The sequence below is a fragment of the Bombina bombina genome, chromosome 4 (assembly GCF_027579735.1).
Source record: "Bombina bombina isolate aBomBom1 chromosome 4, aBomBom1.pri, whole genome shotgun sequence".
Classification (NCBI taxonomy): Eukaryota; Metazoa; Chordata; class Amphibia; order Anura; family Bombinatoridae; genus Bombina; species Bombina bombina.
In genome coordinates, this window is record NC_069502.1 from 588,700,785 (window position 1) to 588,844,963 (window position 144,179).

The 144,179-nt window shown below is 39.8% G+C and overlaps 1 protein-coding gene across 1 annotated transcript; it reads right to left on the minus strand.

Moving 5' to 3' along the window:
• Positions 1-13,013: 13,013 nt before the first annotated feature.
• Positions 13,014-114,623, minus strand: CCNC (cyclin C). Its single transcript, XM_053710575.1, has 12 exons — positions 114,471-114,623; positions 99,443-99,549; positions 87,525-87,609; positions 87,053-87,122; positions 67,848-67,899; positions 65,081-65,136; positions 45,021-45,056; positions 44,812-44,903; positions 29,223-29,290; positions 22,328-22,407; positions 22,085-22,203; positions 13,014-13,354 (listed from the first exon to the last, which is right to left on the minus strand). Exons 1-12 carry the CDS (start codon positions 114,500-114,502, stop codon positions 13,300-13,302), a joined length of 852 nt encoding a protein of 283 aa, XP_053566550.1. The 5' UTR covers positions 114,503-114,623; the 3' UTR covers positions 13,014-13,299.
• Between the last annotated feature and the right edge of the window lie 29,556 nt (positions 114,624-144,179).

Below are 144,179 nucleotides of genomic sequence, written 5' to 3' on the forward strand. Positions count from 1 at the left end.
TGGAACACCAGATAAGGAGGAGAACACTGCAGAGCAGATAATTCTGAGACTCTTCTAGCAGAAGAAATCGCAACTAAAAACAAAACTTTCCAAGATAATAACTTAATATCAACGGAATGTAAGGGTTCAAACGGAACCCCCTGAAGAACTGAAAGAACTAAATTGAGACTCCAAGGAGGAGTCAAAGGTTTGTAAACAGGCTTGATTCTAACCAGAGCCTGAACAAAGGCTTGAACATCTGGCACAGCTGCCAGCTTTTTGTGAAGTAATACCGACAAGGCAGAAATCTGTCCCTTCAGGGAACTTGCAGATAATCCTTTGTCCAATCCTTCTTGAAGGAAGGATAGAATCCTAGGAATCTTAACCTTGTCCCAAGGGAATCCTTTAGATTCACACCAACAGATATATTTTTTCCAAATTTTGTGGTAAATCTTTCTAGTCACAGGCTTTCTGGCCTGAACAAGAGTATCGATAACAGAATCTGAGAATCCTCGCTTCGATAAAATCAAGCGTTCAATCTCCAAGCAGTCAGCTGGAGTGAAACCAGATTCGGATGTTCGAACGGACCCTGAACAAGAAGGTCTCGTCTCAAAGGTAGCTTCCAAGGTGGAGCCGATGACATATTCACCAGATCTGCATACCAAGTCCTGCGTGGCCACGCAGGAGCTATCAAGATCACCGACGCCCTCTCCTGCTTGATCCTGGCTATCAGCCTGGGGATGAGAGGAAATGGCGGGAACACATAAGCTAGTTTGAAGGTCCAAGGTGCTACTAGTGCATCCACTAGAGCCGCCTTGGGATCCCTGGATCTGGCCCCGTAGCAAGGAACTTTGAAGTTCTGACGAGAGGCCATCAGATCCATGTCTGGAATGCCCCACAGGTGAGTGACTTGGGCAAAGATTTCCGGATGGAGTTCCCACTCCCCCGGATGCAATGTCTGCCGACTCAGAAAATCCGCTTCCCAATTTTCCACTCCTGGGATGTGGATAGCAGACAGGTGGCAGGAGTGAGACTCCGCCCAAAGAATAATTTTGGTTACTTCTTCCATCGCTAGGGAACTTCTTGTTCCCCCCTGATGGTTGATGTACGCAACAGTCGTCATGTTGTCTGATTGAAACCGTATGAACCTGGTCCTCGCAAGCTGGGGCCAGGCCTGGAGAGCATTGAATATCGCTCTCAGTTCCAGAATATTTATCGGTAGAAGAGATTCTTCCCGAGACCAAAGACCCTGAGCTTTCAGGGATCCCCAGACCGCGCCCCAGCCTATCAGACTGGCGTCGGTCGTGACAATGACCCACTCTGGTCTGTGGAACATCATCCCTTGAGACAGATTGTCCAGGGACAGCCACCAACGGAGTGAGTCTCTGGTCCTCTGATTTACTTGTATCTTCGGAGACAAGTCTGTATAGTCCCCATTCCACTGACTGAGCATGCACAGTTGTAATGGTCTTAGATGAATGCGCGCAAAAGGAACTATGTCCATCGCCGCCACCATCAAACCGATCACTTCCATGCACTGAGCTATGGAAGGAAGAGGAACGGAATGAAGTATCCGACAAGAGTCCAGAAGCTTTGTTTTTCTGGCCTCTGTTAGAAAGATCCTCATTTCTAAGGAGTCTATAATTGTTCCCAAGAAGGGAACCCTTGTTGACGGGGATAGAGAACTCTTTTCCACGTTCACTTTCCAGCCGTGAGATCTGAGAAAGGCCAGGACAATGTCCGTGTGAGCCTTTGCTTGAGGAAGGGACGACGCTTGAATCAGAATGTCGTCCAGGTAAGGTACTACTACAATGCCCCTTGGTCTTAGCACCGCTAGAAGGGACCCTAGTAGCTTTGTGAAAATCCTTGGAGCAGTGGCTAATCCGAAAGGAAGCGCCACGAACTGGTAATGTTTGTCCAGGAATGCAAACCTTAGGAACCGATGATGTTCCTTGTGGATAGGAATATGTAGATACGCATCCTTTAAATCCACCGTGGTCATGAATTGACCTTCCTGGATGGAAGGAAGGATAGTTCGAATGGTTTCCATCTTGAACGATGGGACCTTGAGAAATTTGTTGAAGATCTTGAGATCTAGGATTGGTCTGAACGTTCCCTCTTTTTTGGGAACTATGAACAGATTGGAGTAGAACCCCATCCCTTGTTCTCTTAATGGAACAGGATGAATCACTCCCATTTTTAACAGGTCTTCTACACAATGTAAGAACGCCTGTCTTTTTATGTGGTCTGAAGACAACTGCGACCTGTGGAACCTCCCCCTTGGGGGAAGTCCCTTGAATTCCAGAAGATAACCCTGGGAGACTATTTCTAGCGCCCAAGGATCCAGAACATCTCTTGCCCAAGCCTGAGCGAAGAGAGAGAGTCTGCCCCCCACCAGATCCGGCCCCGGATCGGGGGCCAATATTTCATGCTGTCTTGGTAGCAGTGGCAGGTTTCTTGGCCTGCTTTCCCTTGTTCCAGCCTTGCATTGGTCTCCAAGCTGGCTTGGCCTGAGAAGTATTACCCTCTTGCTTAGAGGACGTAGCACCTTGGGCTGGTCCGTTTTTACGAAAGGGACGAAAATTAGGTCTATTTTTTGCCTTGAAAGGCCGATCCTGAGGAAGGGCGTGGCCCTTACCCCCAGTGATATCAGAGATAATCTCTTTCAAGTCAGGACCAAACAGCGTTTTCCCCTTGAAAGGAATGTTTAGTAGCTTGTTCTTGGAAGACGCATCAGCCGACCAAGATTTCAACCAAAGCGCTCTGCGCGCCACAATAGCAAACCCAGAGTTCTTAGCCGCTAACTTAGCCAATTGCAAAGAGGCGTCTAGAGTGAAAGAATTAGCCAATTTGAGAGCATTGATTCTGTCCATAATCTCCTCATAAGGAGGAGAGTCACTATCGAGCACCTTAAGCAGTTCATCAAACCAGAAATATGCGGCTGTAGTGACAGGGACAATGCATGAAATGGGTTGTAGAAGGTAACCCTGCCTCTAAGCCATCTCCGTGGAGATGTTGCCTGTACAACGGCAAAGAGAATGACTGGGGTAGGCGGAGCCTAGGAGGGATCATGTGACCAGCTTTGCTGGGCTCTTTGCCATTTCCTGTTGGGGAAGAGAATATCCCACAAGTAAGGATGACGCCGTGGACCGGACACACCTATGTTGGAGAAAGAGCACTAAAATGGTTTACCCTTTGCACATCTGCGTTACCAGTGAGCTCTAAAGCCAAGAAACCCAGACATGAAGTGTATAGTGCAGGTGAAATAGACTGTGTATAGCTCAGCAGTAACTTCTGAGTGCAGTAAAACCATCCATGCTAAATTTTAAAGGAGACTGTAAACTTAAAAAAGAACAAATTAAAAAGTTCTAAAAAGTGCTACAAACTTCTAATACAAAGTGTATGGTGAACAAATATATGTCCCCAGACTATGTGAATCATGTGTACATGTTCATATTAATAGCCAGTTAGCTATGAATCTGTAACATGAAACCTGTCAGCACCTTCACCCACTGTTCTTACCTCTTGTTTCCAGGAGATGAGCCCATCCTAGGTAGTGCAAACACAATGCCAAGGATCCTTAGCAAGCAACAGAATATAGAACCCAGGGATTCGTAGACTGGTAAATGAATTCTCATTTGACCTAGGAGGCCTGTGACATTTTCCACTGAGAAAAGATCTTTCACTGTCTGGCTGATAACTTCTGGTCTACCCCACTGATAAGGGTGGTATGGTTGTAGCTATGAACCGTGACCATTACATTTCTGAGAGAATACATAAGCTTAATAAACAAGAGAACTATTCAATATTGAAAGGGGACCCTACTCTCATATTTCAAGTTGAACTAAAACAGATTTTGGACGATGGTTTGGAACAGGGGTCTCTAGACTCTGCAACAGTAGATTATCTTTTGGTTTAATATCCTCAAATTCCCCTGTTCCACCATTTTCCAAAAGTCCACAAATCCCTTAAAAAGATCCAGGGGCGCCCAATAGTGAGTGGTATTGACTCTCTCTAGGGTAATTTATCTCAATGGCTTGACTCTATTCTTCAACCCATAGTTATATCTTCCTACTCACCTTAGGGACACAAAACATGTACTAAAAGTGATGAGTAGAGTGAAATGGAACAAAGGATCCAGTTGGCTCACAGTAGATGCAGTATCCCTATACTCTAGCATCTACTACATTTCACTGAACATACGCAAGATTTCAATCTGTTTATCATTAGGGTGTTGGGAGTTTTGCTGACCCACAACTTTTTTTCAATTTGAGGGGATTTACTATCCATGGGAGCAAAATTTGCTCTGTCTTTTGCAAACCTGTTTCTTGATTGTTGGAAAATTTTCTACATCTTTGGAGATAGTAACCCCTTCAGGCCCTATGTTTCTCTTTATAAGCGGTATATCAATGACTTGCTGTTTATCTGGACAGGTGCATACAGCCTTTCATTGAGCATTTGAACAGTAATACGATTGATCTGAGGTTCACTTATGAACACAATATGATGCAAATCAATTTCCTAGACCTTACATTGGTAGAACAGGAAAATGGAACGATCAAGTGAGTTCACTAGATTAAAGAGAAACTGCTCTGATCCAGCAGACTACTCGAAACAAGCAGTGGATTTAGAGCATAGACTTAGAGCTAGAAAATACCCCCGAAAGGCCATCAAAAAAGCAAAGTGGGTGGTACAATCAAAATCTAGAGAGAGTCTTCTAGAGTCTAAAGAATCCCAAAGTGTGTTTGAAGGTTACTTTTGTCACCGGACACAGTACTCAATACCCTCAAATCTGTGAGATAGTGCGCAAACACTTTTTGATCCTTACCGCAGATGATAAACTAGTAGATACGGTCAAAATGGGTTTGAGGTATTCCTATAGGAAAAGCCCCACATTCGGATATATCTTGTCACCCACTTTACTTAAAACACGTAAGGAATCAAGCAGCTCCTGGCTCAAACATTTAGGCATGTGCAGATGTGGGCATCAAAAATGCAAACCCTGTGACTATGCCAAAGTCACTAAAACATTTACAAGTATGACCACAAACAGGACATATAACAAGGGTTCTTGTTTGAATTGCACATCTAAGTATGTTGTTTACCTAACAGAATGTATCCAGTGTAATATCCAATATGTCAGGCTCACGTCAAGGGACGTTAACACTAGAATTAGAGAACATTTCTCTTTGTTTAAGATGAACTGATCATCCACCCCTTTTGTACAACACTTTGGCATCTACCATAATGGCAATTTAAATACTTTTACATGGTGTGCCATTGAAAAAATATAATTTATGCTTACCTGATAAATTCATTTCTCCTGTAGTGTAGTCAGTGCACGGGTCATCCATTACTTATGGGATTATAACTCCTCCCTAACAGGAAGTGCAAGAGGATCACCCAAGCAGAGCTGCTATATAGCTCCTCCCCTCTACGTCATATCCAGTCATTCGACCGAAACCATACGAGAAAGGAGAAACTATAGGGTGCAGTGGTGACTGGAGTTTAATTAAAATTTAGACCTGCCGTAAAAAACAGGGCGGGCCGTGGACTGACTACACTACAGGAGAAATGAATTTATCAGGTAAGCATAAATTATATTTTCTCCTGTTAAGTGTAGTCAGTCCACGGGTCATCCATTACTTATGGGATACCAATACCAAAGCTAAAAGTACACGGATGATGGGAGGGACAGGCAGGATCTTTACACGGAAGGAACCACTGCCTGTAGAACCTTTCTCCCAAAAACAGCCTCCGAAGAAGCAAAAGTGTCAAATTTGTAAAATTTTGAAAAAGTGTGAAGTGAAGACCAAGTTGCAGCCTTGTAAATCTGTTCAACAGAGGCCTCATTCTTAAAGGCCCAAGTGGAAGCTACAGCTCTAGTAGAATGAGCTGTAATCCTTTCAGGAGGCTGCTGTCCAGCAGTCTCATAGGCTAAACGTATTATGCTACGAAGCCAAAAAGAGAGAGAGGTAGCCGAAGCTTTTTGACCTCTCCTCTGTTCAGAATAAACGACAAACAGGGAAGAAGTTTGACGAAAATCTTTAGTTGCCTGCAAATAAAATTTCAGGGCACGGACGACGTCCAGATTGTGCAAAAGTCGTTCCTTCTTTGAAGAAGGGTTAGGGCACAATGATGGAACAACAATCTCTTGATTGATATTCTTGTTAGTGACTACCTTAGGTAAGAACCCACGTTTAGTACGCAGAACTACCTTGTCAATGAAAAATCAGATAAGGAGAATCACAATGTAAGGCCGATAACTCATAGACTCTTCGAGCCGAGGAAATAGCCATTAAAAACAGAACTTTCCAAGATAACAGCTTGATATCGATGGAATGAAGGGGTTCAAACGGAACACCTTGCAGAACGTTAAGAACTAAGTTTAAGCTCCACGGCGGAGCAACAGTCTTAAACACAGGCTTAATCCTAGCCAAAGCCTGACAAAAAGCCTGAACGTCTGGAACTTCTGCCAGACGTTTGTGTAAAAGGATAGACAGAGCTGAAATCTGTCCCTTTAACGAACTAGCAGATAAACCCTTTTCTAAACCTTCTTGTAGAAAAGACAATATCCTAGGAATCCTAACTTTACTCCATGAGTAACTCTTGGATTCGCACCAATATAAGTATTTACGCCATATTTTATGGTAAATTTTCCTGGTAACAGGTTTCCTAGCCTGTATTAAGGTATCAATCACTGACTCCGAGAATCCACGCTTTGATAGAATCAAGCGTTCAATCTCCATGCAGTCAGCCTCAGAGAAATTAGATTTGGATGTTTGAAAGGACCCTGAATCAGAAGGTCCTGTCTCAGAGGCAGAGACCATGGTGGACAGGACGACAGGTCCACTAGATCTGCATACCAGGTCCTGCGTGGCCACGCAGGCGCTATTAGAATCACCGATGCTCTCTCCTGTTTGATCCTGGTAATCAATCGAGGAAGCATCGGGAAAGGTGGAAACACATAAGCCATGTTGAAGACCCAAGGTGCTGTCAGAGCATCTATCAGTACCGCTCCCGGGTCCCTGGACCTGGATCCGTAACAAGGAAGCTTGGCGTTCTGGCGAGACGCCATGAGATCCAGATCTGGTTTGCCCCAATGATGAAGCAGTTGGGCAAACACCTCCGGATGAAGTTCCCACTCCCCCGGATGAAAGGTCTGGCGACTTAGAAAATCCGCCTCCCAGTTCTCCACGCCTGGGATGTGGATCGCTGACAGGTGGCAAGAGTGAGACTCTGCCCAGTGAATTATCTTTGAGACTTCCATCATCGCTAGGGAACTCCTTGTTCCTCCTTGATGGTTGATGTAAGCCACAGTCGTGATGTTGTCCGACTGAAACCTGATGAACCTCAGAGTTGCTAACTGAGGCCAAGCCAGAAGAGCATTGAAAATTGCTCTTAATTCCAGAATGTTTATTGGAAGGAGTCTCTCCTCCTGAGTCCACGATCCCTGAGCCTTCAGGGAATTCCAAACTGCGCCCCAACCTAGAAGGCTGGCGTTCGTTGTTACAATCGTCCAATCTGGCCTGCGGAAGGGCATCCCCTTGGACAGATGTGGCCGAGAAAGCCACCATAGAAGAGAATCTCTGGTCTCTTGATCCAGATTTAGCAGAGGGGACAAATCTGAGTAATCCCCATTCCACTGACTTAGCATGCACAATTGCAGCGGTCTGAGATGCAGGCGCGCAAATGGTACTATGTCCATTGCCGCTACCATTAAGCCGATTACCTCCATGCACTGAGCCACTGACGGGTGTTGAATGGAATGAAGGACACGGCAAGCATTTAGAAGTTTTGATAACCTGTCCTCCGTCAGGTAAATTTTCATTTCTACAGAATCTATAAGAGTCCCTAGAAAGGGAACTCTTGTGAGTGGCAATAGAGAACTCTTTTCTACGTTCACCTTCCACCCATGCGACCTTAGAAATGCCAGAACTAACTCTGTATGAGACTTGGCATTTTGGAAACTTGACGCTTGTATCAGAATGTCGTCTAGGTACGGAGCTACCGCTATGCCTCGCGGTCTTAGTACCGCCAGAAGAGAGCCCAGAACCTTTGTAAAGATTCTTGGAGCCGTATCTAACCCGAAGGGAAGAGCTACAAACTGGTAATGCCTGTTTAGGAAGGCAAATCTTAGATACCGGTAATGATCCTTGTGAATCGGTATGTGAAGGTAGGCATCCTTTAAATCCACTGTGGTCATGTACTGACCTTCTTGGATCATGGGTAAAATGGTTTGAATAGTTTCCATTTTGAACGATGGAACTCTTAGGAATTTGTTTAGGATCTTTAAGTCCAAGATTGGTCTGAAGGTTCCCTCTTTTTTGGGAACCACAAACAGATTTGAATAGAATCCTTGCCCGTGTTCCGACCGCGGAACTGGGTGGATCACTCCCATTAGTAAGAGGTCTTGTACACAGCGTAGAAACACCTCTTTCTTTATCTGGTTTGCTGATAACCTTGAAAGATGAAATCTCCCTTGTGGAGGAGAAGCTTTGAAGTCCAGAAGATATCCCTGAGATATGATCTCCAACGCCCAGGGATCCTGGACATCTCTTGCCCAAGCCTGGGCGAAGAGAGAAAGTCTGCCCCCCACTAGATCCATTTCCGGATCGGGGGCCCTCACTTCATGCTGTCTTAGGGGCAGCAGCAGGTTTTCTGGCCTGCTTGCCCTTGTTCCAGGACTGGTTAGGTTTCCAGCCCTGTCTGTAGCGAGCAACAGTTCCTTCCTGTCTTGGAGCGGAGGAAGTTGATGCTGCTCCTGCCTTGAAGTTACGAAAGGCACGAAAATTAGACTGTTTAGCCTTTGGTTTGGCCCTGTCTTGAGGCAGGGCATGGCCCTTACCTCCAGTAATGTCAGCGATAATTTCTTTCAAGCCGGGCCCGAATAATGTCTGCCCTTTGAAAGGAATATTAAGCAATTTAGATTTAGAAGTCACATCAGCTGACCAGGATTTAAGCCACAGCGCTCTACGCGCTTGAATGGCGAATCCGGAGTTCTTAGCCGTAAGTTTGGTTAAGTGTACTACGGCATCAGAAATAAATGAATTAGCTAGCTTAAGGGCTTTAAGCTTGTTCATAATCTCATCCAATGGAGCTGTGCTAAGGGTCTCTACCAGAGACTCAAACCAGAATGCCGCCGCAGCAGTGACAGGCACGATGCATGCAAGGGGTTGCAATATAAAACCTTGCTGAACAAACATTTTCTTAAGGTAACCCTCTAACTTTTTATCCATTGGATCTGAAAAAGCACAGCTATCCTCCACCGGGATAGTGGTGCGCTTAGCCAGAGTAGAAACTGCTCCCTCCACCTTAGGGACTGTCTGCCATAGGTCCCGTGTGGTGGCGTCTATTGGAAACATTTTTCTAAATATAGGAGGGGGTGAAAAGGGCACACCGGGTCTATCCCACTCCTTGTTAACAATTTCTGTAAGCCTTTTAGGTATAGGAAAAACGTCAGTACACGCCGGTACCGCAAAATATTTATCCAGCCTACATACTTTCTCTGGAATTGCAACCGTGTTACAATCATTCAGAGCCGCTAATACCTCCCCTAGTAATACACGGAGGTTCTCAAGCTTAAATTTAAAATTTGAAATGTCTGAATCCAGTTTACTTGGATCAGATCCATCACCCACAGAATGAAGCTCTCCGTCCTCATGTTCTGCAAATTGTGACTCAGTATCAGACATGGCTCTATTATTATCAGCGCACTCTGTTCTTACCCCAGAGTGATCGCGTTTACCTCTTAATTCTGGCAATTTAGATAGTACTTCAGTCATAACATTAGCCATGTCTTGCAAAGTGATTTGTATGGGCCGCCCTGATGTACTTGGCGCCACAATATCACGCACCTCCTGAGCGGGAGGCGAAGGTACTGACACGTGAGGAGAGTAAGTCGGCATAACTTCCCCCTCGTTGTCTGGTGATATTTTTTTAACATATAAAGTTTGACTTTTATTCAAAGTAACATCTATACATTGAGTGCACAAATTTCTATTGGGCTCCACATTGGCCTTTAAACATAATGAACAAACAGATTAATTTGTGTCAGACATGTTTGAACAGACTAGCAATAACACTAGCAAGCTTGGAAAAAAACTTTTAAATAAATTTACAAGCTATATAAAAAACACTACTGCGCTTTTAAGAAAAACATAAAATGTGACACAGTTGAATTAACAATGAACCAAATATGTTAAAAAAAAACAAATTTTAACAGAAAATGTATAAAGTTAGCAGAGGATTGCACCCACCAGCAAAAGGATGATTAACCCCTTAATACCCAAAACGGATAACAGTTGAAATAATAATAAACGTTTTTATCACAGTCAAACACACTGTCACAGGTCTGCTGTGACTGATTACCTCCCTCAAAACTAGTTTTGGAGACCCCTGGGCTCTGTAGAGACGTCCTGGATCATGGAGGAAGAAATAGGAAGACTGTGACTAAATTTTTACTGCGCAATAAAGCGCTAAAATAGGCCCCTCCCACTCATATTACAACAGTGGGGAAGCTCAGTAAACTGTTTTTATTCAGAAAAAAACGACAGCCAAGTGGTAAAAATCATGCCCATAAAGTTTTATCACCAAGTACCTCAGAAAAAACGATTAACATGCCAGTAAACGTTTTAAAAATGGAAAATTATGAAGTGTTATTAATAAGCCTGCTGCTAGTCGCTTTCACTACAGTGCAGGCTCAAATATTACTTTAATATTGACAGTATTTTCTTAGTGAAATTCCATTCCCCAGAAATACCTCAGAGTATACATACATACATATTAGCCTGATACCAGTCGCTACTACTGTATTTAAGGCTGCACTTACATTACATCGGTATTAGCAGTATTTTCTCAGTCAATTCCATTCCTTAGAAAATAATTTACTGCACATACCTCCTTGCAGGTGGGCCCTGCATGCTATCCCCTGTTCTGAAGTTCCCTCACTCCTCAGAATGGCCGAGAACAGCAAGTGGATCTTAGTTACGACCGCTAAGATCATAGACAAACTCAGGTAGATTCTTCTTCTAATGCTGCCTGAGAACAAACAACACACTCCGGTGCCGTTTAAAATAACAAACTTTTGATTGAAGAAATAAAAACTAAGTTTAACACACCACAGTCCTCTCACACGTCCTATCTTTAGTTAGGTGCAAGAGAATGACTGGGTATGACGTAGAGGGGAGGAGCTATATAGCAGCTCTGCTTGGGTGATCCTCTTGCACTTCCTGTTAGGGAGGAGATATAATCACATAAGTAATGGATGACCCGTGGACTGACTACACTTAACAGGAGAAAATACCATTTTGCATAGGTAATGCATTGTTTCTTTAAACAGACACAATATATTCATCAACTTCCATTTTAGCATTTACAGTTTAATGAATACAAATTGTATTTATTTTTGCAGTAAAAAAATCCATGCAGACATATTCTGCAGTGCTGGACCAGGCTCTTTTGTATATGCTTTTTATTTTAAATTATTAATGTATTAAACAAAAAAAAACAAAAAAAGTAGCAAGCAAAGGCAATTTCAGCAAAAGGTTGTATTGCATAAACTAATTCAGAAAAGTGTAAACAAATTACATAAAAATGCCCCCAGACTGTTAATAATCTAAGGACAAACTAAAGCATGCTCAGTCTTCTGCAAGAGACCAAACATTACATTTCTGTTAAAAAAGGCAATATTCTAGAAACAGATTTTGACGGCAGATAAGAGCCATAGGCCCAGCAGGTCTGCCCTGATTATTTCCTAAAAGTATAACTTTTCTAGTTTGTAGGATAGCCTTATGTTTATCCCAGGCATTCTTAAAGTCCTCCACAGTGTTTGTCATTACCACCTCTTGTGGAAGTTTAGTCCATGAATTAACCAACCTTTTCTGTAAAGAAATGATTCCTCAAATTACTCCTGAATATACTACCCTACAGCTGGAGATCATGACCCGTTATGCTTGAATTTTTCTTTTTATGACATCACAGCCTCACATTTACTAATCCCTTTAATATACTTTAAAGTTCCCATCATATCACCTCTTCCCCTTCTCTCATCTAAGCTATACATATTTAAATCATTGAGCATCTCCTGGTAAGTTTTTTTTTTAGACCATGTACCATTTTAGTAGCCCTCCTTTGCATAGATTCCAGTTTTTTATATCCTTCTGGAGATATGGCCTCCAGAACTGCACACACCACTCAAGGTGAGGCCTAACTAATAATCTGTAAAGTGGCATAAGAACCTTGTTATTTCTGCTGCAAATACATCTACCAATACATCTAAGCATTCTACTGACAGTAATCTGTAATTAATGTTTGGGTTTTTCTTCCCTAAATGCACAATTTTACACTTTGCAGTATTAAACTTTAGATCCCAGTCATTTATCAAATCCTGCAATTGTTGTATAGCACTTCTCATTTGTCAGCTCTATCATGATAATTGTATCTCTAATTAACCGATTTCTCCATTTCAAAGTATCAAACATGGTACCAATGCATTGGGTACTTTACAGTACCCGTGAATGCGCACTCTTGCAAATTACTCCAGTCTGCAGCATATACACTAGTAATACATGGGAGTACACTTTTTTCATTTTGGAGAATAGTTTTATGTCCCTATATCATCTGGCTGCCTCTGACTATAAACACTCACTACCTACTACTGGAAGGGGCTGACTTCCATTGTGCAGAGAGACAAGTTTGCATTTCTTTTTAAAATATTAAAACCCGCTTTAGACAGCAAGTGTGGGAATGGAGTCATCTATTATTTCAGTGCCAATTTTAAAACGTTGCAAGGTTCTACATCTGATACAGATTAAAGATATCTACTTAAGATTTTTTACACAGGTAAATACTATCAAAACCTGTGTAAAAATACACTAGTCAATTGGAAATTGTGCAACAGTGATTTTGTAATCATTTGGGTGAGTTTTGTGCACATAAAATTGACAGATATTTCCTTTAAACCATTATGTAGAGTTACACTTTTCATTTTGGGGATAAAAAAAAAATGAAGAAAGAAAGTAATAGTAAACATCCATATTGCATTGTTCTTTAATTGTAATACATTGATTCACTTGATGTTTATTTAAACATTCTATACAAGAAAAAAAAAAAAAAAGAAGATAGTGCCATACTTTAACCACAGGAACGCAGCTTCTTCATGACTGCTCAAGCAAAATTAATCCTCTGCTAAGAGGTTAGAAGTTTCATTTTTGGAGAAGAATCACTACATCAGATATTCTGGCCAACATGAAGAATACTACTCCTGTAAATGTTTTAAATCTTGATCCGCTTGGTCCAATACTAGAACCTTGGAATGCATCACGATTGACTGTAGCTAGAATTCTGGCTCCCATTTGGTCCCTGTTCTCCTTCACTGGAAGGAGGAAAAGAAAAAAAATAGCTTAATGTATTTAAGTAACGCACAAGTACCTATACTTTTAGTACTTGCAAATGCTAAATCAGAGAGGAAAGGAAAAAAATGATTGTTCCATTAGCACTAAATTATTCTGCCTCAGACAGAAGAGTAAAAAAAAAAACCTTTAAATTTAGACATTTCAAATCAACATGATTTACTATTCTTACTACTTTAACCCCTTAATGACCACAGCACTTTTCCATTTTCTGTCCGTTTGGGACCAAGGCTATTTTTACATTTCTGCGGTGTTTGTGTTTAGCTGTAATTTTCCTCTTACTCATTTACTGTACCCACACATATTATATACCGTTTTTCTCGCCATTAAATGGACTTTCTAAAGATACCATTATTTTCATCATATCTTATAATTTACTATAAAAAAAATTATAAAATATGAGGAAAAAATTGAAGAAAACACACTTTTTCTAACTTTGACCCCCAAAATCTGTTACACATCTACAACCACCAAAAAACACCCGTGCTAAATAGTTTCTAAATTTTGTCCTGAGTTTAGAAATACCCAATGTTTACATGTTCTTTGCTTTTTTTGTAAGTTATAGGGCAATAAGTACAAGTAGCACTTTGCTATTTCCAAACCATTATTTTTCAAAATTAGCGCTAGTTACATTAGAACACTAATATCTTTCAGGAATCTCTGAATATCCATTGACATGTATATATTTTTTTTTAGTAGACATCCAAAAGTATTCATCTAGGCCCATTTTGGTATATTTCATGCCACCATTTCACTGCCAAATGCGATTAAATACAAAAAATTGTTCACTTTTTTACTAATTTTTTCACAAACTTTTGGTTTCTCACTGAAATTATTTACAAACAGCTTCTGCAATTATGGCATAAATGGTTGTAAATTCTTCTCTGGGATCCCCTTTGTTCAGAAATAGCAGCCATATATGGCTTTGGTGTTGCTTTTTAGTAATTAGAAGGCTGCTAAATGCCACTGCGCACTACACGTGTATTATGGCCAGCAGTGAAGGGGTTAATTATGGAGCATGTAGGGAACTTTTAGGGATAATTTTAGCTTTAGTGTAGTGTAGTAGACAACCCCAAGTATTGATCTAGGCCAATTTTGGTATATTTCATGCCACCATTTCACCGCCAAATGCGATCAAATTAAAAAAAAAATTAAATTTTTCACAATTTTAGGTTTCTCACTGAAATTATTTACAAACAGCTTGTGCAATTATGGCACAAATGGTTGTAAATGCTTCTCTGGGATCCCCTTTGTTCAGAAATAGCAGACATATATGGCTTTGGCGTTGCTTTTTGGTAATTAGAAGGCCGCTAAATGCCGCTGCGCATCACACGAGTATTATGGCTAGCAGTGAAGGGGTTAATTAGGTAGCTTGTAGGGAGTTTGCAGGGTTAATTTTAGCTTTAGTGTAGAGATCAGCCTCCCACCTGACACATCACACCCCCTGATCCCTCCCAAACAGCTCTCTTCCATCCCCAAACCCACAATTGTCCCCGCCATCTTAAGTACTGGCAGAAAGTCTGCCAGTACTAAAATAAAAGCTATCTTTTATTTATTTTTTTTGAGCATATTTACATATGCTGCTATGTAGGATCCCCCCTTAGCCCCCAACCTCCCTGATCCCCCCCCCCCCCAAACAGCTCTCTAACCCCCCCCCTGCCTTATTGAGCGCCATATTGGGTACTGGCAGCTGTCTGCCAGTACCCAGTTTCAAATTAAAAACGTTTTGGTTTATTTTTATTAAAAAAAAAAAAACATAATTTATGTAAGAACTTACCTGATAAATTCATTTCTTTCATATTAGCAAGAGTCCATGGGCTAGTGACGTATGGGATATACATTCCTACCAGGAGGGGCAAAGTTTCCCAAACCTTAAAATGCCTATAAATACACCCCTCACCACACCCACAATTCAGTTTAACGAATAGCCAAGAAGTGGGGTGATAAGAAAAAAGTGCGAAAGCATATAAAATAAGGAATTGGAATAATTGTGCTTTATACAAAAAAATCATAACCACCACAAAAAAGGGCGGGCCTCATGGACTCTTGCTAATATGAAAGAAATGAATTTATCAGGTAAGTTCTTACATAAATTATGTTTTCTTTCATGTAATTAGCAAGAGTCCATGAGCTAGTGACGTATGGGATAATGACTACCCAAGATGTGGATCTTTCCACACAAGAGTCACTAGAGAGGGAGGGATAAAATAAAGACAGCCAATTCCTGCTGAAAATAATCCACACCCAAAATAAAGTTTAATGAAAAACATAAGCAGAAGATTCAAACTGAAACCGCTGCCTGAAGTACTTTTCTACCAAAAACTGCTTCAGAAGAAGAAAATACAACAAAATGGTAGAATTTGGTAAAAGTATGCAAAGAGGACCAAGTTGCCGCTTTGCAAATCTGATCAACCGAAGCTTCATTCCTAAACGCCCAGGAAGTAGAAACTGACCTAGTAGAATGAGCTGTAATCCTATGAGGCGGAGTCTTACCCGACTCAACATAGGCAAGTTGAATTAAAGATTTCAACCAAGATGCCAAAGAAATGGCAGAAGTTTTCTGGCCTTTCTAAAACCGGAAAAGATAACAAATAAACTAGAAGTCTTTCGGAAAGACTTAGTAGCTTCAACATAATATTTCAAAGCTCTAATAACATCCAAAGAATGCAACGATTTCTCCTTAGAATTCTTAGGATTAGGACATAATGAAGGAACCACAATGTCTCTACTAATGTTGTTGGAATTCACAACTTAGGTAAAAATTCAAAAGAAGTTCGCAACACCGCCTTATCCTGATGAAAAATCAGAAAAGGAGACTCACAAGAAAGAGCAGATAATTCAGAAACTCTTCTGGCAGAAGAGATGGCCAAAAGGAACAAAACTTTCCAAGAAAGTAATTTAATATCCAATGAATGCATAGGTTCAAATGGAGGAGCTTGAAGAGCCCCCAGAACCAAATTCAAACTCCAAGGAGGAGAAATTGACTTAATGACAGGCTTTATACGAACCAAAGCTTGTACAAAACAATGAGTATCAGGAAGAATAGCAATCTTTCTGTGAAAAAGAACAGAAAGAGCAGAGATTTGACCTTTCAAGGAACTTGCGGACAAACCCTTATCTAAACCATCCTGAAGAAACTGTAATATTCTCGGTATTCTAAAAAAAATGCCAAGAAAAATGATGAGAAAGACACCAAGAAATATAAGTCTTCCAGACTCTATAATATATCTCTCTGGATACAGATTTACGAGCCTGTAACATAGTATTAATCACAGAGTCAGAGAAACCTCTTTGACCAAGAATCAAGCGTTCAATCTCCATACCTTTAAATTTAAGGATTTCAGATCCTGATGGAAAAAAGGACCTTGAGACAAAAGGTCTGGTCTTAACGGAAGAGTCCACGGTTGGCAAGAGGCCATCCGGACAAGATCCGCATACCAAAACCTGTGAGGCCATGCCGGAGCTACCAGCAGAACAAACGAGCATTCCTTCAGAATCTTGGAGATTACTCTTGGAAGAAGAACTAGAGGCGGAAAGATATAGGCAGGATGATACTTCCAAGGAAGTGATAATGCATCCACTGCCTCCGCCTGAGGATCCCGGGATCTGGACAGATACCTGGGAAGTTTCTTGTTTAGATGAGAAGCCACCAGATCTATTTCTGGAAGTTCCCACATTTGAACAATCTGAAGAAATACCTCTGGGTGAAGAGACCATTCGCCCGGATGCAACGTTTGGCGACTGAGATAATCCGCTTTCCAATTGTCCATACCTGGGAGATGAACCGCAGAGATTAGACAGGAGCTGGATTCCGCCCAAACCAAAATTCGAGATACTTCTTTCATAGCCAGAGGACTGTGAGTCCCTCCTTGATGATTGATGTATGCCACAGTTGTGACATTGTCTATCTGAAAACAAATGAACAACTCTCTCTTCAGAAGAGGCCAAGACTGAAGAGCTCTGAAAATTGCACGGAGTTCCAAAATATAGATCGGAAATCTCACCTCCTGAGATTCCCAAACCCCTTGTGCCGTCAGATACCCCCACAGCTCCCCAACCTGTAAGACTTGCATCTGTTGAGATTATAGTCCAGGTCGGAAGAACAAAGAAGCCCCCTGAACTAAACGATGGTGATCTGTCCACCATTTCAGAGAGTGTCGTAAAATCGGTTTAAAGATATTAATTGAGATATCTTTGAGTAATCCCTGCACCATTGGTTCAGCATACAGAGCTGAAGAGGTCGCATGTGAAAACGAGCAAAGGAGATCGCATCTGATGCGGCAGTCCTAAGACCCAACATTTCCATGCATAAGGCTACCAAAGGGAATGATTGTGACTGAAGGTTTTGACAAGCTGATATCAATGTTAAACTTCTCTTGTCTGACAAGGACAGAGTCATAGATACTGAATTAATCTAGAAACCTAAAAAGGTTACCCTTGTCTGAGGAATCAATGAACTGATTGGTAAATTGATCCTCCAACCATGAACTTGAAGAAACAACACAAGTCGATTCGTATGAGATTCTTTGAAAATGAGAAGACTGAGCAAGTACCAAGATATCGTCCAAATAAGGAAATACCAAAACCCTATTCTCTGATTACAGAAAGAAGGGCACCGAGAACCTTTGAAAAAAATTCTTGGAACTGAGGCTAGGCCAAACGGTAGAGCCACAAAACTGGTAATGCTTGTCTTAAAAAGAGAATCTCAGACACTAAAAGTGATCTGGATGAATCGGAATATGCAGATACACATCCTGTAAATCTATTGTAGACATATAATGCCCTTGCTAAACAAAAGGCAGGATAGCCCTACAGTAACCATCTTGAATGTTGGTATCCTAACATAACGATTCAATAATTATAGATCCGGAACTGGTCTGAAGGAATTGACCTTCTTTGGTACAATGAAGAGATAAAATAAAACCCCAGCCCCTGTTCCAGAACTGGAACTGGCATAAATACTCCAGCCAACTCTAGATCTGAAACACATTTCAGAAATGCTGAGCCTTTGCTGTGTTAACTGGGATACGGGAAAGAAAAGAATCTCTTAGCAGGAGGCCTTAACTTGAAGCCAATTCTGTACCTTTCTGAAACAATGTTTCTGAAACCAGAGATTAAGAACGGAATTGATCCAAATTTCTTTGAAGAAAACGTAATCTGCCCCATACCAGCTGAGCTGGAATAAGGGCCGCACCTTCATAGGTACTTAGGAGCTGGCTATAGGTTTCTATAAGGCTTGGATATATTCCAAACTGGAAATAGTTTCCAAACTGATACCGCTCCTGAGGATGAAGGATCAGGCTTTTGTTCCTTGTTGTGAGGAAAGGAACGAAAAATGATTATTTACCCTGGAAAGAAAGGGAAAGCAAAGTTGACTTAGAAGACATGTCAGCATTCCAAGTTTAATCCATAAAGCTTTTCTAGCTAAAATAGCTAGAGACATATACCTGACATCAACTCTAATGATATCAAAAGATGGTATCACCAATAAAATTATTAGCATGTTATAGAATAATAATAATGCTATAAAATTATGATCTGTTACTTGTTGCGCTAAAGCTTCTAACCAAAAAGTTGAAGCTGCAGCAACATCCGCTAAAAATATAGCAGGTCTAAGAAGATTACCTGAACATAAGTAAGCTTTTCTTAGAAAGGATTCAATTTTCCTATCTAAAGGATCCTTAAATGAAGTACTATCTGCCATAGGAATAGTAGTACATTAGCAGGAGTAGAGACAGCCCCATAACCTTAGGGATTTTTGTCCCAAAAAACTCTAATCTGTCAGATGGCACAGGATATAATTTGCTTAAACGTCTAGAAGGAGTAAATAAATTACCCAAATTATTCCATTCCCTGGAAATTACTTCAGAAATAGCATCAGGGAGATAAAACACTTCTGGAATAACTACAGGAGATTTAAAAACCTTATTTAAACGTTTACATTTAGTATCAAGAGGACCAGAATCCTCTATTTCTAATGCAAATAACACTTCTTTAAGTAAAGAACGAATAAATTCCATCTTGAACAAATACAAAGATTTATCAGCATCAACCTCTGAGACAGAAACCTCTGAACCAGAAGAACCATTATCAGTATTAGAATGATGATGTTCATTTAAAAATTCATCTGAAAAAAGAGAAGTTTTAAAAGACTTTTATGTATACTAGAAGGAGAAATAACAGACATAGCCTTCTTAATGGATTTAAAAAATAAAATCTCTTATGTTATCAGGAACACACTGAAAATTAGATGTTGACGGAACAGCAACAGGTAATGTAACAGTACTAAAGGAAATTTTATCTGCATTAATAAGTTTGACATGACATGCAATACAAATAACAGCTGGAGAAACAGATACCAAAAGTTTATAGCAGATACACTTAGCTTGGTAGCTCCAGCACTGTGCAGTGATTTTCCTGAAGTATCTTCTGACTCAGTTGCAACGTGGAACATCTTGCAATATGTAAAAGAAAAAAACAACATATAAAGCAAAATTGCTCAAATTCCTTAAATGACAGTTTCAGGAATGGGAAAAAAATGCCAGTGAACAAGCTTCTAGCAACCAGAAGCAATAAATAATGAGACTTAAATAATGTGGAGACAAAAATGACGCCCATATTTTTTAGCGCCAAAAAAGACGCCCACATTATTTGGCGCCTAAATGCTTTTGGCGCCAAAAATGACGCCACATCCGGAACGCCGACATTTTTGACGCAAAAAAACGTCAAAAAATGACGCAACTTCCGGCGACACGTATGACGCCGGAAACAGAAAAAAAATTTTGCGCCAAAAAAGTCCGCGCCAAGAATGACGCAATAAAATGAAGCATTTTCTGCCCCCGCGATCCTAACAGCCCACAGGGAAAAAGTCAAATTTTTAAGGTAAGAAAAAATGATTGAAACAAATGCATTTATCCCAAATATGAAACTGACTGTCTGAAAAATAAGGAATGTTGAACATTCTGAGTCAAGGCAAATAAATGTTTGAATACATATATTTAGAACTTTATAAATAAAGTGCCCAACCATAGCTTAGAGTGTCACAGAAAATAAGAATTACTTACCCCAGGACACTCATCTACATGTTTGTAGAAAGCCAAACCAGTACTGAAACGAGAATCAGCAGAGGTAATGGTATATATAAGAGTATATCGTCGATCTGAAAAGGGAGGTAAGAGATGAATCTCTACGACCGATAACAGAGAACCTATGAAATAGACCCCGTAGAAGGAGATCACTGCATTCAAATAGGCAATACTCTCCTCACATCCCTCTGACATTCACTGCACGCTGAGAGGAAAACCGGGCTCCAACTTGCTGCGGAGCGCATATCAACGTAGAATCTAGCACAAACTTACTTCACCACCTCCATCGGAGGCAAAGTTTGTAAAACTGAATTGTGGGTGTGGTGAGGGGTGTATTTATAGGCATTTTAAGGTTTGGGAAACTTTGCCCCTCCTGGTAGGAATGTATATCCCATACGTCACTAGCTCATGGACTCTTGCTAATTACATGAAAGAAAACTATTTTCTGTAGTGTAGCTGCCCCCCCACAACCCCCAACCCCCAACCCTCTCCCAGATTACTAATTTTATTTATTTATCCCACTGAGTCTCTCCCACTGAGTCCTTTAACACTGAGTATTTGTTCCATAGTGTAGGGTTCCCACCCGCACACGCGCGCACCCACCCTCGTGCACGCGCGCGCATTCTGGCACGCACCCCACACGCGATCCTGCCCCCCTCCTCCATTGATCGCCGCCCACCCGCCTCCCTTGGTAAGCTCCCACCCACCAACGAATACTGCGATCAATGGCCGATGCAGAGAGGGCCACAGAGTGGCTCTCTCTGCATCGGACTGCTCAAAACTGTTATTGCAGGATGCCTCAATATCGAGGCATCACTGCAATAACATGAAAGCGGCTGGAAGCGATCAGGATCGCTTCCAGGGCTTTCAAAGACCAACGACGTACGGGGTACGTCCTTGGTCATTAACTGCATTTTTTTGCAGGACGTACCCCATACGTCGTTGGTCGTTAAGGGGTTAAAAGCACACAGCAAACAAGTTCACATCTAAATATAAACATGCTTGTGCATGCATATTTATGTTTTAGTAAAACCTGTGATTATTATCCTAAATTGTAAGCATGCATTTTTAACGTGAAGCATAGAATGATTCCTCCTTCAAGAATAGTAATATGTTCACTGCTGCAATAAGGCCTGGATTAAAAATAGGACATTCTAACGTGAAAATTATATGCACCAGTTTGTTTGAGCATGTAAATTTTGCATTGCTGACTTGAGAACACTTAAATACAGTAGAATTGCATAACCAATAAGTACACAATAAACAAACAATGCAATAGCAATAACTTAATTTTTAGATTTGTTTTTCAAGATAATTTTCAAAATGTACTTCAATTTGCTAACCCCCCATATCATATGACAGTCATCAGCCAATCACAGACTCATTTACGTATACATTGTGAACTCTTGCACAAGCTCTTTAGGAGCTGGTGCCTTGGAAAGTGTGTTCATAAAACATTAATGGTGAATTTTGTAAAAATAAACAAAAACAAAACGTATACACTTATCGAAAGAATTGTGATCGACGAGGATGCTCAAGTTAGAAATGCAAAAAGGAAACATCTAGTAATTTTTTTGCAATAAATGTCTTCTCAGTGTACAAATTTACCTGTTTGGTGGGGGCTTAGGTTTTGGCATTTTACTAAGGATAGCAGCCATTTCCTTCCTTTCATCAAAGTTTTTCCACTGTTCGTACAGTTTTAAGATTACTCTGATTATTTCCAAGATCTAGAACAAAGGTAAAATGTAAAATATAAAAACTAATTTAAGGATTAAAAGAGAAAGATTATGGAACAGGCAGTTAATATCAGCAAACGAGCAGACTGTTTAACAACTCAAGGGAGAAAAATACCTTTTCCATATCTACTGAGAGTTCAGCAAACCACTGCCGTGCATCCTTCTGCTGAACAACACATGCTACGTGCAGGCAAGCTGCAAAAGGATTAAGAAAAAACAGAATTTATGTTTACCTGATAAATTTCTTTCTCCAACGGTGTGTCCGGTCCACGGCGTCATCCTTACTTGTGGATATTCTCTTCCCCAACAGGAAATGGCAAAGAGCCCAGCAAAGCTGGTCACATGATCCCTCCTAGGCTCCGCCTACCCCAGTCATTCGACCGACGTTAAGGAGGAATATTTGCATAGGAGAAACCATATGGTACCGTGGTGACTGTAGTTAAAGAAAATAAAATATCAGACCTGATTAAAAAAACCAGGGCGGGCCGTGGACCGGACACACCGTTGGAGAAAGAAATTTATCAGGTAAACATAAATTCTGTTTTCTCCAACATAGGTGTGTCCGGTCCACGGCGTCATCCTTACTTGTGGGAACCAATACCAAAGCTTTAGGACACGGATGAAGGGAGGGAGCAAATCAGGTCACCTAAATGGAAGGCACCACGGCTTGCAAAACCTTTCTCCCAAAAATAGCCTCAGAAGAAGCAAAAGTATCAAACTTGTAAAATTTGGTAAAAGTGTGCAGTGAAGACCAAGTCGCTGCCCTACATATCTGATCAACAGAAGCCTCGTTCTTGAAGGCCCATGTGGAAGCCACAGCCCTAGTGGAATGAGCTGTGATTCTTTCGGGAGGCTGCCGTCCGGCAGTCTCGTAAGCCAATCTGATGATGCTTTTAATCCAAAAAGAGAGAGAGGTAGAAGTTGCCTTTTGACCTCTCCTTTTACCTGAATAAACAACAAACAAGGAAGATGTTTGTCTAAAATCCTTTGTAGCATCTAAATAGAATTTTAGAGCGCGAACAACATCCAAATTGTGCAACAAACGTTCCTTCTTTGAAACTGGTTTTGGACACAGAGAAGGTACGATAATCTCCTGGTTAATGTTTTTGTTAGAAACAACTTTTGGAAGAAAACCAGGTTTAGTACGTAAAACCACCTTATCTGCATGGAACACCAGATAAGGAGGAGAACACTGCAGAGCAGATAATTCTGAGACTCTTCTAGCAGAAGAAATCGCAACTAAAAACAAAACTTTCCAAGATAATAACTTAATATCAACGGAATGTAAGGGTTCAAACGGAACCCCCTGAAGAACTGAAAGAACTAAATTGAGACTCCAAGGAGGAGTCAAAGGTTTGTAAACAGGCTTGATTCTAACCAGAGCCTGAACAAAGGCTTGAACATCTGGCACAGCTGCCAGCTTTTTGTGAAGTAATACCGACAAGGCAGAAATCTGTCCCTTCAGGGAACTTGCAGATAATCCTTTTTCCAATCCTTCTTGAAGGAAGGATAGAATCCTAGGAATCTTAACCTTGTCCCAAGGGAATCCTTTAGATTCACACCAACAGATATATTTTTTCCAAATTTTATGGTAAATCTTTCTAGTCACAGGCTTTCTGGCCTGAACAAGAGTATCGATAACAGAATCTGAGAATCCTCGCTTCGATAAAATCAAGCGTTCAATCTCCAAGCAGTCAGCTGGAGTGAAACCAGATTCGGATGTTCGAACGGACCCTGAACAAGAAGGTCTCGTCTCAAAGGTAGCTTCCAAGGTGGAGCCGATGACATATTCACCAGATCTGCATACCATGTCCTGCGTGGCCACGCAGGAGCTATCAAGATCACCGACGCCCTCTCCTGCTTGATCCTGGCTATCAGCCTGGGGATGAGAGGAAATGGCGGGAACACATAAGCTAGTTTGAAGGTCCAAGGTGCTACTAGTGCATCCACTAGAGCCGCCTTGGGATCCCTGGATCTGGCCCCGTAGCAAGGAACTTTGAAGTTCTGACGAGAGGCCATCAGATCCATGTCTGGAATGCCCCACAGGTGAGTGACTTGGGCAAAGATTTCCGGATGGAGTTCCCACTCCCCCGGATGCAATGTCTGCCGACTCAGAAAATCCGCTTCCCAATTTTCCACTCCTGGGATGTGGATAGCAGACAGGTGGCAGGAGTGAGACTCCGCCCAAAGAATAATTTTGGTTACTTCTTCCATCGCTAGGGAACTCCTTGTTCCCCCCTGATGGTTGATGTACGCAACAGTCGTCATGTTGTCTGATTGAAACCGTATGAACCTGGTCCTCGCAAGCTGGGGCCAGGCCTGGAGAGCACTGAATATCGCTCTCAGTTCCAGAATATTTATCGGTAGAAGAGATTCTTCCCGAGACCAAAGACCCTGAGCTTTCAGGGATCCCCAGACCGCGCCCCAGCCTATCAGACTGGCGTCGGTCGTGACAATGACCCACTCTGGTCTGTGGAACATCATCCCTTGAGACAGATTGTCCAGGGACAGCCACCAACGGAGTGAGTCTCTGGTTCTCTGATTTACTTGTATCTTCGGAGACAAGTCTGTATAGTCCCCATTCCACTGACTGAGCATGCACAGTTGTAATGGTCTTAGATGAATGCGCGCAAAAGGAACTATGTCCATTGCCGCCACCATCAACCCGATCACTTCCATGCACTGAGCTATGGAAGGAAGAGGAACGGAATGAAGTATCCGACAAGAGTCCAGAAGCTTTGTTTTTCTGGCCTCTGTTAGAAAGATCCTCATTTCTAAGGAGTCTATAATTGTTCCCAAGAAGGGAACCCTTGTTGACGGGGATAGAGAACTCTTTTCCACGTTCACTTTCCAGCCGTGAGATCTGAGAAAGGCCAGGACAATGTCCGTGTGAGCCTTTGCTTGAGGAAGGGACGACGCTTGAATCAGAATGTCGTCCAGGTAAGGTACTACTGCAATGCCCCTTGGTCTTAGCACCGCTAGAAGGGACCCTAGTACCTTTGTGAAAATCCTTGGAGCAGTGGCTAATCCGAAAGGAAGCGCCACGAACTGGTAATGTTTGTCCAGGAATGCAAACCTTAGGAACCGATGATGTTCCTTGTGGATAGGAATATGTAGATACGCATCCTTTAAATCCACCGTGGTCATGAATTGACCTTCCTGGATGGAAGGAAGGATAGTTCGAATGGTTTCCATCTTGAACGATGGGACCTTGAGAAATTTGTTTAAGATCTTGAGATCTAGGATTGGTCTGAACGTTCCCTCTTTTTTGGGAACTATGAACAGATTGGAGTAGAACCCCATCCCTTGTTCTCTTAATGGAACAGGATGAATCACTCCCATTTTTAACAGGTCTTCTACACAATGTAAGAACGCCTGTCTTTTTATGTGGTCTGAAGACAACTGCGACCTGTGGAACCTCCCCCTTGGGGGAAGTCCCTTGAATTCCAGAAGATAACCCTGGGAGACTATTTCTAGCGCCCAAGGATCCAGAACATCTCTTGCCCAAGCCTGAGCGAAGAGAGAGAGTCTGCCCCCCACCAGATCCGGTCCCGGATCGGGGGCCAATATTTCATGCTGTCTTGGTAGCAGTGGCAGGTTTCTTGGCCTGCTTTCCCTTGTTCCAGCCTTGCATTGGTCTCCAAGCTGGCTTGGCCTGAGAAGTATTACCCTCTTGCTTAGAGGACGTAGCACCTTGGGCTGGTCCGTTTTTTCGAAAGGGACGAAAATTAGGTCTATTTTTTGCCTTGAAAGGCCGATCCTGAGGAAGGGCGTGGCCCTTACCCCCAGTGATATCAGAAATAATCTCCTTCAAGTCAGGACCAAACAACGTTTTCCCCTTGAAAGGAATGTTTAGTAGCTTGTTCTTGGAAGACGCATCAGCCGACCAAGATTTCAACCAAAGCGCTCTGCGCGCCACAATAGCAAACCCAGAGTTCTTAGCCGCTAACTTAGCCAATTGCAAAGAGGCGTCTAGAGTGAAAGAATTAGCCAATTTGAGAGCATTGATTCTGTCCATAATCTCCTCATAAGGAGGAGAGTCACTATCGAGCACCTTAAGCAGTTCATCAAACCAGAAATATGCGGCAGTAGTGACAGGGACAATGCATGAAATGGGTTGTAGAAGGTAACCCTGCTGAACAAACATCTTTTTAAGTAAACCTTCTAATTTTTTATCCATAGGATCTTTGAAAGCACAACTATCCTCTATGGGAATAGTGGTGCGTTTGTTTAAAGTAGAAACCGCTCCCTCGACCTTGGGGACTGACTGCCATAAGTCCTTTCTGGGGTCGACCATAGGAAACAATTTTTTAAATATGGGGGGAGGGACGAAAGGAATACCGGGCCTTTCCCATTCTTTATTAACAATGTCCGCCACCCGCTTGGGTATAGGAAAAGCTTCTGGGAGCCCCGGCACCTCTAGGAACTTGTCCATTTTACATAGTTTCTCTGGGATGACTAAATTTTCACAATCATCCAGAGTGGATAATACCTCCTTAAGCAAAATGCGGAGATGTTCCAATTTAAATTTAAATGTAATCACATCAGATTCAGCCTGCTGAGAAATGTTCCCTAAATCAGTAATTTCTCCCTCAGACAAAACCTCCCTGGCCCCCTCAGATTGGGTTAGGGGCCCTTCAGAGATATTAATATCAGCGTCGTCATGCTCTTCAGTAACTAAAACAGAGCAGCCACGCTTACGCTGACAAGGGTTCATTTTGGCTAAAATGTTTTTGACAGAATTATCCATTACAGCCGTTAATTGTTGCATAGTAAGGAGTATTGGCGCGCTAGATGTACTAGGGGCCTCCTGAGTGGGCAAGACTCGTGTAGACGAAGGAGGGAATGATGCAGTACCATGCTTACTCCCCTCACTTGAGGAATCATCTTGGGCATCATTGTCATTATCACATAAATCACATTTATTTAAATGAATAGGAATTCTGGCTTCCCCACATTCAGAACACAGTCTATCTGGTAGTTCAGACATGTTAAACAGGCATAAACTTGATCAGAAAGTACAAAAAACATTTTAAAATAAAACCGTTACTGTCACTTTAAATTTTAAACTGAACACACTTTATTACTGCAATTGCGAAAAAACATGAAGGAATTGTTCAAAATTCACCAAATTTTCACCACAGCGTCTTAAAGCCTTGAAAATATTGCACACCAATTTTGGAAGCTTTAACCCTTAAAATAACGGAACCGGAGCCGTTTTAAGCTTTAAACCCCTTTACAGTCCCTGGTATCTGCTTTGCTGAGACCCAACCAAACCCAAAGGGGAATACGATACCAAATGACGCCTTCAGAAGTCTTTTATAAGTATCAGAGCTCCTCTCACATGCGACTGCATGCCATGCCTCTCAAAAACAAGTGCGCAACACCGGCGCGAAAATGAGACTCTGCCTATGCTTTGGGAAAGCCCCTAAAGAATAAGGTGTCTAAAACAGTGCCTGCCGATATTATTATATCAAAATACCCAGATAAAATGATTCCTCAAGGCTAAATATGTGTTAATAATCAATCGATTTAGCCCAGAAAAAGTCTACAGTTTAAATAAGCCCTTGTGAAGCCCTTATTTACAATCGTAATAAACATGGCTTACCGGATCCCATAGGGAAAATGACAGCTTCCAGCATTACATCGTCTTGTTAGAATGTGTCATACCTCAAGCAGCAAGGGACTGCAAACTGTTCCCCCAACTGAAGTTAATTGCTCTCAACAGTCCTGTGTGGAACAGCCATGGATTTTAGTTGCGGTTGCTAAAATCATTTTCCTCATACAAACAGAATTCTTCATCTCTTTTCTGTTTCTGAGTAAATAGTACGTACCAGCACTATTTGAAAATAACAAACTCTTGATTGAATAATGAAAAACTACAGTTAAACACTAAAAAACTCTAAGCCATCTCCGTGGAGATGTTGCCTGTACAACGGCAAAGAGAATGACTGGGGTAGGCGGAGCCTAGGAGGGATCATGTGACCAGCTTTGCTGGGCTCTTTGCCATTTCCTATTGGGGAAGAGAATATCCACAAGTAAGGATGACGCCGTGGACCGGACACACCTATGTTGGAGAAATATTAGTACATACATACATAGAATATAGATGGTGCAGGTCCTATAGGATTCTTGTCTGACTTTGCAGCTCTTTAATGGTAAAGGAGAAGGGCTTGAGGTAATAAGAGTGCAGTATACTCACTCCATATAATTTGTATATTTGGCCCATCTGAAAAAGGAACCTCTCAGTTTTCGAAGCACATACAAACTAGGGATAAAAAGGAGGAATACCCCGTTGGTGAAGAAGTATAACACTCTATATAAAAAGCGAGTATTAACTTACTCCATTAAAGAGCGAAATCCAGTGTTGTCACAACAAAATCATCACGAGATACAAATGTAAAATAAAAGCAGAACAAAGCTTTAATGTAGCTCAACGCATTTCAACGATAAAACGTCTTTTTCAAGAGCAAATAAAAACAGGTGAGCAGCAACTGTTGACCTGTTTTTATTTGCTCTTGAAAAAGATGTAATTAAATTATTACTGAATATTTACAAACACATCAAGCCCTTCTCCTTTACCATTAGAGATTTGCAAAGTCAGACAATAATCCTATAGGACCTGCGCCATCTATATTCTACTACGCTATTTACTACAGTCCTTTGTGAGAGACTGCAAGAAGGCAGCGGTCTTGTGTTCTTATGTCATTTGCATACAGATTTTTGTATTTACACCTTACATTATCTGTGCATTTCCCACCATATATACATAATACATACATACACACACACACGCACACACACACACACACAGAAACTTCACACACACACAAACGTGCAGTTTCTTCACAGAAACTTATCCCAATATTATAAGTTATAAAACTTCAATGCCATTAAGTGTTGCATAAATTAGTTAACTTATATTTTAAATAATTTGTACTTAAATGCTTATAAAATATTTGATCAACTTTTCAAAGGATGTACTTACTACCCTGTGATTAAATACGTACCAAGGGCAATCATGAAAGGCGGATATAGAAGACATAAATCTGTACGATATGTGTCATTTACTATCCTCCTGTATCAATAAAATTAAAAAGCAACATTAAGATTCTAATATGTTGTTTTCACAATAGTGTATAAACAGAGACATGAAACCCAATTTTTGTATTATTAAGATAGAGAATACATTTTTAAATAACTTTCCAATAGACGTCTATTGTCTGCTGAACACATCAAGGGAGCCAATGCTAAGAATCATTTATGTGCCGCCACCAATCAGCAGCTAGCTCCCAGTAAGGCATTGCTGCTCCTGATCCTACCTAGGTATGATTGTCAACAAAGGATAACAAGAGAAAAAAGCTAATTAAATAGAAGTAATCTTGAAAGTTGTTTAAAACTGCATGCTCTGAATCATTCAAGTTTAATTTTTAATTCTTTACTTTACTGTCTCTTTAATCCACTAAATGAACACACTGCAGAATTATTGCATAGGAATATGGACCAGACTTAGTCTTCTTAGAGCATTTTTTGTTGAAAACCATTTAATTTACTTCTTTTGTGGATCTAAAGTTTTGAAAAATTCCAAGAACCTGAAACAAGTCACAAGTTGTGTTTAAAAATCAAACTCTCCTCCAAAAATACATAATCGTCCCCCAAGACTATAAGAATGCTTCTAAAAATGTACAGCTACAGGTAGAACCCCTTTTTCCAAACTGCTTGGGCTGGGAAAAGGATTTTTTTAAATAATTATCTTTAAAATGGGACAGTTTGGAAAAAAAGCGATGGAACGAATTGTAAACAATATTGTATACCATTTAGGCAATATTTACATAAAAACATAATTTATGCTTACCTGATAAATTTATTTCTCTTGTAGTGTATCCAGTCCACGGATCATCCATTACTTGTGGGATATTCTCCTTCCCAACAGGAAGTTGCAAGAGGATCACCCACAGCAGAGCTGCTATATAGCTCCTCCCCTCACTGCCATATCCAGTCATTCGACCGAAACATGACGAGAAAGGAGAAACCATAGGGTGCAGTGGTGACTGTAGTTTAATTAAAATTTAGACCTGCCTTAAAAGGACAGGGCGGGCCGTGGACTGGATACACTACAAGAGAAATAAATTTATCAGGTAAGCATAAATTATGTTTTCTCTTGTTAAGTGTATCCAATACACGGATCATCCATTACTTGTGGGATACCAATACCAAAGCTAAAGTACACGGATGATGGGAGGGACAAGGCAGGAACATTAAACAGAAGGAACCACTGCCTGTAGAACCTTTCTCCCAAAAACAGCCTCCGAAGAAGCAAAAGTGTCAAATTTGTAAAATTTTGAAAAGGTGTGAAGCGAAGACCAAGTCGCAGCCTTGCAAATCTGTTCAACAGAGGCCTCATTTTTAAAGGCCCAGGTGGAAGCCACAGCTCTAGTAGAATGAGCTGTAATCCTTTCAGGGGGCTGCTGTCCAGCAGTCTCATAGGCTAAGCGTATTATGCTCCGAAGCCAAAAGGAAAGAGAGGTTGCCGAAGCTTTTTGACCTCTCCTCTGTCCAGAGTAAACGACAAACAGGGCAGATGTTTGACGAAAATCTTTAGTAGCCTGTAAGTAAAACTTCAAGGCACGGACTACGTCCAGATTATGCAAAAGACGTTCCTTCTTTGAAGGATTAGGACACAATGATGGAACAACAATCTCTTGATTGATATTCCTGTTAGAAACCACCTTAGGTAAAAACCCAGGTTTGGTACGCAGAACTACCTTGTCTGAATGAAAAATCAGATAAGGAGAATCACAATGTAAGGCAGATAACTCAGAGACTCTTCGAGCCGAGGAAATAGCCATCAAAAACAGAAATTTCCAAGATAAAAGGTTAATATCAATGGAATGAAGGGTTTCAAACGGAACTCCCTGAAGAACTTTAAGAACCAAGTTTAAGCTCCACGGGGGAGCAACAGTTTTAAACACAGGCTTAATCCTAACCAAAGCCTGACAAAATGCCTGGATGTCTGGAACTTCTGCCAGACGCTTGTGCAAAAGAATAGACAGAGCAGAGATCTGTCCTTTTTTTTTTTTTTAAATCCTTTATTTTTGCGATATACAATACAAAGTTTACATGTTAATAAAAAACAAGCGAAAATTCACCATATAGAATATTCAATCTTGATTAGCTTATTACTATATGATTACTTATTATTACATGATTCACATCTTATTAACATGACAAAAAAAAGTGAAAGAGAAACAAACAAAAAAAGAGATCCACCTCATATTCTAATTATATCTATCGTTCCTCATAAAGCTTTTTTTTTTCTTTTTTTTCCCAGCTACCTATTATATGAGCGTTGTCAACCTGTTACAGGTAAAACGGAGGGAAGGAAGGGCGGGGGGGAGGAGGGAGGAAAAGGGAAGAATGGGAGGGGGGGGAGAAAAAAAAACAAAAAACAAAAAAACAAAACAAAAAAAAAAAAAAAAAAAAAAAAAAAAGGGCCCTCATGGCCTTGTTACCAGTGATTCAATAAACATATCTCGGAATGTCTAAAAGGGTAGATTAAGTAATTTATCTCCTCTGAGGGAAAAATCCTGATAAATGTGGCCCATTTTTTAAAAAAGAGAGTTATTTCTTTTACGGACGTTGCATTTGTATCCATCTGTTCAATGATGCATTGCTTTTTCATATAATTTTTAACTTCTAGAATACTAGGTGCCGAAGTGTCTCGCCATTTATTAAAGATTAAATTCCTGGCTGCCAAGATTGTCATGTTCAGTGGTTTTTTTAAGCTCAGGAGGTAAGGAGGACTCTATAAAAAAAGACCACCTCCGCCAAAGAGAGAGAGAGAATAGGAATCTTCAAAACCTTAATAAGCCAAAACTCTATCTTACACCAAAACTGCTTTATTCGAGGACAGGCCCATATCATATGGATTAAATCCGCTGCTGGGTAAGCACATTTTGGACAAGTATTGAAGTTGGAATTACACCATTTAAACCCTTTCAGTGGGGTGTAGTAGGACCTATAGAGTAGCTTAATGTGTGACTCTCTCCAATTTGCCGATAGAGTCGTTTGAGTTATTGTAGCTATAGAATTTTCCACTTGATCTACCCTAATTTCTAGTTCGGGGGACAAAAGATTCCATTTTTGTGTTATGTAGTGCAGATTTGATTCACCATTTTGGGAAATAATCAAATCATACCAGGTTGAGATGGCGAATAAATCGTTTTTAAACAAAATAGGCCAACTATCTAACTTTCCCCATGACCAGGTCCAGCCAAATTTCTCGATAAGTGAAAAGAGATAATGCCTAGCCTGGAGATACGCAAAAAAGTCCTTATTACTTAGATTAAATTCCTCCCTTAACCTCTCAAAAGTTTTTATTGACTGTGTCCCTTGATCTATAAACTGAGTAAGGAAAGTCAAACCTAATTCATGCCACTTTTGAAATATTTGAGACTGAGTACCTCTTTGAAATTCTGGGTTACCACACAACCCTTGGAATTTAGGAATAGAGAGATCTATGCCCAATTTTTTCCCCAGTTTTTTCCAAGCCTGTATGATCGCATAGATGGAACTTAGATGTTTCACTTCTTTCGGGATCGAGTGAGTCGGACAATGAATTAATGCTAACGGGTTATAAGGATAAAGTATATTCGTCTCAAGACTGTTATTCGTAAAATAGTCTTTCTTCAGAATCCAGTCTATTATGATACGTGAGAGAAACACCAGACTATAATTGCTAAGGTCAGGAAGAGCCATACCACCAAACCTTCTAGGAAGGTACATTTTATTCATGGAAATTCGAGGTCTTTTGCATTTCCAAATGAAATACCTAAGAGCCTTATTCAGGCTTTTCCAGTCTTTAGTTTTCAGCGCAACTGGTATGTTTTGTAAAGGGAAAAGAATTTTTGGAAGGAGGACCATCTTGAAGAGAGCAATGCGCCCGGTTAGTGAAAGCGGAAAATTTTGCCAGCTTCTCATATGTTCTTTTATTCTAGTTAGGATCGGAGGAATATTAAGATTATACCACTCTTGTGGATTTACTGATATGTTAATTCCTAAATATCTAAAATGAGAAACCACTTCTTTAAAAGGCGTCTCGGATAGAGAGACCTCATTTTTCCTAGCCCACATTAATTCTGACTTGGACATATTGACCTTGTATCCTGTGAAAGTTCCAAAGGAGTTTATAATCGAAAGTAATCTAGGAATATTTACTCTCGTATTTGATACGTAAACTAGAACGTCGTCAGCATATAGGGCAATTTTCTGTTCAATACCACCAATTTTTATCCCTTGTAGTGTCTGTCTTATCTTAAGGGCTAATGACTCCATAGCCAGGTCGAATAGGAGAGGCGATAGTGGGCAACCCTGTCTAGTGCCCCTCTGGAGATAAATTAAGTTAGATTCTAATTGATTAATAGTCAGTTTTGTTGAAGAATTCTTGCATAGATTACTAATGAAAAATATAAAATTATCCTTAAAACCAAACCGAGACAGGGAAGTCAAAATATGCTGATGGTATACTGAGTCAAACGCCTTTTCTGCGTCGAGCGCGATAATTGCTAAGTCTACTTGATTTTGTAAAGGGGACTCGTGAGAGTTATGAATGTAATCCAGGATCAAAGAGTTCTCTAATTTTAGCTGCTAGGTTTCTTTTAATTAGGAACCCTGCTTGGTCCTTATTAATAAGGATCCCAATCTCACACTGTAGCCTTTTTGCCAGAATTGACGATAGTAACTTATAATCAGAGTTAAGCAGTGCAATGGGCCGATAGGATTCTTTTTTTAGGGGGTCTTTGCCTTGTTTTAAAATTAGTGATGTGGTAGATGCAGCAAAGTTTAAAGGAATAGGATTACCCTCTACATAGAAATAATTAAAAAGGTTTTTTAGATGGGGAGTGATAATCGGAGCCAAAATCTTATAAAACTCATTGGGAAGTGAATCTGGTCCAGGGGTTTTATCTAGACGCGCGTCCTTAATCGCTTGGAGAATCTCTTGCTCAGATATGGGGGCATTTATTTTATTTGCTGCATCTTCACTCAGAGAGGAATAATTAAGACCATTCCAAAAATATTCTGATACCTCCAAGTTGGGGTTTTTAAAGGAGTAAATCTCCTTATAATAAGTAGAAAAAATTTCAAGTATTTCCTTCGGATCTTTAACTAGGGAGTTTTGTTCCAAAAGTGAATCGATGGCAGAACTTCCCTGTATATTTTTACACAACTTAGCCAAAAACTTACCTGCCTTATCCCCATGGCGATAGAATTTTGCTTTAGCTTTCAAATCGGCTTGAGCTGAAGTATGCATTAATAGAGTATCTCTCTCTCTCTTGGCAGAGGTATATCTTCTCCAGTTTGCATTTGTGGGCTGAGATAAATATTTGTTATATGAATTAGTTAATGCTCTCCTTGCTTCATTGTTTCTAAAACCGGCTTTCCGTTTTAAATTAACCATGTATGCAATTATCTCTCCTCTGATTACTGCCTTGCCTGCTTCCCAGAGTGAATTTGGGTCATTAACTGAACCTAAATTAAGAGAAAAAAATTCCTCCATTCTGTCATTTAGCCAATTTTTGAATTTTAAATTTTTAAAAAGAAACTTAGGGAAAAAAAAATGGCGTGAATTAGCTGACTTAGTATGCATCGGAATATCTAGTATTATTGGGGCGTGATCTGAGATAGTGATTTGTGTGATTTTGATTGTAGCGCCAATTTTTAATATATTATCACTAACTAGGAATAGATCAATTCTAGAAAGAGAATTAGCATTCCTGGCTTTACATGTGAACCCTCTTTGAGCTGGGTGTTGGATCCTCCAAATATCTTTAAGGGCGAGATTCCTGTACAAAACTTTGAACATTTTAGCTTCTATCTTATCTCTCTTAGTTTGGAGTGTAATCTGTGCTTGTCTGAGTCTATCGAGAGGGCACTGTGGTGCCATATTGAAATCCCCAGCTAAAATAACGTTCCCTTCACTCCACTGTAAAATTTTAGCTTGTAAGAATTCCCAAAAGGCTGACTCAAAGTTATTAGGAGCATAAATGTTGCAAAGTGTAAAAATAGAGTTTGCCACTTTAATTTTCAAAATCAGAATTCTGCTTTCTGGATCAAGATATTTAAATATTACTTCATGTGTTATGTTTTTCCCTAGTAAAATAGCCACCCCCCTCTTCCTACCTAAACTAGGTGTAAAGAAAATCTCCCTAACCCACGAGGTTTTCAACTTCAATGACTCTTCTGTACTAAGATGAGTCTCCTGTATAAAGGCAATATCAGAGTTACACTTTCTCAGATGCGAAATAATCAATTTGCGCTTTATTGGGGTAGAAATACCTCCGACATTCCAAGAGGTTAAAACCAATTTTTTAACTTTAGACATTACATATCTTTATTGAGAGAGGAAGAGAAACAACAAAAAAAAAAAAAAAAAAAAAAAGGGGGGGGGGGAACCCCGTCCTTCCTCTCCCTCCGCTCCATCCTTGAAACCTGGTAAAAAATACAGAGAGTACAGAATGTCTAAACCTAGAAAAAATATGTGGATTCTGATTGCTATCATCAGTAAAAAATAATCAATTACCCTTTATATTGGAACATAACAAACTATTTAGCACATTTTTCAGAATAAAATGTTTCTGCCTCGGCAGCTGTTTCAAAAAAATATCTGTGACCCTGAAATTCCACCTTGAGTTTGGCCGGATATATTACTGTGGCCGACAGTCCCTCTCTAATCAATCTACCGCAAATTGGAGAAAGTTCTCTTCTTTTCATGGATGTTTCATGTGCAAAATCTTGAAAGATCAGCATTTTGGTTCCTTCTAAGAGAATAGGTGCGGTTTTGCGGGATGACTGTATGTTTCTAATTTTATCCTGGTGGTTTAGATACTTCACTATTATAGGTCTGGGCCTAAAGTTATTGTCGTCTGCAGCAGGAAGTCTCCCAATTCTGTGAGCCCTTTCCACTACTAAAGGTAGCATTCCTTGGGGTATGTTTAATAACTGAGGGAGAGTTTCAGCTGCAAATTTCAACAAGTCTGTATACTGACTGGATTCAGGAACCCCAATTATTCTCACATTGTTCCTCCTGGAACGATTTTCTAGATCTTCGATTTTGTTCTTTAGCTCTATGATAGACAGAGAATTTAGCTGTAGTTTAGTGTTGTGGGAGACCGTGAGGTCTTCCAAATCTGATATTCTCTGTTCAGCTTCCTGAATTCTTGTTGTAAACTGCTTGACCTCATTAGATAACGAATTCAGATCATGTTTTATCTCCAATCTAAGGGACTCAAATTTCGGATTTAAGGCTTCTAAGATGTTACTTACTAGTGTTTGTGAATTTGTAATGTCATAGGACTTTGTAATGGATCCCGCTTCAGGGTGTGAGTCGACTAAGGTCTCTGATGCCGTTTTGTTCTTCCTATCCCTGGGTCTGGAAGCCATGGCTGGTGAAGTGGATTTGTGTTGTGGTGAGTTTAAATATCTATCCATGCGTGAGTAAAATAAAATAATAAAAAAAAAACGTGTGATGCGTGTGGCGCTCTTAAAGTGAATTACTTGTGAGAGGGAAGAAGAAAAAAAAAAAAAAAAAAAAAAAGGGGGAAGGGAGGGGGGTGAGAGTGAAGTGGGGTAAAGTGAGGAAATGTTCTGTTGACTTAAGTGATAAAGGGGTGATCTAGAGTGCCACGGGTTCTCACTCCCAGACGATAGGAGACGATTCTTATGTCAATTGACCGCCGAAACACCTCTTGTTAAGATAAAGTCCCTAAAAATTCCACCACGGTTGAGAAAAGAAATTTGTACTAACTTAGTAGCCTCTGAGAAATCAGTATATCCTGAACTAGATAAAAAATATAGAGTTATCTTAGCTTATTAAGTCTCACGGGGTCTTTAAGCTTCAATTTAGGCTTAAGCTAAAAAGGTTCAGACCACCTTAAACTCTGTTAATTTAAAGCCTAGATCAGAATTAACCGATCACTGTCAGGCTAAAAGAATTCGTATGTATATCTGTGACCCTTAATCCAGCAGATATCTATCAAGTAAGTGTCTAGATCATAGGCTTTAGTTTTCAAGCCCACCTCAGTTAGCAAAAAAAAAAAAAACGATATGGGGCAATAAAGCAACAAAATTATAACAGGTATATAATATTTATATATAACCTTTAGATAGGGTTTTTTGTTTTTGTTTTGTTTTTCCCTTCTGCCCCTGTCTCCCAGGGTCTTACCAGACCGTTAAATCCAAAATTAAGATTATGATACTGAACACTATAAATAACACAACTCTAGTGATCTACTATAATATAATCAGATAATACCAGTGACTTTGATTAATTTAGTTATCAGGTGTTTTGTGATTCTAATGTTCAATTTGAACACAAGAGTTGACAGGTGGGATCTTAGGCTATACTGCCAAAAAAAAAAAAAAAAAATTATTTGTAAAGTATAAATCATAAGTCCATGTTCAAGGAACACAATTCCCCCAGTGATACTAAGTCTTGGTACAGAGTCCTAAGTTAGATTATGCAACAACCCCAATCGATTAATTTAGTTAGAATCATCAGGCTGTACCCCCAAAGATTTTTAACAGTCAGGGCAAACAAGAAAAAACAGCATATTCCTCATTAATCTAATCACATGTAAAAGACCACAATCTGATCCATAATAATACTATTATCAAGGTTGCTGCAGGCCAAGCCTCGTATTGTATGGCCGTTCAGATTTATTTGTAAAGTACTCAGGGGGACCCAAAGGCAGTCTCAATATAATAAGTGCTTATAACGGCACTTCAGTTATTAGCGCTTTCCCTTAGCGGGGAACGTAGGAGAAGAGGAGGAGAGTCCACTGCTGTATTTAAATACTTTGGCGTTTTCAGCACATAAGCACAAGAGTTAATCTTTTAGTTGTTCCGGACTCACCTCTCCGGCGCTGAAGGTCCTCAGGATATCTCACTCAGGGCTCTGAAGGACGTAAGTGTGTGCACTCAGAGTTCCGTATCTGCCTTTCAGGTTCTTAACCAAATTTAACCTCTGAGATAGCGAAACTCATATAGAAGCCACCAATGAGAGGGAGCGCCAGGGTTTCACCACGGGCCACCAGCGGTATTCCAGTATTACCTTCAGATTAGAGGCTCTTTCCACTTTTTCTTTTCCCTTCGTATCGTGGCCCTGATTCCTGTTAGTCATGCAGGCAAAGATAGAGATCAGGGGCGCAATCCACGTTCTGTGCTTGCATATACAGCGCCGGTCTCAGTATGGTTCACAGCTTCCCTTCACAGGTAATTTGTTCTCACCTGTCGAGGCTGTCTACTCCCCTCACGCAACACCGGTGGGAGAGGAGGACTGCCACAGGTGATCCCTTTAGTGCTGGAATGTTATTTTCGGGCTATCTACCCCCCTCTCGCAGCACCGGTGGGAGGGGGGGACTGCCACCAGTTGATCTTTCGGGCTTTGAAAAGGTTCTCACACGATGTCCTGTGTGAGTCACAAAGCTAAGGTGTTATAGTGTAGCGTAGATGAAAAAAACGCTCTTGGAGCTCCTTAGGGCTTATCCCAAGCCGGCTCCAGATCTTCCCCTCGGTTGTTGAGGTACCTGGCGCGTAGAGACACCGCCAATGGATTGTCTGTGGAGAGCGGGAGCTTGCGCTGCACAACCTATGCACAAGCACCTCCTCCGGAACTCCTCCCGAACTCCTCCCGATCTGTCCTTTTAAAGAACTAGCTGATAAGCCTTTGTCCAAACCCTCTTGGAGACTGACTCGGAGAAGCCACGCCTTGATAGAATCAAGCGTTCAATCTCCATGCAGTCAGTCTCAGAGAAATTAGATTTGGATGATTGAAAGGACCTTGTATTAGAAGGTCCTGCCTCAGAGGCAGAGTCCATGGTGGAAGAGATGACATGTCCACTAGGTCTGCATACCAGGTCCTGCATGGCCACGCAGGCGCTATCAGAATCACTGATGCTCTCTCCTGTTTGATTTTGGCAATCAGTCGAGGGAGCAGAGGAAACAGTGGAAACAGTGGAAACACATAGGCCAGGTTGAAGAACCAAGGAGCTGCTAGAGCATCTATCAGCGTTGCTCCCGGGTCCCTGGACCTGGATCCGTAACAAGGAAGCTTGGCGTTCTGGCGAGACGCCATGAGATCCAGTTCTGGTTTGCTCCAACGATGGATCAGTTGAGCAAACACCTCCGGATGGAGTTCCCACTCCCCCGGATGAAAAGTCTGACGACTTAGAAAATCCGCCTCCCAGTTCTCTACGCCTGGGATGTGGATCGCTGACAGGTGGCAAGAGTGAGACTCTGCCCAGCGAATTATCTTTGATACTTCTAACATCGCTAGGGAACTCCTGGTTCCCCCTTGATGGTTGATGTAAGCCACAGTCGTGATGTTGTCCGACTGAAATCTGATGAACCCCAGTGTTGCTAACTGAGGCCAAGCTAGAAGAGCCTTGAATATTGCTCTTAACTCCAGAATATTTATTGGGAGGAGTTTCTCCTCCTGAGTCCACGATCCCTGAGCCTTCAGGGAGTTCCAGACTGCGCCCCAACCTAGAAGGCTGGCATCTGTTGTTACAATCGTCCAATCTGGCCTGCGAAAGGTCATACCCTTGGACAGATGGACCCGAGAAAGCCACCAGAGAAGAGAATCTCTGGTCTCTTGATCCAGATTTAGTAGAGGGGACAAATCTGAGTAATCCCCATTCCACTGACTTAGCATGCATAATTGCAGCGGTCTGAGATGCAGGCGCGCAAATGGCACTACGTCCATTGCCGCTACCATTAAGCCGATTACTTCCATGCACTGAGCCACTGACGGGCGTGGAATGGAATGAAGGACACGGCAAGCATTTAGAAGTTTTGATAACCTGGACTCAGTCAGGTAAATTTTCATCTCTACAGAATCTATACAGGGAGTGCAGAATTATTAGGCAAGTTGTATTTTTGAGGATTAATTTTATTATTGAACAACAACCATGTTCTCAATGAACCCAAAAAACTCATTAATATCAAAGCTGAATATTTTTGGAAGTAGTTTTTAGTTTGTTTTTAGTTTTAGCTATTTTAGGGGGATATCTGTGTGTACAGGTGACTATTACTGTGCATAATTATTAGGCAACTTAACAAAAAACAAATATATACCCATTTCAATTATTTATTTTTACCAGTGAAACCAATATAACATCTCAACATTCACAAATATACATTTCTGACATTCAAAAACAAAACAAAAACAAATCAGTGACCAATATAGCCACCTTTCTTTGCAAGGACACTCAAAAGCCTGCCATCCATGGATTCTGTCAGTGTTTTGATCTGTTCACTATCAACATTGCGTGCAGCAGCAACCACAGCCTCCCAGACACTGTTCAGAGAGGTGTACTGTTTTCCCTCCTTGTAAATCTCACATTTGATGATGGACCACAGGTTCTCAATGGGGTTCAGATCAGGTGAACAAGGAGGCCATGTCATTAGATTTTCTTCTTTTATACCCTTTCTTGCCAGCCACGCTGTGGAGTACTTGGACGCGTGTGATGGAGCATTGTCCTGCATGAAAATCATGTTTTTCTTGAAGGATGCAGACTTCTTCCTGTACCACTGCTTGAAGAAGGTGTCTTCCAGAAACTGGCAGTAGGACTGGGAGTTGAGCTTGACTCCATCCTCAACCCGAAAAGGCCCCACAAGCTCATCTTTGATGATACCAGCCCAAACCAGTACTCCACCTCCACCTTGCTGGCGTCTGAGTCGGACTGGAGCTCTCTGCCCTTTACCAATCCAGCCACGGGCCCATCCATCTGGCCCATCAAGACTCACTCTCATTTCATCAGTCCATAAAACCTTAGAAAAATCAGTCTTGAGATATTTCTTGGCCCAGTCTTGACGTTTCAGCTTGTGTGTCTTGTTCAGTGGTGGTCGTCTTTCAGCCTTTCTTACCTTGGCCATGTCTCTGAGTATTGCACACCTTGTGCTTTTGGGCACTCCAGTGATGTTGCAGCTCTGAAATATGGCCAAACTGGTGGCAAGTGGCATCTTGGCAGCTGCACGCTTGACTTTTCTCAGTTCATGGGCAGTTATTTTGCGCCTTGGTTTTTCCACACGCTTCTTGCGACCCTGTTGACTATTTTGAATGAAACCCTTGATTGTTCGATGATCCCGCTTCAGAAGCTTTGCAATTTTAAGAGTGCTGCATCCCTCTGCAAGATATCTCACTATTTTTGACTTTTCTGAGCCTGTCAAGTCCTTCTTTTGACCCATTTTGCCAAAGGAAAGGAAGTTGCCTAATAATTATGCACACCTGATATAGGGTGTTGATGTCATTAGACCACACCCCTTCTCATTACAGAGATGCACATCACCTAATATGCTTAATTGGTAGTAGGCTTTCGAGCCTATACAGCTTGGAGTAAGACAACATGCATAAAGAGGATGATGTTGTCAAAATACTCATTTGCCTAATAATTCTGCACTCCCTGTAAGAGTCCCTAGGAAGGAGACTCTTGTGAGTGGTGATAGAGAACTCTTTTCCCCGTTCACTTTCCACCCATGCGACCTCAGAAATGCCAGAACTATCTCTGTATGAGACTTGGCAATTTGAAAGCTTGACGCCTGTATCAGGATGTCGTCTAGATACGGAGCCACCGCTATGCCTCGCGGTCTTAGAACCGCCAGAAGTGAGCCCAGAACCTTTGTAAAAGTTCTCTGGGCAGTGGCCAACCCGAAGGGAAGAGCTACAAATTGGTAATGCCTGTCTAGAAAGGCAAACCTTAGGAACCGATGATGATCTTTGTGAATCGGTATGTGAAGGTAGGCATCCTTTAAGTCCACTGTGGTCATGTACTGACCCTCTTGGATCATGGGTAGGATGGTCCGAATAGTTTCCATTTTGAATGATGGAACTCTGAGGAATTTGTTTAAGATCTTTAGATCCAAGATTGGTCTGAAGGTTCCCTCTTTCTTGGGAACCACAAACAGATTTGAATAAAATCCCTGTCCTTGTTCCGTCCGCAGAACTGGATGGATCACTCCCATTACTAGGAGGTCTTGCACACAGCTTAGGAATGCCTCTTTATCTGGTTTGCTGATAACCTTGAAAGATGAAATCTCCCTTGTGGAGGAGAAGCTTTGAAGTCCAGAAGATATCCCTGAGATATGATCTCCAACGCCCAGGGATCCTGAACATCTCTTGCCCACGCCTGGGCGAAGAGAGAAAGTCTGCCCCCCACTAGATCCGTTTCTGGATAGGGGGCCATTCCTTCATGCTGTCTTGGGGGCAGCAGCAGGCTTTCTGGCCTGCTTGCCCTTGTTCCAGGACTGGTTAGGTTTCCAGGCCTGTCTGGAATGAGCAACAGTTCCCTCTTGTTTTGAAGCGGAGGAAGTTGATGCTGCTCCTGCCTTGAAATTTCGAAAGGCACGAAAATTAGACTGTTTGGCCTTTGATTTGGCCCTGTCCTGAGGAAGGGTATGACCCTTGCCTCCAGTAATGTCAGCAATAATTTCCTTCAAGCCAGGCCCGAATAAGGTCTGCCCCTTGAAAGGAATGTTGAGTAATTTAGACTTTGAAGTCACGTCAGCTGACCAGGATTTAAGCCATAGAGCCCTACGCGCCTGGATGGCGAATCCGGAATTCTTAGCCGTTAGTTTAGTCAAATGAACAATGGCATCAGAAACAAATGAGTTAGCTAGCTTAAGCGTTCTAAGCTTGTCAATAATTTCATTCAATGGAGCTGTCTGGATGGCCTCTTCCAGGGCCTCAAACCAGAATGCCGCCGCAGCAGTGACAGGCGCAATGCATGCAAGGGGCTGTAAAATAAAACCTTGTTGAATAAACATTTTCTTAAGGTAACCCTCCAATTTTTTATCCATTGGATCTGAAAAAGCACAACTGTCCTCAACCGGGATAGTGGTACGCTTTGCTAAAGTAGAAACTGCTCCCTCCACCTTAGGGACCGTCTGCCATAAGTCCCGTGTAGTGGCGTCTATTGGAAACATTTTTCTAAATATAGGAGGTGGGGAAAAGGGCATACTGGGTCTATCCCACTCCTTGCTAATAATTTCTGTAAGCCTTTGAGAAACACAAATTTTCCCAAATTTTGAAATAACAGTGAAAAAATGCAGTTACACTAACGAAATTTTTACAGTGTATGTAATAAGTTAGCAGAGCATTGCACCCACTTGCAAATGGATGATTAACCCCTTAATACCAAAAACGGAATAACAAATGACAAAAACTTTTTTTTAAACAGTCACAACAACTGCCACAGCTCTACTGTGGCTTTTTACCTCCCTCAATACGACTTTTGAAGCCTTTTGAGCCATTCAGAGAAGTCCTGGATCATGCAGGAAGAAGTCTGTGTCTGTAATTTTTGCTCTGCAAAAAAATGCTAAAATAGGCCCCTCCCACTCATATTACAACAGTGGGAAGCCTCAGGGAACTGTTTCTAGGCAAAATTCAAGCCAGCCATGTGGAAAAAAACTAGGCCCCAATAAGTTTTATCACCAAACGTATGTAAAAAAACGATTAAACATGCCAGCAAACGTTTTAAAATACACTTTTATAAGAGTATGTATCTCTATTAATAAGCCTGATACCAGTCGCTATCACTGCATTTAAGGCTTTACTTACATTACTTCGGTATCAGCAGAATTTTCTAGCAAATTCCATCCCTAGAAAAATATTTTAACTACACATACCTTATTGCAGGAAAACCTGCACGCTATTCCCCCTCTGAAGTTACCTCACTCCTCAGAATATGTGAGAACAGCAAAGGATCTTAGTTACTTCTGCTAAGATCATAGAAAACACAGGCAGATTCTTCTTCTAAATACTGCCTGAGATAAACAGTACACTCCGGTACCATTTAAAAATAACAAACTTTTGATTGAAGAAATAAACTAAGTATAAAACACCACAGTCCTCTTACGACCTCCATCTTAGTTGAGAGTTGCAAGAGAATGACTGGATATGGCAGTGAGGGGAGGAGCTATATAGCAGCTCTGCTGTGGCTGATCCTCTTGCAACTTCCTGTTGGGAAGGAGAATATCCCACAAGTAATGGATGATTCGTGGACTGGATACACTTAACAAGAGAAATACAGCTTATACATGCAACTTAAAGGTTTTATATCATTTTTAATATGTTTTTATACATTGTATCATCAGAAACTGTTTTTTGATAATTCTTTATTTATATTAAATGAAAAGTTTGCATTTCAGAATAAGTTTGGATTTTAAAATTCCGGATTTGGGAATATGTACCTGTAATGCATTTTTGATCTTCAAACTTTTCCCAGACACATTTTGAAGCAATGCTTTGACGATACTATCATATCACAACATTGAATGTCAGTGTTCCACGAAAACAATGTCTGAGAAACAATTCCACAATACACAATACACATAAGATTTTAATTCCAGTCACTGACATTGTATACCATTAATGCTCTGACACAATGCAATAGCTAAAATATATGCAACACTAGGTTCAAATGTATTCCAAATACAGTATATGACGACAGGATAAACAGAATACACAGACGATGTCTATCTGGCATTAACTTATTTGCAAACATGTCATAACACAAATTAACTTCAAGAACTATAGTACATTACCATGCCAGGGGAAGCAGCATGTCTTCCTGTCCCATGTCCTGTACATACTGCAGCAATGGTCTGTATGGATGATACACAATCAAACAACAGTCCTAATAATAGAAATAATAACAGTTTATAAAATCTGTGTAATAAATGGAAAGTGAAAAAAGTTTTTAAAGGGAATTTTCAAATGAAATACATCTTAAAAAAGACAAAATTGTACTTACCATTAATTCTAGCAGATAGAACTCACATTCCAATATCTAGAAAAAAATGAAATTGTTGCTCTTATTATTAAGAAACAGCTTTAATTAACTTCCTTAAAAACAAATCTCAGAAGCACAATATTTGCCAACCTTTACCTTTCAGCAGTATATTTATTTTTTAAAATGCTAGGCTGTGCCATATGGCTAGCCCAGCTATAGGATAAGAGGTGGAAACATCCCCTCATAAAAAAAAAAAAAATTAGTCTTGCTGTTGGCAGCCAGTAGGAGGTTATTTTAGAATAATGAGCAACAAAATAACAGGTACGTACATACATTCAGTTAATCATGATTTAACCTTCTAATGCCGTTATATTCCGTCATAATTACACTGGGCTTTAAAGCCGTTATGACGGAATAGAACGTCATAGCTAACGGCTGTCCTGAAGCCTTCTGTGCTTCTAGGACTTGATCGCGGTCTGGAGGGCGTTCCTAGGGTTGCCCCCCAGATGTGATCCAATAATTGAAATCTCGCGATCGTATGCACGATCGCGTAGTTTCAATTTGTCTACATCGGAACAGGTGTTCCGATGTAGGCACTTTAACCCTGTCACGAAAGGGTTAAAGGTCCGTTTTTATTTATTTCACAGATACAGCCTAGCAATAAAAAAAATGCTTACCATTACAATTACGTTAAGCAGTGATAAGAATGTTTAAAAAAAATTAAATACCAAAAGTGTTCAGCATTTAAAACGCATTTTAAAAGGGACAGTCTATACCAAATCTTATATTGTTTAAAAATATAGGCAATCCCTTTATTACCCATTGCCCAGATTTGCATAACCAACATTGTTATATTAATCATTTTATTACCACTGTAATTACCTTGTATCTAAGTCTCTGCAGACTGGCCCCTTATTTGTGTTCTTTTGACACATGAATTTTAGCCAATAAGTGCCATTGGAGTGAGCCAAATGTTATCTATATGACACACATGAAATAGTGCTGTCTAGCTGTGAAAAACTGCACTGAGATAAAAGGTGGGCTTAGAAATTAGCATATGAACATACCTAGGTTTAACTTTCAACAAAGAATACCAAGAAAACAAAGCAAATTTTATGATAAAAGTAAATCAGAAAGTCGTTTAAAATTGCATGCCCTATCTGAATAATGAAAGTTAAATTTTTACTTGACTGTCCATTTAAGCAAAAATGTTCTGTTAAAGAAATACATCATTTATACAAATTGTGTTTTTTTTTCTTCTTCAGTCCAGTAGATGCTCAGTTGACAACTGGCTGAGGTCTTTTTTGTTAAACTTTGAGGAACATTTTAGCATTTTATACTATTAACTGACACTTTAAGGGACCATTATATTGAGAAAAAAATACATGCACTCATCTGTTAGTGCATGTCATTTTATCACTATAAATACTGCAAATCAGCACAAGTTGCACAGCATGTGACTAGTGGTAGTCATTGGATCAGCAGCAATTTACACTCATTACCAGCAGTAGTTTGTGGTTCCAGACCAGCACTTTACCTATATGTTTAACCAATTTGTGGATGTTAAAAACAAAGTTGCATGCTCTAATGAATGAAAGCATGTCATTTGTTTCAATGATTTCCTTTTAATACAGAAAACATTTTTAAAGAGAAGATCAGAGTATTGTTGAAGGCCAATCTTTCAGAATGCTAAGAAACGCGTTGCATAGATAGGGGGTATATATGCCCTCTATATCCACTGCTTGTAATAATTTTTAAGTGTTTTTAATAAACAAGTTGTTTTATCACAAGCTTAGTGGAAGCACCTTTTTGAATTAGTTTATCAATCATTTCATTGAACCTGAACACCTTGAGTCACCCACTTGCACAGTGGGTTGGATCTTATCCTCATTATCTGTTGCATACCTGGAGTCGGGAGAGGCTCAGCTGGTACACCCTAAGTCACCAGCCCACTTCTACTAGTACATAAGTGTACTTGTACCAAATGGGAGTAATGTTCCTATCTGACACCACCTTAAGAAGAAAACCAAATGTAGTACATAAAGCCGCCTTATCGGTGTGAAAAACAAGGCAAGGGGGATCACACTGCAAGGCTGAAATCATTTAGACCCTGCGAGCAGAGGCAATAGCCAACAGAACCTTCCAGGATAACAGTTTAATGTCAACAGTATGCAATGGCTCAAACGGAGCCTGATGCAAATATAAACAGGTATTATTATTCACTATAGGAGTGGAACCCTCTAAAGTAGTATCAGAGTCCACCATAGCTTTGAAATTAAATTCCACAGATGGAGTAAAAAAAAAAAAAGTTACAAAAAACAAGCATTTTTTAATATAAACAGGCACCTTTACAATCCCAATGGCTGGGGCACTTGCCACCTCCTAGACCCAGACAAGTGATCAGTGAAACACTCTCCTCAGGAGTGCTGACTTCAGCAGGATCACAAGGAAGTGAAAGAGGCCGCACCCGGTCATGTGGTGCGCAAGACAGGACTTCCCCTGCTATGCAAAAGAGTGTTAAGCTAATATAAGCGGTGTAACACTCAAAAATGAAAGTGAAACCTGTCTGTTCCCAAGCCAAAAGCACACAGTCAAATGAGCCCAAACCTAATGCAGAACATAAAAATCCCCATAACTGTTACTAATAATCTCCCTAAAGGAGACATTAACCCTTGATCCTATTGAGGTAGAGAGGAGTCACTGTGACCCTACTATACCAATAAAGTGGATTTACCCTCAAGGATCCATGCTGTGGAACAGGTACAGCCTCTCAAGTGTGACAGCCTTGTAGCGAAGCTCTGACAAGGACCTGAGTGATTAAAAGCAAGCAGTGAAACTCGTTAACACTGATTGCTCAGGAGTTGTTAGGTAACAGCCTGAATGGTTTTGCAGAAAAAAAACTTCCATCAATACTCTCACTGAGAGGTTTATATGATTACTTATAAGTCCTCTCTTGAAGGGAACATACCCAATCACAGGACTATCCGAATCTTCTGACACTTCTCTGCCATCTCCTCTAGTGATAAAAGGCAAAGAATGACTGGGAGGATAGGGGAAGTGGGAGGGATATTTAAGCCTCCTCCAGGTGGCCAGGTGTTGTATTTCCCAACAGTAAGGAATGAAGTTGTGGACTCTCCCTGTCTTATGGAAAGAAATATGGGCTATTTAAATAAAGCATTCAAAGAAGAAAAGTTTGTAATTGACATGTATTAGCAATTGTGCTGCTAAAGCTTCTAAAAATTATGATAAACCTTGCAGTGCTTTCACTGCATATGAATATGTACATCATACACACTAGCTAGAGAGCAAGGGGTTTTTTCTAATTCCCCAACTAGTGTCCTTAAAGCCAGCCCCCATGCTGGAGCTGTCTGTGTAATGTTTAAACATTAGAAAAGCTGCCGATATAAACTAACAGCACTCAGCCGTTTCTCCCTGTCTGTTCCCCTGTGCAGGGATCTCACTGTCCTCTCCGTTACTACGGCATTCTGTAGACACCAAGGTGAATATTTCACAAGCAGCTCTGTGAAACATGATCCTGAAATACAATCTATGCTAAGCTTTTCTTACCCCAGTTCCTCGCATAAGCATATAAGCTTACAAGCTCAGCTGTCCTATAGATCACTTTCTTATAAGGTGATCTGCAATAGTTGGCAACCCTTGGCAGGGCCCTCTTTCCATTCATGAGGTCCATAATTTGCCTCTTATAAACGTTTCCTTTTGTATAGTATACTAAGAATATGTTTACAAAAGACATATACATTATAAAAACATAAATTATGCTTACCTGATCATTTCCTTTTCTTCTGATGGAAAGAGTCCACAGCTGCATTCATTAATTTTGGGAAATAAGAACCTGGCCACCAGGAAGCAGAGACACCCCAGCCAAAGACTTAAATACTCCTCCCACTCCCCTCATCCCCCAGTCATTCTGCCGAGGAACAAGGAACAGTAGAAGAAATATCAGGGTGAAAGGTGCAAGAATAAGGACGCCCCACATAAAATTATGGGTGGGGAGCTGTGGACTCTTTCCAGAAGAAAAGGAAATTATCAGGTAAGCATAATTTATGTTTTTCTTCTTAAATTGAAAGAGAGAGTCCACAGCTGCATTCATTACTTTTGGGAAAACAATAACCAAGCTATAGAGGACACTGAATGCCAAGACGGGAGGGTACAATAGGCAGCCCATACTGAGGGTACTAGGCCTGAACCTCTACCCAATAAAAAAACGCTTCTTCTGAAGCTGAGAACATTTTAAGAGGAAAAGCCCCAAAGACACTGACTTGCAGTCAGTCCAGAAGCCAAACTAGAGACCGCAAACAGACTCAACTGAGCCAACAGTCCTCCAGGAGACACTCTCGCCCAACAGACGGTCCCCCACCGCTCATCCCCCACAAATGGAGACACCAGCTGAAACCCCCAAGGGGACAAGCAAAGGAGAACCAAGGAAACCGAAAGGTCCCCTAATACAAAAACACACCGCCAAGAGTGAGCCCAGCTCACAGAGACCCAAAGGGGCTCAAACAGGGGAAGGAGGCCACGCCTATACCAAGCGAAACCCGGGAAGAGACCGGTCACAGAGACAGAAAAGACGTCTCTCCAACATCCTGCAAGCACGGAATGCAACTGAAGAAGCAAAGTCCTCCCAGTGTCTGACCATAGAATACCAAAGCATTCGCCATGAAAAAGTGTGTAATACACACAGGTGAAAAACCCCAAGAACACAGAGTCCATAACAGGACGACACAGAGGGTACTTGGAAGGAGGAAGAAGCAGTCAAGCAAGAAACAGCCCGCAAAAGCAACCCCCAGACAGAGGGCACGCTCCAGGCAACCTAAGTCGCTGGACCTACACACAGGTTCCTATAAAGGGGAACACAAAACCTCAATCAAGGCCCCCCGAGAAGGGAGTATACCCTCAGAACCCGAAGGAAGCGTAAACCCTATTCTAAAATCAATGGAGCAAGTTGAAAGGAAAATCTATACCCTGCAGACCCACACCCAGCTGGATCAACAGAGCCTCAGGGATCCAAGACAGGGGAACAAAAGAATCCCGCAACAGGTACAGGAACGAGCATAAGGATACAACAGCCATCCCCACAGAGTACAAGTACAACCCGACTCTGAAAACAGACAACAAGGCCAAAGACCCAAGGATCTATCAAAATAAAGGCCCAACAAGCCTGACCTGGAGCCAGCAAGACCCCAGGGGAACCAATTCCACCTTTCCGCCTCTCATCCAGGAGAAGCCCCAAGCAAGGACTCTATCTCCATAGGGAGAAGAATATCCCCTAAAGGAAAGGGATGATGACGGAAGGGCAACAACTGTCCTCAAGACCCGAAATTACCGGCTAATGGGAAGAGAAATTCTTAAACACAGATGTCCTAGAAAAGGACCCCCCTACAAGTAGCTTGCCAAGCAGAGGCACAGCCAACCCATTCGCCTGCAGAGCAGGGAATCAACGTGAACACAGTCAAGCTGACCAGGGAAATGCAACCCTAAGGCACACCAGAAATTGGACTTCCAGCACTAGCAGCTGGGGATGAATCAACAACCCTTGAGGCGCAAGCCACACAGCTAACCACCAGATGGCATAGGCTACTCTGTGGCAAAGAGTAAACAATACTCCGAAAACCTGGCCAACCATGACCAGGTTAGGTAGATGGACCAAGGACATAGCCCAAGTTCCCACTACCATGGAGCACCCCGACCAGCCCGAGATCCAAGATTCCAAAATCACCCAAGACTGGGTCAGGAAAAAGGCCAAGCAAAGCTTTAGCATCCGGAAGTCTTAGGGAGAAAAACAGGTCCGGGCACCTAATAGTTCAGGCAAACCTTACCCTAGAACTAAACACCCCAGCTGGCCAAAAAGCCAGACACAAGAGATATGGATGCATATCCAGAGAATCCGGATAGCGAGAAGAAGTCGAAAGCCCCGGCCAAAGGAAGGAACCACCCCTAGCTAAAGTCTAACGCTCCAAGGAGCAAGGCTAGAAGTCGTATGAAGATGCTTCTCAGAGCCTCAGGACAACTATGGGATACCTCAAGGTCAAAAAAATCCTACTAGCAGGACTATTCTCCCTATCACCTCTGCACAAGCAGAGGACACAAGGAAGAAAAAGGCACTAAGCCTACCCAGCTCCGGAAAAACTCGAGCTAAACAAAGCCCCCGCAGGGAACAACCATCACCCGGAAACACAGACCCCTAAAAGGAGATCCAACTCACCTGGAGACAATGGAAGAAGACCCAAAAGTCTCTAATAACTCAGACAGACAGTACACGTCAAAGAATAAGAGCTGTATCTAGATTCACTATAAACAGCTTACGCGTACACCTGCAAGGTGTCAAGAGCTGCAAATGGTTTCAAACTGCAAACCTTCTGCATGCTAGACAGCTAACCTGTACAAGCTGTTGGATCAAGCCCAAACGAACAAATCCAAAAGCCTAAAAATGAAGGCCAAACTGCTCAACTGCGGTAAGGGGCGTTAAGCCCTCCAACCCTCCACCACATGGGGGAGGAAAATTAATTTCTGATTAAATCAGATGTCAGAGTGACACAGCGGAAAAACTCCCATGCATGGCCATCTATGACTGAAGGCTATAAGGACTGAAACAATCCTTCCCACCTCACGGACCCACAGGTCCTCTCGAATGCTTAGTTGAACATGAAAAATAATAATAACCTAAGCACTCGGCGCTATTACCGAACCAGTCAAGCAGAACAGCGCCACATGTCTCAACAGCCGCAAGACCGAACGAATCCGACAGGACCAGCCTGCACCTAAGGTCCTAACAGGCAAGCTGCATAAATTCTCCCTCATAGGGGAAAAAAACAGAAAACAGACATCTTTAACATAGGACTAACATCTCCAAAACAACTTCCGTAGTAGTAATAAAGAGTATCAATCCCAGAAGGTTCCCGAAGGAAACAAAAACAAATAAGACATCCCATCGGATATAAATAAAATATAAGGCAACCCGGAGGTGACCGCCCAAAGAGGCACAGGCCTACCCGATGACAATCAAGAGATTACTTCATCCCCACATGTCTAATGAGGTGCACCATTTGAATTAGCAGACTGAAAATCCCCGTATCTGGCAACGATAGGATCATTCAATAACTGAAAAACATGTCTGAGCAATATGCAAAGGCGCGCAATCCTGTAACGAAAGGCACAACACTCAGGGATAGTTACACCCGCAGGGAACTGTAGAGGCCCTCCCCAAGGCAGAAGGCCCAGGACAATAGGGCACGAGCACATTCTCAAAAAAATGTCTGGACTCTGCAGACGAACAATCGCCAACATTATGAGGAAGCAAAAATGTGCTGCAACCTCCGGGTGGAACACGCCACCCGGCATGGAGGAATCAGAAACTGGGTTACCCGCATGTGTAGAAGTATGAATTGGTAGGGAACTCGCCTCTCGGAGGACAGAACCCCCAGAGGCAGATAGCTCAGCAGTCCCTTGATTCACAGAGCCCGAGGAACCAGGAGCTCTGAAATGGCATACGGAACAAAAGCCAATCTGGATTCATCACCGGACACAGAATCTGAAATCAAAACTGAATCTGAAACGAGCACAGTCTCAGCATCAGAATCCTCCATAACTGGATAGAGGAAATATCAATATGGACTAAAGTATGAAAACAAAAACAGCACCTGAAACCCACAATGGCTGGGGCACTCACCACCTTCTATGACCAGACCCCTGCATGCTAGAATATTTCCTACGCCACATGGTCAGGAATGCGGAAATGGGAAGCGGAACCACGCCTGAACACAAGGTGAACCGAATAGTCCAAAAAAGCGTGCCAAACCAAAAGGCTGTGTCACTTCCAAAGGCCTCAAAGTTCCAACTACGAGCCCATAAACATCACACATAAGCAGGTTGAATCACATAAACATGATTATAAATCCGCCTGTTCAATAACCCTCCTCAGGAGATATTAACCCTTGATTCCAAGATACTAACAGAGACTCACGTAGACCCTTATGTGTAACCTCTCAGGAAAACATTCACATTAAAGTACATTGACGATAAAGTAAAATTAAACTATCTTACCGGAATCTACGCCGTGGAACAGGAACTTGGCCTTTCAAGTGTGACGAATAGTGGCATCGCCTCCGCCATAGACTTGAGAGAAAAAAGCAGGCAGCAGAGCAAAGTACGACAACACTGATTGCTTGGGGAGCTATTAATATGAGTCGGGATGGTTTCGCAGAAACACTCTCCCTGCATCTCCTGACTCTTTCATCCAAGCCCTCACTGAGAGACTGACAGGACTACTTAAAACTCCTGTCCCATGCCGAAGAGTACTACCCTCCAAAAGAGACAAAAAAATTAAATTTAAAAATTCTGACACGTCTCTGCCAACCTCCTGGAACAAAAGGCAAAGAATGACTGGGGGATGAGGGGAGTGGGAGGAGTATTTAAGCCTGTGTCTGGGGTGTCTTTGCCTCCTCCTGGTGCCCAGGTTCTTATTTCCCAAAAGTAATGAATGCAGCTGTGGACTCACTGGGAGGTCAAAGAAAAACACAGATGTCATGAAAGGTATCTATGTGACGCTACCAATCTGCAGCCACTGAGCCTATCTAGATATGCTTTTCAGCAAAGGATACCAAGAGAAAGAAGCACATTAGATAACAGAGAATACAATTTTAAACAACTTTCCAATTTACTTCTATCTGAATCATGAAAGAATTTTGGGGTTGAATGTCCTTTTAAGCATTCGTTTTTGGTGGGTAATATACAGCTCCAAATTAACGATGAGCTGAAAGCACAGAGATCCATCTTTACTATCTGCAGGACATGAAAAAAGCTGTCCTGAAGACTAGATTAGAAACTTTTAAATGGTAGGTAGTGTTTTCAAGCTCTGCGTTTCCTCCCTAATACCTCTTAATGGAACCATCTCCCTAGTGAGTGGTTCAGAAGGCAGCAAAAAACACAATTTATGCTTACCTGATAAATTTATTTCTCTTGTGGTGTATCCAGTCCACGGATCATCCATTACTTGTGGGATATTCTCATTCCCAACAGGAAGTTGCAAGAGGAAACCCACAGCAGAGCTGCAATATAGCTCCTCCCCTAACTGTCATAGCCAGTCATTCGACCAAAAACAAGCCGAGAAAGGAGGAACCATAGGGTGCAGTGGTTACTGTAGTTTAAATTTAAAAATTACCTGCCTTAAAATGACAGGGCGGGCCGTGGACTGGATACACCACAAAAGAAATAAATTTATCAGGTAAGCATAAATTGTGTTTTCTCTTGTAAGGTGTATCCAGTCCACGGATCATCCATTACTTGTGGGATACCAATACCAAAGCTAAAGTACACGGATGAAGGGAGGGACAAGGCAGGAACTTAAATAGAAGGAAACACTGCCTGTAAAACCTCTCTCCCAAATATAGCCTCCGAAGAAGCAAAAGTATAAAATTTGCTAAATTTTTAAAAAGTATGAAGCGAAGACCAAGTCACCGCCTTGCAAATCTGTTCAAAAGAAGCCTCATTTTTAAAGGCCCAAGTGGAAGCTACAGCTCTAATGGAATGAGCTGTAATCCTTTCAGGAGGCTGCTGTCCAGCAGTCTCATAGGCTAAGCAGATTAAGCTTCTTAGCCAAAAAGGAGAGGTTGCCGAAGCCTTTTGATCTCTCCTCTGTCCAGAGAAGACAACAAACTAAGCAGATGTTTGACGAAAAACTTTAGTAGCTTGTAAGTAAAAACTTTAAAGCACGGACCACGTCCAGATTGTGAAACACAAGGATGGAACAACAATCTCTTGATTGATATTCTTGTTAGATACCACCTTAGGTAAAAACCCAGATTTGGTACGCAGGACTACCTTATCCGTATGAAAAATCAGATAAGGAGAATCACATTGTAAGGCAGATGACTCAGAGACTCTATGAGCTGAGGAAATAGCTACCAAAAAAAAAGGACTTTTCAAGATAAAAGTTTGATATCTATGGAATGAAGAGGTAAAAACAGAACTTCTTGAAGAACCTTAAGAACCAAGTTTAAGCTCCATGGTGGAGCAACCGGTTTAAACACAGGCTTGATTCTAACTAAAGCCTGAGAAAATGCCTGAACGTCTGTAACGTCTGCCAGATGCTTAACTAGCTGACAATCCTTTTTCCAAACCTTCTTGGCGAAAAGATAATATCCTAGGAATCCTGACCTTACTCCATGAGTAACCCTTGGATTCACACCAATAAAGATATCTACGCCATACCTTATGGTAAATTATCCTGGTGACAGGCTTTCGTGCCCGTATTAAGGTATCAATAACTGACTCGGAGAAGCCACGCTTTGATAAAATCAAGCGTTCAATCTCTAGGCAGTCAGCCACAGAGAAATTAGATTTGGATGGTTGGAAGGACCCTGAAGTAGAAGGTCCTGTCTCAGAGGCAGAGACCATGGTGGAAAGGATGACATGTCCACTAGATCTGCATATCAGGTCCTGCGTGGCCACGCAGGTGCTATCAGAATCACTGATGCTCTCTCCTGCTTGATCTTGGCAATCAGTCGAGGGAGCAGTGGAAACGGTGGAAACACATAAGCCAGGTTGAAAGACCAGGGCGCTGCAAGAGCATCTATCAGTGTCGCCTTGGGATCCCTGGACCTGGATCCGTAACACGGAAGCTTGGCGTTCTGGTGAGACGCCATGAGATCCAGTTCTGGTTTGCCCCAACGATGAATCAGTTGTGCAAATACCTCCGGATGGAGTTCCCACTCTCCCGGATGAAAAGTCTGACGACTTAGAAAATCCGCCTCCCAGTGCTCTACACCTGGGATATGGATATCTGATAGGTGGCAAGAGTGAATCTCTGCCCAGCAAATTATTTTTTAACTTATAACATCTCTAGGGAACCTCTTGTTCCCCCTTGATGGTTGATGTAAGATACAGTCGTGATGTTGTCCGACTGAAATCTGATGTACCTCAGAGTTGCTAACTGAGGCCAAGCCTGAAGAGCCTTGAATATCGCTCTTAGTTCCAGAATATTTATTGGAAGGAGAGACTCCTCCTGAGTCCACGATCCCTGAGCCTTCAGGGAGTTCCAGACTGCACCCCAACCTAGAAGGCTGGCATTTGTTATTACAATTGTCCAATCTGGCCTGCGAAAGGTCATACCTTTGGACAGATGGACCCGAGATAGCTACCAGGGAAAAGAATCCCTGGTCTCTTGGTCCAGATTCAGTTGAGGGGACAAATCTGTGTAATCCCCGCTCCACTGACTGAGCATGCATAGTTGCAGTGGTCTGAGATGTAAGCGTGCAAACGGCACTATGTCCATTGCCGCTACCATTAAGCCGATTACTTCCATACACTGAGCCACAGAAGGGCGCGGAATGGAATGAAGAACCCGGCAGGAATTTAGAAGCTTTGATAACCTGGACTCCGTCAGGTGAATTTTCATTTCTATAGAATCTATCAGAGTCCATAGAAAGGAAACTCTTGTGAGTGGGGATAGAGAACCCTTTTCCTCGTTCACTTTCCACCCATGCGACCTCATAAATGCCAGTACTACGTCCGTATGAGACTTGGCAATTTGGAAGTTTGACGCCTGTATCAGGATGTCATCTAAATAAGGGGCTACTGCTATGCCCGGCGGCCTTAGCACCGCCATAAGCGACCTTAGAACCTTTGTAAAGATTCTTGGGGCTGTAGCTAATCCAAAGGCAAGAGCTACAACTGGTAATGCCTGTCTTGAAAAGCAAACCTGAGAAACCGATGATGATCTTTGTGTATTGGAATGTGAAGATAAGCATCCTTTAGATCCACTGTAGTCATATATTGACCCTCCTGGATCATTGGTAGGATGGTACGAATAGTTTCCATCTTGAACGACGGAACTTTGAGGAATTTGTTTAAGATCTTTAGATCCAAAATTGGTCTGAAGGTTCCCTCTTTTTTGAGAACCACAAACAGATTTGAGTAAAAACCCTGTTCCTGTTCAATCCCATAACTAGGAGGTCTCGTACACAGTGTAAGAATGCCTCTCTCTTTATCTGGTTTGCAGATAATTGTGAAAGGTGAAATCTCCCTTTTGGGGGGGAAGCTTTGAAGTCCAGAAGATATCCCTGGGATATAATTTCCAACGCCCAGGGATCCTGAACATCTCTTGCCCACGCCTGGGCGAAGAGTGAAAGTCTGCCCCCTACTAGATCCGTTACCGGATAGGGGGCCGTTCCTTCATGCTGTCTTAGAGGCAGCAGCAGGCTTTTTTGACCTGCTTACCTTTTTTCCAGGTCTGGTTTGGTCTCCAGATCGTCTTAGATTGAGCAAAAGTTCCCTCTTGTTTATTATTAAAGGAAGTTGATGCTGCACCTGCCTTGAAGTTTTGAAAGGCACGAAAATTAGACTGTTTGGCCCTAGATTTGGACCTGTCCTGAGGAAGGGCATGACCTTTTCCTCCAGTGATATCAGCAATAATCTCCTTCAAACCAGGCCCGAATAGGGTCTGCCCCTTGAAGGGAGTGTTAAATAGCTTAGATTTTGAAGTCACGTCAGCTGACCATGATTTAAGCCATAGCGCTCTGCACGCCTGTATAGCAAAACCAGAATTCTTAGCCGTTAGTTTAGTCAAATGAACAATGGCATCAGAAATAAAAGAATTGGCTAGCTTAAGTGCTCTAAGTTTGCCAAGTATGTCATCCAATGGAGTCGCTACCTGTAAAGCCTCTTCCAGAGACTCAAACCAGTACGCCGCAGCAGCAGTGACAGGGGCAATGCATGCAAGGGGCTGTAGGATAAAAGCTTGTTGAATAAATATTTTCTTAAGATAACCTAATTTTTTATCCATTGGATCTAAAAAAGCACAACTGTCCTCGACAGGGATAGTAGTATGCTTTGCTAGAGTAGAAACTGCTCCCTCCACCTTAGGAACTGTCTGCCATAAGTCCTGTGTGGTGGCGTCTATTGGAAACATTTTTCTAAAAATAGGAGGGGAAGAGAACGGCACACCTGGTCTTAGGTATTGGAAAAACATCAGTACACACCGGCACTGCAAGTATTTATCCAGTCTACACAATTTCTCTGGCACTGCAATGGAATCACAGTCATTCAGAGCAGCTAAAACCTCCCTAAGCAACACGCGGAGGTGTACAAGCTTAAATTTAAATGTAGAAATATTAGAATCAGGTATCTTCCTGAGTCATTAACATCACCCACTGACTGAAGCTCTCTTTCCTCAGCTTCTGCATATTGTGAGGCAGTATCAGACATGGTTCTTAAAGCGTCAGTATGCTCTGCATTTTGTCTCACGCCAGAGCTATCTCGCTTACCTCTAAGTTCAGGTAGTCTGGCTAATACCGCTGACAGTGTATTATCCATGACTGCCGCCATGTCTTGTAAAGTAAACGCTATGGTACTTGGCGCCATTTGAGCGTGAGTCCCTTAAGCGGGAGTCAAAGGGTCTGACACGTGGGGAAAGTTAGTCGGCATAACTTCCCCCTCGTCAGAATCCTCTGGTGATAAAAAAATTTTAAAAGACAAAAAATTATCTTTATTGCCTAAAATGAAATCAGTACATTTGGTACACATTCTAAGAGGGGGTTCCACCATGGCTTTTAAACATAATGAACAAGGAGTTTCTTCTATGTCAGACATGTTTGTACAGACTAGCAATTAGACTAGCAAGCTTGGAAAACACTTTAAATCAAGTTAACAAGCAAATATAAAAAATGGTACTGTGCCTTTAAGAGAAACAAATTTTGTCAGAATTTGAAAAACAGTGAAAAAATGCAGTAAATCAAACGAAATTTTTACAGTGTATGTAATAGACTAGCAGAGCATTGCACCCACTTGCAAATGGATGATTAACCCCTTAGTTCAAAAAACGGATCAAAAAAACGAAATAGATGTTTTTTAACAGTCACAACCAACTGCCACGGTGCTCTGACAAAATGCAGAAAGACATTTGGCAGAAGGACATTTGGCCGACAGACAGAAAGCTAAAGAATGTTCCGATTCCGGTCGAGGGCAGATACGTTCCAGAGTGCTCTGTTCTAATCAGAGCCTCGGGCGCCGCAACTGCCTCTGGGAACCTTACCATGGGTCACAGGCCGCACGTTTTGTAATTCCCTGTCTGGGAAACTATCTATCAAATCTATCTATCGTATCTATCTATCTATCGTATCTATCAAATGTATCTATTGCATCTATTGATCTATCTATCTAATCTATGTATCTATCAAATCTATCTATCTCGTGGCCGGACTATTATGTGACAGCCACTTGTGTTTCGGCCAATGTCCGTCGGCCAAGTGTCCGGCCACGACTGCCACAGCAAGCTGTAGCCCTACCTTCCCCAAGAAACGACTTTGGAAAGCCTTTGGGCCCTTTAGAGATGTCCTATAGCATTCAGAGGGCCTTTGAGGGAATCTGGATGTAATTTTAACTGCACAAAAAAACGTTAAAATAGGCCCCTCCCACTCATAGTAACACAGTGGAAAGCCTCAGGAAACTGTTTCTAGGCAAAATTTAAGCCAGCCATGTGGAAAAAACTAGGCCCCAATAAAGTTTTATCACCAAAGTATATATAAAAACGATTAAACATGCCAGCAAACGTTTTATATTGTAAATATCATAAGGGTATTACCCCTGGGAGTAAGCATGATACCAGTCGTTATTAAATCACTGTATTCAGGCTTAACTTACATTAATCCGGTATCAGCAGCATTTTCTAGTGTTTTCCATCTCTAGAAAAAATTATAACTGCACATACCTGATAGCAGAATAAACTGCACGCCATTCTCTCGCTGAAGTTTTACCTCATCTGTGTAATCCCCTCAGACATATGTGAGAACAGCAATGGATCTTAGCTACAACCTGCTAAGATCATAGAAACCTCAGGCAGATTCTTCTGCCAGAGATAAAATAGCACAACTCCGGTACTATTTAAAAATAACAAACTTTTGATTGAAGAAAATAAACTAGCTATATTTAACCACTCTCTCTTACGACCTCCTTGCTTGTTGAGAGTTGCAAGAGAATGACTGGCTATGACAGTTAGGGGAGGAGCTATATTGCAGCTCTGCTGTGGGTTTCCTCTTGCAACTTCCTGTTGGGAATGAGAATATCCCACAAGTAATGGATGATCCGTGGACTGGATACACCTTTCAAGAGAAATATTTTATTTTAAAATTCATAATTTTAGATATATCCCCATATAAAGCTTTCCCCTTGCTGTGTTTCCAATGTCTTGTTATATAAGATGCAGAATAATAAATGTATGGGAAATTGCTCCTTTTAGATTTATAATTTTTAAGCTGTTTTTTGCTTATTGAACGCACAACCCCCCGTTTTTAAAAACATGTAAATTTAAAAGGGCTAAATCTACAGAAAGAGCAGGTCTTCTTTCTCTCTGTCCGTGTACATAAAGCTCTTGCAGACAGCAATCAAAAATTCAAATTTTAAAATGGATCATTGGGGAACAGATGAAAGGGAAGAACATGTTACAGTACAACATCCCTTTAAGAGACAAAGCAGTTATCAAAGAGGTTGCCTATAATAATTAATATAGGTGTAAATATATACAGTTCCAGATAAGTGCAGTTACGTTATATATGAAGAGTTTAAAAGAAAATAAATCTGGTTTCTTTAAAAACGTCAATGCTATGAAAGGGGAAAACAATAAATAATATAAAAAAAAATTACAGATGACCAACATATCTTAATAATGTAAAACTGCTTCTCCATGTGACCTTAACGGATATGGATTGCTTTTTCCTACCGCAGATGGAGGGATAAAGTAAAGTGTTAAGAATTTCACACATGTAGAACACATTTCCATAGCACCATGTTAATTAGAAAAGAGACGTATAATAATCCTGCACATTTTAGCAATTTCACAGCTAGTAAGGACGCTAAGCGCTGCTACTTTGCAATAGTAATACAGTACAACAAATCTTAAAAAATGAACAACCACCACCCACCCTTTTGGTTATAATAGAAAACATGTTTAAACCTTTCAAATTATTTCTGTGAAAATGGAGTAATCAAAAGAAATGAGATGAAAATTACACAAGGTTAATGACAGATTAATTTGTAATACAAAATAATTCAGATGTATGCATGCCTAAAAGAGCATTTAGGCCATTTATTAGTGCATCACAAATTATTATTATTATATGTGCATGCAAAAAAAAAAATAAGATTTTAAAAAGGCATTTAAAACTAAGTTTGTTCGTAAATGATGCATTATTTTGCATACCATGCTGTCCTAACTATGCTGGGCTGTCCTAAAGCCATAGCCACTTCCTAAATGGGATCGCGGGCTAGAGGGCGTGCCTAGCGTCATAGGCACTCCACCCTGAACCGATCCCATGATTGAAATCACGCAATCGCATAAACGATTGCGTGATTTCAACTTTTATTTATTTGTTTACATCTGTAGTAGAATTTCACACATTTAAAGGGATGCTGTACTATAAAATTAGTTTCCCCTTAAAGGGCCAGTAAACACAGAAAATAATGTTATATAATTCTGCACATAGTGCAGAATTATATAACATTATATTAGTGCTAGCTTTATAGAACCTAATATTGCCGGTGAACTTTTATTAAAAAAAAAAAAAAAAAAAAAAAAAAAGTGTTTTTTCATTGAGCGCATCTGGCCAGCTGTCTAGTCACAGCCCGGCCCGATCGTGCCATTAGACTCAGTGCAGCTCGTTCCTGCTCTGTCTGACAGCGGGAGCGAACTGCACTGAGTGTAATGGCGCGATCGGGTCGGGCTGTGACTAGACAGCTGGCCAGATGCGCTCATTGAAAAAAACAGACCCGCTCAGTAGAGCAGAGAGAGCGGGTCTGGAAATCACTCTTTTTAATAAAAGTTCACCGGCAATATTAGATTCTATAAAGCTAGCACTAATATAATGTTATATAATTCTGCACTATGTTTTCTATGTTTACTGGCCCTTTAATGTATTCCAAAAGGACATTCCTATTGCAGAGTATTAAGTGTATTGGAAATTGTTCCTTCATATTTATTTGTGTATTTACAATATAACAATGGGCTGAGCCTGTAAGTAAAGCAGACTTCCTAATGTTATTTATGTGAAGTATAGAAATGTAAATTATGGCTGAGGGGTTGAATAAACACAAGAAGCTATTTCACGTATAAAGTCTCTATCTTGCTCATACCCCCACTGGGAGATTAATTAGTGATATTGTCTTCTATTTTATACAGAGAAAACATTTCTTACACATATTTTCAGTGTAGGAGGGGACACAATAGACAAAAGCAGATATTTTAAACAACCAAAAGGTTAAGAAGTGGTTTGTAAATAATTAAACTCAGCCAGTAAAATTGACCGTTAAAGGGGAGAACATTTTAGAGTATAATGTCCCTATAGAGGAAGTATCATCCAGTGATACATAAATACCCTTATTACCAGCATTTCTTTTTCATACAATTGTGTACTAAGGAGAGAAGTCTAAATGAATATGTAACCCAATTCCCAAAATCTGTCCAGCCAACTGCTGAAAGAAAAAGCACACTTCTTGCACCAAATAGGTAAAAGCCTTAGTACTTTGAACAGAACAAAATATTTTCTATCTATATATTAAACAAACTTTTGTTTATCATGACACCAGACATGCAAAGACAGAGGTTCAGGAATTACTATTACAAGGTCAACAAAAAGATCCTGACATTTTAAACAGCAACCATAAAAAATAGTATCATTTCAAATATCAGCATTTACCTGTAGACATTAATGCCACTGTAAGGGTTAAAGGGACAGTCTGGTCAAAATTAAACTTTCATGATTCAGATAAGGCATGTCATTTTAAACAACTTTCCAATTTACTTTTATAATCAAATTTGCTTTGTTCTCTTGGTATTCTTTGTTGAAAGCTAAACATAGGTAGGTTCCTAAGCTAATTTCTACACCCTTGAAGGCCACCTCTTATCTCGTGGATTTTGACAGTTTACAGTGCAAGAGTGGGAGTAAAGGAGCGCCTCAAAGTGAGGCTTAAGTATACTCAGGGGAAAAATTATGCAGCAAGTGTAGGAATAAAAGGGGCAACACTAGTATATGTGGGGTGAAGTAAATATTATTTTATATAGGGTTGTAGTTATGTAGCCGTTATATGTGATATAACCGTTTAGAGGTACAATAATATTGCAACAATAGTGAAAAAGATAGTTACTAGAGCGTGAATGATGTTATATCATAAACATTTAATACATTAGACCCAATTAAAAAATATAATAAAAGACAGGGTACTTGGGTAACAGCTACAATTCTTACATAAAACAAATAAAAACAAATGAAGAAATAAAAACAAATGAAGACAAACACGGATTGAATCGTGCAGTTAAACAAGATTGGCCAATCTGCAAGAGTCCCAAGAAAAATATATATGCGCTCAAATCCCTAAAAAAATGGAAAAAAAAATAGAGTCCCAAAGTCAAATCTGGAATAGAAATGTATATGGAATCGCAAAAAAATACTACACAAAAAATACTACACAAAACAATCAAAATAAAGTACTGAAATAAGGAATGCGCTCACCGTTTAAAAAAAACAAACAAAAAACTCAGGCTTGTATGTCGTTCACAACAGATGTCTACGCGTTTAAGCCTACAATGAGGCGTTTATCAAGTCTTGCTAAAGGCCTCGTTGTAGGCTGAAACGCGTAGACATCTGTTGTGAACGACATACAAGCCTGAGGTTTTTTTTGTTTTTAAAACGGTGAGCGCATTCCTTATTTCAGTACTTTATTTTGATTGTTTTGTGTAGTATTTTTTTCCTCTCGTTCTTTCACAGGCTCCTTTATTATTTTTCATTTTGGATTTTTTCCATTTTTTAGGGATTTGAGCGCATATATATTTTTCTTGGGACTCTTGCAGATTAGCCAATCTTGTTTAACTGCACAATCCGTGTTTGTCTTCATTTGATTTTATTTCTTCTTTGGTTTATGTAAGAATTGTTGCTGTTACCCAAGTACGGTTATATCAAATATAACGGCTACATAACTACAACCCTATATAATATAATATTTACTTCACCCCACATATACTAGTGTTGCCCCTTTTATTCCTACACTTGCTGCATCATTTATCCCCTGAGTATACTTAAAGGTACACTGAACCCAACATTTTTCTTTTGTGATTCAGATAGAGCATGAAATTTTAAGCAACATTCTAATTTACTCCTATTATCAAATTTTCTTTATTCTCTTGGAAGCTTTATTTGAAATGCAAGAATGTAAGTTTAGATGCCGGCCCATTTTTGGTGAACAACCTGGGTTGTCCTTGCTGATTGTGGGATAAATTGATCCACCAATAAAAAAAGTGCTGTCCAGAGGTCTGAACCAAGAAAAAAAGCTTAGATGTATGCCCTTTCAAATAAAGATAGCAAGAGAAAAAAATTTGATTATAGGAGTAAATGAGAAAGTTGCTTAAAATTGCATGCTCTATGTGAATCACGAAAGAAAAAAAAATTTGGTTCAGTGTCCCTTCAAGCCTCACTTTGAGGCGCTCCTTCACTCCCACTATTGTACCGAATTTCTAAACAATTCTGTTAGGCTGTTCGTATATGAAGTGAGCGTGTATACACCTTCCCCCTTGGCGCTGTCCTCTATATACTTTTTTACTTTTGACAGTTTACAGCTAGACAGTGCTAGTTCATGTGTGCTATACAGATAACCTTGCGATTACTCCTGTGGAGTTATTTATGAGTCAGCACTGATTGGCTAAAATGCAAGTCTGTCAAAAGAACCAAGTCTGCAGAGGCTTAGATACAAGGCAATCACAGAGGTAAAAAGTGTATTAATATAACCCTCTTTGTTATGCAAAATTGGGGAATGGGTAATAAAGAGATTATCTTTTTAAACAAGAAACATTTTCATGTAGACTGTCCCTTTAAGTACATGTAGGATGCCCAAGGCAGAATTTACTGTGTGTTAAAATCCTTGTGCCAAACGGTTTTGCTATGTAGCTTCAAGCATCCTATCGGTATTTAGCCTATAAAGTGCAACAAATATGGATACAATTATAAATAACACAATGAAATCCTATCTGTGCTAAATGGTAAAAAGCCCAAGGTTTTTAAAAGGGGAAAAAACTTTTTACTTACATGATTCATTCTATAAGGGAATTCTTTTGGAAATGCATAAGAGAACCTAGTTTTTACTGAGAGAAAAACATGAATGTTGTTATAAAAGAAAGGAAAAGTATAACAAATACAAGCTAAAGTGTAAAATGCACACTCAAATGTAACAATTAGACGGATAGAAAATTGTGAAATTACTGTGACAGAAAGAACATTAGTTTACAAGGGACAGTAAACCCCTTGCAATATAATTTCATTGTTTTGCCCCCTTTTCATGTAATTTAGCTTGAAAAATTGTGGGGGTATTTATTCCTAATTTTCAGAACTAGAAATGCTCACTGCAAACTTCACAAGGCTAATCCTGCTTCATATCTTTCCTAACTGGATTTACCTGATACCTACTGCAAAATAATGCACTTTATACTAACATAATGACTTAATGTCATCTACAGATTTCAAGCTGTAATCGGTAGTGGGTGGAGTTTGGCTACTGAAATACAAATGCAGCAAACATTATGTTTATTGGTTTTATTTTATTTTTTTAGATTTGGCTGTTATTTTATAGAAAGAGAACAGAATAGTATCAGTATACCATGACATTCAAATTAAAAGTGATACTCTTTAGGAAGTATTCTAATCATGAGAAACCTAATTAATAATGATGTAAAGCAATTTCTTCCACATTCAGACAACAGAAGGCACACACCTTTGTGGTTAATTAATATTACAATGTTTTTATTAGGTACTAGAATACGGCTTTCTGGTAACAAAAGGATTCTCTGCAAAATATATACCACTTATTCCAAAGGAAATTAATAGAGGGACAGACTCATATGCTACCTGCCAATTAAGGGGATGAACAATACAAAGATGCGGAATATAAAAAATACAATATCACCAAGAGTATGTGGACACCTGACCACCACACTTATATGAGCTTATTGGACAGCCCCTTCCAAATACATGGGCATTAATATTGATCCCACCCCCCCCCCATCCTTCTGGTAAAGCTTTGCACAAGATTTTGGAGTGTGTTTTGGGATATGTGCTCATTTAGCACTGATGTTGTACAAAAAAGGTCTTGCTCACAATCAGCGTTTCAAGTCATCACAAAGGGATTGAGATCAGGACTCTGTGCAGGCCACTCAAATTCCTCCACATCAGACAATGTCTTCATAGACCTTGATTTTTGAACAGGGACACAGTCATACTGGAACAGTAAAATGGCCTTCCCCAAACCGTTGCCACAAAGTTGGATGCACCCAATTGTCTAAAATGTTTTTGTATCCTGTAACATTTAGATGACCAAAACCAAGGGGCACAGCCTAAACTATGAGAAACAGTCCAAGACCCTTATCCTTTCTCCGTCAAATTTTACAGTAAGCACTAGGCACAGTAGGTAGCGCTCTCCTGGCATCTGGCACACCCAGATCCAACAGAATGCAAGATAGTGAAGCATGATTCATTACATAAGAAAACACGTTTCCCTGCTCCAGAGTTCAGTGATGTTGTGCTTTTCTCCAGCCGACACGCTTGGTATTTTGCATGTTGAAGTGAGGCTTGTGTACAGCTGCTTGGCAATGGAAACCCATTTCATGTAGCTCCTGATGTTGCTTTCAGAGGCAGTGTGGAACTCTGAAAGTGAGTGACAGATGATAGGTGATTTCTATGCTCTATGAGCTTCAGCCCTTGGTGGCCCCACTTTATGACTTTGATTGGTCTATCACTTCGTGGCTGGGCTGTTGCTCCTAGATGCTTCCATTTCACAATAATTGCACAGTTTACCAAAGTAAATCTAGTAGGGCAGAAAGTTCAAAAACTGACTTGTGGCACAAGGGGTGGCTGAAACACCTGAACTCAATTAGTATAGGTATGTGCATAGTGTTAGCCATATAGTGCATTTATGCCATACAATATATCAGATTCCTTCCCCCTTTAGGGGTAACTAAAGCAGTCATAAATGTATCTTCAGAAATGCATCTGTAGGTTGTATGTGTCACACGTTATTCATAAACCCCAATAATACTTAAAGTGATGGTAAATCCCAGCATTTTTTAAATGCTAGGATTTACCAGTGCTACTAATAAAGGGGAGTTTCAGTTATGAAGTATAAAATGCTTCATGCTTAAAGTTTCTTTATTTGCCTGCAGCATATGCAGTGCTGAGCGCCTCGGGCCTCTCACGGCAGAACACTATTTTTTTTCAATGAGGTGATGTTTTCACCTCTTAGTCAATAGCTATGCGGCCCAGTTGGCATTATGCTGTATGGCTAGCACGCTATTGGCCAACATCACCTCATTGACAAAATAGCATTATGCCATGGGTTGCCTGAGGTGCTCAGCACAGCATACGCTGCAGGCAAATAAAGGAACTTTCAGCATAAAGTATTTTATACTTCATGACTGAAAGTCCCCTTTATTTGCAGCACTGGTAAATCCTAGCATTTCAAAAAGGCAAGGATTAAGCATCACTTGAAAGTACAAAAAGGGGACAGATTGTGTTATTTAAATCTAGAGCGAGCAATAAAAATTATGGGAAAACAGAATGGGAGAGAATGCGGAGTAGAGCGTATGAAGATAGGTTTTCTACAGAGCAAACCAGAAAGGCACAGAGTGTTGCTGAGAAAAACTGTCTGCATGTAGGAAAAAAAGAGACAACATTCTCTCCTGAGAGACGGCAACTTGGTTCGCTAACCACTGCTGGTTTACAAATAATGAAAGACTCATGGTCAAATGTAAAAATGAAAGACATGATAACGCAGTCTAATATCATCCTCTGAGCATATACTTACATACAGATGTGGCAGCAGAGATTAACCTTGTGTTTGAAACAACACCAAATTCCTGAAGAAAAAAAAAAAAGCAAAATATATCATATCTACAAATTAAAAAAAAGACAGTTTGTAAATGATTATTTTTTTCTCTAATTAAACATGCAATGTATTTATTTATTACACCACTTGCTTTGCAGGTTGCAGATACAAATTTTACACAGCATAACTTTAATAGATGTAATGTTCATGGGGTTCTGTTGTGTATCAGAAAAATTATAGCCTTAAAGGGACATAAAAGGAAACCTATCTAATGTTATATAGCATTTTATTACTGAACTATTGCTTGCATATAACTATGTGTTTAACCCTTGCAAACACATCTACTGAGCCAATGGCAAGCAACATGTGTATAACCACTAATCAGCAGCTAGCTCCCAGTAGTGCACTGCTGCTCTGTAACCTACCTGCATATGCTATTGAATAATGGATACCAAGACAACAAATTTGATAACAGAGCAGTGTTCTCCCCAGTGTTGCCCCAACCACCTGATTTTTCTGACAACCCTAAAATTAGTTAATATTAAAATGTTATTTTTATTATTAAATTATCATTAAAATACATTAATGTTAAATTATGCAATTAATTTGTGCTTTGGATAGCAGAACACTACAGAGGTACCTTGCAAAGCGTGTTACAGTTGCATGCTCTATCTGAACCATTAATCTTTGACTTTCATATCCCTTTAAAAGGGACAGTAAATTCAAAATTAAACGTCCATGATTCAGATAGAACATGCAATTTTAAACAACTTCCCAATGTACTTCTATTATGTAACTTGCTCCATTCTCTCTGTATCCTTTGTGGAAAGGTAGGCTCAGGAGCATCAATTAACTACTGGGAACTAGCAGCTGTTTGTTGGCTGCACATATATAGCTTGTCATTGGTTCACTCAATGCGTTTAGCTAGCTCCCAGTAGTGCATTGCAACAAATGACACCAAGAGAATGAAGCAAATATGCTAATAAAAGTAAATTGAAAAGAGGTTTAAAATTGTATTCTCTATCTGAATCAAGAAAGAAAAATAAGGCACTTTGACCTCATTTAGGCCCCGATATTCAAAACCTCTCTGCTCAGGTGAGATATTCTAAAATGATCATCCAGCACTGCGAGATCCATAGTGAAATATTCAAAGGGCAGATTTTGCTTTGTTTCTCCAAGGGGCGTTCCCTGCTTTTCTGTATGTGAAGGAGAAACAAGCCAAGTGCAATGTAGAATTTACACTTTGTGCTTTCTATTTTAGATCAATTTGTACTTCAGACTAAATTCTATTACATTTAAACTTTACATTTGCCATTTTGTATTTTAATTTGTATAAAGCAGTGTATTTAGGATTGTGATTTTTCAAATTCTGATTATGTCTTCAGTTAGTGTAACTTTAACAAAATAGGCTCATGCTTTGTGTGTGTGTGTCTTAATAAATTAGATTGCACTTTGAAAGTCTTAATTAAATTAAAACTGATAAACCCAGAAAGCGTTATTACTTTCTATGGGCCAGATAATCAAACATTCTCTAGTTTGGAGAGAGAATATAGTGCTGACTTCAGAGGCCGAACTCCCTGAATTTTCTAAGAAAATAGGAGTAACCTGGAAATCCCAGAGAGATGAGAGATGCCTTTCATAGAAAGTAATGAAGCTCTATGGGATAGAAAATTCCACATGGGAGAGAAGAAGATAACTGGATAATCCCTAGGGCTGATATAAAAGCTCTGTTTGCATCAATTTCAAGTTAAATGTTTTCACTACAATTTAACTTGCTTTTGTCTATATTTTATTTTATATTACTTTTCTGTTAAAATAAGTGTATTGTGAATTTTGAGCAAACACCACCTGCATACAGCTGGCGAGACAAATTAGTGAGCCCAGCTTGTTTAAAATGCTTATAAAATTTTACAAGACTTGTGAGAGAGCTTCAGACTTACCCTGGGAACTCCCCTGTTCAGCCCAATGAACTGCCCTGTCCACCCCACTTTCTGAAACTGTCAGTTTACAATGTAGAAAATACAAAGTGCAATGTAATTTTATACAAAGTATGATCCCAAGTTATTAAAGTAACACAGAAACTTTCAAAGCATAATCAGAATGTGTAAAATCACTGCTAGATGAAAAACAAAATTTATGCTTACCTGATAAATTTCTTTCTTTTGCGATGTACCGAGTCCACGGATTCATCCTAACTTGTGGGATATTGTCCTTCCTGACAGGAAGTAGCAAAGAGAGCACCACAGCAGAGCTGTCTATATAGCTCCCCCTTAACTCCACCCCCCAGTCATTCGTCCGAAGGCCAAGGAAGAAAAGGAGAAACTATAAGGTGCAGAGGTGACAGAAGTTTACATAAAAAAAATACTATCTGTCTTGAATAGACAGGGCGGGCCATGGACTCGGTACATCGCAAAATAAAGAAATTTATCAGGTAAGCATAAATTTTGTTTTCTTTTGCATGATGTACAGAGTCCACGGATTCATCCTAACTTGTGGAATACCAATACCAAAGCTTTAGGACACGGATGAAGGGAGGGACAAGACAGGAACCTAAACGGAAGGCACCACTGCTTGCAAAACCTCTCTCCCAAAAATAGCCTCCGAAGAAGAAGCAAAAGTATCAAATTTATAAAATTTTGAAAAGGCATGAAACGACGACCAAGTCGCAGCCTCACAAATCTGTTCAACAGAAGCATCATTTTTAAAAGCCCATGTGGAAGCTACCGCTCTAGTAGAATGAGCTGTAATCCTTTCAGGAGGCTGCTGTCCATAAGCCAAACGGATGATGCTTTTCAGACAAAAGGAAAGAGAAGTCGCCGTAGCCTTTTGACCCCTACGCTTTCCAGAATAGACAACAAACAAAGAAGATGTTTGACGAAAATCTTTGGTTGCCTGCAAATAAAATTTCAAAGCACGAACCACGTCCAAGTTGTGCAACAGACGTTCCTTCTTACAAGAAGGATTAGGACACAGAGAAGGAACAACAATTTCTCGATTGATATTCCTGTTAGTAACAACCTTAGGTAGGAACCCAGGCATGGTACGCAAAACCACCTTATCAGCATGGAACACAAGATAAGGAGAGTCACATTGTAATGCAGATAGTTCAGAAACTCTTCGAGCTGAAGAGATAGCAACTAGGAACAAAACTTTCCAAGATAAAAGCTTAATATCTATGGAATGCATGGGTTCAAACAGAACCCCCTGAAGAACTTTAAGAACTAAATTTAGACTCCATGGCGGAGCAATAGGTTTAAACACAGGCTTAATTCTAACTAAAGCCTGACAAAAAGCCAGAACGTCTGGAACATCTGCCAGACGCTTGTGCAACAAAATAGACAGAGCAGATATCTGTTCCTTTAGGGAACTAGCTGATAATCCTTTCTCCAATACCTCTTGGAGAAAAGACAAAATCCTAGGAATCCTGATTTTACTCCAGGAGAAGCCTTTGGATTCGCACCCAAAAAGATATTTATGCCATATCTTATGATAGATTTTCCTGGTAACAGGCTTTCGAGCCTGAATCAAGTTATTTATGACTGATAGAATCAAGCGTTCAATCTCCAAGCAGTCAGTTGCAGAGAAATTAGATTTGGATGCTTGAATGGACCTTGAATCAGAAGGTCCTGTATCAATGGCAGAGACCATGGTGGAAGGGATGACATGTCCACCAGGTCTGCATACCAAGTCCTGCATGGCCACGCAGGCGCTATCAAAATCACTGATGCTCTCTCCTGTTTGATTCTGGCAATCAGACGTGGAAGGAGAGGGAAAGGTGGAAACACATAAGCCAGGTTGAACGACCAGGGTACCGCTAGAGCATCTATCAGTACAGCCTGAGGTTCACTTGACCTGGAGCCATAACGAGGAAGTTTGGCGTTCTGAAGAGACGCCAGCAGATCCCACTCTGGTGTGCCCCATAGCCGAACCAGCTGAGCAAACACCTCCGGATGAAAAGTCTCACAACTTAGAAAATCTGCCTCCCAGTTCTCTACACCTGGGATATAGATCCATGACAGATGGCAAGAGTGAGCCTCTGCCCATTGGATTATCCTTGAGACCTCTAACATCGCTAAGGAACTCTTTGTTCCGCCCTGATTATTGATATAAGCCACAGTTGTGATGTTGTCCGACTGAATCCTGATGAATCTGGCCGAAGCCAGCTGAGGAGAGCATTCAATATCGCTCTTAATTCCAGAATATTTATCGGTAGGAGAGCCTCCTCCCGAGTCCACAAACCCTGAGCTTTCAGGGAATTCCAGACTGCACCCCAGCCCAGAAGACTGGCGTCTGTCGTCACTATAACCCATTCTGGCCTGCGGAAACACATTCCCTGGGAAAGATGATCCTGTGACAACCACCAAAGAAGAGAGTCTCTGATCTCTTGATCCAGATGGAGCTGAGGAGATAAATCCACATAATCCCCATTCCACTAATTGAGCATAGTTGCAGTGGTCTGAGATGCAAGCGAGCAAACGGAACTATGTCCATTGCCGCTACCATTAGTCCGATTACCTCCATACACTGAGCCACTGACGGCCGAGGAATGGAATGAAGAGCTCGGCAGGTGGACAAAATCTTTGATTTCCTGACCTCCGTCAGAAATATTTTCATGTCCATCGAGTCTATCAGAGTCCCTAGAAATGAAACTCTTGTGAGGGGGGAAAGAGAACTCTTTTTTATGTTCACTTTCCACCCGTGAGACCTTAGAAAGGCCAACACTAAGTCTGTGTGAGACTTGGCTAGTTGGAAGGACAACGCTTGAATTAGAATGTCGTCTAGATAAGGCGCCACTGCTATGCCCCGTGGCCTTAGAACCACCAGAAGGGACCCTAGCACCTTCGTGAAGATTTGCGGCGCCGTGGCCAACCCGAAAGGAAGAGCCACAAACTGATAATGCTTGTCCAGAAAGGCGAACATGAGGAACTGGTGATCTTTGTGGATAGGAATGTGCAGATATGCATCCATTAAGTCCACGGTGGTCATATATTGACCCTCCTGGATCAATGGTAAGATAGTCCGAATGGTCTCCATCTTGTAAAGATGGAACTCTTAGGAATTGGTTTAGGATCTTGAGATCCAGAATTGGTCTGAAGGTTCCCTCCTTTTCGGGAACTATAAACAGATTGGAGTAGAACCCCTGCCCCTGTTCTGCTTTTGGAACTGGGCAGATCACTCCCATGGTAAAAAGGTCTTCTACACAGCGTAAGAACGCCTCTATTTTTGTCAGGTTTACAGACAATTGAGAAAGATGGAACCTCCCCCTTGGAGGGGAATCCTTGAAATCTAGAAGGTATCCCTGGGTTACAATTTCTACTGCCCAGGAATCCTGAACGTCTCTTGCCCAGGCCTGAGGAGAGAGAAAGAAAGAGACAGAAAGAAAGAGACAGAAAGAAACAGAAAGAGACAGAAAGAAAGAGACAGAAAGAAAGAAGAGAGAAAAAGAGAGAAAAGAGAGAAAAAAGAGAGAAGAGAGAGAGAGAGACTGACCCCTACTAGATCTAGGAATCCAGGTTGGCTTGGATTGAGCAAAGTTCCCCTCTTGCTTTGCAGCAGGGGAAGAGGTAGAGGGACCACTATTGAAGTTTCGAAAGGAACGAAAATGATTTTGTTTGGTCCTTGTCTTATTTGACTTATCCTGAGGGAGGGTATGACCCTTCCCTCCAGTAATGTCTGAAATGATCTCTTTCAATGCAGGCCCGAATAGGGTCTTAACTTTTCTTACATTTTTTTTTAATAATATTGTTTAGTAAAACTATTTCAATATAATATCTGAATATATCGTCTCATTTCCTATTTATATTAATGTGGTTTAAATACCTCTAAGAAGGGCACACAATTGATTTTTTTAGCCCAGTTATTTATAGAATCACAACACAATCATACAGTTTAGAGTGACACACACTGTTAATATTTGAGATAATAGTCTCATACACTATTTGAGATAACAATCCCACACCCCACTAGAAATATTATAAATATACCCCAATCAAAGATTGGTTATACATCATTTTAAAGAATTCATTCACAATATTATATTATTTTATTCACTACTGATACCAATCAAAGATTGGCTCACATATAACACATCCAAACACAATCCTACTCACAGCTCACACCAGAGCGCTCCCCTCCCCCCACTTAGCCTGTTTTTTTCACCACATCTGATTTTGGGAGAGATCAGATTTAGGGGTAGCATAGTTGAGTCAGATATAATATCTCCATACACCATTTGCAGTACAAAGTTCCCCTCTTGCTTTGCAGCAGGGGAAGAGGTAGAAGGACCACTATTGAAGTTTCGAAAGGAACAAAAATGATTTTGTTTGGTCCTTGTCTTATTTGACTTATCCTGAGGGAGGGTATGACCCTTCCCTCCAGTAATGTCTGAAATGATCTCTTTCAATGCAGGCCCGAATAGGGTCTTAACTTTGAAAGGGATGGACAAAAGCTTAGATTTAGATGACACATCAGCTGACCAGGACTTAAGCCATACCGCTCTACGCGCTAAAATGGCAAAACCTGAATTCTTAGCCGCTAATTTAGCAAGATGAAAAGCGGCGTCTGTAATAAAAGAATTAGCCAACTTAACAGCTTTAATTCTGTCCAAAATATCATCTAGTGGGGTCTCCATCTGAAGAGCTTCTTATAGAGCCTCAAACCAAAAGGCAGCTGCAGTGGTTACAGGAACAATGCATGCTATAGGTTGAAGAAGAAAACCTTGATAAACAAAAATTTTCTTTAGGAGACCCTTATCCATAGGATCAATGAAAGCACAACTGTCTTCAATAGGTATAGTTGTACGCTTAGCCAGGGTAGAATTAGCTCCCTCCACCTTAGGGAGGGTCTGCCATGAGTCCCCTTTATGGTGTCAGAAATGGGAAACATTTTCTTAAAAACAGGAGGGGGAGAGAACGGAATACCTGGTTTATCCCACTCCTTAATAACAATGTCCGAAATCCTCTTAGGGACCAGAAACACATCAGTGTAAACAGGGACCTCTAAATATTTGTCCAGTTTACACAATTTCTCTGGAACTACAATAGGGTCACAATCATCCAGAGTAGCTAAAACCTCCCTGAGCAATAAGCGGAGGTGCTCTAGCTTAAATTTAAATGCCGTCATATCTGAATCTGTCTGAGAGAACATCTTTCCTGAATCAGAAATCTCTCCCTCAGACAGCAAATCCCTCATCCCTACCTCAGAACATTGTGAGGGAATATCGGATACGGCAACTAAAACGTTAGAAGGCTCAGCATTTGTTCTTAACCCAGAGCTACTGTGCTTCCCTTGCAACCCAGGCAGCTTAGATAAAACCTCTGTGAGGGTAGTATTCATAACTGAAGCCATATCTTGCAAGGTGAAAGAATTAGACGCACTAGAAGTACTCTGCGTCGCTTGTGTCTGAGAATCATCTAATGCCAAGCTTTTATAAGTCAAAATATGCTGTTTGCAATTTATAGACATATCAGTACAAGTGGGACACATTCTAAGAGGGGGTTCCACAATGGCTTCTAAACAAATTGAACAATGAGTTTCCTCAGTGTCAGACATGTTTAACAGACTAGTAATAAAGCAAGCAAGCTTGGAAAACACTTTATTTAATGAAAAAAACACAATTTGCAAAAACGGTACTGTGCCTTTAAGAGAAAAAAAGGCATACACAAACTGCAAAACAGGTTAAAATTGCTTAAATTTTTCTGATATTTTAACAGTGTACCCACTAAGCTTTAGAAGGATTGCACCACAAGTTAATAAGCAATAAACCCCCAAATGAAAAAAAAAACGGATTGAAATATGTCTAAAACCGGTTAAAACCCGTTAGCACCTTGCCATAGCTCTGCTGTGGCCCTACTTGCCCTTAGGAAGCGATAATATGGGGTTTAAAGCTTCAATTAGTCCCTCAGAGGACTCTCAGGACCTCAGGAGAAGTTGCTTGCTGCTTGTAAATATAGGCCCCGCCTCCTTGGGCCTACACAAAACTAAAAACCCTGCCTGAAAGCCATGTGGGTTATAAACAACCCCAAAGAACCCTCAAGCAAATGTCCCATAAAACAGAAAACGTTACTCCCAGACACAAAAACGTTTGTCCCAAATTCACATAAACTGAGTGCCCACAAAAAAAACATAATTTATGCTTACCTGATAAATTCCTTTCTCCTGTAGTGTAGTCAGTCCACGGGTCATCATTACTTATGGGATATTAACTCCTCCCCAACAGGAAGTGCAAGAGGATCACCCAAGCAGAGCTGCTATATAGCTCCTCCCCTCTACGTCACACCCAGTCATTCGACCGAGAACCAAACGAGAAAGGAGAAACTATAGGGTGCAGTGGTGACTGGAGTATAATTGAAAAATTTTGATCTGCCATAAAAGACAGGGCGGGCCGTGGACTGACTACACTACAGGAGAAAGGAATTTATCAGGTAAGCATAAATTATGTTTTCTCCTGTTAAGTGTAGTCAGTCCACGGGTCATCATTACTTATGGGATACCAATACCAAAGCTAAAGTACACGGATGACGGGAGGGACAGGCAGGATCTTTATACGGAAGGAACCACTGCCTGAAGAACCTTTCTCCCAAAAACAGCCTCCAAAGAAGCAAAAGTGTCAAATTTGTAAAATTTGGAAAAAGTATGAAGAGAAGACCAAGTTGCAGCCTTGCAAATCTGTTCAACAGAGGCCTCATTCTTAAAGGCCCAAGTGGAAGCCACAGCTCTAGTAGAATGAGCTGTAATTCTTTCAGGAGGCTGCCGTCCAGCAGTCTCATAGGCTAAACGTATTATGCTACGAAGCCAGAAGGAGAGAGAGGTAGCAGAAGCTTTTTGACCTCTCCTCTGTCCAGAATAAACGACAAACAGGGAAGAAGTTTGGCGAAAATCTTTAGTTGCCTGTAAATAAAATTTCAGGGCACGGACTACATCTAGATTGTGTAGAAGCCTTTCCTTCTTTGAAGAAGGGTTAGGACACAAAGATGGAACAACAATCTCTTGATTGATATTCCTATTAGTAACTACCTTAGGTAAGAACCCAGGTTTAGTACGCAGAACTACCTTGTCTGAATGAAAAATCAGATAAGGAGAATCACAATGTAAGGCCGATAACTCAGAGACTCTTCGAGCCGAGGAAATAGCCATTAAAAACAGAACTTTCCAAGATAACAATTTGATATCAATGGAATGAAGGGGTTCAAACGGAACACCCTGTAAAACGTTAAGAACTAAGTTTAAGCTCCATGGTGGAGCAACAGTTTTAAACACAGGCTTAATCCTGGCCAAAGCCTGACAAAAAGCCTGAACGTCTGGAACTTCTGACAGACGTTTGTGTAAAAGAATGGACAGAGCCGAGATCTGTCCCTTTAAGGAACTAGCAGATAAACCCTTTTCTAAACCTTCTTGTAGAAAAGACAATATCCTAGGAATCCTAACCTTACTCCATGAGTAACTCTTGGATTCGCACCAAGATAAGTATTTACGCCATATTTTATGGTAAATCTTTCTGGTAACAGGTTTCCTAGCCTGTATTAAGGTATCAATTACTGATCCGAAAATCCACGCTTTGATAAAATCAAGCGTTCAATTTCCAAGCAGTCAGCTTCAGAGAAATTAGATTTTGATGTTTGAAAGGACCCTGAATCAGAAGGTCCTGTCTCAGAGGCAGAGACCAAGGTGGACAGGATGACATGTCCACTAGATCTGCATACCAGGTCCTGCGTGGCCACGCAGGCGCTATTAAAATCACCGATGCTCTCTCCTGTTTGATCCTGGCAATCAATCGAGGAAGCATCGGGAAGGGTGGAAACACATAAGCCATCCCGAAGGTCCAAGGTGCTGTCAAAGCATCTACCAGGACCGCTCCCGGGTCCCTGGACCTGGACCCGTAACAAGGAAGCTTGGCATTCTGGCGAGACGCCATGAGATCTATCTCTGGTTTGCCCCAACGTCGAAGTATTTGGGTAAAGACCTCCGGATGAAGTTCCCACTCCCCCGGATGAAAAGTCTGACGACTTAGGAAATCCGCCTCCCAGTTCTCCACTCCCGGAATGTGGATCGCTGACAGGTGGCAAGAGTGAGACTCTGCCCAGCGAATTATCTTTGATACTTCCATCATCGCTAGGGAGCTTCTTGTCCCTCCTTGATGGTTGATGTAAGCTACAGTCGTGATGTTGTCCGACTGAAACCTGATGAACCTCCGAGTTGTTAACTGAGGCCAAGCCAGAAGGGCATTGAGAACTGCTCTCAATTCCAGAATGTTTATTGGAAGGAGACTCTCCTCCTGAGTCCATGATCCCTGAGCCTTCAGGGAATTCCAGACAGCGCCCCAACCTAGTAGGCTGGCGTCTGTTGTTGTTAACCTGTCTTCTGTCAGGTAAATTTTCATTTCTACAGAATCTATAAGAGTCCCCAAGAAGGGAACTCTTGTGAGTGGAAAGAGAGAACTCTTCTCTTCGTTCACCTTCCACCCATGCGACCTTAGAAATGCCAGTACTAACTCTGTATGAGACTTGGCAGTTTGAAAGCTTGACGCTTGTATCAGAATGTCGTCTAGGTACGGAGCCACCGATATTCCTCGCGGTCTTAGTACCGCCAGGAGAGAGCCCAGAACCTTTGTGAAGATTCTTGGAGCCGTAGCCAATCCGAATGGAAGAGCTACAAACTGGTAATGCCTGTCTAGGAAGGCAAACCTTAGATACCGGTGATGATCTTTGTGAATCGGTATGTGAAGGTAGGCATCCTTTAAATCCACTGTGGTCATGTACTGACCCTTTTGGATCATGGGTAAGATTGTCCGAATAGTTTCCATTTTGAACGATGGAACTCTTAGGAATTTGTTTAGAATCTTTAAATCCAAGATTGGTCTGAAGGTTCCTTCTTTTTTGGGAACCACAAACAGATTTGAGTAAAACCCTTGTCCTTGTTCCGACCTCGGAACCGGACGGATCACTCCCATTAGTAACAGATCTTGTACACAGCGTAGAAACGCCTCTTTCTTTATCTGGTTTGTCGACAACCTTGAAAGATGAAATCTCCCTTTTGGGGGAGAGGTTTTGAAGTCCAGAAGATATCCCTGAGATATAATCTCTAACGCCCAGGGATCCTGGACATCTCTTGCCCAAGCCTGGGCGAAGAGAGAAAGTCTGCCCCCCACTAGATCCGTTCCCGGATCGGGGGCCCTCAATTCATGCTGTCTTAGGGGCAGCAGCAGGTTTTCTGGCCTGCTTGCCCTTGTTCCAGGTCTGGTTAGGTTTCCAGCCTTGTCTGTAGCGAGCAACAGCTCCTTCCTGTTTTGGAGCAGAGGAAGTTGATGCTGCTCCTGCCTTGAAGTTACGAAAGGTACGAAAATTAGGCTGTCTAGCCCTAGGTTTGGCTCTGTCTTGAGGCAGGGCATGGCCTTTACCTCCCGTAATATCAGCGATAATTTCTTTCAACCCGGGCCCGAACAAGGTCTGCCCTTTGAAAGGTATGTTAAGTAATTTAGATTTAGAAGTAACGTCAGCTGACCAGGATTTTAGCCACAGTGCTCTACGTGCCTGAATGGCGAATCCGGAATTCTTAGCCGTAAGTTTAGTTAAATGTACTACGGCATCTGAAATAAATGAATTAGCTAGCTTAAAGATTTTAAGCTTGTTTGAAATCTCATCTATAGTTGCTGAGTCAAGAGTCTCTTCCAGAGACTCGGACCAAAATGCGGCCGCAGCCGTGACAGACGCAATACATGCAAGGGGTTGCAATATAAACCCTTGTTGAATAAACATTTTCTTAAGGTAACCCTCTAGCTTTTTATCCATTGGATCTGAAAAAGCACAGCTATCCTCCACCGGGATAGTGGTACGCTTAGCCAGAGTAGAAACCGCTCCTTCCACCTTAGGGACCGTCTGCCATAAGTCCCGTGTGATGGCGTCTATTGGAAACATTTTTCTAAACACAGGAGGGGGGGAAAAGGGTACACCGGGCCTATCCCACTCCTTAGTAATTATCTCTGTAAGCCTCTTAGGTATAGGAAATACGTCAGTACTCGCCGGTACCGCATAGTATCTATCCAGCCTACATAATTTCTCTGGGATTGCAACGGTGTTACAATCATTCAGAGCCGCTAATACCTCCCCTAGCAGTACACGGAGGTTTTCTAGTTTAAACTTAAAATTTGAAATATCTGAATCCACTCTATTTGGATCAGATCCGTCACCTGCATAATGAAGCTCTCCGTCCTCATGTTCTGCAAATTGTGACGCAGTATCTGACATGGTCCTATTATTATCAGCGCACTCTGTTCTCACCCCAGAGTGATCTCGCTTACCTCTAAGTTCTGGTAATTTAGACAAAACTTCAGTCATAACATTAGCCATGTCCTGTAGGGTGATTTGTAATGGCCGCCCTGATGTGCTCGGCGTTACAATATCACGCACCTCCCGAGCGGGAGATGCAGGTACTGACACGTGAGGTAAGTTAGTCGGCATAACTTCCCCCTCGTTGTTTGGTGAATGATGTTCAATTTGTACAGATTGACTTTTATTTAAAGTAGCATCAATACAATTAGTACATACATTTCTATTGGGCTCCACCTTGGCTTTTGCACATATAGCACAGAGATATTCCTCTGAGTCAGACATGTTTAACAAACTAGCAATTAGACTAGCAAGCTTGGAAATACCTTTCAACTAAATTTACAAGTAATATGTAAAACGTACTGTGCCTTTAAGAAGCACAGAAAAAAATTATGACAGTTGAATAACAATGAACCGGAGAAATTATAAATCAGATTTTCCCTGGTAAAAGCATAAATTTAGCAAAGGATTGCCCCCATCAGCAATGGATAACTAACCCTTAATAGCAGAGAAAAATGTATATAAAATATAACGTTTTTTATTACAGTCAAAGCACAATCTCACAGGTCTGCTGTGAGTGATTACCTCCCTCAAAATAAGTTTTGAAGACCCTTGAGCTCTGTAGAGACGATCCGGATCATGCAGGGAGAGAAGCAGGCTTGTGACTGAATTTCTGATGCGTAGCAAAAGCGCCAAAATAGGCCCCTCCCCCTCACACACAACAGTGAGGGAAGATCAGTGAACTGCTTTAAATTTAAAATAAACGACAGCCAAGTGGAAAAACAGTGCCCAAAACAATTTTTTCACCAAGTACCTCAGATAATTAAACGATTTAACATACCAGCAAACGTTTAAAATCTAACAATATGAAAAGTTATTAAAAAGCCTGTTGCTAGTCGTTCCCACAGCAAGCTAGGCTAAAAGTTATATGCATACAGTATTGTCCCAGTGAAGTGCCATTCCCCAGAATACTGAAGTGAAAAACATATATATATATATACATAACAGCCTGATACCAGTTGCTACTACTGCATTTAAGGCTGAACTTACATTATATCGGTATTGGCAGTATTTTCTTAGTCAATTCCATTCCACAGAAAATAATATACTGCAACATACCTCTTTGCAGGTGAACCTGCCCGCTGTCCCCTGATCTGAAGTTTACCTCACTCCTCAGAATGGCAGAGAACAGCAAAATGAATCTTAGTTACTCCGACTAAAATCATGCAAAAACTCAGGTAGATTCTTCTTCAAATTCTGCCTGAGAAGGAACAACACACTCCGGTGCTGTTTAAAATAACAAACTTTTGCTTGAAGATATAAAAACTAAGTATAATCACCACAGTCCTCTCACACATCCTATCTATTAGTTGGATGCAAGAGAATGACTGGTTGTGACGTAGAGGGGAGGAGCTATATAGCAGCTCTGATTGGGTGATCCTCTTGCACTTCCTGTTGGGGAGGAGTTAATATCCCATAAGTAATGATGACCCGTGGACTGACTACACTTAACAGGAGAAAATTAACCCTTTATGCAAGCTAGTAAAAGCCTCTGATAACACTAGGATTACTGCTTACCCTTCCCCTAATGGGGATACTGCCAGCCTTTCTGAGTTAACACAGTCTCTGCAGAAAATATGACTGAACATACCTCATTGCTGTATAGCAAGAAACCGTTCCTCACACTGAAGTTTTCCTGTACTCCTCAGCTCATGTGGGAACAGCAGTGGACCTTAGTTACAAATGCTAAGATCATCCTCCTCCAGGCAGAAATCTTCATCTATGTCCTGCCTGAGAGTAAATAGTACAACACCGGTACCATTTAAAAATAACAAACACTTGATTGAAGATAAAATAAAACTAACAGTTTAACACCTCTTCTCTTTACTCTTCCTGCTTAAAGCCAGCAAAGGAGAATGACTGGGGGTGGAGTTAAGGGGGGAGCTATATAGACAGCTCTGCTGTGGTGCTCTCTTTGCTACTTCCTGTCAGGAAGGACAATATCCCACAAGTTAGGATGAATCCGTGGACTCGGTACATCATGCAAAAGAAAATAAAATGCATTAACTTACAAATGAAAAAGTGCAAAGCTTAAATGCAATAATACTGAAAGGACCCAACCTGAAATGCATAGTAATATAAAATGCAATGCACAAAGTTTAAGTGTAACAAAACGCTCATATCATACAGTGCTATATTGCACTGGACTTGTCTCTGCTTCACATATATAAATGAGGGAGATCCCACAGTGCTGGAGAGTTCCGCACTTTTTCTTTTTTGAAATTTCAGTAGGTTCAGTCTCTGTGAAGTCTGAACTACAATTTCTCTCCAAGCTGAAGAATCTTTGAATATCAGGGTCTTGCGCATTTCAAAACATTAATAGAGAACAAACAAAACAACGATAGAGCATAAATTAGAATAGAACGACAAAATCCTGCCCAGATACTAAAAAGTAAATCAATAAATGTATACATGTAAGATAAACCTGCCGTTTCAAAGAATGACCCTTACATAAAATACAGATCAGTCTCTCTCCATTATGAAGGACAATAGTTCCCATAAAAAAAAAAAAAAATCTAAAGAGTCAGGAAAGTTTTTAATTTTGCCACAGAGATACACTACCCTGTGTTTACAGCAGCAGAATAGATGTTAAAAGAAACCATAAAGTCAAAATTAAAATTTCAGGATTCAGAAGGAGCGCGTAAATTTAACGTTTTATTGTCAAATTTGATTTGTTCTGTTTGTATCTTGTTGAAGAGTACACATAAATAGGCTCAGGATCAGAAATGCACTAGTGGAAACTAGTTGGTGACTGTTGTAATTGGCTCACCAGATGTGCTAGACTAGCTCCCAGAAGTGTATTGCTGCTTTGGAGGAAACTTTTCAACAAAGGATACCAAAAGAACAAGGCAAATTTGATAATGGAAGATTTTTTTTTAACAACCCCTTAACAACAGCCAGAGTATCTTCTGCATTGCCTGTCATTTGCACATTTAGGTACGAAATATCACGGGACTCGTGACCATGTTATTTTTGCATGGCTTGCTGCTTGCTGTTGGAGCCCTTTAAACCTCTTGTGTAAAATGTCGTACAGGGTAAGTTGCTAATCAAAGTCCCCTTTTGGAGCACTTCAGCAAATGTCTTCCATAATTTACAAAAATATGATCCAACAATTGAACTTTACATTACTTCAAAAATAAGTTTTGCATTTCATGTCCCCAAACAGAAGAACCATGTTAAAATAGATAATTAGTAAAATAAAAGGTTTCTTTTTATCTTGTTACATTTTTCAAGCCTGAGAATACCATGGTATAACAAAATACAGTACAACAACAAAAAGTCTGTCATTTTTGCAGATAACTTTAGGAAGAGGAATTTATCTGTGGTTTAAAGGAAAAAAAAGAAAAAAAAGAAAAGTAAATCTACCATTATAAACCTCTATTTTCAATAGGTGTATCCTCCTGGTATACATGGTTACTCTTGAACCTCCTACTGCATATATAAACTTAGCTTGGGGGGGGGGGAGATAGGAAGGCAAAGATGACCCTTTAGGATCCAAACTCTTGGGACTGATATATGGTGGGCTGTAACAGGAGGATTGTTTATGAGAAGTAGCGTAACCAGTGAGTGGTATCTAAATGTAACTGGAAAAATAATCTTGCTTTCCCCTTGCTAAGATAGAGTTAAAGGTATATTAGGTAGTGGAGGTGGAGTCAGTGCAGTGCGCTGTCTATCCGGGTGGTGACGTCACATGCCGGTATACTTGACACCGCTTAACTAACAGGACACTTGCTACCACCGCACTTTCTTGGTTCCAAGGGAAATAGAAGTTGTAACTGCTGACATGCTTTTTATTCTCTGTTTGCGAGTAGTTTCATTTACATATATTAAAAGGTGTTTTAAAGTTTTACACTATTTGTAGCTTTCTGTGATTTTGGGGTCCAGAATTCCTCTTCGATTTGTTCCTTTGAGCTACAGGACAAGTAGCCTTTCCCTGGGAGCAGCAGTTTCAAGTTTGCTTAGATTCAGAGTGTGTATGAACACAAGTGGCAGATGTTTTTTAATTAACCACAAACTACTTGCTGTATCAAGTATATAAAGTAAGAATGTGACTTTGCTACAGAGTGTTTCATGTGGAGGAAATATTAATATTGGACATTAGCGCTTCTGTTCTTTTGTCTATTTAAATAAGGTATTGTGCCTAATATGGACAAAGCTATGACAAAAAAAAAAAAAAAAAAAACATGGGAGTTGAAAAGGGTGCTATAAAAAAGCAAGATAGAGTACTATATCCCTTAACCTTTTAACGCAGTTATGCTGTTCTATTCTATCATAATTACACTGGGCTTTAGAGCCGTTAGGACGAAATAGAACGTCATAACCGTTGGCTGTCCTAAAGCCAACGGCGCTTCCATGATGTGATCGCGGTCTGGAGGGCGTGCCTAGTGTCTTAGGGATGCCCCCCTGACCCGATCCCATCATTGAAATCTCGAGATCGCATGCACGATCGCAGGATTTCAATTTGTTTACAACGGAACGTTGTTCAAATGTAGACAAATTAACCCGGTCATCAAAGGGTTAAAGGGACACTGAACCCAATTTTTTCCGTTCGTGATTCAGATAGAGCATGACATTTTAAACAACTTTCTAATTTACTCTAATTTTCTTTATTCTCTTGGTATCTTTATTTGAAATTCAAGAATGTAATTTTAGATGCCGGCCCATTTTTGGTGAACAACCTGGGTTGTTGTTGCTGATTGGTGGATAAATTCATCCACTAATAAAGTGCTATCCAGAGGTCTGAACCAAAAAAAAGCTTAGATGCCTTATTTTTCAAATAAAGATAGCAAGAGAACGAAGACAAATTGATAATAGGAGTAAATTAGAAAAAATTTGGGTTCAGTGTCCCTTTAAGTATGAGAGTATATGCACTAAGAGCAACAACTGTGTCAAATAAAACCATTGCAAAAGCTAAAGAAAAACAAGCAATAATAAGTATTAAAACATAATATAAGAATGCATCGAATTAAAGAAGGATGAGTGAAATAACTCAGGAAGTCTATGCCAACTATACCAAATTGTAATTTCAACAGGTGTATAGGCCTTTAGCATTTATAAATTATGGGAATTCTTGCAGTAAATAATGCTGAGAGAGCCAAAGAAGAGGAGCAGACCAACAGATGTAAATTGGGCTCTCTCAAGGCAGTCTAATAGCCAATCATCTTACCCCAAATCTCCAACATATAATGGTCCCTTAATGCAAGTTCATGGAGACTTAGAAGCCGGTAACTTAGATCCCTTAAGATGTTTTCCAAAAGCTTGAGCTGGAAAAGTCTCAAAGTAGATCTTCCTTCTCCTGCAGGGTTAGCATATGCAAACAGGAGTGCATCTATCACCAGGCACAGTCCAGGGGACATCCAAGAAAGCAAACTCTCCAGGGTTATGGGTTTGATCTTGCAACTAGCGAGCTCTCCACAACTTTCTCCCACACATATCTCAACATTGTCAGGGTCTGCAGAGAGTCTGTATCCACTTGAAAAGTCCCTCCTACCCGGGTTTAGGTAGCATTCTGTTGGCAAGGAAGATCCATTGCAAAATTGAGAGGGAAAGGTAGATGAATTCAGAGCAGGAATCTTTTAGATGGTAGGCCCTGATGGCTCGATTGCTACTTAAATTATCTCTACAGACCACCAGGAACAGTTAAGATAAGAGACACTTAAAAGTATTAGGAGGGTCTATAGGTCGGCAGTAGCATTGTGTACTGTGATACAACAAAAACCAAGGGACATAAAACCCCAAAAAATTATTTCACGATTCGGAAAGCGCATACAATTTTAAACAACGTTCCAATTTACGTCTATTAGCAAATGTTCTTTGTTTTCTTGTTATCCTTTGTTGAAAAGGAGGGTAAGTTCAGGAGCATGCACATGCCTGCAGCACTATATAGCAGCAGTTTTGTAACAATGTTATATATTAGCAAGAACACTAGATAGCAGCACTATTTCCTGTAATGTAGTGCTCCAGGCGTGCACGCTGCCTATCTAGATATCTCTTCAACAAAGAAGCAAATTTGATTAAAAAAGTAAAAAGTAAACTTTTTTTATAATTGTATTCTCTGTCTGAATCATGAAAGAAAAAGTTTGGGTTTCATGTCCCTTTAAAGGCTAGTTTTTGGGGACGGTAGAGGTGGAGGCAGAGGCCTCAATGTTTGCTTCGGGAACTCTGAGGCTGTCCCAGAATCTGAAAAGGCCTTGACTTGAGTAGAACACTTGTTGAGAAGATATCTGCAAATCATGGGACAGGATGAGAGGTAAAATTTGAAGAAGATTTATTGCAGATTTAGCCGAGATCTTAAACAGCCCTCAGTGTTGCAGCCGATCATGGCAGCAGCCCAGAAATTCCCCCCCCCCCCCCCCCCCCCCAGTAAATGTTTAACTTGTGTGTCCTGGACAGATTGGAAACTCTCTGGTTTCTTAATATAACTGAAAACCACAAACACAGAAAGATCAGTCACAAAATCTATAGCCCCCCCCCCCCCGATTCTTTATAATTAAAACCTGCAAAAGTCTGAAAAGTGCAGCATTATCTGCTCACATTGAGGAAAACGACCAATTCACTATTTACAAATTTTATATTTTTTAAAACTATTATATAATAGCTTAAAGAATAGCTTTAAAAAAAAAAAAAAAAATCAATAATATCAGTCAGTTTAGAAATTAAATGATACTTCTATTTTCCCGTTTCTTTAACAAAGATTTAACAAGAAAATTAAATATACGTTGAAATAATGATTATTTTAAATATATATTTCCCAACTAAACATGAACAATAACAAATTTTATGTTAAAATTACTACTTTACCTCTACTTTGGATGCCAAAAACACACATGTTGGTGCCATTAAAACAGGATCTATACTTTTTAAAGAATACCTAAAAAAAAAAAAAAAAAAGGATAAATGGTCATTCAAAAACATATATATGAACAGTTTCACACGGCACCTTTCAGTTGTGTGTATTTGTATGTATATATTATGGTAAAGGATTTGAGGATATTACTGTTAATTTGCTCTACATTGTAGGCAGACATCAATTAAAATATGAAATGTCTACAAATAAAGTAAATATGTTTCCAACCCAATGTTTTCCAATATACACAGAAGCAAACAAAATAAATGGCAAAAAAGGGAGCCAACATGATAACTGCCTAAAACATTTAACACATTTTGTATCTTTCTGCTGAATTACTTCATGTACAAGTTGCTATGTATATATGCACACAGTAGTTTCAGTAAACGGAAGGGGCAGAGTTAAGTAGCAGCAAGGTCAACTTACCTGGCATAAAACCGTTTAAAATATACAGTGGCAGTAGCAATAACTTGTTGTCTTAATTTAAGGTGCTCTCCTAAAGCTTGGATAACTGCAAAGGAAACTTGCATTGTAATTGTAGTAAGGAACACTTTCTTATTTCTATAAAAACAGATACAGCAATAGCAAGCATTTTATTTTTAAAATATTACAGCACCACTAGAATTAGAGAAAATACACAGGTTAAAATGAACATTATTTTCAAAATAATAATTCTCTACTAAATTTGTTGAGCCCTAAAAGCCTTCTCAAAATGATACAAAATCACATTAAAGGTCGGTCGGTCGGTCTCTCTCTATATATATATATTTTGTAGCAATAAGCCCTCGCTGGTCTTCAGACATCAGTGTCAACCAAACACTTTAGTGTAGTAACGTTCCGGGACCAAACAATGTCCCTTCCTCTGACGGCTTTTGGTCCCGAAACATAACTACACTAAATAAAGTTTTTGGTTGACACTGATGTCTGAAGAACAGGGAGTGCTTATTGCTACAAATTCTACAATTTTCTTCAGAGCACCCTGGCAGTCGTTTGATAGTGGGAGTGCATACACACCTCGATAATTTTTTTTGTTAATTGCTTAAAAGGAACACTAAACCCAAATTTTATTTCATGATTCAGATAGAGCATGCAATTTTAAGCAACTTTCTAATTAACTCCTATTATAAATTTTTCTTTGTTCTCTTGCTATCTTTATTTAAAAAGCAGGAATGTGATGCATAGGAGCCGGCCCATTTTTGGTTGAGAACCTGGGATATGCTTGCTTATTGGTGGGTAAATGTAAGCCTCCAATAAGCAAGCAATATCCATGATGCTAAACCTAAAATGGGCATGCTGCTAAGATTTACATTCCTGCTTTTAAAATAAAGATAGCAAGAGAATGAAGAAAAATTAATAGGAGTAAATTAGAAAGTTGATTAAAAGTTCATGCTCTATCTGAATCATGAAAGAAAAAAATTTGGGTTCAGTGTCCCTTTAAGAAGCTAGATAAGTCTTTACTACCCACTCCCCAGCTTTGCAAAACCAACATGGTTATATTAATATACTTTAGAAGTTTATGCTTTTGCATGCTGAGATTCTAAAGTTGTTAATTCAAATATCAAAGGCTATACGCGCCGTTAGTCGCTCTGCTCTCCTAGTAAACAATGAATGCTTGTCATACATTGGAGTGGCTGAAGATTAATTGCGCATAGGCATTTCAATCTCTGTTTCGGGGAGCATGCATAGAAAGCCTACGCAGAGAGCGGGTGGGACCGATATACAGTATCCCACAAAAGTGAGTACACCCCTCACATTTTTGTAACTATTTTATTATATATTTTCATGTGAAAACACTGAAGAAATGACACTTCACTACAATGTAAAGTAGTGAGTGCACAGCCTGTATAACAGTGTAAATTTGCTGTCCCCTCAAAATAGCTCAACCTGCTGTTGATAGACCAAGTCATCATTGGTATTACGTCTTATTCTAATGTCACCCGCCACATCTTATATGTGCCATACAGAGGGGTCAGTTCATCAGAATAAGACGTAATACCAATGATGACTTGGTCTATCAACAGGAGGCAGACAAATTAGTTAACAAATTGATAGCTAGAGGATATAATCCAGTTAAACTAGAAGAGAACAAGTTGGAAGTTAACACAATTGTTATTAAGAACAATAAATAAAAAAAGATTTGATAATGCTTATAGGAATAAAATTGTATTCACCACGTAATACACAACGCAGTTTTCACAGATAGTGAAACTTTTGAAAAATAATTTACCGATTTTAGCAGGCAACAGTGTTTTGCAAAACCATATTGATAACTGTAAATTTGTCCTAAAGAAACCAATGACCTTGGCATTAAAAACTAAATTTATGCTTACCTGATAAATTGATTTCTTCTATGGTAAGACGAGTCCACAGATTCATCCTTTACTTGTGGGATATTATCCTTCCCTACAGGAAGTGGCAAAGAGCACCACAGCAGAGCTGTTTATATAGCTCCTCCCTTAGCTCCACCCCCCAGTCATTTGACCGAAGGTACAGGAAGGAAAAGGAGAAACTACAAGGCGCAGAGGTGACCAAGTTTAAATAAAAAAATACAATCTGTCTTAAAATGACAGGGCGGGCCGTGGACTCGTCTTACCATAGAAGAAATCAATTTATCAGGTAAGCATAAATTTAGTTTTCTTCTATATAGGTAAGACGAGTCCACGGATTCATCCTTTACTTGTGGGATACAATACCAAAGCTACAGGACACGGATGAACGGGAGGGACAAGACAGATGGTTAAACAGAAGGCACCACTGCTTGAAAAACTTTTCTCCCAAAAATAGCCTCCGAAGAAGCAAAGGTATCAAATTTGGAAAAGGTATGAAGCGAAGACCAAGTCGCAGTTTACAAATCTGTTCAACAGAAGCATCGTCTTTAAAAGCCCATGTGGAAGCCACCGCTCTAGTAGAGTGAGCTGTAATTCTTTCAGGAGGCTGCTGTCCAGCAGTCTAGTATGCCAAACGGATGATGCTTTTCAGCCAAAAGGTAAGAGAGGTAGCCGTAGCTTTTTGACCTCAACAAAGACAACAAACAAAGATGATGTTTGACGGACATCTTTGGTCGCTTGCAAGTAAAACTTTAAAGCACGAACCACATCCAAGTTGTGCAACAGACGCTCCTTCTTAGAGGAAGGATTAGGACACAGAGAAGGAACAACAATTTCCTGATTAATATTCCTATTAGTAACAACCTTAGGAAGGAATCCAGGTTTGGTACGCAAAACCACCTTATCAGCATGGAAAACAAGATAAGGCGAGTCGCATTGCAATACAGATAGTTCAGAAACTCTTCGAGCCGAACAGATAGCAACTAAAAACAGAACTTTCCAAGATAGAAGCTTAATATCTATGGAATGCATAGGTTCAAACGGAACCCCTTGAAGAACCTTAAGAACTAAATTCAAACTACATGGCGGAGCAACAGGTTTAAACACAGGCTTGATTCTAACTAAAGCCTGACAGAACGACTGAACGTCTGGAACATCCGCCAGACGTTTGTGCAGTAGAATTGATAAAGCAGATATCTGTCCCTTTAAGGAACTAGCCGATAGCCCCTTCTCCAATCCTTCTTGGAGAAAGGACAAAATCCTAGGAATCCTGATCTTACTCCATGAGTAGCCTTTGGATTCGCACCAATAAAGATATTTACGCCATATCTTATGATAAATTTTCCTGGTGACAGGCTTTCGAGCCTGAATCAAGGTATCTATGACCGACTCCGAGAAACCCCGCTTGGATAAGATCAAGCGTTCAATCTCCAAGCAGTCAGAAGCAAAGAAACTAGATTTGGATGCTGGAACAGACCTTGAATCAGAAGGTCCTGTCTCAGTGGCAGAGTCCATGGTGGAAGAGATGACATGTCCACTAGGTCTGCATACCAAGTCCTGCGTGGCCACGCAGGTGCTATCAAAATCACTGAAGCTCTCTCCGGTTTGATTCTGGCAATCAAACGAGGAAGGAGAGGAAATGGTGGAAACACATAAGCCAGGTTGAACGACCAGGGTACTGCTAGAGCATCTATCAGTACTGCCTGATGATCCCTTGACCTGGACCCGTATCAAGGAAGTTTGGCGTTCTGACGAGACGCCATCAGATCCAATTCTGGTGTGCCCCATTGCTGAATAAACTGTGCAAACACCTCCGGATGGAGTTCCCACTCCCCTGGATGAAAAGTCTGACGACTTAGAAAATCCGCTTCCCAGTTCTCCACTCCTGGGATATAGATTGCTGATAGATGGCAAGAGTGAGTCTCTGCCCATTGAATTATTTTGGTAACCTCTATCATCACTAGAGAACTCTTTGTTCCCCCCTGATGATTGATATATGCTACAGTCGTGATACTGTCCGACTGGAATCTTATGAATCTGGCCGACGCCAGCTGAGGCCACGCCTGAAGCGCGTTGAATATCGCTCTCAGTTCTAGAATATTTTGAGTCCACAATCCCTGTGCTTTCAGGGAATTCCAGACTGCACCCCAGCCCAATAGGCTGGCGTCCGTCGTCACTATGACCCATGCTGGCCTGCGGAAACACATTCCCTTGGACAGATGATCCTGTGACAACCACCAAAGAAGAGAGTCTCTGGTCTCTTGATCCAGATTTATCCGAGGAGATAAATTTGCATAATCCCCATTCCACTGTTTGAGCATGCTTTCAGGGAATTCCAGACTGCACCCCAGCCCAATAGGCTGGCGTCCGTCGTCACTATGACCCATGCTGGCCTGCGGAAACACATTCCCTTGGACAGATGATCCTGTGACAACCACCAAAGAAGAGAGTCTCTGATCTCTTGATCCAGATGGAGCTGAGGAGATAAATCCACATAATCCCCATTCCACTAATTGAGCATAGTTGCAGTGGTCTGAGATGCAAGCGAGCAAACGGAACTATGTCCATTGCCGCTACCATTAAACCGATTACCTCCATACACTGAGCCACTGACGGCCGAGGAATGGAATGAAGAGCTCGGCAGATGGATAAAATCTTTGATTTCCTGACCTCTGTCAGAAAAATTCTCATGTCCACCGAATCTATCAGAGTTCTCAGGAATGGAACTCTTGTGAGAGGGAGATGTGAACTCTTTTTTTATGTTCACCTTCCACCCGTGAGATCTTAGAAAGGCCAACACGATGTCCGTGTGAGACTTGACTAATTGGTAAGTTGATGTCTGGATTAAGATATCGTCCAGATAAGGCGCCACAGCTATGCCCTGCGGCCTTAGTACCGCCAGAAGGGACCCTAGCACCTTTGTGAAAATTCTGGGAGCCGTGGCCAACCCGAAGGGAAGAGCCACAAACTGGTAATGCTTGTCCAGAAAGGCCAACCTGAGGAACTGGTGATGATCTTTGTGGATAGGAATGTGTAGATACGTATCCTTTAAGTCCACAGTGGTCATATATTGACCCCTCCTGGATCATTGGCAAAATAGTCCGAATGGTCTCCATCTTGAAGGATGGGACTCTGAGGAATATGTTTAGAATCTTGAGATCCAAAATTGGTCTGAAAGTTCCCTCTTTTTTGGGAACCACAAACAGATTGGAGTAGAACCCTTGCCCCTGTTCTGTTTCCGGAACTCGGCAAATCACTCCCATGGAATATAGGTCTTCTACACATCGTAAGAACGCCTCTCTTTTTGTCTGGTTTACAGACAATTGATAAAGATGGAATCTCCCCCTTGGAGAGAATCTTTGAAATTTGCAAGATACCCCTGGGTTACTATTTCTAGAGCCCTTCTGAAATACACAGTCTCTCCAGAAAAAAAATGACTGAACATACCTCATTGCTGCATACCATGAAACCGTTCCTCACACTGAAGTTAACTGTACTCCTCAACCTCTGTGGGAACAGCAATGGACCTTAGTTACAAATGCTAAGATCATCATCCTCCAGGCAGCAGTCTTCATCTATCTGCTGCCTGAGAGTAAATAGTACACACCAGTACCATTTAAAAATAATAAACTCTTGATTGAAGAAATTAAAAACTAATATTTTATCACCTCTTTCACTTTACCCTTCCTAGTACTTAGAGTAGGCAAAGAGAATGACTGTGGGGTGGAGCTAAGGAAGGAGCTATATAGACAGCTCTGCTGTGGTGCTCTTTGCCACTTCCTGTAGGGAAGGATAATATCCCACAAGGATGAATCAGTGGACTCGTCTTACCTTTATAGAAGAAATTGGCGCCTTTTTAGTGCGGCTGTTATTTTCTTTTTGTTGCATTAAAATTGGCCCCTAGTTTGGTTCCGAATATATTAAGCAATAGGGGAATTTCAGATGTGGATCAAGAACCCGTTTAAAGGGACACTGAACCCACATTTTTTCTTTTGTGATTCAGATATAGCATGCGATTTTAAGTCACTTTCTAATTTACTCCTATTATCAAATTTTCTTAATTCTCTTGGTATCTTTATTTAAAATGAAAGAATGTAAGTTTAGATGCCGGCCCATTTTTGGTGAACAACCTGGGATGTTCTTGCTGACTGATGGATAAATTCATCCACCAATAAAAAAGTGCTGGCCAGAGTCCTGAACTAATAAAATGCTTAGATGCCTTCTTTTTCAAATAAAGATAGCAAGAGAACGAAGAAAAAATGATAAACAGAGTAAAATTAGAAAGTTGCTTAAATTGCATGCTCTATCTGAATCACGAAAGAAAAAATTTGGGTTCAGCGTCCCTTTAACTTGCAGTATGATGGAAGTAACTAATGTTTTTAGTTCAGCTGTAGATGAAATGACTGAAGACTGAATGACTGAATATCGTTTTATGCGAATTGTAAAACCACATTTGCAGTCTACATGTTAGAGTGCAAGTATTGCCATATGCAGTACGTTGGTAAGACGACAAGGGAGGTGAAGGTGAGGATCCCAGAGCATGTAAATGATGTCAAAAATTTTAATAGGGACTCTACGGTGGCCAGACACTTTCATCTTTTTCATTTTACGAATATTGGAGATTTTACAGGGAGAATAATCTATGTGCCTAAGACTTCCTCTAGGGGAGGAAACAGATACAAGAAACCTTGAATGGGACATCAGTTATTTTGTATAGGTTACTTCCACCTTGAGCCATTTCTAAGTTCTTGATATGGTTACTAATTCCTTCTGTCTCGTAGCAGCAGTCTTTATATACCCAATTAATTAACTTTAGTAAATTATTTATGACCATCATTGGTGATGAAGATTTTAGAAAGATAATATTGACAAGGTTGTCATATGATACAAGGTCTCTCTTTTGTATAAATATATTCATCCCAATCTTGGTGTAAATAAATAATAAACATTAATAAAAATATTCTAGTATTGATTTAAATATTAATTGTGATATCTTTGTTAGTATTAAATGTTTATATATTTGTATTATTGCCAACTTTATTCAGATACTGGAATAGTTTCTCAATATTTTGAGAGGGCTCACAATGTTAAGCAGTTAGTTTTGTTATTAACATTTGAGTGACTTGCTTGTATTCTTCCCTTAACTTGCCATTCAGCAAAAATAGGACTTGAATAATCTGTGATATTTTCTGTTTTTAATGCTGTGTGTTATAATCATGTATTACATTAAAGAGTTAATATGGTAATTACCTGTGACCACTATATAAGATGGCCACCGGTGTAATATCCTTAGCCTATGTTGAAGCGACACTAGAGAGCGCAAAATGCGTCAGATGTTTACTCCATGTGCTGTATCTATATGATGTGAAGAAATAAAACTTCTTGTTCAAATATTTGCTGCTGGAGTTTCTACGGCAGTTGGTTTACTCCTTTCCCCGGCATTGCACTCGGCCCATGTGCATTTTCGTTGCATCTGACGTCACCAGTAAAAGCTGATCATTAGCGCCCTATGATGAGTTTGGAGCGGCCGCTCTGAAAATTTCCATTTAGACATTAATGGCTGTGTGTTAAGTTATTTGGAGGGGACAGCAAATTTACACTGTTATACAGGCTGTACACTCACTACTTTACATTGTAGCAAAGTGTCATTTCTTCAGTGTTGTCATATGAAAAGATATAATAAAATATTTACAAAAATGTGAGGGTGTACTCACAGTGGGATGCTATATATAGTGTGTGTATAGAGAGGTGGCAGAAGAGAGGACGAAAAGGAGAGACAGAGGTACTCCTGACGGACCCCTGACGCGCGTTTCACAAACGCTTCCTCAGAGGGGGTGCGGGCCGCTGCTACTCAGTGTGCTATATTGCGGCAGTTATCCCACCTCCTTCTGACCAATTATCAGAAGGAGGTGGGATAACTGTCGCAATATAGCACGCTGAGTAGCAGCGGCCCGCACCCCCTCTGAGGAAGCGTTCGTGAAACGCGCGTCAGGGGTCCGTCAGGAGTAGCTCTGTCTCTCCTGTTCGTCCTTTTTTAATTTGCTTGCTTGTGTGGATATTAGTTATGTACTATTAATTTAAGACCAAGTATCACATCCTCTGGTCCTTATAAGAAATACAAGTAAAATTAAATCAGCCCTTGGATTGTAAGGGCTTAGTTTACTGATAATAAATTTACAGACTGAGGATAGCTGAATACTATGGTTTATTACTAATGTTAGTACTCATTGCGATTGTGCAATCCACCAAGTTTAAGTGTTTTTAATTCTTAGCCTTGCTACTGAATGTGTGCATGTTCCTAGTTGATAACAATAAAATTTAAATGTATGAATGATATGGAACATTTTTTAACATTTATATCATCTCTGTCTCAGCAGAGTTATTCAGTATTACACTATTGTGGTAACTGGTTCTATTTCTAAACTGGATTGTATTCTCTGTTAAAATTAGTTTAACTAGTTATAGGTCTCTTTTTAAATCATAATGACAACAGAAACTATCCAAATGACCCTGATCAAAAGTTTACATACCCTGGTGATTTTGGCCTGATAACATGCACACAAGTTGACACAAAGGGCTTTGAATGGCTATTAAAGGTAACCATCCTCACCTGTGATCGGTTTGCTTGTAGTGTGTGTGTATGTGTGTGTGTATGTGTCAAAGGTTAAGGAGTTTCTTGACTCCTGATAGACCCTTGCATCTTTCATCCAGTGCTGCACTGACATTTCTGGATTCTGAGTCATGGGGAAAGCAAAAGAATTGTCAAAGGATCTGCAGGAAAAAGGTAGTTTAACTTGATAAAACAGGAAAGGGATATAAAAAAATATCCAAGGAATTGAGAATGCCAATCAGCAGTGTTCAAACTCTAATCAAGAAGTAGAAAATGAGGGGTTATGTTGAAACCAAACCACGGTCAGATAAACACAGTTGATTGATAATAAATGGCTTCAGCCAACACTAACCATGAGTGAAAGAAAAGTTTTAACATTCAAACTTTAACATTCAAAATCTAGATTTGAAAAGTATATGAACCATTAGCAGTTACACAGACTTGCACAATAGTTAGGAAGAATTTTAGGCCATTTCCCATTACACAAACATGTATGTTCACTATTATTTATTGTATACATTATGTCAATAGCTTATAGTCAAGCTTAGGTCACGCCACAGCACCTAAATTGTGTTACGGTCTAAGAATCAGACTTGGCCATTGCAGAACACAATATTTGTTCTGTTCAACCTTTGTGTTGTTAAAGGGACATGAAATAGTTGAACACAACTACAGTAGCATGGTTACTACTCGCCATGGTATTGTTTTCCTACTGCACCTGTCTTCAAAGTCATTCTCTTACCAGTTAGGGGAGCTCTGTACCTCCACACTGGGTACCGGCATCTTGGAGCTTATATTTGTTATGTAACCCTTAAACTGGGGGGGGGGGGGGGGGGGGGGACTGCAAAAATATAATGCTCCCGCCGTATTTTATATGTGCTCAACTGAAGTGCAATATACAGCTTTAAAAAAAAATGGTAACATTCGCTGATCTGTGAAAATGCGCTGCTTCTGTCACAGGATGCAACAATACGCAAGCTACAATATGGCGGAATCCAGTATAAAATGCAGAGCTTTGGCCAATGGATTCTATAACGAGTTAAAAAAAAAAGCTTTAAAGAGAACTGCAGGGACAGATTGTGTTTTGTGTCATTGTTATGTTGCATTAACTAATGTGTTAGTAGATCATTTGTCTTACTAAAAGTTTATGAACATCTAAGCCTTCTTCTAAGGTTTTCTGATATTTCAGAATATTGTCTATTGCTCACATGAACATCCCTTTCTTGTGTGTGTGACATTAAAGATTATGTTTGTCTTTTTTTTAAAAAAAAAAAATAAAGATGGAGAAATTACATGATTACAGCACTTAACTGTATGATGATGAAATCACATTTATAAAAACACTAAATTAGCAAATAAAATAAAAAAATCATATGGCAGCAGCCAATTACAGACTACACTGCAAGGTTGTTGTAACAACCTATAACGTTCGCTTTTTGGTTATAAAATCATGCAAAATGTGTAGTGACTTATGCATAAATTACAATAGTAAAAATAGTGGCAAATACTGTACAGAAAAATGACAATTATTCCTCAAGTAATGTAAAAATAAACATGTAAATATGGGGATAGATAAAATGCATAATAAAAGTTATACCCCAATGTAAAAATACCAAACATAACTATATTACTCCAAAATATTTAAAGGGACATGAAATCCAAACATTTTCTCTCATGTTTCAGATAGAGAATACAATTAAAAAAAAAAATCAATTTACTTATTGTATCAAATTTGCTTTGTTCTCATGTTATTCTTTGTTGAAGATATATCTAGATAACCAGGGTGTACATGTCTGGAGCAGTACATTACAGGAAATGGTGACGTCATTTAGTGCCTTTGCTAATGTATAACACTGTAGCAAAACTGCTGCCATATAGTGCTGCAGACACGTGCACACTCATGAACTTACCTTCCTACTTTTCAAAAAAGGATCAGAAGAAAACAAAGAAAATTTGATAATAGAAGTACAATGGGAAGTTGTTTAAAATTGTATGTTCTGTCTGAATCATGAAAGAACATTTCTGGGTTCTATGTCCCTTTTGATCACTATAAACACCTCCCAAATAAAATGACATGCATACAAACAGGTCGGCACTGGAATGTTGCAAGAGATTTCAACATGGCTGCACCCATGACTAGTGGGATGTGGAGAATAAACTCAGTACATTGCTTATAAAATGGATTTAATGTTCAATGCCGCTTCAATGCAGGGTTCAGCAAACCCCGGCGACTTGAAATTAGTCCCTGGCACCATTGTTTAAAGATCCCAAGACACCTATAGCTGCTCCCCACTATCTCCCACCATCCACTACTTGATGCACTTTAACACAGATGCGGCTGTGAACAGAATAAATGACAATCTAGTCATAAAAGTTGAAACACTATTTTTTTGTGTTTTTTTTTTTCTTTATTCATTTTGATCTTGTTTCGTTGCACTCTAAAGCTCCGCCCCATGATACTCCACTTGGGCTTCTCCGTGACGTGTGCAGAGGTTCCAACCGCTGTACATGTCATTCCCTAAGCGAGCTCCCGATATTGAATTAAAATGGCGCATATGCCAAATCAATAATGTCAATCAACCAAGTAAATCGTGAATGACAAGATTCATCGCTAGAGTACAAGCAAGCGGTTTAGCCTATCGTCCCCCTATCACAAATGAGCAACACATTTTTCTTGTAAGAAAGTCATAATTTTTTTTTATAAATGTAATAAAATTTTGATTGCAACTTAGCATTTACGATATAAAATGTATAACTTTGCATAAAAATAAGCAACAAATACTTACTGGTTCTGATCCAGGTGAACAGCGAGTCAATTTGTAAAAATAGATTCAATGTTTACTCTGGAGTAGCCAGACAATCACGATTGTGACATTCACACATGTGCTATAAGATTGCGTGTGAGAGTCACTGCATGATCAGGATTCGCTGGCCATAAGGAGAAATATATACAATTTTGTGCATGCGTATAAAAACAAAAAGGAAACTTGCTTCGCCTTTTGACAGTGATAAACCAGCCCAGAAAAATGGATTAAAACTTGGGACTCGTGAGGTCGCTACATAACTTGTGGAATATGGCAGACACGCTCCAACCATCAAAACCCAAAGAGATAAAATTCCATCTATACTAAAGTGGTTCTTAGATCCAACCCTCAATTATATTTAACAAGCCAGATTTGAGAGGATTTTCTAAAAGTCATCAAGTGTCTCAAAATAGCATCACCCCAATCCAGACAACTAGTTTTCTAAAAGGAACATTCTAGAGAAGCGCTTTGCAACCTGTGAAAAATAGACAAACAGGGCAGCCTTGGCTACACAACATACTCTTAGTGCCAGCAATCACATTAAAAAAATAAATAATCTATCTAGAGGAAATATAAAGTTAAAAAAATAAAAACAGATTTTACCATTTGTAAAAAATATCTGTAATTTCCAATATTCTTCTTCTGCCAAAAATTTCAAGTCCTTTTGTCTCTCCTTTAATAAATCTTGTTTATCCAAAATCCATTGTAAACTGGAAAAGAGGGGGGGGGGGGGGGGGGAGAAACAACACATTTTTAATAGGTGCAGTGAGTTACTGAAAACCAAACATGCAGTGTAGGTATACTTGTGCTCTGTATATCTTAGCATTTGAAAACGTTGAATTAGTTAAAGAGTCATGAAAAGGCAACAACAATGGAAAAATGACATATGGTCTAATTTCTTAGAGCTTGTAATTTTTTTTAGAGTTCGGGGAAGCTATTCTTAAAATGACACTAATGAATTAGAGCATGTCATTTTCTCAATATGTCCCTTTAAAGGGATACCGTACAGTAAAATTGATTGAACATGTTTTTAGTGACTTGTTATAACTGTAGTGTTAAATATATAAGAAATTGCTCCTTAAAAAGGGACATGAACCCCAATTTGTTTATTTCAAGATTCAGATAGGAGCATAAAATAAAAAAATAAAAAAATGTATATATATTTTGTTTGTAAACACTGAAAATAAAAAAAAGGTATGAACTTTTTTACACAATACTGTGTTATGTGCTTGTAAAGTGCCGGTCTTCAGTGGATTATACAAGTGGTCTGGGAATTGTAAACAAGAGATTCTTTTTGTATTTATATGTATCTGAGTATCTAGCAGCTGCGGTCTGCAGACTCAGGTTTGTGTTGGGAGAGGCACCGACACAACTTCTCTTCAGTTCCTGTTATAGACCGAGTCATTCAGTTACTTTACCTTACTCTCAACTTCTACATACACATTATATATATATATATATATATATATATATATATATATATATATATATATATATATATACACACAAACACATAATTATATATATATATATATATATATATATATATATATATATATATACATACACACATATTATGCACACACATTAATATATATATATATATATATATATATATATATATATATATATATATATATATATATATATATACACACACACACACACACGAGGAGGAAAAAAAAATCTATCTAAAGATAAATTTCTAATCAATTAGGTTATTCACCCTGAAATAGATTAGTTTTTTTTTTTTGGTAGATTCATTCCATTAATGCATTCATGTCATGCTCTCCCAGAGGTTTCTGTGTGTCAGATTATTTTGGGCAATTTTTACATCTTGAAGATATTACATATTATTGGTTTTGTAGGTCTCAAAACTATAAATTTGGGCCTGCAGAAAAAAACATGCCACTTCCTCACAGCAAATGTTATAAAATAAGCATAGTTGAGAAATAGACCATAAAGGAACATAATCATGGAAAAAAACAAAAAAAAAACTTTTGGTTTTCGGATAGAGCATACAATTTTCGATTTCATATTTTATTTTATCAAAATTTGCTTAATTCTCTTGGTATCATTTGTTGACAGAGAGCAATGCTCTACTGGGGCCTAGCTGAACAAATTGGATGAGACAGACAAGCAGCTAGCTCCCATTTGTGCATTGCTTCTGAGCCTACCTATGTATGCTTTTCAACAATGGATACCAAATGAACAAAGCAAATGAGATAAGTGAAGTAAAATGGAAAATTGTTAAAAATGTAATGTTCTTTCTGAATCATGAAAGTTTAATTTTGACTAAACTGTCCCTTTAATGCCATTGCTCCCCCACAAATTGTACACAAAATCAACATATACTAAGTTTCAAGAAGCTCAATGTATAGAAGATTGTTTGGAGTGAAATAAATGTGCACAAGGACCTTAGTGTGAGTAAATGAGGGGCAAACACTAAAAAATAACAGAATTTATGCTTACCTGATAAATTACTTTCTCCAACGGTGTGTCCGGTCCACGGCGTCATCCTTACTTGTGGGATATTCTCTAACCCAACAGGAAATGGCAGCAAAGCTGGTCACATGATCCCTCCTAGGCACCGCCCACCCCAGTCATTCGACCGACGGACAGGAGGAAATATATATAGGAGAAATCATATGATACCGTGGTGACTGTAGTTAAAGAAAATAATTCATCAGACCTAATTAAAAAAACCAGGGCGGGCCGTGGACCGGACACACCGTTGGAGAAAGTAATTTATCAGGTAAGCATAAATTCTGTTTTCTCCAACATTGGTGTGTCCGGTCCACGGCGTCATCCTTACTTGTGGGAACCAATACCAAAGCTTTAGGACACGGATGAAGGGAGGGAGCAAATCAGGTCACCTAAACGGAAGGCACCACAGCTTGCAAAACCTTTCTCCCAAAAATAGCCTCCGAAGAAGCAAAATTATCAAATTTGTAAAATTTGGCAAAAGTGTGCAGTGAAGACCAAGTCGCTGCCTTACATATCTGGTCAACAGAAGCCTCGTTCTTGAAGGCCCATGTGGAAGCCACAGCCCTAGTGGAGTGAGCTGTGATTCTTTCAGGAGGCTGCCGTCCGGCAGTCTCATAAGCCAAACGGATAATGCTTTTAAGCCAAAAGGAAAGAGAGGTGGAAGTCGCTTTTTGACCTCTCCTTTTACCAGAATAAACAACAAACAAAGATGATGTTTGTCTGAAATCTTTAGTAGCCTCTAAATAGAATTTTAGAGCACGGACAACGTCCAAATTGTGTAACAAACGCTCCTTCTTTGAAACTGGATTCGGACACAAAGAAGGTACAACTATCTCCTGGTTAATATTTTTGTTAGAAACAACTTTAGGAAGAAAACCAGGCTTAGTACGCAAAACCACCTTATCGGCATGGAACACCAGATAAGGAGGAGAACACTGCAGAGCAGATAACTCTGAAACTCTTCTAGCAGAAGAGATTGCAACCAAAAACAAAAAAGATAGTAACTTAATATCTACGGAATGTAAAGGTTCAAACGGAACCCCTTGAAGAACTGAAAGAACTAGATTTAGACTCCAGGGAGGAGTCAAAGGTCTGTAAACAGGCTTGATCCTAACCAGAGCCTGAACAAATGCTTGAACATCTGGCACAGCTGCCAGTCTTTTGTGAAGTAAAACAGATAAAGCAGAGATCTGTCCCTTCAGAGAACTTGCAGATAATCCTTTCTCCAAACCTTCTTGTAGAAAGGATAGAATCTTAGGAATTTTTATCTTGTTCCATGGGAATCCTTTAGATTCACACCAACAGATATATTTTTCCATATTTTATGGTAAATTTTTCCAGTTACAGGCTTTCTAGCCTGAATCAGAGTATCTATTACAGAATCTGAAAACCCACGCTTTGATAGAATCAAGCGTTCAATCTCCAAGCCGTCAGTTGGAGGGAAACCAGATTCGGATGTTCGAATGGACCCTGAACAAGAAGGTCCTGTCTCAAAGGTAGCTTCCATGGTGGAGCCGATGACATATTCACCAGGTCTGCATACCAAGTCCTGCGTGGCCACGCAGGAGCTATCAAGATCACCGAGGCCCTCTCCTGATTGATCCTGGCTACCAGCCTGGGGATGAGAGGAAACGGTGGGAATACATAAGCTAGGTTGAAGGTCCAAGGTGCTACTAGTGCATCTACTAGAGTCGCCTTGGGATCCCTGGATCTGGACCCGTAGCAAGGAACCTTGAAGTTCTGATGAGACGCCATCAGATCCATGTCTGGAATGCCCCATAATTGAGTTATTTGGGCAAAGATTTCCGGATGGAGTTCCCACTCCCCCGGATGGAATGTCTGACGACTCAGAAAATCCGCTTCCCAATTTTCCACTCCTGGGATGTGGATCGCAGACAAGTGGCAGGAGTGATCCTCCGCCCATTGAATTATCTTGGTCACTTCTTTCATCGCCAGGGAACTCCTTGTTCCCCCCTGATGATTGATATATGCAACGGTCGTCATGTTGTCTGACTGAAACCTTATGAATTTGGCCTTTGCTAGTAGAGGCCAAGCTCTGAGAGCATTGAATATCGCTCTCAGTTCCAGAATGTTTATCGGGAGAAGAGACTCTACCCGAGACCATAGACCCTGAGCTTTCAGGGATTCCCAGACCGCGCCCCAGCCCACTAGGCTGGCGTCGGTCGTGACAATGACCCACTCTGGTCTGCGGAAGCTCATTCCCTGTGACAGATTGTCCAGGGTCAGCCACCAACGGAGTGAATCTCTGGTCTTTTGATCTACTTGAATCGTCGGAGACAAGTCTGTATAATCCCCATTCCACTGTCTGAGCATGCACAGCTGTAATGGTCTTAGATGAATTCGTGCAAAAGGAATTATGTCCATTGTTGCAACAATCAATCCTATTACTTCCATGCACTGCGCTATGGAAGGACGATGAACAGAATGAAGTACTTGACAAGAGCTTAGAAGTTTTGATTTTCTGACCTCTGTCAGAAAAATCCTCATTTCTAAGGAATCTATTATTGTTCCCAAGGGAACTCTTGTTGACTGGGACAGAGAACTTTTTTCTCTGTTCACCTTCCATCCGTGAGATCTGAGAAAGGCTAGGACGATGTCCGTATGAGCCTTTGCTTTTGACAGGAACGACGCTTGAATCAAGATGTCGTCCAAGTAAGGTACTACTGCAATGCCCCTTGGTCTTAGAACCGCTAGAAGGGACCCTAGTACCTTTGTGAAAATCCTTGGAGCAGTGGCTAATCCGAATGGAAGTGCCACAAACTGGTAATGCTTGTCCAGAAAAGCGAACCTTAGGAACTGATGATGTTCCTTGTGGATAGGAATATGTAGGTACGCATCCTTTAAATCCACGGTAGTCATAAATTGATTTTCCTGGATAGTAGGTAGGATCGTTCGAATAGTTTCCATTTTGAACGATGGTACCCTGAGAAATTTGTTTAGGATCTTTAGATCCAAAATTGGTCTGAAAGTTCCCTCTTTTTTGGGAACTATGAACAGATTGGAATAAAATCCCATTCCTTGTTCTCTTATTGGAACTGGATGCATCACTCCCATATTCAACAGGTCTTCTACGCAATGTAAGAATGCCTGACTCTTTATTTGGCTTGAAGATAATTGAGACCTGTGGAACCTTCCCCTTGGGGGTAGTTCCTTGAATTCCAGAAGATAACCTTGAGAAACTATTTCTAGCGCCCAAGGATCCCGAACATCTCTTGCCCAAGCCTGAGCAAAGAGAGAAAGTCTGCCCCCCACAAGATCCGGTCCCGGATCGGGGGCTATCCCTTCATGCTGTTTTGGTAGCAGTGGTAGGCTTCTTGGCCTGCTTACCCTTGTTCCAGCCTTGCATTGGTTTCCAGGCTGGTTTGGGTTGTGAAGTAATACCCTCTTGCTTAGAGGATACAGAATTAGAGACTGGACCGTTTCTGCGAAAGGGACGAAAATTAGGTCTTTTAAGGCTAAAAATAAGCCTACCTTGTGGGAGGGCGTGGCCCTTTCCCCCAGTGATGTCTGAAATAATCTCTTTCAAATCAGGTCCAAATAATGTTTTACCTTTGAAAGGAATGTTAAGCAATTTTGTCTTGGAAGACACATCCGCTGACCAAGACTTTAGCCAAAGCGCTATGCGCGCCACGATAGCAAACCCTGAATTTTTCGCCGCTAATCTAGCTAATTGCAAAGCGGCATCTAAAACAAAAGTTAGCCAATTTAAGTGCTTGAACTCTGTCCATAACCTCCTCATACGAAGATTCTTTACTAAGCGATTTTTCTAGTTCCTCGAACCAGAAACACGCTGCCGTAGTGATAGGAACAATGCATGAAATTGGTTGTAGAAGGTAACCTTGCTGTACAAAAATCTTTTTAAGCAAACCCTCTAATTTCTTATCCATAGGATCTTTGAAAGCACAACTATCTTCGATAGGAATAGTAGTGCGTTAGTTTAGAGTAGAAACCGCCCCCTCGACCTTGGGGACTGTCTGCCATAAGTCCTTTCTGGGGTCGACTATAGGAAATAATTTCTTAAATATAGGGGGGGGGGGGGAACAAAAGGTATGCCAGGCCTTTCCCACTCTTTATTTACTATGTCCGCCACCCGCTTGGGTATAGGAAAAGCGTCGGGGGGCACCGGAACCTCTAGGAACTTGTCCATCTTACATAATTTCTCTGGAATGACCAAATTGTCACAATCATCCAGAGTAGATAACACCTCCTTAAGCAGTGCGCGGAGATGTTCTAATTTAAATTTAAATGTCACAACATCAGGTTCAGCTTGATGAGAAATTTTTCCTGAATCTGAAAATTTCTCCATCAGACAAAACCTCCCTCATGGCCCCTTGAGATTGGTGTGAGGGTATGTCAGAACAGTTATCATCAGCGTCCTCTTGCTCTTCAGTGTTTAAAACAGAGCAATCGCGCTTTCTCTGATAAGTAGGCATTTTGGATAAAAGATTCGCTATGGAGTTATCCATTACAGCCGTTAATTGTTGCATGGTAATAAGTATTGGCGCACTAGATGTACTAGGGGCCTCCTGTGTGGGCATAACTGGTGTAGACACAGTAGGGGATGATGTAGTATCATGTTTACTCCCCTCATTTGAGGAATCATCTTGCGCAATATCATTATCTGTGGCATTACTGTCCTTACTTTGTTTGGACACTATGGCACAATTATCACATAAATTTAAATGGGGAGACACATTGGCTTTCATACAGATAGAACATAGCTTAACTGATGGTACAGACATGTTAAACAGGCTTAAACTTAAAATAAAACCGTTACTGTCACTTTCAATTTCAAACTGAAAACACTTTATTACTGAATATGTGAAAAAGTATGAAGGAATTGTTCAAATTGTTTCACCACAGTGTCTTAAAGCATTAAAAGTATTGCACACCAAATTTCAGAGCTTTAACCCTTAAATTAACGGAACCGGAGCCGTTTTTACATTTAACCCCTATACAGTCCCAGCTATATGCTTTGCTGAGACCCAACCAAGCCCAGAGGGGAATACGATACCAAATGACGCCTTCTATAAGCTTTTTCAGTGATTCTTAGCTCCTGACACATGCATCTGCATGCCTTGCTCTCCAAAAACAACTGCGCATTAGTGGCGCGAAAATGAGGCTCTGTCTACAACTAGAAAAGCCCCCATCTGAAAAAGGTGTCCAACACAGTGCCTGCCATTTTTTTTAAACGTTCCCCAAGATTATAATACCAATTATTAGTTAGAATCTGCATAATATGCCTAGTAAAGCAATCGTTTTAGCCCAGAAAAATGTCTACCAGTTTATAAGCCCTTTTTGAAGCCCTTTATTCTTTTATGTTTAACTAAGAAAATGGCTTACCGGTCCCCATGAGGGGAAATGACAGCCTTCCAGCATTACTTGGTCTTGTTAGAAATATGGCTAGTCATACCTTAAGCAGAAAAGTCTGCTAACTGTTTCCCCCAACTGAAGTTACTTCATCTCAACAGTCCTGTGTGGAAACAGCAATCGATTTTAGTTACTGTCTGCTAAAATCATCTTCCTCTTACAAACAGAAATCTTCATCCTTTTCTGTTTCAGAGTAAATAGTACATACCAGCACTATTTTAAAATAACAAACACTTGATAGAAGACTAAAACTACATTTAAACACCAAAAAACTCTTAACCATCTCCGTGGAGATGTTGCCTGTACAACGGCAAAGAGAATGACTGGGGTGGGCGGAGCCTAGGAGGGATCATGTGACCAGCTTTGCTGGGACTCTTTGCCATTTCCTGTTGGGGAAGAGAATATCCCACAAGTAAGGATGACGCTGTGGACCGGACACACCAATGTTGGAGAAAAATATATTATTTTAGTTAAATAAAACTATTTCAATTATTATTAAGGTAATCATTTTTCTCCTTCTGATAAATACAGTTGAAAAGATGATCAAATATTAATGATTAAAACGGGGAAACTGAACCCAATTATTTTCTTTCGTGATTCGGATAGAGAATGCAAATTTTAAGCAACTTTCCAATTTACTCTTATTCATTTTTCTTCATTCTCTTGCTATCTTTATTTGAAAAAGAAAGTCCAGTCCCTGGATAGCACTTGTTTATTGGTGGATTAATTTATCCACCAATCAGCAAGAACAACCCAGGTATTCATAAGAAATGGGCCGGCATCTAAACTTACATTCTTGCTTTTCAATTAAAAATACCAAGAGAATGAAGAACATTGATAATAGGAGTAAATTAGAAAGTTAATTAAAATTGCATGCTCTAACTCAGTGTTTCCCAACCGCGGTCCTCAAGTACCCCCAACAGGCCTGGTTTTCATTATAGCTGAACCAGTGCACAGGTGACGTAATCAGCTGATCAGTAACCAACCTGCTCTCATCCATCAACTGATTATTTCACCTATGTTCAGCTATAATAAAAACCAGGACTGTTGGGGGTACTTGAGGATCACGGTTGGGAAACACTGCTCTAACTGAATCGCAAAAGAAAACAATTGGGTAAAGGTATAATATAACTGGAAAAATAATCTGAAAAGTTCTTCTAAATATGAAAACAGCGATTTAAAATAAAATGTATATTGCATGTGTATGTATGTATGTATATATAAACACTCACTGGCCACTTTATTAGATACACCTTGCTAGTACCAGGTTGGACCCCCTTTAGCCTTAATTCATTGTGGCATAGAAACAAGGTGTTGGAAACATTTCTCAGATTTTGGTCCATATTGACATGATAGCATCACGCAGTTGCTGCAGATTTGTGGGCTGCACATCCATGATGCAAATCTCCCGTTCCACCACATCCCAAAGGTGCTCTATTGGAATGAGATCTGGTGACTGTGGAGGCCATTGGAGTACAGTTAACTCATTGTCATGTTCAAGAAACCAGTTTGAGATGATTTGAGCTTTGTGACATGGTGCATTATCCTACTGGAAGTACCCATCAGAAGATGGGTACACTGTAGTCATAAAGGGATGGACATGGTCAACAACAAAACTCAGGTAGGCTGTGGCATTTAAACGATGTTCAACTGGTACTAAGGGGCCCAAAGTGTGCCAAGAAACTATCCCCCACACCATTACACCACCACAAGCCTGAACTGTTGATACAAGGCAGGATAGATCCATGCTTTCATGTTTACGCCAAATTCTGACCCTACCATCTGAATGTCGCAGCTGGAATTGAGACTTAGACCAGGCAATGTTTTTCCAATCTTCTATTGTCTAATTTTGGTGAGTCTGTGAGAATTGTAGCCTCAGTTTCCTGTTCTTAGCTAACAGGAGTGGCACCCAATGTCTTCTGCTGCTGTAGCCCATCTGTTAAAAGGTTTGATGTGTTGTGCGTTCAGAGATGGTATTCTGCATACCTTGGTTGTAACGAGTGGTTATTTGAGTTACTGTTGCCTTTCAATCATCTCGAAACAGTCTGTCCATTCTCCTCTGACCTCAAATCATTGTCGTTCACACAACTGCCGCTCACTGGATATTTTCTCTTTTTTTAGACTATTCTCTGTAAACCGTAGAGATGTTTGTGTGTGAAAATCCCAGGTGATCAGCAGTTTTTTAAATACTTAGACCAGCCCATCTGTCACCAACAAACATGCCACATTCAAAGTCACTTAAATCCCCTTTCTTCGGTAGTCTGATGCTCTGTTTGAACTTCAGCAAGTCGTCTTCACCATGTCTAGATGCCTAAATGCATTGAGTTGCTGCCATGGTATTGGCTGATTGGCAATTTGTACCTAATAAATAATGTGTACCTAATAAAGTGGCCGGTGAGTGTAGATATGTACATATGTTTATATACATACACATATTTAGACATATGTATATATATATATATATATATATATATATATATATATATATATATATATATATATATATATATATATATATATATATATATATATACACATACACAGGGAGTGCAGAATTATTAGGCAAGTTGTATTTTTGAGGATTAATTTTATTATTGAACAACAACCATGTTCTCAATGAACCCAAAATACTCATTAATATCAAAGCTGAATAGTTTTGGAAGTAGTTTTTAGTTTGTTTTTAGTTATAGCTATTTTAGGGGGATATCTGTGTGTGCAGGTGACTATTACTGTGCATAATTATTAGGCAACTTAACAAAAAACAAATATATACCCATTTCAATTATTTATTTTTACTAGTGAAACCAATATAACATCTCAACATTCACAAATATACATTTCTGACATTCAAAAACAAAACAAAAACAAATCAGTGACCAATATAGCCACCTTTCTTTGCAAGGACACTCAAAAGCCTGCCATCCATGGATTCTGTCAGTGTTTTGATCTGTTCACCATCAACATTGCGTGCAGCAGCAACCACAGCCTCCCAGACACTGTTCAGAGAGGTGTACTGTTTTCCCTCCTTGTAAATCTCACATTTGATGATGGACCACAGGTTCTCAATGGGGTTCAGATCAGGTGAACAAGGAGGCCATGTCATTAGATTTTCTTCTTTTATACCCTTTCTTGCCAGCCACGCTGTGGAGTACTTGGACCCGTGTGATGGAGCATTGTCCTGCATGAAAATCATGTTTTTCTTGAAGGATGCAGGCTTCTTCCTGTACCACTGCTTGAAGAAGGTGTCTTCCAGAAACTGGCAGTAGGACTGGGAGTTGAGCTTGACTCCATCCTCAACCCGAAAAGGCCCCACAAGCTCATCTTTGATGATACCAGCCCAAACCAGTACTCCACCTCCACCTTGCTGGCGGGAGTCAGACTGGAGCTCTCTGCCCTTTACCAATCCAGCCACGGGCCCATCCATCTGGCCCATCAAGACTCACTCTCATTTCATCAGTCCATAAAACCTTAGAAAAATCAGTCTTGAGATATTTCTTGGCCCAGTCTTGACGTTTCAGCTTGTGTGTCTTGTTCAGTGGTGGTCGTCTTTCAGCCTTTCTTACCTTGGCCATGTCTCTGAGTATTGCACACCTTGTGCTTTTGGGCACTCCAGTGATGTTGCAGCTCTGAAATATGGCCAAACTGGTGGCAAGTGGCATCTTGGCAGCTGCACGCTTGACTTTTCTCAGTTCATGGGCAGTTATTTTGCGCCTTGGTTTTTCCACACGCTTCTTGCGACCCTGTTGACTATTTTGAATGAAACGCTTGATTGTTCGATGATCACGCTTCAGAAGCTTTGCAATTTTAAGAGTGCTGCATCCCTCTGCAAGATATCTCACTATTTTTGACTTTTCTGAGCCTGTCAAGTCCTTCTTTTGACCCATTTTGCCAAAGGAAAGGAAGTTGCCTAATAATTATGCATACCTGATATAGGGTGTTGATGTCATTAGACCACACCCCTTCTCATTACAGAGATGCACATCACCTAATATGCTTAATTGGTAGTAGGCTTTCGAGCCTATACAGCTTGGAGTAAGACAACATGCATAAAGAGGATGATGTGGTCAAAATACTCATTTGCCTAATAATTCTGCACACAGTGTATATATATATATATATATATATATATATATATATATATATATATATATGTTTGTATATATATGTATATATATATATATATATATATATATATATATCCCTTTCCATTCAAACCATATACCTTTGAATGCTTATAACTTTTGTCATTACGTTTTCAGTCGCACTAAACCAATGAGTGCGCTCGTGTTTACTTTCAACTTGTAATATGAGCACAAGCTAATGATACTGCGCCATTTGTAATCTAGCCCTGTGTGTTAAAAGCAGGGGTTAATAAATTTGTTTAAAATTCAGTAGCCAGTGAGAAAATTTAGAAGCCAGACAGTGGCATTTGTATAAAGATACAGTACTTGGAGAATAAACCAAAAAGTTAGGGTAAAATTCTAGCCTCCCTGGATCCTGGTTTTGTTGAGCCCTGGTTTAAAGGGCCGGAATATTAAAAATAAAATAAAAAATTACATATGTTCATTTATTAGGAGTGTGTCATTTTAAAACTATTGAGCCTACACCACTTTGTGTTTAACTCCCACAAAGGGCTTAAACACACAATAGAGGTGCCGCTCTGGACCTGCAGAGCACTGCTGTTCCCAAACTAAACCTAATGCTGATCCAATAAGATGTGCTACTATAGAACTGCTGATGTAATATCACTAAGAACTGTACAAAACAAAGATTTAATAACCAGTTACGTAGTATTTGCTTTAATATATCTGGAGAATGGTTGCATTGTCAATATGTAAGCCCTGTTTGTTTCTGCAGTAAACACAATTATTTGTGTTAACAGGGGTCTTGGGGGGAGGGGGCAATTGTTTCCCTGATGGAGCAGAAATGTTAAAGATCATGTGAATCAATCAGACTGATCAACAACAAATAAGATGTTTGGCTTCTGAACACATATTTATCAATAGAAGATCTAAATAGTATCTACACTCATGTAATGATAAAATGTATTTTAAAAGTTTATTAAAACAAAAGTTCATTTTTATTATTGAATCCCTGTAAATTGCAAATTCTATTTGGAATTTAAAATGACAGTATACTGTAAAATTGTTTTCCCTATGTTTCCAATTACTTTTTTTTTTACCAATTGCAGGGTATAAAATGTATGAGAATTTGCTTTTAGGTTTATTTCTGCATATGAAATAGCAGATTTTATGTTTTGAAGCCACAACCTAATAAAATGTGTTAAGCTTGTAGGTATAATCAGATCTCATTACTTTATCACTTTGTGTACATATACATGCTTCTTTATCTTCTATCTGTCCACAAACTAAAGACCAATATTTGGAGAGAACAATGGAAAATTAAATTATTTTTACCTGATCTCTTCTATACCCCACTGGAATTGTAATTTCTTCTGCTAGCTGTGTTTACACAATTAATCTATAGCTTGGACCTAAGGCCAGAAACTTTCAGAATAGGTGGGGATACCACAGGCTAAATCAACTATTTCAAATGCCAATATAAGGGTAAAGGAAATACTTGTAAACAATTTAATACACCCCAGAAGGTAAAGTGGATCATGGAAAGGTTGATCATTGGGAACAAATTAAAGGGGAGAAAAAGTTTGCGTTAGCTGTCCCTTTAAAAGGGACATGAAACCAACTTGTTTTTCTTTTAGGATTCAAATAGAACATACATTTTAACAACTTTCCAATTTTCTTCTATCATCAATTTTGATTCAATCTCTTGGAATCTTTTATTGAAGGAGCAGCAATGCACTACTGGGAGGAAGCTTAACACATTGGTAAGCTAATGAGAAGAGGCACATATGTGCACCCACCAATCACCAGCTAGCACTTAGCTTCTGAGCCTATCTAGGTATGCTTTTCAACAAATGATACTAAGAGAACTAAGCACATTAGATGATATGAGCAAATTGGAAAGATTTTTAAAATTATAATACATATATCATTTATCATATATTATTATTGCTCCCATTATATGAATAAAGGACAGCGTTAAAAAGAATTGACTACTTGCATCTTTAACATTGAGTGGACTAGTAACATTTTCCCTCTGGGCTAGTACCTTTTTTCCCCCCTGTGATTAGTAAACTATAGTGATATTCCCCAAGGCAGAAGATGCTGTGATCCGAGAGGTCATCATAGAAAATGCAGCATGTCTGCAGACAGAAAAGGACACATGCAGGAACTTAATCACTTTTGCTTTGCAGTGCTGCTTTACCTCAGACTGTTCTCTTCAAACGGCACGGGCTCCACAGCACAAGTTTTCCTTAAAGGGACACTGAACCCAATTTTTTTCTTTTGTGATTCAGATAGAGCATGATATTTTAAGCAACTTTCTAATTTACTCCTATTATCAAATGTTCTTCATTCTCTTGGTATCTTTATTTGAAATGCAAGAATGTGAGTTTAGATGCCGACCCATTTTTGGTGAACAACCTGGGTTGTCCTTGCTGATTGGTGGATAAATTCATCCACCAATATAAAAGTGCTATCCAGAGTTCTGAACCCAAAAAAAAGCTTAGATTCCTTCTTTTTCAAATAAAGATAGCAAGAGAACAAAGAAAAATTGATAATAGGAGTAAATTAGAAAGATGCTAAAAATGGCATGCTCTAGTTCAGTGTCCCTTTAACACTGCAGCCAGAGTAAAGCGCTGTTTGAAGAGAACAGTCAATTACAGTGCAGCAAAATGGCAGCGCTTTGATTGATGGCTCCTCCCAGTGTGCATTGTTGTGCAAAGCTGTGACTCCTAAATATAAGACGTTCTTGTGAGCAATGTACCTTTTTTTTCCTGCGGCTAATTTGCTATTCAATTTTCGACTGCTGCAGTATATTATGACTTTAAAAAGTGTTTTATTCTCCAGTTAATCAACACATTGCTATTGAGCTGCTGCTTTAGTGTAACTGTCTAATTTAAAATGTTATGTCATTTTAAAATGAACTGCAGACAAATTTTCACTAAAAAATCTCATTGCAAAAGGTGAAAAAAGGTTCTGGCTTTTGGGTGATTTGCCCATTTGTGTGTTAAAAAAAAAAAAAAATCAGCTTTATCCAATTTGCTTGGGACTGGGAAAGATTAGAATTTCAGGATATTTTGAATCTGTAAAATGATACAGCCCAGAAAGGGTATGGGACCAAGTGTAAAAAAAAAAAAAAATCATGTAATTTAGCCAATACAAATTTACATGTCATAAAACAGCTAGGTAGTGTCTAATACTTATAGTATCATCAGAAAGACAACGAATGCATAAAGACAAGCATTTGCATTTGTGAACACAGGCAGAGAAGACTGACTTGATGGGAGGGAAAATACTTTAATATTTATTGTTTTAAGCATGGGTTTTGGAATAATTCTGGGATTTGATGATTTGTATCCTGTATATAGTTCCAGGTCAGATTTCAAAAAATGCACAGCTATTTATTTTTTATTTTCTTTTGATATTCAGAATAAACTATAGAACATAAAGCTGCTGTGAGATAGAAGCTGTGCAATGATTGCTAGCATGGTTGTTATTCTGTATACGAGAATAACTATGACACCGTTAGACCAGCTGCCCTTTCCCTACACATCACTTACCAATAAGGCTACTAAAAAACATATACACTCAGCATTCATATCAGGGAACTTTAAAGATGTCGGGACAGAGCGTATTTTTGGTGCCGTTAGGAATATAAAACATGCACTTACTAGTGTGAGCTCTGCCAGAAGTTCCCCGCCATGAAACAATACTACAGCACGTAACTATGCAGAGCGTTAGCAGCGTAATTTCACAAACGCATTCGTTCCTATTTTCCACTCTAAGATAGAACAGAGATGGAATTGATTGCTTTCAGGAAGAGTACATAGACGACCCGGAAACAGTCCCAAGACTCCCAACAGGCAACACATATGACCCGGAAATGATTAGTTTTGGGGCTACAATTGGGAGAACTGTAATATTTTTCTTTCTAGCGTTTTATATGAATCCTTTTCAAATATCAAAGTATTTAAAATAAAATCTTTTATTTATATATATATATATATATATATATATATATATCAATTATGAATGTACACATGAATATTGTGTTTGCTTGTGGGTTTAGCGTTTAACCAAATACTCTTAAAATTGATTGGTAAAATGCCAGTCTTATTTTATTGTATCTCTTGCTAAAAAGGTAAAGATAAAAATGTATTGAGTTAAAATAATATTTCTCAACTGGGCACACCTTCATAAAAGTAATATTTTCTTTTTTTCAATGTGGCTTAAAAAGAAGAGGGATATAATTTCCTATGGGTATCTGCAAAATTATATATTTGTTTCCAATTCAGAGGGGTGAGGCTTGTAACACAGTTTATCCCAAATTCAAAGGGACAGTCTACTCCAGAATGGTTATTTCTTAAAAAGATAGATAATCCCTTTATTACCCATTCTCTAGTTTTGCATAACCAACACAGTTATATTAATATACTTTTTTACCTCTGTGATTATCTTGTATCTAAGCCTCTTAAGACTGCCCCTTATTTCAATTTTTTTGACAGACTTACATTTTAGCCAATCAGTGTCTACTCATAAGTAACTCCACAGGAGAGAGCACAATATTATCAATATGGAACACATGAACTAGTGCTGTCTACCTATAAAAAAAACTGTCAAAGTGCAGTGAGATTAGAAGAGACCTTCAAGTATTTAGTAATTAGCATATGACAGCCTACCTAGGTTTAGCTATCAACAAAGAATTCCAAGAAAACAAAGCAAATTTGATGAAAGTAAATTGGAAAGTTGCATGCCCTATCTGAATAATTGACTAGAATGTCCCTTTAAATACGGATATCTTATACTTGTGAGAAATCAAAGGTGTTAACTTTAAAGAAAATTTAATGGGAATTACTCTATACAATAGCTCAATGCAAGTTTAATAACTTTAATCACTTGAGTCCAGTAAGGCTGTATTACTTCCCAATTCTTCCAGATATGACCAGGAGAACCCTCCCTTCCATATGCTCTCAAACATCCTCCAGTAATAGAGAGATAAATAGAATTAATAACCATTTGTTCCAGAAATTGTTTTAACTTTATGCTCTTGATAAAGGCTTCTTTTAGCTGAAACGCGTTGAGCTGTATTTTAAACAAAACCTGAAGCTGCACCTGAAGACGCCTTTGTGATGATTTTAATAAAAGGCTTATTTTAACTGCAATCTTGTGAGTATAACCAGTTTGTGCGCCTACCACATTGTCTGAAATCTGCTACACTATTGTAAGCTTTTTTATTTTGGAGGTGAAAGCAACAAGGTTGACTCAGAGGACATGGGCAGCTTGGTTCCCTGGAGGTGACACAGCGTCGCCATTTTCAACACTTTCTGCTTCTATACAAAGTTTGGGAGAACCAGGGCTGGCAGCGAGCACCTGAAAGGAAGTGCTAACATTGTTTCATGCTTTATTCTTTCTAATACACAATGAAGTTGAGTGCCTGATCAAATTCTTATTGTTAAGATAGGAAAAAAGGAAATTACATTACTGGAAAAATGATAACCAGGAAGAAAAGGGGTATGAAAATGTATCTTTGATATACAGTGGAGCAAAAAAGTATTTAGTCAGCCACCAATTGTGCAAGTTCTCCCACTTAAGAAGATGAGAGAGGCCTGTAATTTTCATCATAGGTATACCTCAACTATGAGAGACAAAATGTGGAAACAAATCCAGACAATCACATTGTCTGATTTGGAAAGAATTTATTTGCAAATTATGGTGGAAAATAAGTATTTGGTCAATATCAAAAGTTCATCTCAATACTTTGTTATATATCCTTTGTTGGCAATGACAGAGGTCAAACATTTTCTGTAAGTCTTCACAAGGTTGTCGCACACTGTTGCTGGTATGTTGGCCCATTCCTGCATGCAGATCTCCTCTAGAGCAGTGATGTTTTGGGGCTGTCGCTGGGCAACACGGACTTTCAACTCCCTCCAAAGGTTTTCTATGGGGTTGAGATCTGGAGACTGGCTAGGCCACTCCAGGCCCTTGAAATGCTTCTTATGAAGCTACTCCTTTGTTGCCCGAGCGGTGTGTTTGGGATCATTATCATGCTGAAAGACCCAGCCACGTTTCATCTTCAATGCCCTTGCTGATGGAAGGAGGTTTGCACTCAAAATCTCACGATACATGGCCCCATTCATTCTTTAATGTACACGGATCAGTCATCCTGTTCCCTTTGCAGAGAAACAGCCACAAAGCATGATGTTGCCGACCCCATGCTTCACAGTAGGTATGGTGTTCTTTGTTTGCAACTCAGCATTCTCTCTCCTCCAAGCACGATGAGTTGTGTTTCTACTAAACAGTTCTACTTTGGTTTCATCTGACCATATGACATTCTCCCAATCCACTTCTGGATCATCCAAATGTTCTCTAGCATACTTCAGATGGGCCCGGACATGTACTGGCTTAAGCAGGGGGACACGTCTGGCACTGCAAGATCTGAGTCCCTGGCGGCGTAGTGTGTTACTGATGGTAGCCTTTGTTACGTTGGTCCCAGCTCTCTGCAGGTCATTCACTAGGTCCCCCCGTGTGGTTCTGGGATGTTTGCTCACCGTTCTTGTGATCATTTTGACCCCACGGGGTGAGATCTTGCATGGAGCCCCAGATCAAGGGAGATTATCAGTGGTCTTGTATGTCTTCCATTTTCTAATTATTGCTCTCACAGTTGATTTCTTCACACCAAGCTGCTTGCCTATTGCAGATGCAGTCTTCCCAGCCTGGTGCAGGTCTACAATTTTGTTTCTGGTGTCCTTCAACAGCTCTTTGGTCTTCACCATAGTGGAGTTTGGAGTGTGACTGTTTGAGGTTGTGGACAGGTGTCTTTTATACTGATAACAAGTTCAAACAGGTGCCAATAATACAGGTAATGAGTGGAGGACAGGGGAGCCTCTTAAAGAAGAAGATACAGGTCTGTGAGAGCCAGAAATCTTGCTTGTTTTTAGGTGACCAAATACTTATTTTTCACCATAATATGCAAATAAATTCTTTCCAAATCAGACAATGTGATTGTCTGGATTTGTTTCCACATTTTGTCTCTCATAGTTGAGGTATACTTATGATGAAAATTACAGGCCTCTCTCATCTTCTTAAGTGGGAAAACTTGCACAATTGGTGGCTGACTAAATACTTTTTTGCCCCACTATATGTAAAAAAAAAAAAAAAAATTAAGGGATCAACCATTTGGGAACCAGATAAATGGATACCTGAGTGATGTTCCCATTGATATATTATCCTTTTCTGTGATGGAAATATAACATAATTTATGTACAAACTTACCTGATAAATTCATTTCTTTCATTGTGGCAAGAGTCCATGAGCTAGCGACGTATGGGATATACATTCCTACCTGGAGGGGGCAAAGTTTCCCAAACCTCAAAATGCCTATAAATACACCTCCTACCTCACTCATACTTCAGTTTAACGTATAGCCAAGAAGTGAGGTGTATAAAAAGGAGTAAAAAGCATACAAAAAGAGGAACTGGAAAAAAATGTGCTTTATACAAAAAATCATAACCACAAAAAGTAGGGTGGGTCTCATGGACTCATGCCACTATGAAACAAATTAATTTATCAGGTAAGTTCTTACATAAATTATGTATGATATTTTTCTCATGTAAGTGGCAAGAGTTCATAAGCTAGTGACGTATGGGATATAATACCCAAGATGTGGAAGTCCACGAGTCACTAGAGAGGGAGGGATAAAATAAAAAACAGGTAAATCTGCTGAGAAATTAAATCCAAAAAAGTAATTAGTTTGCTTAAAAATGTCAGAAAAACTCAAATCAAAAAGGCATTAGAATCAAACTGAGACAACTGCCTGAAGAACCTTTCTACCAAAAGCTGCTTCCGAAGAAGTAAACACATCAAAATAGTACAAATTAGTAAAAGTACGCAAAGAAGACCAAGTTGCTGCTTTGCAAATTTGATCAACTGAATCTTCATTCTTAAAAGCCCAAGAAGTGGCAACTGATCTAGTAGAAGGAGCTGTAATTCTCTGAGGCAGAGACTGCCCCGCTTCCAAATAAGCTTTGTGAATCAAATGTTTCAACCAAGATGCCAAAGAAATGGCAGAGGTTTTCTGACCTTTCCTGGAACCAGAAAATATCAAATAGACTTGAAGTCTTTCTGAAATTTTTTATTTTTAGGAACAGCAATGAGTTATACAGATTAACGCCATACAAAACAAAATGAGAATAGAATCACACGAATAAATAAATAATACAATTACTTTATGCATGCCTTCGAATTTGCGAATGACACTAAACAAGCGTCTCGTTATACTCTAACATCACATTGCTGAAATTTTCAAATAATAAAACAAGAACAGCAACAAAAAAAAAAAAAAAAAATCACCTCCCGCAGCCAGAAAACATCAACAGCCTGTCAATACCTACTGCCAGGCTTCAGGGAAAGTACTAATTACCCTGAGGTGCTCTCTAAAAAGTAATCTCACGGAAACCCGTTATCCAAGCTGTTGGGAATAAATTGGCTGTGACCATCTCAAGAAATGAAATGGAGTTTAAAAATGGCAAGAGAATACGTTTTTGGATAGGCAGAGGATATGACCTCATGAGCAGGAGCCAATCAAAAAGGAAAGTTTCTACCCTACTTTCCACTGAAAATTTGGTATGAAAAGATTCAAATATAATCTGCGATTGAATTTCTTTAAGAAAACATGCAAAACTTGGCGCTGCATGATCTTTCCAATTCTTAACTATTAACTGTCTTGCAGTCAAAATAATTGTATTAAGAGGTTTTATCACCCTGTTGGGACGAAGATCTGAATTAGATAAAAATAATATCTCTTCCGCTAGAAATGGGCCCTCGTCTCTGTAATACTTACTGTACCAATATCTAATCTTCTGCCATAATTGTTGAATTTTGGGACAAGCCCAGAATATATGAAAGATATCGGCTTTATTAAAAGAGCAACGGGGGCACCCAAAAAGTTTGGTCGGATAGAATCTAGACAATTTGTCAGGCGACAGATAATAGTTGTTAATTAGCTTTAAATGAGTTTCTCTCCACAATATAGATATCTGCAATTTTTCTACTTCTACAAAACTTTGCTCAATCCTCCAGAAGCGGGAAAAATCTTTCCCAATAGTTAGATAATTTATTCATAAGTAGCTCGCCCTGTTAAGCCAATAAAATAACATAAATTAACGATATCGATGAGCGTCCTAGCGAGAATAGACAAATTACGGACTTAATATCCATCCAGTCCAACAAAGCTGAGGTAACCCATTTCTGTGAAAATACGTAGTGGCGCAACTGAAAAAAACAAACATATAAGTGGGTACTGGTCAAATTAAATTTTTGGAGCAACAACTCTGAGGTAAGCAGTTGATTAGTGTCAAATATCTGGTGACCCGAGTCTGCCCACTGTCTAAAAATCCTCTGGTTAATGTCAGGGGTAAATTGAGAGTTGCCTATTATCGGGAGAAACTCTGAAAATAGCGGTGAAATTTTCAATATCCTGCAGATTTTATGCCAGGCTAAAATTACATTTTTAAATGAGATCAGTTTAGATATGTTTGAAGGTAAATTTTTCAAAGGACAATGCAGAATCTCCTTCAATGAAAAAGGAGAAGCCAGGAACGTTTCTAACTCAATCGAGACAAACTTGTTTAGGTCAGTAATCCAATCAAACGCTAATTTGGCTAAACAAGCCCAATTATATAATCTAAGATCTGGTAACACCAGTCCTGCATAGCATCGTCTTTGCATTAATCTATTCAACCCCAAACGGGGCTTTCTGTTGCCCCAAATAAATTTCGATTGCCAAGAGTGTAACTCACGGATATCACGGTTATTAAACTAACTCTAGCTGACATAGAAATTAACAAGGAGGACCAATTTTCTAAATCATTTTTAATTTTCTGAAGAACCGGCGGAAAATTTAGTTTATACTATTTTGCAGGGTTTCTATGAAGGATAATACCTAAATATCGGACGGACTCCACCACTTTAAACGGGTAGTCTACCCCTTTAAGACTCTCACTATGTAGCAAAAGATGTTCACTCTTCTCATAATTAATTCTATATCCTGAAAAGGAGGAAAATAAATTGAACAGTTGTAAGACTAAAGGGACAGCATGTTGAGGAAAATCAAGAGATCATCTGCATACAGCAGAGTTTTTAACCTGGCAGAGCCAAGCGAGATCCCAGAAAGACTCTCCCGCAGCAAAGAGGCGAACGGCTCTAGAGCTAGGTTAAAGAGCAGCGGGGAAAGTGGGCATCCTTGCCTGGTCCCCCTCTTAAGTACTATCTGTGGAGAAAGGCTGCCATTAATGCAGAGATAAGAGATCGGGTTTTTATATAAATTTCGAATAAATTCCAAAAACTTTTTTTAAAATCCGAATCTCTCTAACGCTGTGAAGAGGTAATTCCAGTTCACAGCGTCAAAAGCTTTTTCTGCGTCCACAGTGAGGATAGCAGCTTTATTAATCTCTTTACATTCAACACTATTTGGGTCTAAATTCCACACATAGTCCAAAAGAGAGGTGACTCTCCGAATATTTTTAAGAAAATTCCTCTCCTTCATGAACCCTGTTTGATCTAGGTGAATGGCTTTGTCTAGCAATTTAACCAGCCTTGCTGATATAATTGTTGTCAATAATTTATAATCTGCAAATTTTGTAGAACTCTACTGGGATGCAGTCAGGTCCTGGGGACTTATTACAACTGGCTGCCTGTATCGCCGATAATACCTCTACCCCAGAAATTGGGCTATTTAAGGTGGTCAACTCTTCCTCCGGAATCTTAGGCAAGTTGACCCTGGCCCAAAACTTTGCGGCATTATCCCTATTAGTACTGGATTCCGAATACAACCGTTGGAAAACCTTATAAAACTCTTTGCTAATATCTTCTGCGTTAGTATATTTTCTATTCTCCACTTTTATTGCAGAAATCAGATTCCTGGTCTTCCTAATCTTTACTAACCTAGCCAAGAATTTGGCTGAGTTCCCGTAGGGGTCCCTAAATTGGTAATTAATTTTCTGTTCTTCTTCTAGGGATCTTTGTTTTAAGGAGATATCTCTTTCCCTTTTGAGCTTACAATATCTATCCCAATTATCCTTAGATTTATTCGTAAAAAATCTCTTAAGTGCGTTCCTAACTTGAGCAGCTAATTGTAATTCCTGAGCCAATGCTGAGCCAGGTACTTAATAATTAATTTACGTTTCCTAGGGGATGTTACACCCCCTACATTCCACGAGAGGATATTGATCTTATTCATCATCTAGTAAAGAACACCTTATTCCCTTGCTCCAATACCTCATTTGTCCAGCTCTGCCTGAAGAATGTATCCGGCGGGGGGAGGTGAAAGGGATAAAAAATGGGGGAAGGGAAAAAAAAAACAAAAACAAAAACACAATAAAGAAATTTGTAACAAATCTAAATAAACCTAAAAAAATAAAACAACTCATTCTCAGAACAAATATCTTATCTTGCCTCAGTATGTGGATACAGTATATTACGACCAGTTTCCAGAAATAAATATTTCTATATTTCTCCAAAAGGAACACAACAGAATAAAGCCAGCAAAGAACGATAACAAATAAAACAATACAATCTTTGGTGACCCGAAACATACTGATCAAATACATTTTAAGATTAAATTAGATCCCCAGAAACCTCCTCCAGTGTATTACAGGCCACCAATAAATTCCTGTGCCTCTTGCGGGTTATCAAGCACATGTCTAATGCCATTTTTTTCTGCAATAATTTTTGCAGGGTATGTTACCCACGCATTCAGGCCTCTACTGGTGATCCTAGTACAGTAAGGGATCATCTGCTTCCTCTTGGAAGAGGTTTCAACTGAAAAATCTTGAAAAAATAATAACTTATTATTCTCAAAAATAAATTCCTGTGACTTCCTATATAGTTTTAAAAATTCTACCTTGTCTTGAAATCTAACTAACTTGAAAATGCACATTCTGCCCCTATTGGAGGAAACTGTACTATCTTTCCTAGAGCCGACCCTATGTGCTCTTTCTACCGCTAGAGGGAGGTGTTGTGTGGGAAAACCTACCGCTTTGGGCAATAATAGCGAGGTAACCTTCATGAGGTCCTCGTACTCGGGGGATTCAGGTAATCCCACAATTCTAATATTATTCCGCCTGGAACGGTCTTCCAGGTCCTCCAAGCGTGATTGTAGGCTAGTTATTTTAGCCTCCTGACTGTGGACTAATTACTTTACCCACAGCAGGACCACCACGAGACCAGGGAATCTGCCCACTCCAGCACTTAATTTCCTCCTCAATACACTTTTCCTCCAAGTAACCGAATACAATAAGGAGGGCGCTGGGGGCTCTGGCCGGGGAGTTTTTTGAGGCTTTAGAAGTCCGCCTTGGAGTATCCCGCAAGAGAGAGCGACCTTCTCCTTAGACCTCTAGCCGGTCCACCTTGTGCCGCCAAGTGTATTCTGCCACGAGGAAGGAGCGCTGCCTACAGATCCCTCCGCGGGCTCTGACCTACAAGTGGTGACACCCCCTGAGAGGCTCCGTGGTATAGTCGGGATCGACTTACACTCTGCCTTGGCTGATGCGTCGCTCTTTCTCCCTCTGTGAGAATCCTCCGTGGACAGTGCGGTCTCCACCGCCGGGCTTATCCACTAAATGGGGTTCCACGACACTGGCTGGAACAAAGCCAAAAAGTCCACTGCAGATCCGAGACCGGCTTGGTATAGAGGCAAATATGTGCCTGGGGGGATGTCAATGCTCCAAAACTCGGGAGCACCACGAGCTGTTACTAATAAAAATATAAAGGCGCTAATGTTAATATGATGTTATGAACTACCCAGTAGTGTAAGTGGTATACAAAGGATTTATAAATAAAATATTTTTCCACTTTCTAAAATGTAATCTTGCTATATTGCAATTCTTTATATATGTTATCGAATCTTGCAACCGTTATCAATATATCATATCCATATAGATGTATCTATATGTAATAACATCTTAAGTGAATCTTAAAAAAATATAGAAACCTTAAATAGTATAGGCCAATTCTGAATATGGATATTCCCATGAAGAGCAGGTCCGTAGTAAAATTGCCTAAAAGCTGCTTTTAGCTGCAAAATATAGTGACTGCTTGTCTGAATCTTGAATGGGAAATCCTGTCGGGTGCAGCTCCTCTATCCGTAGTTTCCCCTGCTTCGGAGATGATGCTGTGAGATCTGTGAAAAAAAGAACAGGAGCGCAAAAACTCCGACTCAAGTGAAGATTTATTATAACAAACTTAAGCGCAAGATACAATATGCACTTACAAGATTAAAAAGAATGTGAGCAATTCTTTATATATGTTATCGAATCTTGCAACCGTTATCAATATATCATATCCATATAGATGTATCTATACGTAATAACATCTTAAGTGAATCTTAAAAAAATATAGAAACCTTAAATAGTATAGGCCAATTCTGAATATGGATATTCCCATGAAGAGCAGGTCCGTAGTAAAATTGCCTAAAAGCTGCTTTTAGCTGCAAAATATAGTGACTGCTTGTCTGAATCTTGAATGGGAAATCCTGTCGGGTGCAGCTCCTCTCTCCGTAGTTTCCCCTGCTTCGGAGATGATGCTGTGAGATCTGTGAAAAAAAGAACAGGAGCGCAAAAACTCCGACTCAAGTGAAGATTTATTATAACAAACTTAAGCGCAAGATACAATATGCACTTACAAGATTAAAAAGAATGTGAGCTTATCAATCTTATTCAGTCCTGCTTTCTAGCGATGTGCTGTAATGCCACAAAGTGACCAATTTCCAGTTCGTAGCAAACCCGGTCACCTCCGGACCTCCAAGGGCTGCTTTCCGCTGTCAGCAGTATAACGGTATGTGTCTTTTCCTATAAAAGACCCCGACGCCGGTCGGGCTTTTTCAAGAGGTTAATATTGTCTGACTGGCTTTTTTATATCCTGTGGGCTCTGCCTTATTTTTCTCACAAACCAATAGGCATTGTTTACTTTTGACGTGGCCTTAGCTATCAAACATTGTGTTTTACACAGACATTCTGATGCTACATAAATAATTCATCATAACATATATAAACTGAACATCAATACAAACCGCTCCATATATGAAGCAAAGCCGATACATTAAAAAAATAAAATAAGAACAATTGATACAATACATCGTTAGTTAAAAATTGTGTATTAATATATGCCCTTTTTATAAAAATATATATATAGGATGTAATTAAAAAGAATTATATTTTTTACCCTGATTACCTTAAAAGTTATTTTAATAAATAAAATAATTTATATGTTTAAAACCCCCTTAAAAACTTTTAATCCGATTCTACACTGCATCCTAATTCAATTGTATGCAAATTATTTAATTTATTTGAAAATTAATATAGAAACACTATCTACAATAAAAAATATATACGGATAAGATTGCAAGTGAAGAAGGAGATTAGAACTAATTCCAGTATTATATTAATGAGCACAGGAATCCATTCTATTCACATAAATGCTTGTATATCTAAATCCACATTTAATCCTTTAGGATCAGAAACCTCTAGTTTGTAGACCCAGTAAGTCTCCTGTCTCCTCAATTTTAACAACCTATTTTCCTATGAAGGAGCAATTCAGTCAATTACCTGTATTTTAAGAGATTTTGGGTCACAATTGTGGATTTCTAAAAAATGCTTGGAAACACTATGAACAATTTAATTTTAATATTATACAAATGTACACTAAAACGTCTTCTTATTTTTCTCTTTGTACGCCCCAAGTACTTTAGGCCACACCCACAGGTAAGGAGATATACCACAAAAATTGCATCACAGTTACTTCTATGTTTAATTTCAAAAATTTTTGAATTATCATAATTACTGAAGTTTGTTGAATAATTTATGTGTGTGCACATACTGCACTTAGATTTTCCACATTTTTAAGTGCCTTTTGAATTAGTTAGCCAATTACTATTATCCATCTTTATAGAACTATTTTTTAGTCTACTAGGTGCCAGAATATTTTTCAAGTTTTTTTCCTTTTTTTGTAAGTTATATTCGGGCGATCCCCTAGAGTGGTGCCTAGGATTGGGTCAGATTTAAGAATAGCCCAATGTTTATTTAATGTTTTTTGTATAAGTCTGGAACCCTCATTATAGCTAGTTACAAAACGTGCCTCTCTGAATCTATTAGCTTAATGCACTCTATTTGGGTTTGTGTTTTTATTTTTATATTCTAACAATTCTTTCCTATCCAATCTTAGAGCTTTAGATTTGGCTGTTTGTAGTAGTCTGCTATCGTAACCGTTTTCTAAAAATTTGTTGTCTAGTATAATAGATTCACTTTTAAAATCCTCTAATCTACTACAATTTCTTCTGAGTCTAAGGTATTGGCTGTAAGGAACATTATGTATTCATTCTTTTTTATGGTTACTGTTTGCATTTATAAAGCTGTTTTTCTCAGTAGGCTTTCTATAATTTTTAACTGAGACTAAATTATGTTCATCTTTATATAGCACTAAGTCTAGACATTCAATCTGATTAGCTGAATGTTTGCCAGTAAATTTTAGATTGTATTTATTATTATTGATATATTCATAAAATTTTTCTATACTGTCTGGTGTCCTTTTCCAGACGATAATGATATCATCTATGTATCTATTATAATATACAATATTACTACTAAAGGGATTATTATTCCAGATGTGTTGGTGTTCAAATCCATTAACATACAAGTTAGCATAGGATGGGGCAAAAGTCGCTGTGCCTCTTGTCTGTAAATAGCACTTGTTCTCAAAATAAAAGAAATTGTGAGTTAAGATGAATTTTATACACTCCACTAGAAACTCATTATGCTTAGTAGGAATTCTCCAATTGTTTAATTCACTTTGTACTGTCTCTACACCTGCATCATGGGGGATGCAGGTGTAGAGTGAGGACACATCACAAGTGACCCAATGATAGTCATCACCCCATGTTAAACCTTCAGAACGTTTGATTACTTCTAGAGTATCTTGTATATATTCTTTTGTTTTTTTCACCATTGGCTGGAGATAAAAGTCCACGTATTTTGAGAGATTATCACACAAGGACCCTATCCCAGAGACGATGGGCCTCCCTGGAGGATTGATAGGGTCCTTGTGGATTTTGGGCAAGTGATAGAAAATGGATTTCTTAGGAAATGGTTCATACAGAAAACAATATTCTTCATTATTTAAAATGTCATCATTTTTTGCTTAAATTAAGAGTCGATTTAGCTCTGATACATAAATAGGATCTTGATCTAAAAATAGTGTAAAATAGTGTATGTATCCCTGTCACCTAACAGTTTGTAGGCCTCTGTGAGATAGTCATTCCCACTTTGAATGACAATCCCACCGCCTTTATCTGCTCCTCGAAATACTACATCTTGATTGTCTGATAATTTCTTGAGGGATTTTCTTTCTAAAATACTGAGATTATTGTTGTGTTTATTTACCATATGATTGTTTTTTATCGTCAAGGCATTATCAATATCTTTCAATACCATTTTCGTAAACACTCCCTGTGCATTCAATGGATAAAATAACGATTTTTTCTTGAACAGAGAATGTTGTATCTCTGGCTCAGTTTCATGCAATGAACATTCTAATAAATCCTCAATAGTACCATTATCAGTAGTAGGTATATTTGTATCACCCTCATTCTCATGTTGTAGTTCTTTAAGAATAATAAGGGTATTTATATCTCTACTTTCCAGATATTCTTTCTTTGGAATAGTATTTAATTGTGGATTTTTCAAATAGTATCTCTGTAATGTTAATTTACGTATGTATTTCTGCAGGTCCAAATATATTTATAATTTATTAGGCAGGGCTTTAGGTGCAAAATTCAGTCCTTTATTCAATAGCCGTATATCATTATTGTCTAATTCTAATTTTGCTAAATTATAAATATCTGCTTTCGCTTTTCCTAATATCTGGGTCTCCTTTCTTTTGGCCTGTATTCTTGTTCCTGCTCTAACTCCCCTTCGGTTTCTAGAGCTCGTTTGTTTTGTCTTCTCTGGTATTGCTCCCTCTGAGGTAATCTTTCTGCCCTCCAATCTCTGCTGGGTGTCTGATAATTGTTGCGGTCTGACCCCCACTAGTGATTGCCCTGTCCTAAAAAATGATTGTTCTCATGACAGTTTTCTTGGTTGACCTTAGGTTTAGCCCCTTGATAATCCCAATCCTGTGCATAATTTGTATGATTGGAAATACTTGTACTGTTATCTAGAACTTCATATCTATTATTGGGATACACCCATGTTCTACTATTATTTTCACTATGAGGTTTTTTATGAAAATGTTTGTAACTATTTTGATTTTTTGGGTTTTTATCCTGAGTTTTATTCCCATTCCTTATGGGTTCTTCTATTTCTCGTGTATTTGTCCTGTTTTCCCTATCTACATTAGCTGCTGAAGTATTTGGTTTTATAAAATCAATGTTTTGGATATCAGATTGTTTGTTATTACCCACATTTTTATTTTGTTGTGATTGTTTGTTTCTGCCATTAATTTTATTTTTTATTTTTATTTTTGTAAGTAAAAACTTTATTATCCCTGAAGTCTTGTACATCCCTCATAAATTTTTGTTGTTTGTTAATTTTAAGTTCTTTTTGTAATTCTGTAATTCTAGTTTGTATGCTTGTATTGCTTGTTTTCCATTTTTCCTCAGTTTTAAATGGTTGTATTTTTCCCAAAACATCCTTTATATCAACCTTTGTTTTATTTAATCGATATTGTCTATATCTAATGAGTATTTTATCATTTTTATAGAGCATTCATGGAGTGCTGTTTCCCACTCTGTGGTAAACTCTACCTCTTCAAGATCAAAAGCTGGATTCTTAAAAATTCTGAGACCTCTCGGCACAATATTGTGCTGAACATAATTAACCAAAAGGATGGCACATACCGTTATACTGCTGATAGCGGAAAGCAGTCCTTGGAGGTCTGGAGGTGACCGGGTTTGCTACGAACTGGAAATTGGTCACTTTGTGGCACTACAGCACATCGCTAGAAAGCAGGACTGAATAAGATTGATAAGCTCACATTCTTTTTAATCTTGTAAGTGCATATTGTATCTTGTGCTTAAGTTTGTTATAATAAATCTTCACTTGAGTCAGAGTTTTTGCGCTCCTGTTCTTTTTTTCACAGATACCACGAACTGTACAGCGTGTCCAACAGCTCCGCCCCTACCAGAAACCCTCAAGCACACACAGTCTTCCTTTCTGAAATCTTAAGTAGCCTCAATATAATATTTCAAAGCTCTTACCACATCCAAAGAATGTAGAGACCTTTCAAGAGTATTCTTAGGATTAGGACACAAGGAAGGAATAACACTTTCCCTATTGATGTTGTTAGAATTCACAATTTTAGGTAAAAATGTAAATGAAGACCGCAAAACAGCTTTATCTTGATGGAAAATCAAATAAAGAGACTCACAAGAGAGAGCAGACAATTCGGAAACTCTTCTAGCAGAAGAGATAGCCAAAACAAATAACACTTTCCAAGAAAGTAGTTTAATATCCAAAGAATGCATAGGCTCAAAAGGAGGAGCCTGCAAAATCTTTAAAACCAAATTGAGACTCCAAGGGGCAGAAATAGATTTAACAACAGGTTTGATATGAATCAAAACCTGAACAAAACAGATAATGTCAGGAAGTTTAAGCAATCTTTCTATGAAATAAGACAGAAAGAGCAGAAATTTGTCCTTTCAAAGTATTTGCAGACAAACCCTTATCCAAACCATCCTGAGGAAACTGTAAAAACCTTGGAATTATGAAAGAATGCCAGGAATAATTATGAGTGGAACACCATGAAATATAGGTTTTCCAAACCCGATGATACATTTTCCTTGAAAAAGACTTACGAGCCTGTATCATAGTGCTAATCACTGAGTCAGAGAAACCTATATGACTAAGCACAAAGCATTCAATTTCCATGCCTTCAAATTTAGAGATTTGAGATCCTAATGGAAAAACGGCCCTTGAGACAGAAGGTCTGGCCTTAAAGGAAGTGGCTAAGGCTGGCAACTGGACATCCTAACAAGATCTGCATACCAAAACATGCGAGGCTATGCTGGTGCTATTAGAAACACATGAGATTGATCCATTATGATCTTGGAGATCATCCTTGGAAGAAGAACCAGAGGTGGAAAAATATAAGCAGGTTGGTAAAAACCAAGGAACTGCTAAGGCATCCACCATCTCCGCTTGAGGATTCTTGGACCTGGAAAGGTATCTGGGAAGCTTCTTGTTTAGACGAGAGGCCATCAGATCTATTTCCAGGAAGATCCCACATTTGTACAAGATGAAAAAACACATATGGATTGAGAGACCACTCCCCCAGATGTAAAGTCTGACAGCTGAGATAATCCGCTTCAGAATTGTCTACACCTGGGATATGAATCGCAGATATTTGACAAAAGTTGGATTCCTCTCAAGACAGTATCCAAGATACTTCTTTCATTGCTGAAGGACTGCGAGTCCCTCCTTGATGATTGACATATGCCACAGTTGTGATATTGTCTGTTTAAAAATGTAAAAGTTGTCTCTTTAATAGAGGCCACGCCTGAAGAGCCATGAAATAGGATGGAGTTCTAAAATATTGATTGGTACCTCGCCTTCTGAGGTTTCCAAACCCCTAGTGCTGTCAGAGACTCAGACAGTTCCCCTACCTGAAAAACGTGTATCTGATGAGAATACAGTCCAGGTAGGACGAACAAATGAGGCCCCCTGAACAATAAGGTGATAGTCCAACCACCAAATCAGAGAGAAAAGCGTTTTTGGGATTTAAGTATATCAGTTGTAATATTTGAAAATAATCCCTGCACCTAAGGTGCAACATGCAAAGCTATAGAGGCCTCAAAAAAAAAAACAAGCAAAGAGAATCGCCCCTGATGCTGCAGTTATGAGACCTAAAACTTGCCTGCATATAACCACTGAAGGAAATAGAGACTGAAGGTTTAGACAAACTAAAATTAACGTCATTAGTCTCTAGTCAATCAGAGAGAGAATCATAAACCCTAAACCTTATCTTGAAACCTAAAAAGGTGACCTTAATCTAAGGAATCAAGAAACTCTATTGTAAATTCATCCTCCAAATATGTCTTAAAGAAACCACACTAGTTATTTCAAGTGAGATTCTGCTAAATAAAAAGATTAAAGCCAGTACCAAAATATCATTCAAATAAGGAAACACTGCAATACCCTGCTCTGATTACAGATAGAAGGGCACCAAGAATCTTTGAAAAGAATCTCTGAGCTGTCGCTAGCCCAAAAGGACGAACGATAAATTGATAATGCTTATCTAGAAAAGAGAATCTCAGAAAACAATAGTGGTCTGAATGAATTGGAATGGGAAAATAAGCGTCCTGTAAGTCTATTGTGGACATGAAACAACCTTGCTGAACAGAAAGGCAATATAGTCCCTATAGTCACCATCGATTTAAAAATTACAGATCCAGAATTGGTCTGAACTAATTCTTTCCTTGGGACAATGAATAGATTTGCATAGAAACCCAAACTCCTTTCCTGCAGAGGAACTAGAACCATCACCCCATAAAACTCTAAATCTGAAACATATTTCTGAAAAACCTGAGCTTTCACAGGGTCTGTTGCAACATGGGAAAGAATCTTCCCATGGGAGTTTTTTATTCTGAAACCTATTCAATACCCCTGAGAAAACAATATTCTGAATCCGCTGATATTGAACAGAAACTGTCCAAATGTGTTAAAATAAATTCAATCTGCCCCCCCGCCATCCCCACCAGTTGAACTGGTTGAAAGGCCACACCTTCATGCAGTTTTAGGGGCTGAAATTAGATTAATTATAAGGCTTAGATTTATTGAAATTAAGAGAAATCTCAAATTAGAGCCAGAGGCTTTAGGGGACTGAAAAACAATTGGGAGCTTAAAAATTACCCTAAGATTTCTTTTTTTTTTTTTTTTTTTTTTAACACCGATTTTTATTTAGCTAAAAATTGAGTTACAAGGTGGAAGGCGCAGCTTCCGTAAGCAACATACAACAATCGGTAGAGTTTTACATTTAAACTTTTGGTGAAATGAAACTAAGACATTATAAGACCTTCCTGTACGGTGGAGTATGCAACAACTAAGGTATATTTGAAAGGTGAGAAGGGAGTGGAGAGAAGAATAAGAAGGAGGAAAGGGAGGAAAAGTACAGAGAGAGGGGAAAGAGAAGATACTGCACAAGTCCAGCTGAGTTGTCTGAAATCTTAATTAAGGACATTAGTTGACGACTCGCCTTGTTGTTTATGTATACAACCAGTATGTTCTGAATGTGTTGTTATGTTTTTGTTAACACCTGGTTTATTCTAATAAAGTGCGATAAGACACTCATATTTTAAGTTTATCCATTTTGTCGCTTCAAATGCGGGGTATTTGAGTTTTGATATATTGTTCCCAAAGTGTGGTCATTTCAACGTATATTTCTATTTTTAGCATATTTTATATAATAATATTCTTCAAGGTCGAGGAGTTCTGAAACTCTCTTAGTCCTCAGCTTTAAGGAAGGGACTTCTTTGCTTTTCCAATTTCTGGCTAGAAGATATCTGGCGCTGTTAGTCATGATGTAGAATAATTTAAGGCAGTGTTTAATCTTAATGTTGGGAGGTTTTCCTAGAAGCCAGATTGTGGGGTCTAAGGGAAACTGAACACTTAAAATATTTTCTATTTCTCCAATTACATTTCTCCAGAAATTCTGGACTGCATTACACCACCACCACATATGAGCTAAATTACCACTTCCGTGGCCACATCTCCAACAATATTTGGATTTGTCATGGTATAAGCGGTTTAGTTTAGCTGGGGAGAGGTACCACCTGTGTAGGATTTTCAGGTTGATCTCTTGCATGGAGAGTGAGATTGATGTTTTCATAATATTTTGGAAGATTAATGCACTGGTTTGGGGTAGTATCACAATGCTTAGTTATTCTTGCCATTTTTCATGGAAAGGAGGTACGTGGCCTGGGGGATTATATGTTAGTATTTTATAGATTGATGATAGGGTATGTGATATTGGGGGAGTTCTAACACAAAATTGTTCGAAATTGGTCAGTGGTCTAACCATGTTTCTGGAGTGTTTATGTGTTGTTATAAAGTGGTGAACACGAGCATACAGAAACCAATTGCGAAAGAAGATGTACCCCATGTCAACTAAATCTGATTGTGCTTGTATTTTTTCATTTGATATTATGTAGTGTATTGGAATGTCTCTATAAAAGGGTTTTGGGGTGTCTCTCATTGGTTGTGTTCCTATTGTAAATTGTCCATTATCTATGATTGAGGTTAATGGAGAAGGGTTAGAAGATATGTGGGGGTGTATGGATAGTATAGTTTCCCATGATCTATATGTTTCAGCTATCAGTGGCATATTGGGGGGCTGCTTGGACAGCGAGTGGTCTAAGTTCCAGCATAGCTTTCCTAGGTGTGGTGTGTTTGATATGGAGTGTTCTAATTGAACCCATCTTTTGTGTTCAAAGTGTATACACCAATCAATAATCCTTTGCAAGAAAATGGCATGTCGGTATTTCAATATGTTAGGTATACCTAGGCCCCCTTGAAGCTTGGGAGTTTGCATAATGTTTTTATTTATCCTGGGGGAGCACCGACACCAAACAAAGTCACTGAATGCTTTCTGTATAGTAGGTATGTAGTTTCTGGGAATCTGAAAATTGTAGTATATACAGGAGTCTTGGAAAGATGTTAATTTTTAGGACATTTATTTTGCTCATCCATTTAAGCTTCTTGGAGAGCCACGAAGATAAGTCCCTAATAATTGATTTTTGTAGGGGGATATAATTTTGTTTGAAAGTTTGTTCTATAGAGGTGGTTAGTTCTATCCCCAGGTAATGTAATGAGTGGGAGTGCCATGTGAATGGCATTAGGGTTTTAGCTTTTTCCAGTTCAATATTGTCTAAGTTAATGTTTAGGGCTTCGGATTTGGAAGCATTTAGCGAAAAATTGGAGAGTAGTTGGAAAGTATAAAATTCTTTCATTAGGGTAGATATTGAGGTGATCGGGCTAGAGATAGAAAATAAAATATCATCTGCGAATAAAGACATTACGTAAGATTGTGCTCCAATTTGTATTCCAGTGATCAATGGATTCAGTCTGATTTTTGCGGCCAGGGTTTCTATGAAACGTGCAAACAATAGGGGGGAGAGGGGACATCCCTGTCGTGTTCCGTTAGAGATGTTGAATGTACTGGATAGTGTGCCGTTAATGAGTAATTTTGCATTAGGGTGAGAGTATAAGGCAAAAATTCTGTTAATAATTTTGGGACCCAGGCCCATATTAATCAGGGTAGCTTTGAGGAAGTCCCAGCCAACACGATCAAAGGCCTTCTCTGCATCTATTGATAGTAGAAATCCAGGGATTTTTCTATCTTGCATGTATTGAATTAAATGGAGAGCCCTGACCGTGTTCGCCTCTCTTCTAGGGACGAAGCCTACCTGATCGTTGTGGATTAAATCTGGTAGTGCCAGGTTCAGTCTATTTGCCAGTATTTTGGCATAGATTTTTACATCTTAGTTAATTAGCGAAATGGGGTGGTAATGTGATGGGTGGTCTAGGGATTTCTTTGGTTTAGGGAGAAGGATGACGCGGGCCTCAATTGAACAGGCAGAGAATTGTTTAGAGTCGTCTATATGGTTAAAGAATGAGGTAAGTTCAGGAAAGTTTTATAGTAGTGGTTACTAAAGCCGTCTGGGCCTGGTGATTTCCCAGCAGGGAGGTCCTTAATGGCTAACTGAATCTCTTCATGCGATATGGGGTCTTCCAGTTGGGTTTGTTGGTTAGTTGTGAGGTGGGGTAAGTTGAGGGATGAAAGGTATGTATTTATATTGTTCAGTTTCATGTCTTGTGTGTATGTTTTGGGGCCGCTGGTACTCAAATTGTATAAGTTTTGAAAATATGTAGATCTAGGTATCTGGCCAGAAACTGTCCCGTTTTGTTGCAACCTTCATAATTCATTTGTTGTAAGCAAAGTGCTTGGTTCTTATGCTCTTAGTTTAAGAAGGACGCTATTTTGTATTTTTCAGATTGGATGGTAAGTAGGAGGGTGTGGTTGGAGGGACAATGTTTGTGTTGGGTTTCTAATTTTTTTATTTCTGTGAGCAACGATGCAAGAGATGCACGTCTTTGTTTAGTAATGGAGGCCTTAATGGCAATGAGCTCGCCTCGTATCACACATTTGTGGGCTTCCCAGATGTTTATCAGGGACACATCTGGTGTATTGTTGTGAATAAAATATTCCGTTATAGATTTGGAAATTTGTTGGGTTATAATGGGGTCGGACATGATATGTTCGTCCATTTTCCATATATAATCCTGTATGGGTTTAGATGGCCATGTTAAGGTCTAAAACGGATGCATGATCTGACCATGTTATGGGTGTAATTTTGGTAGAAGTAAATAGTGAAAGGCCCGTGACATCCGTGAAGATATAATCGATTCTCTAATATTGTTTGTGTGTGTATGAGTAAAATGTATAGTCTTCTTTGTCTGGGTGGTGGGACCTCCATAGGTCTTGTACTGTTAGTTTTTTCAAAGAGCTAAGCGTGCATGTTATTTGGGATATGGGGAAATGGTGGAGGAGCAGTCTAATGATGGATTAAGAGGCATATTTAGGTCACCACAAATTATTAATACACATTTCTGGTGTTCTAAAATGAGATTGGTTACTATGTTGATGAAATTAGATTGTTTGGTGTTAGGGGTGTACATAGAGACTAACGTGACCGGTCGTCTGTAAAACAATCCTATCAGAATAATGTATCTGCCTGCCTGCCTTATTTCTGAAGGTTTTTAGTTCTTTAAAAGGAATGTTTTTTCTTATTAGGATACCTACCCCATGTTTTTTAGATTTGGCATTGGAAGTATAGTAGCAGTTTCCAAATTTAAGAGTAAATGTGAGTGGTTCTCGTCCTTTAAGGTAATGTGATTTACATATATTAAATATATATATATATATATATATATATATATATATATATATATACAGGGAGTGCAGAATTATTAGGCAAATGAGTATTTTGACCACATCATCCTCTTTATGCATGTTGTCTTACTCCAAGCTGTATAGGCTCGAAAGCCTACTACCAATTAAGCATATTAGGTGATGTGCATCTCTGTAATGAGAAGGGGTGTGGTCTAATGATATCAACACCCTATATCAGGTGTGCATAATTATTAGGCAACTTCCTTTCCTTTGGCAAAATGGGTCAAAAGAAGGACTTGACAGGCTCAGAAAAGTAAAAAATAGTGAGATATCTTGCAGAGGGATGCAGCACTCTTAAAATTGCAAAGCTTCTGAAGCGTGATCATCGAACAATCAAGCGTTTCATTCAAAATAGTCAACAGGGTCGCAAGAAGCGTGTGGAAAAACCAAGGCGCAAAATAACTGCCCATGAACTGAGAAAAGTCAAGCGTGCAGCTGCCAAGATGCCACTTGCCACCAGTTTGGCCATATTTCAGAGCTGCAACATCACTGGAGTGCCCAAAAGCACAAGGTGTGCAATACTCAGAGACATGGCCAAGGTAAGAAAGGCTGAAAGACGACCACCACTGAACAAGACACACAAGCTGAAACGTCAAGACTGGGCCAAGAAATATCTCAAGACTGATTTTTCTAAGGTTTTATGGACTGATGAAATGAGAGTGAGTCTTGATGGGCCAGATGGATGGGCCCGTGGCTGGATTGGTAAAGGGCAGAGAGCTCCAGTCCGACTCAGACGCCAGCAAGGTAGAGGTGGAGTACTGGTTTGGACTGGTATCATCAAAGATGAGCTTGTGGGGCCTTTTCGGGTTGAGGATGGAGTTAAGCTCAACTCCCAGTCCTACTGCCAGTGTCTGGAAGACACCTTCTTCAAGCAGTGGTACAGGAAGAAGTCTGCATCCTTCAAGAAAAACATGATTTTCATGCAGGACAATGCTCGATCACACGCGTCCAAGTACTCCACAGCGTGGCTGGCAAGAAAGGGTATAAAAGAAGAAAATCTAATGACATGGCCTCCTTGTTCACCTGATCTGAACCCCATTGAGAACCTGTGGTCCATCATCAAATGTGAGATTTACAAGGAGGGAAAACAGTACACCTCTCTGAACAGTGTCTGGGAGGCTGTGGTTGCTGCTGCACGCAATGTTGATGGTGAACAGATCAAAACACTGACAGAATCCATGGATGGCAGGCTTTTGAGTGTCCTTGCAAAGAAAGGTGGCTATATTGGTCACTGATTTGTTTTTGTTTTGTTTTTGAATGTCAGAAATGTATATATGTGAATGTTGAGATGTTATATTGGTTTCACTGGTAAAAATAAATAATTGAAATGGGTATATATTTGTTTTTTGTTAAGTTGCCTAATAATTATGCACAGTAATAGTCACCTGCACACACAGATATCCCCCTAAAATAGCTATAACTAAAAACAAACTAAAAACTACTTCCAAAACTATTCAGCTTTGATATTAATGAGTTTTTTGGGTTCATTGAGAACATGGTTGTTGTTCAATAATAAAATTAATCCTCAAAAATACAACTTGCCTAATAATTCTGCACTCCCTGTATATATATATATATATATATATATATATATATATATATAATATATATATATATATATATATATATATATATATATAATATTATATTATATTATAATAGGGCCTGTGTTCTTTTTGAGGGATATTTAGTCCTTTTGTATTAATAGATTGGATCCTTAATGAGTTTAGGGGTGATTTTCTATTTGAGTGTTCAGCCATTTGGGTGTGGGATAGTATATTTAGGGCATTTGTTAGTGGTAAGAATTGGTTCAATGGCTGTGTGGGTGTCGATTGTACAAGGCGAGTTGTCATGTGAGTGTATTATTAACTGGAGAGTACAGTAAAAGCAAGAAGTACAGTGTAACATAATTAAGATAAACAATAACATTTTAATGGAAAGTAAATTATTGAGGAAGCATTTCCCCCTCAATGGCATTTATAAAATTTACTTGAATAAGAAACATTGTACATTTAGTAGTGATAACATATCTATCATACCTGGTGAGATGCAAAATAGTCTAGCATGGCAAAAAAAGGCAGAGTGAAAATAGTAGAAATGGGGGAAGACATGGGAGCTTAACAAGTAAACAGACATCTATCACCTATAGGGGAACAACCCCCGCCCGGTGAGGAGCCCCTCTTGAAGACACACACATTAAGGTAGTATAGCAACAGATTGTGTGAGCACCCCCCGCCCAGGGGATCACCCCCCCTTTAACAGTAGCGCCCACGCCTCCCCGCCCATAGTGGAGCAAACAAGTAATACAGTATAACTATCATATTTTGCAAAGTCATGGGTTCCCTAGAGGGCACGTTGTTGTAAAGTAGGATTCACTAACATCTTTAGTTAGGCAACATGGGCAGGCGCCCTAAACTAGTAGGAACATATTAACATTTGGAGGTGATATATACATAATACAGACCTCCTTAACTGTGTAAATAAGAACTATTACATAACATTTAGTCCACTTACTAAACTAGGAACATGTCAACATATGGAGGTGACATACCTAATACAGACTTCCTTAACTATGTAAATAAGAACTATTACATAACATTTAGTCCACTTAATATACTTGAAGATTACTTATACGACCTGGTTTTCCTGTTATACTGATTTTGTAGTTAGCAGCTTCATGGAATAAAGCTAGTAATTAGTCAGTTAGGTGCAGAGTCTTTCGTGTATCTTCTAGGTACTTTGGACCACAGTGGTCTTTGGGTTTTAGGTAGTTGATCTTGCGTGTTGACACTTTTTGGCATTTCTTGAGATGGAGATAGTGGAAATTTGATGTTTAGATTTTTAGATAGAGTTTCTAGATCCTCTGGATCCCTGTAAATTATAGTTTTACTGTCCTTGTGTACCAGAAGGCTGAAGGGAAAACCCTATCTGTATTTTATTTTGTGTTCCTGCAGAGTGGTAGTGATAAAGCATAGGTTGCGTCTTCTTTTAATAGTAGCTGGGCATAGATCCTGATAAATCTGGAGGTTATGTCCCTGAAATAATATTGAGTGCTGACTTCATGCCTGTTTCCATATGGCTTCTTTTTGTAGGAAGAGTGTAAACTTCAAGATCACGTCCCTGGGTGGGTTAGGTAGGCTGGGTTTCGGCCTAAGAGGTCGGTGTGCCCTTTCTATTGCTGTTTCAGAAAGCTCGAGTGCAGGAATCCAGATGTTTGAAAAGTCGTAGAAAATAGGGAGTTAAGGTGTCTTGGGTGATGTCTTCTGGTATTCCGCGAATACGTAAGTTACTGCTCCGGCTCCGGTTGTCAAGGTCTTCCACTTTCAACTGTAGAGATTGGATAATGGAGTCTTGGCAGTTTAGGTATTGAGGTTATTACTAACTTGGGATTCTAGGTATTCTTCTAGATATTCAATTTTAGAGTTCATATTGGTCATATCTTTTCTTAATGAGGAGATTTAATTTTTAATGAATGCTTTCAAGTCAGCTATATCATTCTTGGAAGGTAAAGATGCTATAGTTTGTTGGATCTGCGACAGTTGGTCTTGTGGTAATGGAGTTTCGGTTGTGGCTGGTTGAAACTCCATTTTATTTAGTATGCTTTGTAGGAGGAGTTTTATTTGAGGGCTTGAAAAATGAGCTGACTGAGGGAGATTTTGTACAAGTGGATTTTATATTCATTCTAGATGATCTCCTTGTAAACATGTACAGAAAGCATAAAAGTGAGAGAGTCCAGTATTATTGGTTAATCCATTCGAGGTGCTTATTGTAAGACAAAATGACAATTTGGAGTATAATGTAGCCGTTTTTTTTATTTTGAAGAGGAGAGATGTTCATAGGGAAATACTGCTTGAATTGTTATAGTATGTGCTGCATTGCATGTAGCGCGTCTGCCTCTGATGATTTAACTTAGAGGCTGATGTTTTGTAGGTTGACGTATGTGGTGTCAGATACTCTGAGCAATTATCATATTCTCATCTTCCCTGTAGCCGAGTATAGTTATTGTGTGTTAGGGTCAGGTTTTTTTTTTTTTATTGCGCCTTTCTCATGTGTGCTTTACATGGCGTTCACTTTAGCAAGACAGCGTGTCCATGCGTGATGCTGCAATTAACAGTTTAAGTGTGCTGCGCCTAATCTCGCTGTTAATATTGTGGGCTGACAAGTCCAATCCTGCCTTACCTTGTCTGAAGTCCGGAGTTTATAATGGTAGACTTGCAGGAGGATGTCTCTTAAGGAGCTACTGGACCCTGTGTCCGTGAATGTGCTGCATGGTCATGTCGGGTCATGCTGACAAGATGGCGTCTAGTCGAAGTTTGATTCCTCAAGTCTTAGAGGATTTAGATAGCTGAGTAACAGACGCTGTACACTGAGTTAGGCTGACTGTGGTCCGGGATGAAGTTTTACCGTTTTCATAGGCAATGGTGCAGGTCATCCATGCTTTAGGAGCCATTTAAGAGAGAAATGCTACGGAGCTCTTTTACAGTGCAGCCATGTTCCTGCACGGCTACGCCTCCCATTTACCCTAAGATCTCTTATCCTGGGACAGAAAAGACTCCCTTTCCCACAGAAATAGAAGAGATAATAAAATCTCATAGAAAACCTAAAAAATTACTATCCTAAAATAGTAAGATAGTCATCTAAATTTAAACACCATTAGGCCTATTTATTAAAGGTCTTGCGGACCTGATCCGACAGTGCGGATCAGGTCCGCAAGACCTTGCTGAATGCAGAGAGCAATATGCTCTCCGTATTCAGCATTGCACCAGCAGCTTATAAGAGCTGCTGGTGCAACGCCACCCCCTGCTGACTCGCAGCCAATGGGCCGCCAGCAGGGAGGTGTCTCGATCGGGTTGAATTGTGGCGATTCCTGTCCGCCTTCTCAGAGCAGGCGGACAGGGTTATGGAGCAGCAGTCTTTAGACCGCCGCTTCATAACTGCTGTTTCTGGTGAGTCTGAAGACTCACCAGAAACACGGGCCCACAAGCTCCATATGGAGCTTGATAAATGGGCCTCCATATCAGAGATTAAATCCAAAAAACTTTTCTATTAAAAATGGCTAAAAACTAAGGCCTAGATTTGGAGTTTGGCGGTAGAAGGGCTGTTAACGCTCCGCTGGTTTTTTTCTGGCCGCACCATAAATTTAACTCTGGTATCGAGAGTTCAAACAAATGCTGCGTTAGGCTCCAAAAAAGGAGCGTAGAGCATTTTTACCGCAAATGCAACTCTCGATACCAGAGTTGCTTACGGACGCGGCCAGCCTCAAAAACGTGCTCGTGCACGATTCTCCCATAGGAAACAATGGGACTGTTTGAGCAGAAAAAAAACCTAACACCTGCAAAAAAGCAGCGTTCAGCTCCTAACGCAGCCCCATTGTTTCCTATGGGGAAACACTTCCTACGTCTGCACCTAACACTCTAACATGTACCCCGAGTCTAAACACCCCTAACCTTACAACACTTATTAACCCCTATTCTGCCGCCCCCGCTATCGCTGACCCCTGCATATTTTTTTTAACCCCTAATCTGCCGCTCCGTAAACCGCCGCAACCTACGTTATCCCTAATTCCTGTTCCGATCAGCCAATAGAATGCGAGCTCAATCTGATTGGCTGATTGGATCAGCCAATCGGATTGAACTTGATTCTGATTGGCTGATTCCATCAGCCAATCAGAAAATTCCTACCTTAATTCCGATTGGCTGATAGAATCCTATCAGCCAATCGGAATTCGAGGGACGCCATCTTGGATGACGTCCCTTAAAGGAACCGTCATTCGTCGGGAGACAACGGAAGAAGAGGATGGATCCGCGTCGCCTGCTTCAAGATGGACCCGCTCCGCACCGGATGGAAGAAGATCGAAGATGCCGCTTGGAGAAGATGTTTGCCGGTCCGGATGTCCTCTTCTTGCCGGATAGGAGGAAGACTTTGGAGCCTCTTCTGGACCTCTTCAGCCACCGGATGATGGATCGCCAACCCCCGCTTGGGTTGGATGAAGATGTTGGAGCCAGGACGGATCGGTGATACCTGGATGGTGAAGACAAGGTAGGAAGATCTTCAGGGGCTTAGTGTTAGGTTTCTTTAAGGGGGGTTTGGGTTAGATTAGGGGTATGTGGGTGGTGGGTTGTAATGTTGGGGGGGGGTATGGTAATTTTTTTTTTACAGGCAAAAGAGCTGAAATTCTTGGGGCATGCCCTGCAAAGGGCCCTGTTCAGGGCTGGTAAGGTAAAAGAGCTTGTAACTTTTTTAATTTAGAATAGGGTAGGGAATTTTTTATTTTGGGGGGCTTTGTTATTTTATTAGGGGGCTTAGAGTAGGTGTAATTAGTTTAAAATTGTTGTAATATTTTTCTTATGTTTGTAAATATTTTTTTATTTTTTGTAACTTAGTTCTTTTTTATTTTTTGTACTTTAGCTAGTTTATTTAATTGTATTTATTTGTAGGAATTGTGTTTAATTAATTTATTGATAGTGTAGTGTTAGGTTAATTGTAGGTAATTGTAGGTAGTTTATTTAATTAATGTATTGATAGGGTAGTGTTAGGTTTAATTATATCTTAGGTTAGGATTTATTTTACAGGTAAATTTGTTATTATTTTAACTAGGTAACTATTAAATAGTTCTTAACTATTTAATAGCTATTGTACCTGGTTAAAATAATTACAAAGTTGCCTGTAAAATAAATATTAATCCTAAAATAGCTATAATATAATTATAATTTATATTGTAGCTATATTAGGATTTATTTTACAGGTAAGTATTTAGCTTTAAATAGGAATAAGTTATTTAATAAGAGTTAATTTATTTCGTTAGATGTAAATTATATTTAAGTTAGGGGGGTGTTAGTGTTAGGGTTAGACTTAGCTTTAGGGGTTAATCCATTTATTATAGTAGCGATGAGCTCCGGTCGTCAGATTAGGGGTTAATAATTGAAGGTAGGTGTCGGCGATGTTAGGGAGGGCAGATTAGGGGTTAATACTATTTATGATAGGGTTAGTGAGGCGGGTTAGGGGTTAATAACTTTATTATAGTAGCGGTGCGGTCCGCTCGGCAGATTAGGGGTTAATAAGTGTAGGCAGGTGTCGGCGACGTTGAGGGGGGCAGATTAGGGGTTAATAAATATAATATAGGGGTCGGCGGTGTTAGGGGCAGCAGATTAGGGGTACATAGGGATAACGTAGGTGGCGGCGCTTTGCGGTCGGAAGATTAGGAGTTAATTATTTTAAGTAGCTGGCGGCGACGTTGTGGGGGGCAGGTTAGGGGTTAATAAATGTAATACAGGGGTCGGCGGGGTTAGGGGCAGCAGATTAGGGGTACATAAGTATAACGTAGGTGGCGGTCGGCAGATTAGGGGTTAAAATATTTTAATCGAGTGGCGGCGATGTGGGGGGAGCTCGGTTTAGGGGTACATAGGTAGTTTATGGGTGTTAGTGTACTTTAGGGTACAGTAGTTAAGAGCTTTATAAACCGGCGTTAGCCGGAAAGCTCTTAACTCCTGCTATTTTCAGGCGGCTGGAGTTTTGTCGTTAGAGCTCTAACGCTCACTTCAGAAACGACTCTAAATACCGGCGTTAGGAAGATCCCATTGAAAAGATAGGATACGCAAATGGCGTAGGGGGATCTGCGGTATGGAAAAGTCGCGGCTGAAAAGTGAGCGTTAGACCCTTTAATCACTGACTCCAAATACCAGCGGGCGGCCAAAACCAGCGTTAGGAGCCTCTAACGCTGGTTTTGACGGCTACCGCGGAACTCCAAATCTAGGCCAAAGATTTAATATCAATTAAAATGACATAAAATATAACACAAATGAAATGATTAGCATGTTGAAGTAAAAGAACAATGCTTGGACAATTCAAGATCTGATAACTAAACTGTCCAACCAAAAAGTTGAAACAGCAGCAACATTAGTCATAGAAATGGCAGGTTTAAAAATATAGCCAATATGTAAAAATGTTTCTCTAAGATAGGAAACAAACTTCTTATGTAAAGAATCCTGAAAAGAAGAAGGATAGGATAGAAGTACGTTCGGTTAGAGAATAAATAGTCCCACCTTAGGGAATTTTACCCTAAAACTCTAAATTAGTCATAGGTAAAGAATTTAGCCTAGAAGATAGGTAAAAGAAGCACTAAGTTTACTAAACATATTGTATATAGCATCTAGAATAAGAAAATAACTTCAAGAGTAACCTCAGAAGCTTAAAAAAACAGAATTCAAACATTTGCTATTCTTGTTATCAAGAGGACTAGATTCCTCAATACTCAATGTAATCAATACTTCCTTAAAAGAGAATGAATACATTCAATAGAAAGGTAGATTTATCAATATCAGTCTCTGAAATAGGATCCTCTGAGTCAGAGAAGTCCTCATCAGCAGAAAAACTTCAGTATGCTGTCG

Bases quoted from the DNA above. Each gene is read 5' to 3' on its own strand.
- CCNC (XM_053710575.1), bottom strand. From the start codon at position 114,502: ATGGCGGGGAACTTCTGGCAGAGCTCACACTA. The intron at 44,904-45,020 runs GTAAGTACAATT...TTCTATTATTAG, and splicing joins TCTATCTGCTAGAATTAATG to GACTGTTGTTTGATTGTGTA. The intron at 29,291-44,811 runs GTAATGTACTAT...TTATTGATACAG, and splicing joins ATGCTGCTTCCCCTGGCATG to GAGGATAGTAAATGACACAT.